Genomic DNA, 144,179 nt, shown 5'->3' with positions numbered 1-144,179 from the left:
ATCTCTTCCACCTTGCTCTGTACCCTGGTAGTCTAGCCTGGATGAACTGCATCAGTGGGTTCCCTTTCCCTCTGGTTTTGCAAAAGCCAGGCACTGTCGGGAGACAGGAGGAAGGATGGTGAGGTTGGGTTATGTATTCCTCCTGCTTCCTCCTTCCCAAGTGACCACAGGCTGGCTGGGTCCTCCTGTCAGGTTGTCCTTGCCATACAGCCCCTTCTAATGTTAGTAATTATTTCCTTTTTGTCTTCTCTAGACCAGAGGTGGTAAAGCTTCCCCATTGACCCTAGCTCTGTTGCTTTTCCTAAACCTCGGCCATACCTTTATTATAAACAGACCCTTTATTAAACTCTCCTCTATTACCCTTCTTAATGTTGTCAATAAATCTTTCTGAGCTCCAGTTTCCTCATCTGCATATTATGTGGTAGAGAAATTATTGTAATATTATAACAAATTTCAAGCAGAATTCCTCTTAGGGAAAGAATTATCTTCACCTTGCAAAACATGTTTCTAAATAAATAGTTGATATATTAGTTAGCTATTAATGCATACCAAGTAACCACAACTTACTAGCTTTAAATAACATACACTTATTAGCTCATAATTCTTTGGGTCAGAAGTCTAGGCAGAGCTTAGCTAAGCCCTCTGCTCAAGGTCTCACCTGACTGCCATCCAGGTGTGATCTCATCTGGAGGTTTGACTGGGGAAAAACCTTTTCCAAACTCACCTATGTTGTTGGCAGAATTCATTTCCTAGCTATAATAGAACTAAGGGCCCCGGCTTCTTGCTGTATATAAATTGAAGTTTGCCCTCAGCAACTGGAGGCTGTTCTCAACTCCTAGAGACCATACAGTTTCTTTCTGGAGGCCATCCATTGTTCCTTGCCATGTGGAATTCCCAGTATGACTGCTTACTTCATCAAGCCAGCCAGGAGAAGCTCTGGAGGGAGTCTGCTGGCAAGACAGGGTTTTATATATTGCAACACAATCACAGAAGTGACATCCCATCACTTTTGCCACATTCTATTGATTAGAAGCAAGTCACAGGTCTTGTCTACACTCAGTGGGAGGGGATTACACAAGGGTGTGAATACTATGAGGTGGGGACCAGGAAGGCCATCCTGGAGAGTCTGTCTGCCACATTTGGGAGAGAAGGTAAGTCCTACTGAGGGCTTGGGTGTTGAATATGACCAAGGTTTTGGGGTTCAGAGGTAAACCTCATTATGCCAGGGGAAGGAAAAGGAAGGAGAGAGAGAAGAAAGAAAGGAACCAGTAAGATAAAGAGAGGCTGGAATTAGACAAAGCCAGTGAGAGTCCATGGTATTAGCATGAATGAAGTATCTTTTAAGAATGATGATGTCAAGAGAGACACCACCAAGATGACAGAACAGATGATCCTGGTGTTGATCTCCCCACACAAGAGATCAACTTACAACTATTAAAGCACAAAAACTGCCATATTGTGATCACTGGAATTTGGGGCAAGAGGAAGAGAGACCCACTGAGCCCATGAAAGCATGGAAAGCTGCAGTGAGCAAGAGAAAGGACCACCTCAATTAGACCCAGCCCCAGCTGCTCCCTGGGTCAGTGTGGCACAGTGTACAGAGCAGCTACCTGGTAATGGCAAAGCTGCAGCAGCGCCCTTTGTGTAAAGCTACTTGGAGTCTACAGGGGAAAAGGGTGCTGTGACCACTGGCAAAAAGAAAAAAAAAAGGACTTAAAAGTGTACCATCCCTTTCCCAGGGCAGCAAAGCTGTTCATAAGCTTCCCCAGTGCCTGCATAGGAGGGAGGGTCCACAGCCACAGGGAGGAAGGAATCACTCAGAGGTCAGTGAGTCTTCATGGAGGACTCATGGGGGCCTGCCCCACAGGAAACATTTCCAGTGCCAGCAGGGGTGGGGGAGGGGGTCTGATCCACCAGGGTTGCATTGGGAACAGCGTAGGCAGCTGATCTGCATTCTGGTTGGCACAGGTGCCACACAGTGGAGACTGGTCAGTGCAATAGAACTGCAGGGAGTGCAATTTTTGGGAAAGACTCAGTCCTGGGCTGGAATTTCCCCACAGCCCAGTTACATGTGTGGTGATCCTACATGACCTGGAAGTGACTAAAAGCTGATAATTAAAATCCAGTTTACACAAAACTTCTCAGTCTGGGAAACAACAGTAAAAAGCAATTTAGCTCAGGCACGGAGTTTAAGTTTCAGTCCCCACAGGAAGTTTTTCCCAATCTGGGAATTAACCACAGGGCAGCAAATTAGTTCCAATGCAGTGTGTAAGTGGTGGTGGTTGTTATTAATACACCACAGAAAAAAGCCACAAACCAGAGACAAAACATAGGGGAAATGTTACATGAAATGGGAGTGGGCAGAACTTTTTTGAACACTATTACAAAGGCACAGGCAACTGAACCAAAACTAAACAAATGGTACTATCCAAACTAGAAAGCTTCTGCAGAGCAAAGGACAGAATCAACAAAGTGAAGAGACAACATGCAGAATGGGAGAAAGTGTTTACAAACTATATATCAGACAAGGGGCTAATATCCAGAATATATAAGGAACTCAAACAACTCAGCAGCAGAAAAAACAAATAACCCAATTAAAAATTTGGCCAACAGACACATGAAAAAATGCTTGAGCATTTTTTCACTAATCATCAAGGAAATGTGAATTAAAACCATAATGAAATATCACCTCACTCCATTTAGAATGGCTGCTATGAAAAAGATAGAAAATAACAAATCCTGGTGAGGATGTGGAGAAAAGGGAACTCTCTACCTTGTTGGTGGGAAAGTTAATTGGTACAGGTGTAGTTGAAAACAGTATCGAGGTTCATCAAAAAAATAAAAATAGAACTACCTTATGACCCAGTAATCCCACTACTGGGTATATACACAAAGGAAATAAAATCAATATATTGAAGAGACACCTGTATTCCATGTTTATTGCAACACTATTCATGATAGCCAAGAGATGGAATCAACCTAAATGTCCATAATAGACGAATGGATAAAAAAAAGTGGCATATATATATTTATATACACAATGGAATACTATTCAGCTATAAAAAAATATGAAATCCTTCAACTTGTGGCAACAAGAGTGGAACTGGAGACTATCATGTTAAGTGAAGTAAGCCAGGTAGAGAATGACAAATACCATACAATCTCACACATATAGGGAATCTAAAAAAAAGAGGTTCTCATATAAGTAAGAGAGTAGAATAATGGTTATCAGAGGCCAGGAGCTGAGGGGAGAAGGGAGGAAGGGAAGTGACGGATTAATAGGTACAAAGGCATGCTATCTACCCTAAGTGAATCACTGGGCAGTATGTGCATGTATTAAACAACACACTGTGTCCCACACATGTGTACAAATAAATGTTTAAAAAAGGATGTTAATGGGGCCGGCCTGTGGCTCACTCGGGAGAGTGCGGTGTTGAGAACACCAAGGCCCCGGGTTTGGATCCTATATAGGGATGGCCGGTTAGCTCGCTGGCTGAGCGTGGTGCTGACAACACCAAGTCAAGGGTTAAGATCCCCTTACTGGTCATCTTTTTTAAAAAAAAAAAAAAAAAAAAAAAAAACGGATGTTAAGGATAAAACAAATAATGCTTGTGAAAATGTTCTGAAAACTATAAAGCTCTGTATAAATATAAGCTGCTATTGTTGTTAAAAAAAAAAAAAGAAAAAGAATGATGATGCCTACTGTTATCTGAGTGTAAACCCTCCCTATCTCCCCTAAAATCTTCATTAGAGTCTACTACATGCAGGAATGTTAGGTATGGGTGATTTTGTTTTTGATGTTGCAGATACTGAAGAAGGTCCCAAATTTAACATGAGAGGTAATGAGGTATGGGGCAGGAGTAGCTCCAGAGGACACGGGAGACTAGAGCTGAAGGGATCCTATGGCAATAATTCACTGAAATCTTGGGGAGGCCTTCAAACTTCCCTTGGCCATGGAAGTGGCAGGAGATTTGAGAGGCTGGGAGCTCCTCCAGTCATGATTGGGCTTGCATGTGAAGTGAAGATTTGAACCAGATTATCTCTAAATTGGTAAGGGAGAGAGGGAGTAAAGAAGGAGGAGAGAGAGAGAAGAGAGAGAGAGGAGGAGGAGAGGGAGGGAAGAGGGGGCAGGGAAAGGAACTCATTCATGAAGCCTAGACCACGTGTCTTGTATGCCTGGGTCAGTCTCAGTGTAGACAATAAATTATATAGTCACCAAATCTAGCCCTTCCTATGTGCCAGGGTTTGCATAGTCAAAAGAGAGATCAAATAAGAGAATGCTTTTTATGAATTTATATTTTATCTTTACCACAAATGCTGCTAGGTAAGTATTGTTCTTCCCATTTGACAAATTTCAAAAGTGAGGCTCAGACATGTTAAATAATTTGCTTAAGGTCACACTGCTGGTAAGTGGTAGAACCCAGATTCAAATCCACATCTGTCTCAGCCTAAAGCTCATCTTCTTTTCCTTTTTCATCCTAATGTATGAGTGAAGTTTTGGATATATGACAGCATGATTTTAATATGAGCCCAGTTAAATTATGTACTGCTTATTTTTCCATAAATATCCTTTTCATAGAGAGCTTCAAGAACTCTCCTAACTTCAAACATCAATGATTTTAGTTTAAAACCTAGTGGATTGCGGTTTGAATTAATTAGGAAGATTTTGGTTGTAAATAACAGAATACCTGACTAAATATGGATTAAACAATAGGAGTCTATTATCTTACTTAACAAGAAGTGTAGAGGTGAGAAATTCCAGAAGACTTAATGATGCTTGAGTTGTTGGTCAACTAGGCTGAAATTCTCTTGATTTTCTTCTCATGGTCATAAGATAGCAGCCACCATTCCAAATATTATACCCTCGACCTGACAACATCAGCAAAAGGAAAGAATTTTCTTCTCATATGACTCTCTCATTTATTAGGAAGAAAAATATTTTCTATAACCCTCAGCAGGTTTTTGTCTTATAATTAACTAACCCTCATTGAATCACATTCCCATCCTTAAATCAATGACTAGTAAAGGGAAATGAGAATACCATGATTGGCTTGGACCAATTATGATTCATTCCCCGAGGCAGAATCTCCCTTCCCTGAGCATATTGCTGCCTGACACTTGAACAAATTTGGCATTCTAACAGCAATGGAAAAGTTGTATCCACAGTGTCTACTACAGGCATCTGTGCCAAAATCTCATAACAGTGGGCCTGCGTGGGCTGGCGGCGGTGCTGAGTCACTGTGCTTATGTGTGGGAGAAGAGCCTTCTTCATGACTGTCATCCTGCCTCTGTCATCCTGCCCCAAGGCTCAGTGCAAAAAGCTGGGTTAAAGTTTTTGACTTTTTGCTTGTGAAAAATAACTTGCATTCTTTGGTACTTAGTGTTGTAACATAAATCATATTTTTGTTTCAAATTCTCACTACTTCAAATGTTTTTGAAGAAAAAAGAAGTCATCTTTCACAGGACTAGAAATGTGAGTACCTCCCTTTGAAAATAGCACATAGATACATAACCAAAAATGGCAAGCATTCTCATCATGTCTTATGTTCCTTGTGTAATAGTAACACAGTAATATCATAATTATAATAATGATAAGAATAATAGCTATCAGTTATTAAATGATGCCAGCCATTGGGGTGAGAATATTTATATTCATACATAATTTTATTCCTCATAACAATTATATGAGATAGGGTTGAATATCTCCACTTTACGGATGAGGGAACTAAGAAGTAGAGAGGCTAAAGGAGTTGCCCAATTTTATGCTGCTGGGAGCTAGACTTTGAATCCTGCTGACTGACTCAGAGCAAGCTTGCTGAATGACCAGGGTCCTCTCACTAGGCTCTCACTAGGCTCGTGACCTCACCTGCTCCAGATGAAGAACCAGGTGCGGAAGGGGAGTGGGATGAGAGATGTTTTCTAATGGCTGGAACTGATCACCCTGGGGAGGAATTAAAAATACATTTCTAGGAAGACAGATCCTGAGTTACAGTTTTAGAGAAGCATTATTGTATTGTCCAGGCTGCCTGGGGTCAAATCCCAGCTTCACCACTGACTAACTGCATGACCTTGGGCAGATTATTTCAGTTATTCCTGACTCAGTATCCTCATGTGTAAAATGGGGATAATATTCGTATCTGCTTCACAGAGCTACTTTCAAAATTAAGTGAGTTATTGGATATAAAGCACCTGAAACAGTGGCTGACACTTAACGGGTGATTGAGAGGATGTGGAAATAAGGTGGGCTTCAAGTTAGGTGGGCTTGGATTTGAATCCTGACTCTGCTACATACCAGCCATGTGACCTGGGCCAAAATGCTAGGCTCTCTGTGCCTGGTATACAGCTTATGTTAATAAGCAGGTTTTAAAAATATGTCTTGTTTTAATATCACATCTGCAACACTGTCCCTTCCCATATAACCATTTCCTCCTATTTTGATAAGTCTGATTGATACCAAGTGATTTATTAAAATCAGGTTGATGCTGCTTTGAATATAGCAATTCAGTTTCCTCTGCTTGAAGGATAACTAGACCTCAGTACTGTATCTCAAATTAATATCTGGCCAAAGGAGCGTCATGAGTAAAACACTTAGTACCAAAGGAGGAAACGTTAAGAAATGTGATTGACAATGATCCGCTAGATATCTTATCCTCTGAATTTCTCAGTTGGAGGCAAAGATTTGTGACTATTTATTGTTTCTGCCACTGCTTATGATGCCTTGAAGCAGAAGTGCTTCTTCCACGGTGCACTTGAGCAATCCCCTGAGTGTTCATGTTTTTTCTTTCTCCAAATGTTTTCTTCTTCCCTATGTTCAGTAGTATATGATTTCTTCAGGGCCCTGTTCTTGGTCAGATGCTACAGAGGAGGGAAGTCTGACAAATGAATTCATCCAAAGGTGTTTATTGACTTCTATAACTGCAATTTATTGTGAGTGACTGTATTAGTCAGTTTTCTGTTGCTTGTAACAACAGAATACCTGAAAGTGAGTAATTTATAAAGAAATAAAATTTATTTCTTACAGTTTTGGAGGCTGGGAAGTCCATGGTCCAGGGGGCACATCTAGTGATGGCCTTCTTGCTGGAGGCTCTGCACAAAGTCCCATGAAAACATGGGGTATCACAAGGTGAAGATGGCAAGAGCAAGAGAGCTAGCCTTATCACTTGCTCTCCTTATATAGCCATCAGAACCATGCTCATGGCAACCCATTAAACCACCAACCATTACTCCATGAATGTATCAATCCATTCACAAGGTCACAGTCCTCATGATTCAATCACTTCTTAAAGGCCCTACCTTCTACCACTGTATTGGAAGTTAAGTTCCACATGAGCTTGGGGGACATTCAAACCACAGCATTCTGCTCCTGACCCCCTAAAGCCTCACATCCTTCTCACATACAAATACCTTGATTTCATTCTCACAGCCCCAAAGTCTTAACTCATTTTGGCATCCGCTCAAAAAGGCTTAAAGTCCCAAGTCTCATCTGTGAGCTTGTGAAATCAAAACAAATCATCTACTTCCAAGATACAATGGTGGGACAAGCAAGGGTACATATTCCCATTCAAAGGGAGAAATAGGCCAAAACAAAGGGGTAACAGTCCTAAGCATGTTTAAAAACCAGCGGGGCAGGCATTAAATCTTAAAGCTGGAGAGTAATCTTCCTTGACTCCATATTCAGCATCCTCTGCACACTGGTGCCAGGGTTGGCCCTCCAGGCCCTCGGGCAGCCCTGCCTCTACGCATGTATCTTCTGAAGTGTTGAGTCCAGCAGCACCTGGGGCCAATTTAGCTGCAGCTGGGGCCTCTTAGGAGATCTGTGTGGAATGCAGGGAGCAGCTTCCTGAGGCAGCTCCGGGCAATGAGCCCATGGAAGGTTCCCTGGTCCTGTTCCCTGAAACCATCTGTCTTCCTAGGCCTTGGGCCTGTGGTGGGAGGGGCAACCTCAAAGATCTTTGAAATGCCTCCAAGACCTTTTTTCTATTCTCTTGATTCCTTCTGTCTGTCCTGATCTCCTTAGCAAATATCCTGGTTCATCACTTTTAAGTTCCACATTTCATAAAATTTGGGGGCATGAATATGATCTAGCCAAGTTCTTTGCCAGTTCATAGCAAGAATGACTTTTTCTCTAGTTTCCAATAAGCTCTTCCTCATTTTCATTTGAGACCTTCTCAGAATGGTCTTTACTATCCATATTTCTATCAGCATTCTGATCACCACCAATTAAGAAATCTCTAAGAAGTTCCAAACTTTCCCTAGTCTTTCTGTCTTCTAAGCCCTCACCAAATCCAGGCTTTCTTTAGCCTGCTCCTCCAAATTCTTCCAGCCTCTGCTCATTCCCCAGTTCCAAAACCACTTCCACATTTTCAGGTATTCTTTATCAGCAACACCCCACTTCTTGGTACCAATTTTCTGTGTTAGTCAGTTTTTTGTTGCTTGTAACAGCATACCTGAAACTTGGTAATTTTTAAAGAAATAAAATTTATTTCTTACAGTTTTGGAGGCTGGGGCATCCATGTTCTAGGGGGCACATCTGGTGAGGGCCTTCTTCTTGATGCGGGCTCTGTACAGGGTCCCATGGCAACATAGGGTATCACATGGAAAGAATGATGAGAGCAAAAGAGCTAACCTTCTTACTTGCTCTCCTTATAAGCCATCAGAACCATGCCCATGACAACCCATTAAGCCATCACTCCATTAATGGATCAATCTATTCATGGGGCACAGTCCTTGTGATCCAATCACTTCATAAAGGCCCCACCTTCCACCATTATATTGGGGGTTAAGTTCCAGCATGAGCTTGGAGGGATGTTCAAATCACAACAGTGATCAAAAAGAACTTCAATTTACAATATAAGATGAAGAAATGCATTTCTAATAAGAGTTTAGGCTAGCAGAGATTTTAGGGTAAGTGACTCACCCAAGGCCCCTCATAGCTCATGTTGACTTCTTTCTCGGTCAGAAAGATCCTGGAAGCCCTGGTGGACTAGGTTTTAGTATATGCACTAAGTTACATCCTGAGCAAGCTAAGTGCAAAGCAGGACTCCAGTGGGAGTGCAAAGATTCCTTTCCTTTGGATTTATGTCTTAATTTGGGGCAGAATCTTTTCCTTAGACACAAACCAAGCACATTTAATTGCATCAGACCAAAACAGTATTGTTTAAGCTGAACAGTGTGAACGGCTATGGCTATAATCTTATCTACAATTTTTTTTTTTCGTAATAGCTAAGTTAAGGTCTGCTCATTAGCACTCAGTAGTGAAAGCAGAAAGTTTTTATTTTGTGAAATTTTTATTATAACAGATCCGAACCCCAAATAACTCAGGCTGACAAGATGAATTGCTGCACTAAGATTGCTCAAGCCATTGCCCAAATGTCCAGTTCCTTTTCAGCTTTACAGAGATGACATAAAAATATTTCAGCATTGGTACACACCAGGGGTTCAGATGAGTACTTATAGGTATCATGATTTGCTGGGCTGCCATTCTGCTTTCTGGGATGAAATGGTAATCAATTTTAAAGCCTAAGACTTTTTACAGCTGAATTGACAAACCAAAAGCAATTTTCAGTTTTTCACAAGGATCTAGGGAGTAGAAATCCCCACCACACAATTAAAGATTTCTTGGCAGCATCTTGCTGGAAATGCCTGACAGCTCTTGGAAGGAGCTATAATAGAATCATTCTTTTTCCCTCTATCACCTAGCAATTCACAGTCGATTTATAGCACTTTCTGGGAAAGGCAATTCTCAGTCCTAAGGGACATCAAAATGAAAAGCTCACCAAATGAAGTATTTAATTTCATCAACCCAATGATTAAATAAAGTCTCTTTTCCTTAGGGCTTATAATAACAAAATAGCCTTCTGCCAGAGAGACTTGACTTCATGAGCACTTATAAAATAAAATTCTGTCAGAGATTATGTGTCATTTAATATTTAATAGAGAAAAACATTTGAATGTAAACCTGTTCAATTCATTCCTTATGGGCGAATAAGTAACAAATGGATCCTCAAATATATCTCATTAAGATAGAAATTTATTTATTTATTTATTTTGGTTAATAGACTACTGTTTAGAGCAGTTTTAGTTTTACAGAAAATTTGAGTGGAAAGTACAGAGTTATATCCCCACTTCTCCACCCTCTATCCCCTTCCCCACAGTTTTCCCTATTATTTACATCTTGCATTAGTGTGGTACGTTTGTTACAATTGAGGAGCCAATGTCGATACATCAGTTTTGACTAAAAGCCATAGTTCAGATTAGGATTAACTCTTTGTGTTATACATTCTATGTGTTTTGATGAAAGTATAACAACATGTATCCTCCATTACAGTAGCATATAGAATAGTTAGTTCCCTAAACATCCTTTGTGCTCTGCCTACTCATCCCTCCCTCTCCTCACACCCCTGACAACTACTGACCAGGGGTTTTCCACAGTTTTTCTCTTTTCCAGAATGTCACAGAGTTAAAATCATTCAGCTGTAGCCTTTTCAGACTGGTTTCTTCCACTTATCAATATGCATTTAAAGTTCATACATGTCTTCTTTGTGACTTGATAGCTTTGTTATTGCTGAATAATATTTCACTGTATGGGTGTACCACAGTATGTGTATTCATTCGCCTATGGAAGGATGTCTTGGTTGCTTCTGAGTACTGGCAATTATGAATAAAGTTGTGTGCAGGTTTTTGTGTGACATAAGTTTTCAACTCATTTGAGTAAACGCCAAGAGCATGATTGTTTGGTCATATGGTGAAATATGTTCAATTTTGTAAGAAACTGTTAAACTGTGTTCCAAAGTAGCTGTATCATTTTGTATCCCCACCAGAAATGAATGAGAGCTCCTTTTGCTCCACATCCTGGCCAGCATTTGACATTATCAATGTTTTGGATTTTAGACATTCTAATGGTATGTAGTGGTTTCTCATTGTTGTTTTAATTTGCTCACATGTGTTTTAAAATGTTTTAAAATACACTTCTACCTTCTGGATCTGGAGTTCTTAGTCTTTAGTTGAGAGATGAGATTCAGGACTTCTATGAAATTGTATGTAAAATTTTGTGTGATTTTTTGGAACATGGGACTTATTTTTATTATTAGAATTTAAAAGAGGTTTATCAACCACAAAGATGAAGAGCCTCTATTTTAGACCATTTTATAATTATTTTTTAAAATTTAAATCTTCATAATGGTATTGTTCCAATTTAGATTTCATGCTTTTTAAAAGGTTAGACTACAGGAAATTACATTCGTGATCATTCAACGAATTTTTGGAGCATCTTTAATGTGACAAGCACGATACTAGGCAGAGAAGATATGGTGCTCAAGAAGACATGAGCTCTGTTCTCAAGAAATTCAGGCTCGTGTAACTCATGTTATCATCCAGTAATCAAAGAGGAAGACCCAAAGGCTGCGCTGTCATTTTGATTACCCCTGGGTGCTCAGTCCTGGTTGTGCCAGTAGATGTCATTGTAGTGTAAGCCAGTTAACCAGATTAGCTAACCTGAAGGCATGGGATTCAGAAATCTCTCTCTCTCTCTCAAAGGCATAATGTACATATAAAAAAGGCATCCTGTAGGATTTTTTCTTTTCTTTTTTTTTTTTTTGAAGACAAAGGAATACTTTATTTTAGTATTAACACTATATCCCCATCTAATCACAAGTATTTGTATCTCACTAGTTGAAGTGCACTTTTGAAAAAAAAGTATTTATTTATTAATATTATTATTTTTTCACATTCTAAGATGTTGTTGTGGAGCAGTTGTGGGGGGAAGGGAAGATGGGAAGAGGAAGGGAAAAAGGGTGGGAGGAAGAGGAAGGGCGGCATGGTCATGGCCTGTGGCACCCCCATCATTCCTACAAGGGAGACTAGGGGGCTTCCAGTGGTGGCTTGGTCATCGCTGGGCTGGTTGCAGATGTCAGGGGTGTATGGCTGAGGCCCACAGCCCTCCCCCGTCTCCAGCTCAGAAGCCCAGGGGGCTTCTGGTCCTTCTAGGTTTTGTAGGTGTTCTTTGGTGGTGTTATACCTTTACTGGTTAATATCAAACTTTGTCTCTGATCTGTGAGTATTTTATTTTTTCTTTCAGTTCTGTGTTGGATTATTTGTGGTTCCCAGCACTTAAACTCTGAACCGAAACTAATTTGTTGTCCTTTGCTTACTTCTAAAATGGGGGAACTTCCTATGGGGACCAGCACTTGAGCCCTGTGGTTGACCTAACTTGCTGCTTTGCTGCTGATTCCCTGGGGAAGGCGTTTTGTGCAGCTCAGGATTTAATTTTTGACCTTGTATGTACTTCTGAGTCCTGTGAGGTCCGGTACACCTGGGTTGCATGGAAACTTTGGTCAGGACCTGAGTCTTTTCAGCAAACTGCACCCCTGAAGTTCTATATTCCTGACCAGTCTACACTGAGTGGTCCTGTGCTGATTGGGGGGCACATCAGCTATCCTTGCTGTGCCCCAATGTTCCCCTTGTGGGGCCATCTCTGCCACCGCCTGCACTCCAAACACGCTCCATGGGGTGGGCTGTGCACCGGTCCTTTGCAGTGACTAACTGGCCTCTGAGTGGCTCCTTTTTTCAGTTGTCTGTGGCTCCTCGCTCCTATGTGGGTCCACGGGAATCCTGTCAGTGGTTTTGCTGGCCTTTGGGCCACCAAGGTCCTCTTCTCCCTTGCTGTCTGCAAGCAACTTCGTCCAAAGGGCACAGTTGCAGCTTTTGCCAACTCTTGTTCTGTGTGATCACCAGGACCAGTCTTAAAAGTGGCCGCGGTTTGAAATTGTGGGAGTGATACTTTCTTTCTCCCATTGTGGCTTCTCCTGCCTTCATGAACTCGGTAGGTCTCTCCTCCTCTTCCCCTGAGCTCTAGTGGCCCCAGTTTGGCTGTTGTTGCTTTTTAGTAGTTGTAAATTGGTTGATTTGTGGGAGAGAGTGACATTGGGGACTGTCTATTCTGCCATCTTGACCAGAAGCCTTTTGGATTTTTTCTTACTGACACAGACACAGAGCTGCCATGAGCATAAAATTGTAGCTATTTTGAAAGTTAAAGGAGATTTTAAAGCCTAACTAAAAATATTTCTGAAAAAAAAAAAAAAAAAGGAAAGAAAGCACAGCCAATGATATTATAACCTAATATATAATATAGCTGGCAACTTGAGACTTAAGTTTTCAACATGATTTTGAGGTTAACTGAAGACTTCAAGTTAAAAAAAAAAAAAACCCAACAAGAACCATTTCTTATATTTAATAACATCTGGATTTTTTTCCTATAAAAACTCAAAAGACAAATTTAAAAAAGTACTTCTAGTAACAGTAAAAGATTTAAATTTTAGCCTTTATGACATGTATGTTGTTTCAGTGAGTATTGTATTCTGAAACAAGAAGAATTTGGCACAAGGAAAAGCTGAACTAAAGATTGAAAGCCTCATTTTAATTTTTAAAGCACTCGTTCATTCATTAAATAAATGATGCTAATGCCCAACATTTTCTAAGCCTTGTACTAGTACTGGGAATACCAAGATGAATATGTTATGTGTCCTGTCCATAAGGTGATCATATTCTTGTGAGAGAATTTTTTTTTAAAAGAAAGATTAGAACAGCAATTACATAGACCTGGAATCAACTAGATTTAACATGTGCATTTGACTAGTCCCAAGCTACTAAGAGACTAATGAGATATATACATTATACTCAGTCTTAGACTTTTTTCATTAATACTAAATTGCTGGTGTGTTGGATCCAGTCACTCAATCAATGAGAATGTCTAGCTCACTGCTTGGTATCCACATGCCAAAGAGACTTGTCAATGCAAATTCCTTTTCATATAGGAAGGCACTCTGAAGAGGTCTTTTGTTTTTAAATGTTTGAGTAAACGGGTGAAAATTGAAAATCTGTCTAATTTGTATGGGAAGGTTGGCATGGGAGACTCATTTTATGAGGTCAGCATTACCCTAATATTGAAACTAGACAAAACCATTACAAAGAAAAAAACCAAAAACCAATATCCTGCATAAACATATATCAAAAATTTTCAAAAAGAAAAAATTTAGCAAATCAGATGCAGCAATATATAAAAAGGATAGTGCATCATAACCAAGTGTGGTTCATTCCAGGAAGGCAAAGTGGCTCAAAATTTAAATCTAGATCAATGTAATTCACCATATCAATAGACCAAAGAAGAAAAACTATATGATCAACTCAATAGATGCAGAAAAAGCATTTGACAAAATTCAATATCCATTTCATGATAAAAACTCTAAGCAGACTGGGAATAGAAGAAAATTTGCTGAACTTCAAAAATTGGGATCTGTCAGGTCTTAGGGTATATACCTTGTGGATACCAAAGGTCTGTGTCACATACAGTAAAGTTCACGAGTCTAATAAGGATCTATTTTCACATAAGAGATCTATGGGCATCCAAGGTAGGAGGTAAATACTTCTTGAAAGAAAGTGAGCTGAGATGCTGGGTACCATTCAAGCTTTATTAAAGAAAGAAATCTGCCAGGCTGTACTCAAAATGGAAGACAGTCCAGGTCTGCCCTGAAAATGCGGGACAGCCCCAGGTGTGGGGGTGGTAGAGCTTATATAGGTATGTTGGCACCAAGAGCTGGGTGATGTAATTTTGGGGTGGGGATTGAGTTAGGTCATGGGATTGGAGAGTTCTGCGTATGCAGAAATGCCGAAAGTTTCATTTTCTCCAAAACCATGAGGCTTCTTGTAAAAGAGAATGGGGGAGGGGAGGGGAGGAGGTGGATGGTTCCATTTTGTACTTGGGCTTATCTAAAATGGCACTGGTTATGTTGCAGATCTATTAATTCTGTCTAGAGACTTGGGCCAGGCCTAACAGAGATAATGATGTTACTTGTTGAGTAGCTTCTTAGAGGATGAGCCTCAGCTAAAATTGAAAAGAAAGGCATTCCAGACAGAAGGAACAACCTAACTACAAGACTTGAGACACTAAGTTGCATTCTAGGAAAGATAAGTATTTTTGAAAGATCGAATCACAGTTATTCATTATATTACATTTATCAGCTTTTCTTATGCTTAATTTGCTCCCTTCATTCATTTCACATATTCTTGAGCACCTACTTTGTGCCAGGTACTAGATAAGGCTTAGAGAGATAAGGCTAACTACACCATGATTTCTGTTTTCCCAGAGAGCTCATAGGCTAGTTGGGGAGTGTGTGTGTGTATGCATACATACAAAAATTACTGTTAAGTGTTATAAGATTTTTAAATAGGAGTATATGCATGCATATGCAAGTTGCTCAGAGAATAGAGAGTCTAACTCAATACGGTGGTGGTAAGCAACTAGTGAAAAGGCAAACTTCACAAAAGAAGGACACGTGAGCAGAGTCTTGAATTATGAGCAACTTTTTCAAAAAGACAGGGGATAAATGTCTCACAAGGCTTTGAGAATAGCATATGCAACCACATAGCAGCAGAAGAGAGCATGGCACTTGGAGAAGATAAAGTATGGCTAGAGAGCAAAGGACAAGGTGCATAGTCGAAGAGGAGATGTGGTTAGAAAAGTGGATATGTGAAAATCATACGGCCTTTATATGCCATGCTATGGAATTTGGACTTCTCCTGTAGACAGTTGGGAGCTATTGATGTATTTTACTCAGTAATGACATGTCAGATTTACGTGTTAAAACGGCCATTTTCCCAATATGCTGGAATATGATTTGAAGAAGAAATAGAATAGAGATAGGGAAACCAGTTGGATGATTGCTGCAGAAATTAAAGTGTGGGATGCTGAGGACCTGACATAAAGCAGTGACCATGAAAATATAGTTAAGGGACACTCTAAAGGGATATCTGAGAGATGAAACTGACGGACTTGGTAATCAATTGAAAGTGTTTTGGCAGAGGATCAGTGAAGGAGATAAGGGGATTGAATGTCTCCACCAGAGTTCTTGTTTCGGTAACTGGATGGTGAATTAATTGGAGTTAAATTAGAGAAGAAAGAGTAGATTTTAAACATAGCTGTCTAATAATAATCCATTTTTCATACGAGAGACCTAAAAACAGCACAAATTTAAACGAAAGATGCCAATAAAAAAAAAAATTCTGGATCCTATTCTCTTCCCCAGCCAAGGACATATTTCTTTGCTATTCTCTTTCTAATACTGAAACAAAATGGAATCTGAGACCTTGCAGACCATGTCCAATTTATACCTGACCTTAGAAATGAGATAAATAGAAAGTTATTTCCATTTGTGTTTCAAATAATTGTTTTGTTGCCTAGGAAGATAAGTTCTAACCTCAGGCTCTCTGTGAAAGGTAACACCGCTTTCTCTTTGTTAGTTTACTTCACTCTGCTTCAAGATTTCCATTGAAATCTCAAGACATGTTTGTTTCAAATGCCCATATCTTCAATATCTTCTAAAATTATAACAATAGTTACCGAAGGTCTACTACGTATCAGGCACTATGCTTGGTGCTTTAGAGATATGATTTCTTTGAATTTTCAATATCCCTAAGAGGTGCAAGTTAGTCTCATCATTTTAAAGATGAAGAAGTAGGAGATCCATAAACTTAAGAATCTTGCCCCATGTCCCCTAACTAGTTAGTGAAAAGAACCAGTATTTGTTCTTGGGTATCCCTGACTCCATAACCTCTGAACTTCCAATACATCACACTGATTAAAGCCATGCATAGAAAAAACAAAATTTTTCCGTGAAAAAATTTAAACATAAACAAAAGGAGAAGAAATAGGATAACGAATCCCCACATACCCTTCATTCAGCTTCTCCAATTATTAACTCACGGCCGATCTTGTTTCATTGGCTACCTGCTATTTCTCTGCTCTCTCCTCCTACTATTGAATAATTTTGTAGCAAATCCAAGACATATCCTTTCATTTGTAAATATTTTTGTATGTAGCTTTTAAAGATAAATATTCTTTAAAAAAACTTATCACAATACTATTCTTATACCAGAAGAAGGCAATACGTTCTTTAATATCATGAAATATACAGTCAGTATTTATATTTTCCTGATTGTCTTATACACTCTTTTTTCACAGTTGCTTATTTGAATTAGGATGATTGGAGCTAATTTTCACTTGAGATACATTGTTTAAATTGGTTAAAACCTCACCTCATTTTGATCTAGGTACCATCATATCTACATGTACAAGGGCTAGGAAGAATTCAACGACAAGTTGTAAATAAACTAACAAATTGGTGAGTGACCTGCAAGTCTCTATTTCTGATGTGGCCCTGGGAAGACATGGCTGAAAGTCAATCCCATTGATGATCTGTGTGAAATAAATCATCACTTTGGTTCCTTAACCAATGTGCAAAGTTTCACAATGTGTGACCACCTATGACAAGATTATCTTGGCTTCCTGTGCTAAGTGCTTCAAAAACAAGCGAAGAATTAAATGAACAAAGAATTTGAATGTAGATCTATCAGATTAAAATGTCACACAACATCAAGTAATGCCTGGGTATCAGAATCCATTTAACGGTGTTCAAATTTTAGAAGTAAATGATGCTTGTCTCTAATGCTATCCCTCCCCTTTTCTTTTTTTCCTGTCTCTCTTTTTGTTCCCTATGAATTCCTGCTGACCCTCACTAAAGCATTTATTTAGGCCTGGTCTGACCCTAGATTTTTCCAAAATTGCTCATACTTTGCTTCATTCTCCATCCAAAACCCCTTTCCCTCAGGACAAGCTAATGCTGTGGAAAACTTACAGGCTCTGGAGTCAGAAGTGCATGGGGTAGAATCCCATCTCCACTTCAGTGTGACCTTTGTTAAGCCTGTTAACTTCTCTAAGCATTGGTTTACTGACTTGTAAAATAAAAAGGCTAAGCACTGGGTCGGTGAAAGGCATAGAAGCATTTGCACTCTACAATTTTCAGCTAGCACCTTCATTCAAGCTCTCTTTTGTATGATGATTCACAAAGATTAGAGCAGGTCCTAAACCCCGAAGGGAGCCCAGTGGATATAAAGACGAGTGGTGGCATCTCAGAGGTGGCCGGAGAGAGAACCTGCTGTCAGTCAGCCTTTCTTTGTTTTGTTTTTAGCAAAAGCCAAGACTCATATGCCATTTGCCCATCATCACTTCCCCAAATCACCAAACAAAATTGTTAAAACTGTGCTCTCTTACTCTACACACTCTTTCCAGGCCATACATTGCCCCTTCCTAACTGGTTGGTCCATCTTTTCAGATTCCTTGAGGTGTTGCCTGAAACCTGATTTGGAGGCAGGGGACAGCAGATGAGAGAGGGAAGGAGTACACTGTAGAGTTTGCTTCTTTCTTCCACCCGTTAGAAAAGGCTCTGCTTAGAACTATCCAACCGGGAGTTGGAGGAAAACAATCTTTGAAGTTTCCACATTTATTGGTGTTTCACAGTGTGGCCATGGGCGAGTGGAGGTCGATCCAGGACTTCCTGGGTGGCATTGCTTGTTGAATGAATTCAGCAGATTGTTTTTAGGGGGACTTCCTGTCACATTTGAAATAAACCTTCTCTTGGCAGCCACTCAGTAAGACATGAAGTTCTCCAGTGTCTGAGAAGCAGATTTTAAAATGGTTCTTGGGAAACCCCTGAGGTCCCTGTGATGATGGAGCAGGAATAGGAGAGTGGGCGGGGCTGGAGGCCCTCCCCACTGCACTCGAGGTCTGTTACTTCTGCTTTGTTCAGTGTCATTTGTTACGTCTGAAGCAAATTTCACTTAGAAAAAGAACAAAGAGCTTTGCTACTAAACACACACACACACTTGGATCTTCTGCTCAAATGGAAGTTAAAGAGGGCTCATGGGGAGAGGGAGCAGGCAGGGAGCAAACAGCAAGGCCCTTGAACTTGTCTGTGCTATATGAGACCCTATTACTAGCAGTAGGTGTTCCCAGTGAAGTTAAAAACATATGTGTTCAAGTGTGATTGGTAGAACCTTTTAGATGAGGATTCTCAACCCTGCCTGCACTTTGTGAGTACTTGGAGATCTCTAAAAAATACTGGTGCCTGGGTTTCACCCCACACAGTCTCAAGATCCTTGGTTAATAACCCAGCTCTGGTTGCTAGTAATTAAAAACATATATCCATACGGTAGCACTAAAATAGTTATATGTTATGTACATATACATTATATGTATATAGAAAATTTATAGGAAAACTTGGCACAGTTATAGAGTTGAATTGCTAAGAATGACTACAAATAATGACATTTTTGGATATTTTCTCAATTTTATATTCTCCTTTGCTCATGAAGACACAGGATAAATAGCCAAAAGCCTTCCTGACACTGTGTTAGATGAAGAGAGACCATAAAACAAACTTTTTAAATTTTATGTTTTCTATATCAACCAGAGGGATAATAACATGCATTCATCATCATGATTTATTACTGTCTCTTGGTTACAATAAAGAACATTTTAGAGGGTTATTTTCTGGATGAATTATCTGATGTCAAATACTTCAAAATATTACCATAAGGGGCATTGGTCATGGCCTTGGAAAATACAAGGCCATAAATGTCCACGTAGCCTGAATAATGTTTTAAGAATGTATAAGCATTAAATAACTTCAGAAGCCATTTATGGTAAATTTACTCCAAAGTGTCTGCTGTTCTTCAAGATGACAATTTTTTTTTAAGTTAAAGGTCTCAATTGGCTTTATTGCAATTTTAAAATTTGGCAAGATTACAAAATTAAATAGCCCACAACCCATTATAACATTAAAATTTAAAACAAACATAGGAGCTTTTTACCTTTCAAGTTTTTGAGATGGATGTTTCCTAATTCTATCACTATTCGCCATTTAAAATGATGAGACAATAAAACTGTAAAGTGAATTGTCCTAAATAATTCTTCAAACCCTATAAAAGTGAATCATGAAATATTTACAACACACACCCTTCTGAGCTCATTGGATAGAATTCTTCCCTCCTTGATGTAGCTGCTTCAAAGGGAACATTCTTTCCTTAGGAACCATGGCCTTTGTTGTCATAAGCCAAATAGCTTTCTTGAAACTCTCTGGGTTTCTTGAACGTCTGTGTGTGCTTTTACCCCTCCATCATAGGGGGCTATGAAAGCAAAGAGCGAACTCCTCACCCCATAGAAATTATTTTATTTTGAGAATAACACAGGTTAAGAGGAACTCTTCTAAAATGTGAAAATCATCTTTCAGTTTCAAATGCAGATCCTGAATATCCTACGTGGAAAAAACTCTGGGAAGAGATATCTTTGGGAGAGAATGGATATGGAGAGACTGACGGAAGATGCTAGAGTTGTTCTTGTCTGGGACAAGGTCCTCTGTCTGGGTTCTTCCATCTAGAAAATTTTTAGCCAAGAAGTCACAGGCAGAACTTTTGCATTCCTGGTGGTACTTAATAAGGTCACTTATGAATGAAAATATTTATTTTGGGAAATAAATAAATAAATGTTCCAAAATGATTTCCCCGTATTCAGCAAATAACACTTCCCGTGGGGCAATAGACAAGGGAGGAAATGAATATTTACTGAATACCTATTATAGTCTAAGAACTGTACTAAGCACTTTAATATGTATTATCTCCTTTAATCCTTACAAATGCTATGAAAAATGTTATTCTACAGATTGAAAATGAAAGTTTCAGTAAAAGTAAATAACTTTCCCAAAGTCATAGATCAGGAGAGTTGTGAAGCCATGATTTGAATTATAGCCTGAATTCAAAGTCCACATTCTTTTCATTATGTCTCTTTCTTAAAAAGTATAATGAACTAAACCACATGAAACCAAATGAATGATGGAATCATGAAGAGTTAGTACGATGGGGGTTGGGGAGGTTAGTGCAGTATAGTGCAGTGGCTAAGCAAAAGCGTTGTGGGGTCAGACAGACCTGAATCCCATACTCTTCACTTAGCAGCCCACTGAGGTTGGACAAGATATATACTTCATAGGGGCTACTCTAAGTATTAAAATCTAAGAGTGATAAAATCCTTGGTAGTTAGTGCACAATAAATGCTGGCTAGAATTGTTTTCATCTTTGGGAATTTGAAGACTCTCTGTTCCAAAACCTTCACGGAAGTGAAAGCTGGGGTCCAAAGAGTCTAAATGAATCTCTCAAGGACACAGGGTCAATCAGTGACAGAACTAGAACTGGAACTCAGCACTTCTGAGTCCTGGTATATTTCACCATCTTTCTAAGACATTATACTTCACAAGAGAATTTCAAGAGTCTTTTTGAGACAGACAACTTAATGGTGACCATGTTTTCCAAAACTCATGGAACAGAAAAGTAGAAACCAGTACTGTTCTTGAAAAATCCAGGCTGTGGACACTGTTAGCTCAATAGGCATAACTTCCCATTTTTCCTTTCTAACAGAACCTTGATTTGGTCCACATGTCTACTCCTTCCCCATCTCCAGGGATGGATCTTGTTTAATCTGAAATAGTAGTCCTCAAATTTTAGAATATATGGAGGACTTGTTAAAACTCAGATTGCTGGACTCCCCCCGCAGCATTTCTGATTCAGTAGATCTGGGGTAGGGCCTGAGAACTTGCATTTTTAACAGGTTTCCAGTTTCCTAGCAGCTTAAGATGCTAGTCTGGGGACTACGCTTAGAGAATCACGGGTTTAAGACCATCAGTGTCATTCCCCTGTTCAAGGGATGGGCAAGTGTAGTTAGTTGGCCCAATCAGACTAAAGGCAAGGGCTCATATTTCCTGGATGGGGGATTTACTCTCTCCTGTTGCAGATGAATAATGAACAATGTTACTCCAGTCTTTATTGGTTGCTATCTTATCGCCATGAGGAGAGAACCAACATCAGTAAAAACCAGTGTTGTGGATGGCAGAACAGAGAGACAGATGGACAGAGCCCAAGGCTTTGATGACATCATTGAACTTCTGAATCAGCCAGGCCAGAGGCTCGATCTTCCTTTTACCTCCTGGTAGGCAGGGTTGTGCAAATTTCCTTGTTTTTTAAGCTAGTTCAAATCAGAACTTCTTTTATTTTGGCCATACTTAACTACTTAAAGTCAGATAAATTCCTAAGTCACAATAACATGAAAATAAATATATTTGAAATAAGTTAACATTTTAATTTAATGCCAGTGTTCCCTTTTCCAAATAACTGTCGACTTTATCCTTCGTTAATGAGGTGATACATATACAAACACAAATATATATCTGTGCTTTAAGTCACAGAAAGTGCTCAGTAAAAGTCTGGCCCTATTTTTAATGCTTTCTTGATATACTGTGGGCAAGAAAAACAATTTCCTTTCAAAATATTGGATGTGTTTAGTTAGCAGTCGTCAGTGAGAAGCATACTCCAGTATATTACTAAATTAGGAAACACTTGAAATTCTTAGACAAGATAAATTTCTTCTAAGGAAGTTGGTTCACATACTCTTAACTATTGTCAATCTGTTAGAGCCTCTATTCTGTTTTATCATTCTAGGTAGGAGCTGAAGTAAAATAAACTACTTCAACTCCTTTGTGTTTTTATATTGTTACTGTGAATAACTGTGACTGTGGTAAGAATATTACAAAGAAAAAAGAAAAACTCTCAAATAACATAGTAGGTCCTCCTTCTAGTATTATAGAACTGGAATATGTGTATTTACCCAGTTCATTTCTTTCTTGTAGAAACATTCCATGCATTGTTTATGACTATAAGTAAATGACATTTTTGTCTGTGATTCTGATACATTTTCTTGTAAGGCTTTTCTGTGTGAAAAGTCATTTTATTGTGGCATAATCATTTGGTTCTCTTTCAGAAAATGTGTGTTACTGAGGACAGAGCCTATCTAACTCTTCAGACATTTGGAAGGGGACCAATAACAAGTTTTGAGCTTTTCTGTCTCCCCTAAACCAAAGAACATGATGCGTAGTAAAAACAGCATTTGTTGCTACTTTACTCTGTTCCAGGCATTGCACTAAGTACCTCGCAGTGTTTTTCATTCCATTAGATCATTAATTCATTCAACAAACGTTTGTGGAATACCTAACATTTGCCAGTCTGGTGCTATAGAACATTTTCTGCTAGAATGCACATGAGGATGGAAAGGAGTTACAGTCTGATTTTGGATTCCAGGGCAAGAGCCATATTGCCAAAGAGGCCCTTTTTAATCCCTGAGTTTCTGCTCCCAGTATGATATATTATATTTCTCAAAGTGTATTTCTTGACATTTCAACAAGATAATGATAATAGGTGTTATTTAAAAATTTTTCATGGCTAAAATGTTTGAGGGGGAAACATGGGGATTCAACCATTAAACAGGATGGTTTACTGCAGGAGTTCTCAGTGCCTTTAATGTGCTTTGGAGCTGTCAAAGGAGGCTCCACATTTTGCATTATTTCCCGAACTTATTTGACCATAACCTCTCCCTCCCGTCACTGGCCTCCCAGAAGAGTCTTTCAGTGTCCAGGTTCCTTGGCACACACTTCAGGAAAGACTGATCCAAGCTATTTTTCCTTTAAAAATTAAAAAAAAAAAAAAATTTCTCCTTCTGCTTCTAAGTTCTCTAATACTCTGAAAGCTCCAAGTTTTATTCTCCACAATTGCAAACTTACCATCTCCCTGCCAATCTTCTGCATCTTCAACATATTTAGTTTTCAGATCTCGCAGACATTTCTAGTTAAAATTGGGATATCTATAATAGACATTTAGCTTCTCAATTCCCTTAGTTTCTGGATGATGTAGTGGCTTCGATCCATAATGACTGGGAGAGGAGACAAGAGGATGTAAGGAGGAAGGTTATAACCAGCAATAGAAAAGGTAAGTATCAGTAGATAAATAAAAACTTGGCACAGCCCTTCTAAAAAACTGCCAACTCCCAACTAAAATCAAAACGTATTCAAATTAAAGCCATGGATTATGTCAATCTTGAGATTTTAAATAAAAGAGAAAACTTGGAACTGCCTGTTTGATCTGGTTACATTTCAATGTCTAGTCCAATACTGGTGAGAAAAGCTTCTTTAGAAGCTGGATCATGCAGTCTGGCCATTTATATTAGTAAATTTAACCATTCCCAAACCTGGATTTCTTCTGTGCAAAGTGTGTAGTGCACATTGTTGTCAGTGGCTGTACTGATGAAATGCAGTTGCAAACCAATAGTGTAAGTTATAAAAAAAACGAAACCCCTTAACTATATATACCTTCTCTCCTCCAAGTAAATATGATCCACCAGACCTCATCACTCTCTGGAAATGAGGACAAAGGGTAATAGTCAGCACCAAGTAGGGAGAGGGGGCCGTGATGAACCTCTGTAATTCATTACTTCCTTTTTGAAGAAAAAGTTTTTGTATTAGCCAGCGTCCTGGTAGGAAGCTGAATTCACACTCAAAATAATTCACCTGAAGAGATTTTACTGAAGGGACTATTTGCAGAGGTGAAGGTGTGGTTAAAAGAGTCAGCAAGTCTATGTTGAAGTGCCGGGGACCAGAGACAACTGGCAACTGTTACTGCTGGTAGCCAAGAAGTCAAGGAGGGGAAATGTGTCACCAGCTGGAGAAGGTGCTGTTGGACTAGTAGACAGACTCAGGACACCACAGCAGGAAGGAGGCAGGAAAGAAATACCCTCTCCTCTCTCTCCCTCCCACCTCTCCTTCAGCTCTCAGTTTTCCCATAGGGGTCTCCCACTGGCCAAACCCAGACAGAACCAGAGAGCAAGGGAGCCTGGGTGATGCAGAATGAGGAGCAGAGCCCCAGGTACCCAGCAAGTGAGGAGCTGAGGGCTGAGGAGGAAACGGAGAATGACCGGGCCTCAATTGCCACACTTCTAACCTCTGCGTAAAAACTTGGAGCAAAACCCCTATGTGTCAGTTAAAGGAACATTTTTGTTTCAGATCAAAGTCCATTCCCCTCATTTTACAGATGAGGGAACTGAGATCCACGGAGCATAAGTAACTTGTCCAAGTCCACACATCTTACAAGATCAACATGAGGTTTCAGCTCAACCTTGACTTAGTTTGAAGCTTTTTCCATCCCCCTTCTCTGCATCTTTTAGAACTCCTCTGGGTCTATTCATTATTTCACTTCTGCCTCAAAATTCAGTCTCTCAGAGCTCCTGTGTCTCCTATGAAAGGAAAATGAGAGATGAAACTTTCCGTTCCTGGTAGACACATGCCACCAACATTGGGCTATTCATCTGAATAAGGAAGACACTCTCAGTTTCTGCAAACATAAGGAGCAAATTGCACAGAAATGAAAATGTTCCTATATTAAATGCCCAGCTACTTCTCTCAGGCCAAACTGATGAATCCAAAGAACTGGCTCACCAGGGGAGGTCAACTTGATCTGTTGAAATGCACCACAGGTGTGTTGTGTGGCAATCTGAATGGGTGACCAACAAGGCTGAAATACTGGTTCTATTAGATCAGTGGTAGCTTTGGACACCTAAGGAATGTAGGGTGCTTTGGGTTTCAACACTTCAGGGACAGCCTTTGGGACAATTGGGAAATGGTTGACCTTTGTCATAGGTGACTTCACACCCACACCTCCTTCAAAAGTTTCCTTTCTCCCCTTCCAGCTTAGCCTGGAGCCAATCTGCCTCTCCCTTGAATATGGCTTCTTTGAATGTGGCTCAGCATGTCAGACTGTCCTTGGTCCTCTGTTCAATCAAGGTTTATCTGTCCTTTAGGGACCCTTTCAGTGAGATTCCAGCAGGGGATCTGCTAAACAAAGGTGTATCTAACTGTTCAGGATTGCTACTTAGTGTGTTAATGTGTTACTCTTCCCAAGTACTCTCCCTATATTCTCATTCCTGGCCACTCTCTCCTTATTTACAGCTATCTCACTCTGATAAGTAGACCCTATAATGGAGTATTCATATACTGCAGACAACCTGTAACAGAGGCAGCAATAGGAGGTCCACCCAGCACCACGCCTCAGTTGAGATGCACAGGAAGGTAATTCAGAGACTCTTTTTCTAAAAAAGAAAGAGCTTCTCATCAGTCCCAGTTGTCACCTCTGGATAAAACTCTGCCAGGTGGGATTTGAGTCCAAGTAAACCTGTTTTTGGCCCTAAAGGAACATCCTGTAATCAGAGATTTACCCTCATTTTCAGAAAACCTGTTCTGTCTATGAGTCATTCAGAGAAAGATCTTTCTGGGAGATTTTTATTTCACAATACCACCAAACACCTGTCAAAGTTCACTTTTCCATTGCTTATACGGACTAATGGTATCTGTATCATTATTAATCATCATCCTATTTTATGGCTCATAGGTTAAATTATTTAGTTGTAGAAACTGGCACCAACTCTTTTCAAGCTGTAAAGTTTAAAAAAACAACTGGTTTTCACCTCCACACTCAATTCCATTCCCACTCCTGCTGGGATATTCTTCACCCAGAATTGCTCTTTCCACAATGTCCGTTATAACATATCTCACAGATAAACCAGCAGGACTGTCTAGAAACCACCTAGACCAGAAAAAAATCTCTCATCACCACTTTCAGGCCAAATACATAGAAGCATCTAACACATGTAGACTCTGACTCACAGGGACTTAATAAATGATTGTGGATTCTGAATCTAAATGTGGCTGGGCAGTGATTTGTAATGAAACACACATGCAGAGATGCTTTAAAATTGCAGAGCATGATAAGGTCTGCATTAGTCATCAGGGAAATGCAAATTAAAATTACAATGAGATAGCACTACACGCCCACCAGAACAGATAGAATTTAAAAGAGTGATAATACAAATATTGGCAAGGATGTAGAACAACTGGAACTCTCATATTCCACTGATGGGTGTGTAAGTGATATAACTATTTTGGAAAATGATGTGGCTGTATCATGTAAAGAAGAGCATGTGCCAACACTATACCCAGCAAATCCATTCTTGGATATATACCACAGAAGGGCATGAACATGTGCACCAAGAGGCATGTACAAAATGCCTCCAGCAGCATTCTTTGTGCTAGCTCCTCCTGAAAACAACCCAAATACCCATCAGCTGCAGTTGTCAAATAAATCATGGTGTATTCGTACAGTAGAACACCATACAATAATAAAAACAGAAAAACAGCAATTACAACAAGAAACATGCACGAACTCTATAAACACAATATTGAGAGAAAAAAGTCAGACACAAAAGTATATATTCCATGTCTATGAAATTTAACAGGCATATATAAACTAAAGCATTGTGGGTCAAAACAGAAGGTATCTTTGGGGAGAAAGGAATGGGGGGTGGCGATTGGAAATGGGCCCAAGGAGGCTTTGGATTGTGTTGATATCCCCTTTTTTTTTTTTGTCCTGGTTACAGTGTTTGGCTTGTGACAATCCACTGAGCTAATCATATTTATTTTGTCTCTTTTTCTCTCTATATATGTTATTCTCCAACTGTAAAAATGTTACAATTGCAAAGCTCGCAGGACTGACCCAGGTCAACATAGCCTGCGCCTTCTTGACCCTTTTGGTTCATCTTATTTCCTTTTTTTTTTTTTTTTTTTTTTCTTCATCGCTCTTTATCGCCAACAAAATATCTAGTCAAACCATGGGACATTTGCTCAGCCATGAAGTCTGTCCATATAGTTTATGTTTTTTATTGTAGTAAAGGCTAACTGTCCACATTACATCAGTTAAATTAACAACTTTGAGCACTAGCCATCTCCAAGCATGCCCCGCAGCTAACTGTGCCTTTTGGAATAAATAGGATATATTATTTTTTATTTAGTACTCTTCATTCTCATCATCAAATCTCTTTTTACTTTTTTATTTTTTATTTTTATTTTTTTCTAGTAAGTACTGTCATTTATTTATAGATGGATAGATGGATAGACAGGTAATAGTCATTTCTTGAGTTATTCAGGACATGTTTTGTATTCTTTAGTACTTAAATAGTTTAATAATTTCATCATTTTATTTTATTTTATTTTATTTTATTATTATTTTTCTTTCTTTCTTTCTTTCTTTCTTTCTTTCTTTCTTTCTTTCTTTCTTTCTTTCTTTCTTTCTTTCTTTCTTTCTTTCTTTCTTTTAATTTAATTTAATTTTATTTTGTCAATACATCTTATTTCCTTCAACAGTTACCTTGATTCTTCTCAACCACTGATGGTGTCTTTAAGTCCATCGTCTCCAGAGCATGAGTCCTCCCTAGATGCTGTCCGAGGCCCAGATATCTACCTTCCTTCCCGCTGCCCTCTCCATTTTTTTAAATAAAGCCCTGCTCTTTCTCAGACACCTGCCTGATGAATCTTTGCTAAGTTTTTAATGACTGATGTAGCTTCTTCTCCTCTGGGTATAATTCAACTTTGGAAAGAGTCCTTAAGAGTGACCATGAGTACCATGGTCCAGCCCACAAGGGTAGACGTTTTTTTGGATAACACCCTTTCAATGATACAGGGTAGCTGGCTCTGGACAGGTCTGTGTTGAAGACTTGCCTCAGGTAAGCAGGGATGAGAGAATGTGTCCTTTGGCTCTGCCAGCTTAACGGGGGTCAGGAGAGACTGTCTTGATGATGGGCTGGGTCTCTTCCACGTGATGGTGGATGAAATGCAAGCCAGGCTTGTTCTTACTGAACATTGGTGATGTTGTACTTTCCTGCTGACACTTTTTCTAGCATAAATATCAGGGTGTGGTGATGATGACTAAGCAGATGAGAACAAAATTGAAAAATGGAAGTATTATTCATACATTGGACTTCCTTAGCCCCAAAGTTACAAACCAGAGAGACTGGGCTGGCAAAGCTCTTCGGGGGTGTGCTTCCTCCTACCAGTCCTTTCACCCTCTCCTTGCAGCTGGGCCTCGAGCTCCCAGACTCACCTACCCTTCATCCAGTGCTTGTGCTTGTTGAGTTGCTTTGGCGGTACCACTCAGCAAGAAAACCAAGGAAGTGTATGGCCTGACTGCTGCCTCTGCTCTCTGAATTAGGGGTTAAACATGGGAAATGATTTTGTAAATATTCGAGGTGATACACAATGAAATGTTAGACTGAATGCAATTGAATTACATTGTGTCTGATAAATGCAGTGAGTGGTCAGAAAGGGGAGAAGTCACAGTTTCCAATATTTGACCTATGAACTTGGGGATAGGTGTGTAAACCTGGAAAACGTTCATGAAGCAAACCAAGACAGAGGAGGAAAATTACCATGTTTTTATGAGCTCCTTTAACCTGTTTCTGAAGTTTCTCTATGGGCCAAGCACTTTACTATTACAGGAGGCCCAGAGATGACAAAGCACAGTTCAACGCGGGGGTCGGTTTATTGCATTTACCTACATATTTTTTTCTTTGTTATTTTCTGCTGTCTGGGCTCCCATTTGGCAGGAAAATCTATATACAAGTTCATGCTTCTATACTAGATACTCAATAACGAGGTCTTTTGCTTGTCAGCAATAACAAGCGCTTCTCTGTAGGATTTATGAAAACACTTTAAAGAATTATGAATAATGCATTGGCTAAAAGTGAAAGGAAGAATGTTTAACTGAGGTTCACTTAGACAGAATTAACAACAAGCAATGTACAGTCGGCTGTGTCTTCATCTTAAAAAAAAATGTTTTTTATTTTTTGGTTATGAAACTAACACCTGTCTATTGTAGAACATTTGGTAAGTTAAAAATATGTATAAAGAAGAAAATATTCACTCATGATTTTTCCATGCTTACATACTGCTGATATATCCTCCTGACATGAACATTTGTGAAACTGTGACCAAGTCATATACGCAGTTTTGTATCCATTTTTCTCATCCAACATGATGAAAGAAATGTTTTTTTCTCATGTCATGAAAGATTTTTCAAAAATATGATTTATAAAAGCTGCATAAATCTCTCCCAACAATAATTCTTCTAGAATTGGTTAATAAAATGTCTTAGAAGATATATGTGGGATTAGATTCATTTCCAATCACCCGAAGATAGCAGTTAGTCACTGGTTTCTATCCCATCTGTATGGCTTGCTCATAAATATGAACCAGGTTAGCTCAGATATTAAACTTTTTTCCCTTAAAATATCTATTATAAAGTTTTAGTTTATGAGTCTTTTTTTAAAATGTGAAGAATGTTTACTTCTTTCTATGGATGTTATCCTGAAAAAAAAAAAGTAAACCTGTAACCAACCTTGAAGGGTAAAGTTTTCTTCATAAAATGCAATTGGTCTCATTTCTTTAACTTAGTCTATGAATCTGGAAATCTACTTATTGGTTTACCGTGGGATGAAAGATACATTGATTTACTTAGAATAACTTAGGTGATGGATATGGGAATCCTGTGGGACTCTGGGAACACCTGCAGTTGGACCTCACAGATCTTGGACACAAACCCTGGGAAATGGAGCCATTTAGTGCAGCTGCAGGAAATGTCTCCTTGACAACAGGACTTCAATGACCCCCATCTTTATTTCAGTGACTCATTCTACCCCCCACTTTGTATGTCTCTTGTCTACCTAATGGCTTTAGCTAACTTAGAACTTGCCTGTCTTATGGCTTCTCAGGGCTTCTTTCTACTGCCTGGATTTTTAGCTTCTGCTCCCACTACATGATTGATTTTCTCTTCTCATTTCCAGTTCAAATTCTTGAAAGAGAATGGGTGTAGTCACCACCATTCCTGTTTGTGTAGAGTGTTCACATCAGGTCACCTTTCAAGCTTGACTATCTTTAAGTTCTCTGGTTCTGTGAAGTGGGGGTTGTGTGACACAGATCATGGCTCAGGCTACTGCCTCAGCTGGGTGCACCGGCTGGAGTGATTCTCTTAGAAAGAGAATCTGACACAGCAAGCCCTTGAATGACCACTCAGGTACACTCTTTTTGTTTTTTGTTTTGAATTTTTTTTTTTTTTTTTTTTTGCTTTTAATATGTTTAATATACCACTGAAGTAACATTTGGATGTATTTTTATTTTTATGTTTTCTTCAAGAAAAAATTATCCTGTTTCATTTTACATAGTCCTGTTATCTAGTTGTTTTCCAGCTGACTTCAATAGAAATATAGATGAGCCAAATTTTTCTTAAAGTTCCTAAATTTAACGTTATAGGGAAAATGTTCATGCTTTGTAATGTTCACCCGGACTTTTTATAAACTTATTTGCAGGAAGGTAAATGCATTTTAATAGTTAACGTAGAATTTTGCCTACAGATATCAGAGCCTAGTAAAGATGGGTAGGAAAGAATTGGAATATGCTGACTATATAAAGTAGGTTAAAAGCATTTCTCTTTAGAAACAGAATGTTCTCTTAGGCATTTTCCTGGTGCTTTGCTACTAAAATATAAATGGCTATATGTAACAGTTAACTGCACACTGTTATTGTTGGAAATTATTTTTATATGCACAAATTGTGATGGGAAGGAGAGTGGATTGCAAATATAAATTTGTGTGTTGGTTTTACTCTGACTTAGAGGGAAGACAACTTAAATTGCCTTCTATATTGTCTTAACACTGCAAAACAGGAAGTGAAGTCAGGCAGTAAACTGCTTCTTGTCTTCTTGCAGGAAGGAAACAGATTACATATAAATATACATAACCAGACTTTAGTTTTTAATCCATCCTGTGCACAATGCTGATTTAGCATTAGTAAAATGATATGATGTCATCTGTTCTCAACCCTGGGTATATATTAGAACCACTTGGGAAGCTTTTAAATAAACCCCTATATCCAGCCCCCAACACCAAATTTTCTCATTAATTTGGTGTGGTTTGGGCTTTGATATTTTTGAAAGGCATCCTAAGTGATTCTAACGAGCAGACAGGAAGCCACAAAAGGAGAGAATCTGAACATTTGAGCTTGCATTCAAGGCATTCTATTATCTATTTACAACCAAGCTTGCCAGGCTCTTGGCTGGCCCAAATTGCCTCCCATGTCCTCTAAATATTGCTTGTGCTTCCTGTCTTTTGTTATTTTCCCAGCCATTCTATGCATTTCCTCCTCACACATTTTCTCTAATTGAAATTCCCCCCCATCGCTCAAGATCCAGCTCAGTTTTTTACCTTCTCTGTGAGGCCTTTCCTGACTACCCTTGACTGGAGGGCTTGTTCCTTTCTCTAGAAAATCATTTGAATGACGAATCAATTATATACTGCCATGCAACATTGCTTCTACTGTTATATTACTTGATTAATCTTTGCTTAGCTTTTAAGCTGTTTGTTATCCAGCTACCTATGCTGTAAGCTTCTAGCATTCCTTTGTATCCTCGACAAGCCAAGTGCCTTGCACACTGCAGCAAGTCAATAATATTTGCCTCTCCTTTCCATCTCCACTTCCATAGGTGTGGTTCAGGCCTTTATCTCTCCTGGAATCTTGCCTTGGTCCTGACTGAACTTATTGCCACCAGGTACCCTGGCTCTTTAAAATCAGGCCAACTCAGCATGGACCCACATGACCAGTGGCCTGTAAAACTTATTGTGTGTGTATACTCCTTTGCTCACTCTTGTTTCTCTCCCTACTTTATGATCTAGCTGACCCTTTGGCTTTCCTTTTCTCTCTGGCCCCTCACTATCCTACTCCTCAGGACTTGACAGAATTCAACTTTTTCGGTTTTGACTGTGCGTGTTCTCTAAGATGTCAGGGTATGACATACACTGTGGATCCTCCTGTTCTTATTCGTTTGAGTAAACACTCCCCCTGACCAGGCTCTTTCCCAGGAGACCTAAGTTATTATGTCAGTCCTCCACCAGTACCCTGGTCTGATCTGTCAAGTGTCCCCTCAAAGAGAACAGACACTCTTTACACTTTTTTTTTTGCTTGTTTATTAATAAATTAATTATTTTATTGGCAGCTGGCCAGTAAGGGGATCTGAGCCCTTGACCTTGGTGTTACCAACATCATGCTCTAACCAAGTGAGCTAATCGGCCAGCCCTCTGCACTCTTTTTATAATTCTCACCCTTTAAAAGAAACATGATGGTGGTGTCCACATGATTAAAAGTTTCTGTTGGTCTCTCATTGCCTTTAGAATAAAATCTAAACCTGAGCTGTTCAATATGGGAATAATTAACATTAAAATTAAAAATTGAGTTTCTCTGTCATTCCATATATAAATGCTTGATAGCCACATGTGGCTAGTGGCTACCATTTTGGACAACACAAATATAGAACATTTCCATCATTGCAGAAAGATCTTTTGGTCAGCACTGGTCTAAATACCCTAGCGTATCTCAAGAGGCCTTTTACAATCTCATCTCAACCTTCTGCTCTAAGCCTAATTTTTGGCTGCTCCTTGTCTTTTAGCACTATCCACTTTCTCAGTGTTCCCCAATTACTTTGTATCCTTTCACAGCTCCATACCTTCCAACATGGTGTTCCCTCTTCCTGAAATGCCCTTTGACTTTGTTCTCTCGCAAACTCCTGTTTGCCTTTCAAGACCCAACTCAAAGATCACCTTCCTTGTGAAGTTCCCTGACTTTCATAAACACAATAATTTCTTGCCCCGTGTTCCCCTTAATCATTGAACCTAGCTCTGTTGCCCTTATCACCACTGTATTTTGTTATTATTTGCTTATATATCTGGCTATGCCCTTGGAGAGGGGATTCTTCATGATTGTTTTAGCAACCTGCCCTAATGATTGCCTGAAATTGTTTGCTTGATACCCTTTTGATATCAATATATTTTCTGGTTTATGTTCTTGTTATTTATGTGTTTGGCATGTTTGAAAAGATCACTTGGTGCTTTTGGAGAAGTCCTTTCCACTTCTAGTGTAAAGCTAGAATGATTTTCTGTCTTCCAGGTTGGAGGTTCATTTTTCTTCTAATTAATCACAATGGACTTGAGAGGGACATAATAGGAGAAGGTAAAAAACGGCGGGACTATGTGATGGTTCAGATGTGCTCAGGTTCCAGACCTTAATATTTAGTGTTTGGAGGAAAAGTAGGGAAGGAAGATGGAGAAAATGAAAACAGCCCATGGAAAAGAAAATTGGGGAATTGTATTTGACTTTTTCCAGGCTAAGGCCAAAAGCAATGATATAGTGAGGGGGAAGAGTTTTTATTACCACTTTGCAAAAACGTACATAATTTATCTCCTGGGGATTTGACACGATTTTTAAAAATTCTTGTGCATGGAGTTACTGGGAAGTAAATTAAAATATCAACTTGTTTCTCTTTTCCAATTACAGTCCACATCACCCAGTGAGGTTTATTTTCTTCTGAGAAGACCATAAGCCCTAAGGGCTCGGAGCGACCTTCACTGATCACTATCGTCTAGCGGCCACCGCAAACCGTACAGTCAATCATCTCCCAGCGGACGCCCCGACCACGCCCATTGATCCGACTACGCCCCCCAAGTCGCCCTCCCTCCCACCTCACGGCTCCGCCCCAGGCCTAGCAGTAGAAGATTCTCATTGGTGGAGAAGTTGTTCTGGTCCCGCCCCAGGGGACGGTGATAGGCTGAATTGTCTTGGGGCGGTGGTGGTTGGCTGCCTGGGGACGGGTCCCTGGTCGTGCCTGTCAGAGTGGCTGGCGGCTGTGGCGGCTCTCCGGGCTGGGTTGTCAGTCAGTGAGAGGAGGGGGAAGATGGCTCGCCCGGACCCGTTCTGCTAGGAAGAAGGGGGCAGGTGGGGGTGCTTCTCCGGAGAAAGCAGAGCAGCCGCCGTCGCTGTCGCTGCGAGCCGCACACGTAGAGGTCCTGCAGGTGGAGCTCCGGGAGCCGCTCTGGTGAGTCCGGCCGAGCTACCCGGACTGATAACTTTTTTGTCAGGGAGGAGCTGGGGCGAGGCGGCGGCGGGGAGAGGACCGAGACTTTGTCCCCGGGGCGGCGGCTTCGTCGGGGTAACGGCTCCCGCGCGAGGTGCCGTGGGTGGGCGCGAGGCGGCGCTGGGCGCGGGGGGCGTCCCGGCCGGGGGTGGGCTGCGGCCGGCGACTGCTTGCCCCGAAGTTGGACGCAGCCCGCCCGCTGCCTGGAAGGCGGCAGCTTCGTGCACACGGACTCGGGTGTCTGCTTCCCGGCGAGGAGCGGTCCAGCCTTCGGGCGTGACCCGGGTGCCGCCGCCTCGGCCGACTGGCCGCCCCTCTGCGGGGTCGGCCTAGGGCGGGAGTCCGCCGCCCGCCGCGGTGGATGCTCCGCCTCTCCCACCCTCCCAGCCTTCTCTTCTCTCTAGCGAGGCCACCGCTGTCTGTCCAGTTTGGTGGCCAAAATGGTCACTGCCGACTCCCCCTCCTCTTTGTAAGCAGCGTTCGCCTTCGTCTTTGGTCCCGCGCAGGACGAAGAGGTTCAGAAAGCAACCACGATTCCTTCCTTGGTTATTACACTGAAAATCTCCTTTTCAACCCTCGCCCCTTCTTTCTGTCTATGAGTTATTCCTCTCCCGAGGCTGATTTTAACATACCCAAGAATCGTTGGAGTTTTAGCTGAATATTGTTGTATTAAAAGACCCCGAGTTTGCACGCTTCGGCAAAAATGGGTATCCGCTCTTCGGCATGTACATGTGTGCTTTGTAGCCTCGGAGTTTAGACCTTCCTGAAAGATTTCATTTCGCCCAAGTGGTTCTGTGCTGCACAGAATTGTTTCTCTGATAAATACACCATCACACGCCTGGCAGCCGCTCAGCTCGTCAGGTAGGGGGAGTTTGTTCCTCTGAAAGCTACTACTTATCTCAGAGACTGTACTCCAGGCAATAGGGCCAAGCTGTCCTTTTGCAAGTTATCTACCCTTTGGGTCACACGGTAGTTTTTGGAACAGGTAGGCCACCTCTGTGGTTCATGTAACACTTTACAGTTTGAGGTTTTCAATGAAATCTTACTGGCTTAAAGTTATAAGGACTGGTGTAACCTTGAGGCAATGTGAGAGTGAGTTCATGGGAGTCTTGTTTTCCATAAGAACATTCTATTGATAACAGCCCCAGACCTCACCCCGCCCCCACTTTCTAAGCATTTTTTCTTTATGTTAATACATTTTATGGTTTACAAGATGACTATTAGTCCAAAGCACCATATTTTTGAAGTGCAGCAAAAGGCAAAAAAGAAAAAAAAAAAAAAAATCTTTAAGATCTGCTTGGCCAATGGTAGCGTTAAAGCAAGCTATTCAAATAATCAATTCATTTAAACAAAGTGGTAAGGGGGGAAACAATCACATATTTAGAAAAATTCTGGGTGTGGCTCATTTATCCTTAAAAGAATTACTAAAATTATTACCATAGAGGGATGAGTAACCCTTTTAGTTTATCAGCATTAACAGTACCAGGATATGGACATCCCATGAGACATTGGATAGGTCAGTGTGTTATCTTTACTATGCTTTGCTTTTATGAAATCTGTTCTTGGTTTTATTTTTTAAAGTAGTATAGTTTAGACAAAGTATTTCATAGTCAACTGTTTTATTCAGCATAATATTTATTTTACAATGAATCTTAAGGAATCTCTAAAAAATCCTTAGTATTCAAGACCCTTTTTGGGTTTAGAAGTTTACATTTTGTAAATAATTGGAATTGTGGCAAACATAAATTTTTTTTTGCACAGCCCAAGGCTAAATAGGTACAAGAAATACAGAAATGAATGTTGTAGCTCTTGTCCTCAAGGAATTTGCTCTCTAATGTACAAGATATTGGTAACATTACAGTAAAGTAACGGTTATAATACAAAACGTGTGAATAAAGATATGTCTTGTGTAGTAAGGGAACTCAGAGTGGGAGATGGCTAATTCACCTTGAATGTAGGTGGAGTCAGGAGCATACAGCAATTGTATCATTTTGAAGAATGGTATAATTTTGCCAAGTGCAGGAGGTAAGTGAATAACTTAGCAAGAGGGGGATATAATAAGTGAGAAGGTGGGGGCATGAGAAACCATGGCAGTGTAGACAAGTCACTGTCAATTGACATTGTCATTTGACCAAGTCAATAGCATTGAAATTGACATGGCTTGAATGCAGGAGTTAGTAGGGAAGTAGTGGGAAGTGAGGATAGTGAGGGTGGTAGAGGGCCATATCAGGGCACTGTATTCTTAGCAAAAGGGATTGGATTGAAGGTAATGGATGAGAAGCCATTTATTGGATTTGTATTTTAGACCTACACTCTGGTAGACTGAGGTGGAATCTGATAGGTCCTGGTCATCTGTGGGAAGAAAAGAAGAAGGAATCAGCACTCTGAAGATTTGACTTAGTTTCAACTGGAAATGAGAAACACAGAAATGGAAGGAAGATGATAAATTCTATTTCAGATTTTTTGAATTTTAGGAAGCAGTAGAACATTCTGGTGAAGATGTAGACAGATGTTTGGATCTATGGATGTGGAATTTACAAGGGAAATCAGGATTAGAGAGAAGACTGCAGATTGAATTGAAGCTGTGTTGAGTTGATTATGTTGAAATAACTCAGGGAAAGCCTTTAGCATGTTAAAAGTAGCAGCCAGAGAACAGACTCTGATAAATATCAGAAATATGTGGAATAGTTTGAAAGGGTTAGAAGAGTGATAGTTATTAATAGTTAGAAAGGTAGGAGCAACATCAGGAGAGATGCTAAGGATGGAGAGATTTTCAAATGGGTCAACAGTTTTGAATGCTGTAAAGAAGTGTCGAGTAAGGAGAGGATTCCAATGACCAATGAATTTGTCAGAAGTCCATAGGTTACTTTATCCAGAAACAAGTACACTTTTAGCTGAGTGGTGGTTCAGAAACCACTCTTCAGAAGACTAAGAAAGAATGGGTGGTGATAGTGTAGACATGCTTGAGTGATGATTTTCAAGAAACGAAGGGACAGAATGACAACTGTAACTATCATTGAGCAGCGGTTCTTAATGTTGGCTATATATTTACAATCATCTAGGGAGCTGCTAAGAATTCTGATTTCCATACCAATTTGAGGGGGTGTGGTGGGACCCAGAGACCAGCATTCATTTCAACAGCTTTATTGGAGTATAATTGGCATATAATAAGCTACACATATTTAAAGTTTGACATATGTTTCCTCCATAAGACCACCACCATACTCAAGATAGTGAACATATTCATCACTTCCAAAAGTTTCCTCGTGTCCCTTTGTCGTCTTTCCTTCTCATCCCCAGGAAGCCACATGTCTATTTTCTGTCACTAAAAATTACTTGCATTGTTATTTTTTTAAAGTTCCCTAGGTAATTCCAGTGTGCAGGCATTGTTGAAAACACTCCAGTGGGATTTAGGTTGAAGGAATGTTATGTTTGTTTATATGCATGAAGAAAATGAGAGTAGAGACAAGAAGGTAAGATATTCAGGAAAGATGAGATAATTACTGGAACTAAGAGAAGTGGATGGAATTAGCTTTGACCAATAAGAAAGGAAGACAATTCTGGAAGCAACATCTCTAACAAAGAATGTGATGGTAAAGATAACAAATATCTTTGTTGTTATCATTATCTAGTGTCAAGATTGTTTCACAGAAAAATTAGCATCTTAATATTGTGAAAATGGATCCCCTCAGGAAATCCCTTAAATGGAGCCTGAGACTCCTGGCACCATCATGTAACGCTGTGTCATTTTTTCGAGGGGAATAGATGGAATTAAAAGTTTGACTATTATTGCTTATTGTGGAGAGACAAATACTGCCAGAGTCTTTTGGGCCCTCTCAAAGTTAGGCTGCATAACTGCAGTGAGGAAAGAGAACATTTTAATACTTGAAAATCACCTGTTTAAAGAATATTTGCTCAGAAGAAATCCCATTTGCTTGCCCTTTGGATATATGTCTTATAAATACATCGGAGGAGAGATCATTCCTCTGTCTCCCAAATGAAACAGAGGAAGAGTTGTGGTTAGAAGTTGTCAAAGGCTCACACTTTCTATCCTACGAAAGATAATATCTATGCTCTCCCACCATTTAAAAACAAATTTCTGAAATCAACCCACACACCCACAGCTATCTGATCTTTGACAAAGGCACCAAGCCTATACACTGGGGAAGAGACTGCCTCTTCAGCAAATGGTGCTGGGAGAACTGGATATCAGTATGCAGGAGAATGAAACTAGACCCACACCTTTCACCATACACTAAAGTCAACTCAAAATGGATTAAAGAATTAAATATACACCCTGAAACAATAAAACTTCTTAAAGAAAACATAGGAGAGACACTTCAGGAAATAGGACTGGACACAGACTTCATGAATACGACCCCAAAAGCACAGGCAACCAAAGGAAAAATAAACAAATGGGATTATATCAAACTAAAGAGCTTCTGCACAGCAAAAGAAACAATTAACAGAGTTAAAAGACAACCAACAGAGTGGGAGAAAATATTTGCAAAATATACATCTGACAAAGGATTAATATCCAGAATATACAAGGAACTCAAACAACTTTACAATAAAAAAACAAGCAACCCAATTAAAAAATGGGCAAAAGAGCTAAGTAGGCATTTCTCTAAGGAAGATATACAAATGGCCAACAGACATATGAAAAAATGCTCAACATCACTCAGCATCCAGGAAATGCAAATCAAAACTACACTGAGATACCATCTAACCCCAGTTAGGATGGCTAAAATCCAAAAGACTCTGAACGATAAATGCTGGTGAGGTTGCGGAGAAAAAGGAACTCTCATACATTGTTGGTGGGACTGCAAAATGGTGCAGCCTCTATGGAAAATGGTATGGAGGTTCCTCAAACAATTGCAGATAGATCTGCCATACGACCCAGCTATCCCACTGCTGGGAATATACCCAGAGGAATGGAAATCATCAAGTCGAAGGTATACCTGTTCCCCAATGTTCATCGCAGCACTCTTTACAATAGCCAAGAGTTGGAACCAGCCCAAATGTCCATCATTGGATGAGTGGATACGGAAAATGTGGTATATCTACACAATGGAATACTACTCAGCTATAAAAATGAATGAAATACTGCCATTTCCAACAACATGGATGGACCTTGAGAGAATTATATTAAGTGAAACAAGTCAGGCACAGAAAGAGAAATACTACATGTTCTCACTTATTGGTGGGAGCTAAAAATAAATAAATAAATTCACACACACACACACACACACACACACACACACACACACACACACAAACTGGGGGCGGGGGGAGACATAACTATAATTCCTTGAAGTTGATACAACAAGCAAACAGAAAGGACATTGTTGGGAGGGAGGGGGGAGAGGGAGGAGGGAGGGAGGTTTCGGCAATGGGCCACAATAATCAACCACATTGTATATCGACAAAATAAAATTAAGAAAAGAAAAAAAAAAAAAGAAAGAAATAATTTCAAACATATAAAAAAAGAAAAATAAAATAAATTAAATTAAATTAAAAAAATTTCTGGCTCAGGATTTGGATGTAGGTAAACTCTGAGCCCTGCTGGTTCTGAAATCCAGGGCTTGTTCTTCACTCCTGACTTTTACCTTTGGCAGGGGGTTGAAAACAGAATGGCCAATATCTGAATATTATTCACATTGTACTTGATCGTTAATAAAGGTGCAGTGAAAAATTTTGTCTGTTTTCTAGAGTCCTGAAAATTTCTTTTATTGTGATTAAAGAATCAAAGTATGATCTGACCTAGAAAGGGAAAGCATCCCTAATTTTGGTGCAGCCTAAAAGAGTGGGATTATCAATGTTAGCATGATTTTGGATACTATTCTTACCATATATAGTCACAGCAATATTGTAAACATTCTGTATTTTCTTAATTACTAATGTAATACATAATCGTCGTAGGAAATTTGGAAAAATTCAGAAAAGCGTAAATGATATATAACATAATGCCCCTACTCAGATATACTTATTATTAACACTTTGGTGAATATCCTTATAGGTCCCTTGTAACAGGTATTTACCTTTTTTTTTTTAACATACAAAACCCCACTCTTTTTGGTACATGCTGTTTTGTCACCAGCTTATTTTCACTTAATATGAATTCACTTATCCAAGCCAATAAAATATTATTCTTTACAACATAACATCATTTAAAATGTGTCTAATATTCTGGCATATGGATTTACCACAGCTTATTTAACCACCATTTCAATTGTTGAAATTTTAAGCTCTTACTAATAATTTTGAATGAATAGCTAGCAGTTAGCTTCTTGATAGATAAATCAGTGCCCATATCTTTATTTTCTTAGGATAATTCTGAAGTCATAAGATATGCGTATTTTAATGATTTTTAATAGATATCAATAGATTACCTTCCCAATAGTTTTAATTAGTATTCATCTTTATTAGTTGTACTTGAGAGTATCTGTACCCTCTCCATATTCAGCATTAGCAATGAAACAACTGCTATTTTGACATGAAAAGTTGTATCTTCCATAATTGTTTTTTTCATTGATTGTTAGTGACATTAAATATTTGTAGTATTTCTTTTGTGAATTATCTATTAGTGTCCTTTGTCGAGTATGATATTTAAGGTTTTTAAAAACTGAGTTAGGAGAGCTCTTTGTAGACACAAACTATTAGGCCTTTGTACAATTATGTTGCAAATAATTTCTCCAGTTTGTCATTTACATTCTAATTTTGTTTTTGTTGTGGATTTTTATTTTTAAACAGATTTTTAAACATATTTAGTGTGGCTAAACCTACCAAATTTTTCTTTTATGGTAACTGCTTGTTTAGAAAGGCCTTCTCGCATTCACAAATTATATTCACCTCTATTTCCTTCTATTAATTTCACTTTTTAAAAATATTTACATCTTTAATCGATTTGCAAAGTATTTTAAAGTAGGGTGGCAAGTCAATTATTATAGTACTATTTGTTGAGCAATTATCTTTTCTCAGAGATTTTAAGTTCCAAATAATGTGTGTATAATCTATCTATAGATATATGACTTTTTCTTGGTTTTCTGTTGGGTTTCATTGGGCTATTTATTTTTGCTCCAGTAACTCCAAACTCTACTAATTATTGTAACTTTTAAATGTATCTTACTAATCAGCCACAATGTATATCGACAAAATAAAAATTAAAAAAAAAATAAATAAATAAAATAAATGTATCTTACTATATAGTTGTGTGAATCACCATCATTATCTTTTTCAAAACATCGTAAGCATTTCTTATGTATTTCTTTTTTCAGTTTACCTTTAATTCAATTTATTGAGATCCCAGAAGAACCCTATTGGAATATCCAAATTCATTTTCTAGAGATAGTTGTGATATCTCTACAATATTATCATAATTTATTCAAGTCTTTTTTTAAGACTTATAAATGGAGTTTTGAGTTTTCTTCATGTAATTTGTAGTTTGTCCTTATGTGGGTTTTGCAGTTTTTAAAGTAGTATTTTTGGTATTTTGAAGCTTGTTGATCCTATTATGGATGGGATATTTTCTCATTATATTTTAAAGAGGACTATATCTTCTTGATGGAAGAGAAAAGTTGGTGATTTTCATATACTGTTTTCTAACTGGTCATCCTATGGAACTCTTAATTCTAATAGCTTTTTATTAGGTTTTGTAATAAGTCAGTTATATCATTTGTAAGCGATGATAATTTTGTCTTCTTGCCAACATTTAATCCTTATTTCTTTTTCTTATTATATTGATCAGAATTTATAGAGCAATGTTAGACTACAGTAGTGAATAGTGAACATCCTTGGCTCATTTCTTATTTGAATGAGAATGCCTGTAGGGTTTCACAGTTATGTATTCAGAATTTTTATTTATGGCTTGTTAAGGGAATAGTCTTTTATTCCTTTTTTTTGGAACTGATACTAAATTGGAAGCAGATATTAAATATGATCACATGTCATCTTAATGTACATTGAGATGATCATGTTTTTTGTTTTTTTCTTTTACTTATTGGTTGATGAATTAGAAGATTTCCTAGTAGATTTCACCAAACAATTATTGTCTTAAGGATAAAGACAATTTGGTAACAGCATATCTCTTTAAATAGTGCTGTTTTTGATTTGCTGTATGAGATTGATCACTAGTATTCCTTTTGTATTACCTTTTTCAGGTTTTGGTTTCTGAATGTGCTAGTTTTGCAAAAAAAGAGAGAGAGTGAGACAGAGAAGCTTTCTGTCTTTTTATGTGCTCTGGCAATTAATTTCTTCCTTAGAAGGTTTGAAATAGTTTAGCTGTAAAAATGCCTAAGTCTTTTTGCATTGAATACAGTTTATTGAGATCTTAATATGTGCTTAAGTACTTTCTTAATACTTTGCATAATTAATTTCATAATTTTAATCCCTACACAACTTTATGAGATAAGGATTATTATTCAACAAATAAAGAGAGACTTTAATGTGCTCGTTCATGATCAACACCTCATTAGTGGTAAAGAGAGTTTAAACTCAATTCCTATTTGATGCCATAGCCCATAATTTTTAATCATCTAGTTTTTTCCAAATCAGGACACTTCCTGTATTCCCTATTACTGAGAAGTAAATTTACTCATTTCATTTGAGCATCTTATTAAGTGTTTTTCCTCTCTGCACAATTTGTTTCAATTTTTGGTAACTTTGTAGTTATTACTAGTCTGTCCTGTGTTGATGTCTTATCTTTTGCTATTTTAATAGATGCAGCCCATTATGGTTATGATAGATGATCCCTGAGTGGGGTCAGATGAGGTGGGAGGATTTAAAATTGATATTTCTATAATGTACTTACTATAATTCACATTTTATTTTTATTTTTATTTAATTAAAAATTTTTTTTTTTTTTTTTTTTTAGAAACTGGTTGGAGGTCTGGCCCATTAGCTCAGTTGGTTAGAGAGAGGTGTTATAACACCAAGATCCAGGGTTCGGATTCCCCTACTGGCTGGCCACCAAAAAAAAAAAAAGAAAAGAAAAAGAAACTGGTTGGAATGAGAATAATTCACATTTTAATTTGTTGGGTTTTCAAGATAATTTGCATTCCTAAATACTGTCTGTACCTTGTAAAGAATATTGTAAGTGCACCGCATATAAGAGAACAAGGAGTTTTGGAAACAGTACTTTTCCATTTTGGTTTAAATATCTGTTGTTGTTGAACCTTGTATCAGGGGAGGCTTTTAGTAATAAACGTTAAGTGATATTTGTTTGGTGTGTGCTTTCTTGAACAAAGAGTCTTTTGATTAGTTGATGGACATTAGTTGCTTTCTCATAAATACATAAAGATTCATTCAGTCATTTGCACTTGACTTAATGAAAACATTGTGTATGAGTTCTTAAACTGTACTATGAAAATTATTTGGGGATTCAGCTATTGGCAGATTTGCATTTGCTCTTGTATAAAGTAACATATAGGCTTGGAAATTTAAGAGAACAATGTAAGCCTTAAAAGCGTTTAAATTGGGCAAGCAATTATAAACTCTTCTCTTTGAACTCTTCTATTTTTTTCCCCTTTAAATGTAAAGTAGCATTTAATTAATCCAGTTAGGGTATTTGTTCTTATCAACACAGACTTCACTCCCCACTTCCTTCCTTTGGGGGCAAAAAATGTTGCCAGTCTGACTTTAAATTTGCCAGACACATATATGCTCTTTTGATCTAAATTTTAAGGTTCCTACTGATTTGTTAGTCGATAGACATTACTGTGGTGGACAGAGTGGCAACATAGACCCCAAAGCAGTGCACACTTCAATGGTTTAGAAGAGCGAGAGACTATTTTGGGAAATTATGAAACTTCAAGTGGGTCTTGATATGAATTGGAGAGGAAGATGAAAATATTTTAGAAGTGGGTGGGAGAAGAAGCATCAACTAAATAGTAAAGGTAGAAATGTGCACATTGAACAGACAGGGAAGTATAGAAAATTGGAAAAATTATTACACGAGCGATAAAACCAGAATATTGAAGTCAGTGAGGACAAGAAGTAGAGTTTCAGAAAGGAAGATACTTGCTGCAAGCTTGAAGAGGAAGAAAGAGCATTGAGAAAGAGCTGATAGATCTGTCATTTATAAGGTCGTGGAGAGTATGTGATGAGAACTGAATTTATGCTTTAATGGGAGTTAAGGAATAACTTCATGGTGAGCAATTGGAGGCAGTAGCAGTAGAGTAGACTACTAAATCAGAAAGTTAATTAGTAAAGAATAAATAAGGATGGAAGTAACTGGACAGCGTTAGAATATGATGAAGACTGCATTCTGGTCCCTCTCTTCCGAGAACTGTGAGATCCTGAAATACATTCTCAATTGTTCAAAGTGATAAATATTTTGTTAGTGGTAATTAGAGCTATCATTTATTGAGCACTTGCTGCGTGCCAGTGCTTTTTTTGTATTATTTTTAATCCTTAAAACATCCCTGTAATGTAGATGTGATCGTTTACCTTTCAGTTGAAAAAAACTGAGACTTAGAAAGTTTAAGTAACTTGCTGGAAAGTGGCATGATATTTTTGAACTCCAAAGTCAGCATTCTTTTTTTATGCCATTTTGCTTCCTCAAAACTCTGTTGGGGGAGGGGGTTGTAAGAGGAATAGAAGGTCTCATTTCTCTTTTTATGGAAGGGAGTGGAAGAGAAATTTTAATTATGCTTGCTGTAATTTGTGTTAACTATATTTTCTATTTAAAATGTTTCATAAAAGGAACCCTTTTAATAAGCCCTGCTACCATACTTATAATATCTAATTTTTAACAATTGCTGTTAGTTGGAGATAAGATGTTCTTTTAACCATGATAATGATAAATTGAAGGGAAAAGAATAACAGGCCAAGAAAGAGCATGTCAAGAAAAATAAGAGTAAAACTTGTTATTTTCACTATGAGAACTTCAAAGATGTTATATAATTTTAGGTATCAACACAAAAAGGCCAACCTCTTCATGGAAATTATATTGTGCTGGTTACAAGATGATAATCAGAGCAGGTACTCTTTATGTCACCAGAATGTAAAGCTCCAAAATAATTTATTGTAATACAGTGTGACTTATTAGATTTGGATTCCATCAATCAGGAATTAGTTATTGGTGAAAGGATCCAAGCAGATGTTTGGTTTTCTGTAATAACTCTTTCTTTAGAAACAATGCATAATTGAAAAAGAAATGCTTAAAATACTTTAGGGATTAAAAATTCTTATAGGACTTTCAAGTACTTTGAGAGGAACCGAGATAGAAATTTTTGCTGTGCTAATTTTAGTCTCATATTCAGCTACAAAGCAATGTCTAGGTTACATTTTGTTATCCTAGTACATGACTAAATGTTATTGAAAACTTTATTTTAAAAATAATTTTATAATTCAGTCTCTGCTAAAACAAATTGACTATTACTTCAGTTAATACGAATCAACATGGTCATACTGAACTATTTATTTATGCTTTGGTTACTATAATTTTTTTAAACCAAGAAAAATAACTGTATTAATAATATCCCCTGAGTTTCTGATTGGGAAGAATCAAATAGAATTTTGTACAGTCAGGATCTGTTGTTTTTATTATTATGGCCCTATTAGGACACATTACTGTCACTAACTGTGTTTACTTGCATTTTCTCATTGCACCTCCCTCTCATACCCACCATTTTCTGTTGAACATCTGAGCCTCTATTGGCAGACTTCATTAATGGTTGAGAGTCTTCATTCCAACTTATTAAAGGGTGGTGACTCACCCTAAAACATCAGCCCGGTCATTGGAATCTGGTTCTCTTAACATTTATTTCTTCCTTTGTCCCCAACATCCCAGCAGGGAAAACTGCCACCTAGAATGCAAAAGTCTTTAATTAAAGTACAACTATGCTTTGGAAAGTGCATTTCTGTATGCTATTATATTTGGGAAAGAGAGGAAAGAGGGGTGAATGATAGCAAAATGAGTGAAAGATAATATTTACATTGAACTTTCTTTTACATTCTCCTCATTTTCCTCATAGCATTTATTTTTATTTTATTTTGTGGCTCATACCCTGATTTACCTTTATTTGTTTCAGAAGAGATTAAGGGACACTCACTTCTGCTGTGTTTTAGGTTTACTTGTCTACACTAATAGACTGTGAATCCCTTAAGTCAGCTACTATGTTATAGTTTTTTTTGTAAATCTAGCACTAGGATATAGTAGACATCTAATAGTTTGTGAAAAAGGGATAATATTTAAGTACCTTTAGTATGAGAAAAGAAGAGTCAGATTAATTGTTGGATCCTAGTTTATTGCAGCTTTGGTGGTGTTATGGACTGAATTGTGTCCCGTCCAAAATACATATGTTGAAGTTCTAACCCCTAGTACTTCAGAATGTAACTATACATGTATTTGGAAATAAGGCCTTTATAGAGGTAATTAAGTTAAAATGAGATCATTAGGGTAGCCCCTAATCCAGTATTACTGGTGTCCTTGTAAAAACAGGAAATTTGGACAAGACATATTATACAGGAAGACAATGTGAAGACATAGGGAGAAGGCGGCCCAAAACAGATCCTTCTCTCATTGCTCTCAGAACTAACTATGCTGACATCTTGATCTCAGACTTGTTGCCTAGAGAATGGTGAGAAAATAAATTCTGTTGTTTAAGCCACCCAGTCTGTGGTACTTTTTCATGGCAGCCCTAGCAAACTAATATAAAAGACTTGTGTGCTTGAATGTAGCAAAATCTCAAGTAACCCTTAATTTGGCTATTCCCAAGAAACAGTTTGCCAAGCTCGATGCCAAAACTTTAAACATTTTTATACTTCCCCTAAGCAAGACATGGAAGAGAAAAATCTGGATAGTTTAATGGAGAAAGAAATAACTATTTGCCTCCTTCCCTATCTCCCCCAATACAGCCAATGGCAGGCAGCTGCCTAATTTTTTAGTTCATTTGAATTTGTTTGGTTTGGCAAGAAGAAAGTGTTTATGGGATATTTGTTTGTGTTCTTAAAGTGTTCTAGAGCCTCTGGTTGCTTTTTCAAAGTAGAAATTGGAAGAGTAAGACTGAATAAAATACTTCTTAATATGATGTTAATTTGAGCTAATTGCTTGTGTGTAATCTTAGCACATTATTTTGCCTGTGTTATAGTTACCAGGGCCAAAGCAATGCGTCTTTTGGCTCATGCCCATTGCTTTTATAGTTGCCATGACCTCTGATCATCCACCAGTCATACTGAGTTGCCACAGCTGTTTTCAGCATTTTCTTCATCACATGATTTAGCATAGGCTAAATATACATGCAATTTTTAACACTTATTTCTTCTTGTCATTTTTTAAGTTGTCATATATCAAATAGTGCTGTATTTAGTTAATTCTTTTGTAGTGTTTTGAAATACTTTGCTGAAGGAGAAAATTTCGAACGTATACCGAAGTAAAACACTTGCTCTTTCATCATTTGAAGGAAGTTTCCAGAGTTCTGAAAGTAGGGTAAAGTACATTAACTAGAGAACTGAATAAAGGCCTCAGTCCCAGAATTTAGAATAAAATTGTGTTTGCCATAAAGCAAAGCAAAACAAACAAACAACAAAAAACTCTGACTTATGGGCAAGCAAGAATTTTGATCTAATGTTGGCATTTAAACTTCACTCATATCCATAAATTTTGGGAGCACCTTTGTTACTTGTATGTAGGCACCGTGGTAAATATCGGTGATATACTTTCTCATTCCTTTTCCTTTTCTTTGTTCCAATGGAGAAAAATACTGAAACCAAGAATTTTCTCAAAATCGTGTGTTTACAATTGGCAGAGTTGGGTCTACCTGTGAACTGAAGACTTTCCCTTTGGTACTCTACCATGTTCCTTCTGTGACCCTATGGTTCTCAACCTGGCTGCCAAACAGAATCACCCATATAATTTACTTTCCCATAACAATTGATTTTAACATGAAAATATACTAGTTTCCAATTTAGAATGAAAATATTAGGAAAAAGAAAAGAGTAAAAGAGTAAATTATTCATGAGACAGGGTGTAAGTTTTGAACTGTTATGTGTCAGTGGTAATGAATAATGATTGAGAATGGGAGAGTTGGACTGCATGGGTTCTAACCCTAGCTCAACCACTTACTAGTGTGTGACCTTGGGCAGGTTATTTCTTTAAGTGTCAACTTTCTTTTTTGTGAAATGGAGATCATATTAATTTACCACCTAGGATGGCTGTGAGGATTAAATGAAAATTCCCATAAAGCACTTAGCACAGTGCTGGAAACCTAAGTGCTTGAGGAATGTTAGTCATTATTACAACATTATCCATGGCTATCTACCATTGCTATGCATGACACATTTGGTCACACTAAGTGTTTTCCAGATGGTATTCCTAATGATGCCATTTGTGGTTGGACAGTAAAGAATCCCATGGTATACTATACTTGCATAAGTATTTCATTCTGAACACTTTTCTTGGAGATTCATAATACAGATTTAGCATACTAAAGGCTCTAAGAAGTCTTTTGATTAAAAAAAAGAAAAACTCCTCAACTTCATCAAATAGTTAAATTTTCACAGAGAAAGCCTTTTATTTCTCTCATCCTCCAAAGTCTTTCCTCCATGTGGCTTCTCATCCAGATGTCTATTCCTCAGCTCCTATAATATGGTGGCTACCTTCTAAGAGGGAGTATTTCAAGAGGATATACCCTAGGTGCAAGCACTTATTAAGCCTCTCCTTGCATCCTGCTTGCTAAAGTCCATTGGCCAAAACATGTCACTTTGCCAAGCTTAGCATCAATGTGGGAGGAGTAAATAGTAGGAGGGTTTTTTGTTGATGGCCATAAATGTAATAGTAATAGTGTATCACACAAGAAAAAAAAGGTCCTTGATATAACAGGTGAAAAGTTACCAACTTTCAGTGGAGTGTGATTCCATTTTTTTGATAAATCAAGACACAAATTGACTATATATGTTTAGGTTGAACAGATATCTCTGCTCAACCAAAATAAAATAATCATATCAGTTTGAATGAAGAAACACTTATGAGAATCTACTGTGTTTTGTAAGCCAAAACATTAAAGAAATTTGCAAAAATGTGAAATAATGTCACTCTTCTCACTAATTTCTTTGTTTAAGAAAGTTATTTTTAATAAAAATGTTATTTATGTTGATATGTAATAGATTTATTATTTTAAAGTGAATAAATATTTAAAATTTTGTCATTAAAATTTCAAATATGGTACGTATTAGTAAATATAACCACCATAAAAAAAGTTCTTTGGGGTTCTCAATAATTTTTAAGAGTAGAGAGTTTTCAGAACTGCTGATTATCTAGTATATGGATAGAAAAAAGTTTGGAATAGTACACAGGAAGTGTAGCAGCAATGAGAAGGATGAACATTTCTTTTAATTACATGGAAAAGATTTAAGTATAGAAATTTAAAAAAAAATCTCCAATAAAGAAAAATATTAGTTGAGATGGGAGATTAATGTTCTGACAAAGTGTTCATAGTTTTTTTTATTGTTTTATTTTCTTTCTTGATGGAAACTTAGTAATTTTTTGTAGTTGCATAGTAAGCAGAATCTTTGTTTTAAACTCTACATTGCTGATTTTGTGTATTTCTGATAATTTTATCATAATTGCACTTGTAATTATTCCTCTAGAGAATGTAGGGTACTACTTTGATCGATTTTTCTCCCCATCTATTCCCCTCTATTCCTTTGCCATCTGCTCCTGAAGAGCATCAGATCATCCTTTACGGTTCCTTTGCTAATAGTGCAAAGTAATAGAAACACTTTGCATTATACTCAGTAGGCACTCAAGGGCTTGTTGAATAGTTAATGCTGCAATTTAAATATATAGTAACATTGACTTTTTGCATACATAAAAATATTGAATGATTTATCCCTTAACATGACCTCCCATTCTATGTCTGTTTTTGCCTAGTCCTATTCTTTTTCTTTGTTCTCATACTGGCCCTACCCAGTCTGGATAAGTTATATAAGCTGGGCAGAGAATGCATTATAAACTTGTCAACTTGACATCCTGTTCTAGTGAATATGTAAAAAGTATTCCTAATTACTATGCTATTTACCATGCAGTTATGCAATAGTCATGTCAATGATGCTACTGAGGTAATTTTTATACCTGACCTCTTAAAATCTGTCAACATAAACTTTACAATTTGTGTCTTAGTTATCAGGGCTTAATGGACTATGACTTATTGAGATAATACTTGAATCATGTAGTATATGCTGTAATCATATTTTGTAAAAGATGGTGCAACCATTTTGAAAAGCCTTATTTCAGCTAATAACTGCTTTTGCAGATTTCTACCCAGTATTAAATTTAAAATAATTCATTTGTGCTGTTTTCATATATAATGAAATGGATAGTTTATATTAATGGACTCTTTAAAGTTCTTATAAAATTCTAATAAGAGGTTTTCAAAGCCAAGTTTATCTACATCAATCAATCGATATTTAAAACAGCCAATCAGGTGATGCTGTTGTGGCTTACACATGCAGTGCCATACCTCTCTCCTGACAGTTCACTTTGCCAGTCCATATATTTCATCAGCATGAGCCCTGGGTTTTTCCTGGATAGGTTGTAAAAAGCTGTGGAGAAAAAGAAAGCTATAGTAGAGAGGAACAGCATAGGAATAGACATGGAGGTGGGGTGGTATTGTGGATTTTGGAGAACAGAAATAAGTAAAATTTGGGTAGGTAAATTATGACCGTACCATATGGAGAGTTTGATGTGGAAGATCTGGTAGATTTGATGTCATGGTATGGTCAGGAGAAAAATGGTGTTTCAGAAAGATTAGTATGGCGATAACGTGCATGGTGCACTGGAGAAGGGAAGAAACTAGGAGCAGGAAGCCTGTGTGAACAGCACATGCAGAGGCAATAAAGGCCCAGACTCAGGGTGTTGCTGTGGAGATGGAAAGCAGACAGTAATTTGACAGGCAGTCTGAAGGGTGAAATGTATTCATCAATTTAACAAATTTTTATTAGATATTTACTGTATATATTTATGCTTATGATATCTGGACTGAACTTTGCCTGTAGTTACTAACACAACTTTAAACTTTAAAATTATATTATAAAATTTTTATTTGAAAAAAATTTTTAAAAATAATGTTGAACCACTGAGGCATGTGATATGTTAATGTCAACAAAAAGTGCTCATTTCAGTGCCATGGTTCCTAGTGATCTCATCATCCTGGCTGCTCTTACCTAAAATCTAATTTGTCAGTAAATTACACATGATTTTAGTCAAGGCTATTTGAATACTAACTCAAAAAAGTAGAACATTTGTAAAGAATCTTGCAGAAATCCAAGGGCAGGGAGTGTGGGCTTCAGAAGTTTCACAGCATTGTGTTTGGGCATTCTTTTGGTCAACATGGTTGTTGAAAAATAGTTCTTTCTAATTTCTCTTATTAGAGTTCAAATCAGATTTATCTTTCTTTGGACAAAATATTCTTCAGAATTCCTGGATGATTTGAGAAGAATAGGAAGGTGAAAATGGAAAATGAGAAGATAGATTGCTATCTTTCCTTCTAATTGTCCTAGCTTTTCCAACAGAAACACACTGGGCTAGTTGCCATAGCACATTGATGTCCCTACATGGTCTTATTTGTCTTTGTGGTAGGCAAAAGATGCTTCTGTCAAAAGATATTTCCTTGAATAAAAATCTATGCTCTATTCTTGATAACCAGACACTTGTCTTATGATTCGTAAGGAAAATAGGCCTAAGGGATGGGCCTGTGGAAAGACTTCCCACACCTCTCTTACTGGCCCTATACATTATGTTCCTTCTCCCTGTACCTTGAGAAGGAGCTTTATTCACTTGACAACACAGGTAGACAGTGAGTGAGGCTGCCAGCAACTGTTGAAGCAGTAGCAAAGATATTCTACTTCTACACAGGACTCTCCAGTTGATTGGTCAGTTTCTAAGCAGAAAAATCTCTAACACTAAATTAATTTTACTCTGTAATATAATCTGAACATTTCCTTCTGTTCTGTTTTCCTGAAATTCACCTAAGAATCTTGATAATCTTCTGGTGGCACTTAATTTAACTATAGCAATGGCCTCATTGCATAGGACAGAAGTTTAAAACTTCATGATGTGTCAAAATCCATTTAAAGAAATTCGGTTCTATGAATTTACAGAAACTTGATTTTCATAATAATATATAAAGCAAATGTTTATAAAATTTTTGTAGCAGTTTATACTTAATACTTCATGACGAAGGGGATTATGTAAAATAATAGTAAGAATAAGAATATTTTTAGAGTTTTACAGTGAAAGTTATGTTAAAATACATTTGTTCTTTTATAGTCTTCTGTACTGGATAATAATAACACAGTTATAATGTTATGTGTTTCTGATGACAACACTTTAAAAGATGAAATTTGGTAATCATTATTAGGGTTAAGATAAGAATATAATGTGAGGATTGAAGAATAAGACATTAGATTTGGAAGTGTTTTATTATATATTGAAAATATAGAAAAATAATTTTATATAGACTACTTCTGCATGTTAAATTATGCATAGAATCCTAGCAAGCTTTCTAATATAATTTTAAATATTCTGCTCTAGAACATATTTGAGAAAATAGGAAGTAAATTACACAGAAGGAAACATCTATATTGATTTTGTTCCTTTACTTTTGAGAAGAATAAAGATTTTTTTAATGTGAGAGTATATTTTGAATATTACTTGAGATATCTAATAATTTTTATAAAGCCTGCAAAGTTACATAATTGAGTCTTTGCCATAAATGTTAATAGGTTACATATTAGATATGAAATGTGGGGGTAGGTTAGCAACTGTAGAGAGCCTCTTGCTGCTTGCTGGTAGAGAGAAACAGTTTTTAAATCACGATTTCTATTTTGTGGTCACTTTGTTTTTTTCCCTACCTAGTCTTTAGTGATACCTTTAATCATAACTGTTACTCATCTTGGAGCCTAGGACTCTAAGATGGAAATAATTTTTTTTACAATGTTACAATATGTAATAAGGACAAAGAAAAGCTTCTTTCAGTTAGCAAATGCTGTTGGCTTTTCATCTTCTATTTCTTTAAATAATTATCCTATGTCGGGCCTTAAAAACTAACACCACCTTAAGTGACATTACAAGCAGTGCCATTATGGGCCCACAGGGACGTATGAACGTGGCAGCCTAAGATGGCCCGAGGAAGTATGGTGGGAGTGTCTGCGGGAACCTTGCCTTAGCCCTTATTGGCCAAATATGCTCTTCTGCGCTCGTGAACACTGCGTGATTGCAATAGCTAGGCATTGAGACAGGATGCATGCTCTTGTAAGCTTTAAGCTGATTGGAGGATGTAAAAACCTCCCTTTGCCATTTGCCTTTGAAAGCAAGTGCTTGTGTGATAATAAATGGAACTGCTTGACAGAACACTGCCGTGTCTGAGTGTCATTTAACGGGCTGGTTGGGGCCTGCGGCTGTACTCACCTCTCTTCACGGCTCCCCCCCCTTCCCCTCCTTCCAAGGGGACCGGTGGGAAAGAGGAATCCGGGCAATTCGCTTGCCCACCAAGGGAGAGACTGATAGCGAGGCTAAGGGCTGTTCGGGTCGGCCAGTGGACCCGACAATCCTATACTTTACAGAATTCCAGTGTCCTCTTTGCCATCTAATGCATTAATATTTCAGGTCTCATTTTTAATGTTTATATACATACTTTCTCCTCTTAAGATTCTTTTCCTTTTATGAAGTTAAAAGAAACTTATCACCTGAAAGGATTTGTAAGTTTTACCATGTGTAGATTTGTTTTCTTCCAGCTTTATTAAGGTATAACTAACAAATAAAAATTGTATATATTTACAGTATACAACATGATGTTTCAAAATAGCTATATTTTGTGAAATGATTAAATCAAGCTAATTAACATATCCATCACTTCATGTACTTACTTTTTGTGTGTGTGTGTGTGATGAGAATATTTAAGATCTACTCTCTTGGCAATTTTCAAGTATACAATACATTATATTAACTATAGTCAACATGCTGTACATTAGATCTCCAGAATTTATTCATCCTGTCTAACTGAAACTTTATACCCTTTAACAGACATCTCCCCATCCCCACACCCCATCTCCTGCCCTTGGCAACCACCATTCTACTTTCTGCTTCTATGACTTTGACTTCTTTAGATTCTACATATAAATGAGATCATGCAATATTTGTCTTTCTGTGCTTGGTTTATTTCACTTAGCATAACATCCTCCAGGAACTGGTTTGACTTGGTAATTTAAGACCACGGATGCCATTTGAATTTTTCACTTCTTGTAATCTTATGGCACAGTAAATATGGATGGATATTAACCTACATAAATAAAAGCTCTTTCAGGCCTCAGTAATTTTAAAAATAATTTTTTATTGCAGACAATTTTAGATTTACAGAAAAGTTGCAAAGATTGTACAGAGAATACCTGTGTACTCTGCACCCAGTTGTTTCCCCTAATGCTGTCATCTTACATTATCATTATACATTTGACATTATGATTACATTACTATTAACTAAATTCCAGACTTTTTTAGGATCTCACCAGTTTTTTCATTGTTGTTCTTTTTCTGTTCCAGGATCCAGTCTAGGTTACCATATTGCATTTAGTTGTCATTTCATCTTAGTCTCCTCTGGTCTGTGAGAGTTTCTTAGTCTTGTTTTTTATGACCTTGTCAATTTTGAGAAATACTGGTCAGATATTTTATAGAATATCTCTCAAACTGAGTTTCCTCTAATGTTTTTCTCATGATTATACTGAGTTTAGTGTTTGGATAGAATACCACAGAGGTCAAGTGCCCTCTCATCATATCATATCAGGTGGTACATGATATTCATATGACATAATGGCTGATGTTAACTTGATCAAGGCAGTGTTTGCCAGGTTTCTCCAGTATACAGTTACTATTTACCCCCTTGCATACCCTCTTCCAGGGAAGTGAATCACTATGTTCAGCCTACCCCTCAATGGGGAGGCAGTGACAAAGCTCTGCCTACTGGAGAGGAGAGTATATACATTTATTGTTGGGAATTCTTCTGTAAGGAAGATTTGTCTCATTTATTTATTTGTGCCTCATTTATATTTATTTTATACTTTGTGTTATAATTCAATATCGCATTATTTATTTTTTCTGTGGCTCACATTTTTCCAGCTTTGGCCATTGCGTGTACTTTCAGGTTGGCTCAATATTTAAGTGTGAAAAGCGGCCCTGACCAAAATGTTTGAGAACAGCTGATCTAGGTTATGATCATAGGATTGGGTAGCTAAGGCAGAGAGGAAGACAATACTGTTGGAGGAGAGTTTTAGGAGTGAAGAGTTCAGGGTGTAAGAAAAAAAAAGTCACCAAGAATTTAAGTAGGAGTAGTTTGAAAGAGTGCAGTGAGCCAAGAGGTGAGATGGGCTAGCAATGAAAGGGAGGGATGGAGCAGGGCAAGGGTTTGGGGTGGATTGATTATAGATGACAGTGACATGAGTTTTGAAGCAGCATTGTATAGATGGTTTGAGGTGAGAGAGGGAGAATGATCTGTAGTGGTAATAAGGAGGAAGGAGGACACCTACTTTACTTCTAGGCCCAGTGGTAAAGTCAGTCACTCAGAAGATTGCATGCAGGAAAAGCAGTGTCTTTTAAAAAGAAGAAAGTGCCATTCAGAGAACTGTTGAGGATATAGAGGATTTTTCTGGTAAAGGATGGTTAGTTTCAGAGGGCATAGTGGAGGGGTTTCCTCCTTCCACAATTAGGATGGGATGGGAGATGGGAACAAAATGGAGGATGTACAAAGAGTTATGAAGATGAGCGTGCCAGAGGTAAGTATGACCTGGGAGTCTGTAGATTCCTGTGGTGCCTGACATGGACAGGGAAGGAAATAGCGACTTTATTCCTGGTGGACCTAAGGCAGAGATTGGTGGTGAGACTGTGAAAGTTTCGGGGTAGGGAGGCATTTCTCAGATTCCCTTTTGAGCTCTGCAGGAGACAAAGAAATATGGGGAAGGATAATTTTACTCTGAGCTTGCTCACATGCTAAACAAGTGAGTATTCATGTGAACTCAGCTACACAGTGAAGGCTCCCATTTGAACTCTATCAAGTGGAAGATAAGAGACCTGGGGCTGACTGGTGTTACTAATATATAACATACACACAGAAAAATGCACAAATCATGAGTGTTCAGCTTGGTGAATTTTCGCTAAATGTATACAGCACCTAGATCAAGAAACAAAATATTACCAAAACCCAAGAGATTAAACCCCTCAAGAGGTTATGCCAGCTTCCAACACAATTGGTTTTGCCTGGTCTTGAAATGTACATAAATGTAATTACATAGTATGTATGCTGTCATCTGCTTTCTTTTATCCAGTATTGTGACACTGATATAGTTATAATTTGTTTATTAAAGTTATATTTTGTTGTATAGAATTCCCTGTATGGTATACCATAATTCATCCATTCTACTTTTGATGGACATTTGGTTTATTTTTAGTTTTTGGCTATTCTAAAAAACTGCTGCTCTAATGAACATTCCTGAATATATCTTTCAGAGAACATATGTCCTCTGAAGAAGTTGGATATATTTTTATGGCTGGAATTGCTGGTGCATTGGGTATGTGTATATTCAAGTTTAGAGGATATTGCCAAAGAATTTTCCAAGATGTCGTGCTCATTTACATTCACACTAGCTATGTGTGAATATTCTGATTGCTCCATATCTTTTTTAATACTTGGTATTATTTGTCTTTCATTCTAGCCATATGTGTGTGTGTCTGTGTGTGTGCACAATGTGTAGTATATTTAATTGTGGGTTTTAATTGATATTTCCCTGATGACTAACAAAGTTGAGCATCTTTTATGTGTTATAAGTTTCCATTTGGATAAGTGATGTCCTTGTTTTTCCTATTGGGTTGTCTGCCTTTTTCTTAATAATTGATGAGTTCTTTATATGTTCTGAACATAAGACTTTTGTCATATATATGAATTGCAAATATTTTCTTCCACTCTATGACTTTGCCTTTTCATTCTTAGTGGTATTTTTTGATGAATAGAAATTCTTACTTTTAGTGAAGTCTAATTAATTTCTCCCCCCTAATGATTAGTGCTTTTGTGCCTCTTGTTTAAGAAACCTTTGCTTACCCAAGGTTATGAAAGCACTTTCTTATGTTTTCTTTTAAAAGCTCTATATTTTACTGCTCACAATTAGATCTGTGATGCAGCTGGACCTGGTCTTTGCAAACGATATGAGCTAGAGGGTTATGGTTCTTTTATTCCTCTCAATGTAGCTATCCAGTTGATCCAGCCCTATTTATTATAAGAACTATCCTTTCCCCCACTGAATTGCAGTGTCACTTTTGTCATAAATCAGGTGACCATGTATATGTAGGTCTCTTTCTGGCTATTGTATTCTGGTGATATTATATTCGTTTGTTTTTCTATCCTTATGATAAGACCACACTGGCTTAATTACTATAGTCATTGGTAAGTTTTATAATGAGCCTCAATATTCTTAAAGTCCAAGTCCTCTAGGTCTGATGTTGTTTTTTGAGATTGCCTTGGCAATTCTTGCATATTCCTCTTAATTCCTTTTAATCTTTTAAAAATTAGCTTTAATTTTAACTAGAGAGTTATTTGGAATTTTTGTAAAACTTCTACTTCCCTAATTCTTTGTAACTTGATGTGGTGTGGTTCTATTTGTGATAACTTTCTGTCCTGATTTATTAAATAAACAGTGAAATATACACAAAAGAAAACTTATGTGCATTTATATTTACTTTGTTTCACAAATATGCATAACGGGATCAAACTAAGTAGATACAGGCAGAAAGAAAATAAGGTTCAGAATATAAAATAAAGTAATAGGTAAGATTAATCCAGGCCTGATTTTTTGTGTGCAGAGTTAGGGCAGGAACTTTGGTTCCCAATTTTATTAGAATCAAAACAAAGGGAATCAGTTATGAGATTCACAGTACCCACAATATAAAAACAAACCTATTACTCTAAAGGACAGTTTTATCTGGTGCTGAAAACTGAGGATATGAATTTTCTCCTTTGTTAGCTTTTAAGGGGGATAACGTGTTTTTACAGTGTTTTAGTACTAGCAATGTTTTCAGTAACATTTTGGGTGTAATTCCAAAGCTCAGTTTATCCAAACAGGCAGTTCTATAAAATCGATAATACGGTACAGATAAGTTGCTTTCTGATAGTCTGACTTGATCCAAGGATAAAATGGGCTATTTTTTTTAATTCTAAAAATTAGGTGCATATCACTCAAGTAATATTTTATGAATGAATGAATACACACACACATACATATTGGTACTTCAAGAAGTTCATGGGAAGATTCATATTATTGTTCAATTCTATTTTTTCCACAAACTTTTTGAAGTACCCTTGTGTGTGTGTTTATATATAATTTCTTTCTTAACCACCTTTTCTATGGGAAGTAGACAGCAGATACTTTAGAACGTATTCTTTAGCAAAAAACCTGTGTTGTTCCTTAAGGTGTATCTGTATACTTTGATAGACAGCTGAGCGGAGGTTATAAGAGTTAATAATATTCTTTAATAATAATATTGCATAGTAGTAATACTTTTTGCCACATACTGTAATAAGTGCTTTTATTTGCATTTTTAAACTTAATCCTCACAATAATCCCTTTGAAGTAGGTACCATGGTTATCCTTATTTCACAGATGAAAAAAGTAAGGCAAATATCTTGCCCAAGATCACACTGCAAGTAAGTAATAAAATCAGGATTTAGATATTGGCAATTCTGCCTCAGTTTCTGCTACATTATAATGCTGATGAAAATTAAAAAGCCTAATGCAGAATTTGTGTCTGAATTAGGAGGTTAGGAAATTCAGATAGATCTGAAGTTTTCCTTCAGGAAACAGTTTCTAACTCTACTCCCGTATAGATGGATGGATGAAGAAAAATACATTGTACTTTGACAAAAATTTTGCTCAAGGTAAAACTGTTGCATTTCCTTTAGCTTGCTTGCTTTTTTTTGTTGTTGTTTATACTTAAATAAATCTAGATCTTCTGAATAACTGTTATTGAATATGTCTTTATCTTGTTTATCTTGTTTGTTGTCACTTTTACTTCTTTAAAAATGAATATTAATCTTCTGAGAAGTCAAGTGACTTGCCTAGATAGTTACCATTGTAAAGAACTGAAATATAAGCAAATAAAACAACTTTAATGCTTTTTCTAAAGTCAATTTTGGGTGGATGGCTTTTTATATTTTCAGAGTTTTGAAATATTTTCTTAAAATGAATGATCTTTTTGAAATTATTTAATTGAAACTAGGGAAAAATGTCCAGTATGTTTTGCAGCTGGCATTCCTGAAAGCAGAATGAAAATTGTCAAGCCAATTTCATCATGTTATGATATTTACGTAATAATTCTTGCATTTTAAGGCTTGTTGGTGTACAATGGGTTTAAAATGAATCTGATAATTTATGATTGAAACTACATTAATTTCACAAAAAAGAAATAACTTAATTTTGTAGTATTACTTCTATCTGTAGTAATCTGACTCTAAAGAAAGTGTATTCAAAATTTTAACATTTTTCTATGTTAATTTTCAGGTTGACGGTTTAGAACAGATGTGGAAAGATGTTCACTTCAGAGAAAGGGGTTGTGGAGGAATGGCTGTCAGAATTTAAGGTAGTATTTACTGTTCTAATATAGTAATTAAATTCCAAAGAAGTTTTGTCTGGGGTTTAAATTCCAGTGACTTTATTTTGTGTGACTGAAAAGCTATCTGTGGAAGATGTATGTTCTAACAGATCTTAATAGGGAGTTATTGACACGTAGTAATCTTTTCTAGGAATTTGATTCCTTTTTCCTTCCAAGTGATTCAAAGAGTTTATTCATTTGTTTATTTACTTGTTTATTTGTTTATTTTCTCCTTTTCATGGCAATACCACAAAGAATGGTTAAAGTCTCTGAATGTTGATGTCACTCTTCAATGACGATCAACAATTCAGTGTCAAAATGTTTCTCCCAATTTGGGGGGTGGTGGAACTGGACATGATCAGCAGTGAGGAGAGGATGGGAAGATATTTGTCCAACTTTCTACTAGTGGATCTTGCTCTAGTTAGCTAACCCAGCGGCTGTATAAGGGAAGTATAACCTTTGATTAATTGATGAAGAAAATAAAACTTATGTTTTCTTGTCTCATGAATGATTATCTATGATAGTTAAAATTGTGTCCCTTAAAACAGCTAATTATCTTTTTCTTGTCCTTATGTGACACATAATTATATGAGCTTCATGATCATTAACCCCAGGAATGAAGGGTTTGGGTTGCAACTGTCACTTTGATTTTGTCCAGCCCAATCAGCCCAAAACCTTTAGGGACAAACTTATAGTCTGACAAATTCAGGCTTATTGGCTTATTGCAGTGAGGGAGACTACACAACAGTTACCACAGGGGCATCTCACCAAACTAAGGAAAAGATAAAAATTAGTATAGCAATTGGAGGAAGGGTAGAGTTTAGGTGAAATTTAAATGAAACAGTATTTTGATGAGTTCAAAACAAAGCTGGACTGTGTATAATGGGGCCAACAGCTGGTCTGGACTTCAAAGTAGAGCCAGGATCTTGTTGTCTTGCAAACTATAGAGTTAACATAGACTTGTAGTATTGTGTTAAGAAACCCCTAATCTGAAGGTCTGCACCTGGGTTGGAAACCAAGGCTGCTTCTTTGTTTTGAAGTGACTTACATCCTCCAGGCAAGAGTGGAGGATGTCTCACTTTTACTGATGTATGTTCAAACAGCAGAGTTTTTGATAATCTATGATTTTAGACAGCAAGGCTTTTCAGTGAGTAAGAATACAGAAGTTTCTCAATAGGAGGTTGTCATGACACTGTTCAGTTGCAGTGTGTCCTTAGGAGAGGCAATGTTTTCTGTTAATTCTGCAGCTGGCCTCATCTGTCTCTATTATCTAATCCTGATGAATGGCTTGGCAGATTTTTACTTTCTCAACTTTTATGGTCAGGAATTGAGTATCCTTCTATGGATTCCCTAAGTCATCATAAAGTGATGTAGAATGCTGTAAAGGTGCACTATATATAGTGCTTTCTACATATTTTGATAGTTTGATTAAATCTCATATGTGGTTGTTTTGGGTTTTTTTTTCCCCCCTGCTTGTTATCTTTGTGAATAAGCATTCAGGGTGTTTTTAAGCTTTCTTTTTCTGCTTAAAAATTGTTTAATATGGTTCGTTATATCATAATTTTTTTCTTTTTTGGCAAGTTGATGAAAACTGTCAAATTTAACAATTCAGTACCATTTCTTCTAGGGCATTCTTACGTTTAACGGTGAAGTCAAATTTACAAAAGCAAAAATAGCCAGTTACCCATTCTTTAAGAAGGGAGTAGTGGAAGGAGACATGTTAAAGGGTGGATTATAGGGGAGGGATGAACTCTTAAGGCAAATAATTGAAAATCACGATTGATACTCTTCCCTTCCCACCTGTTTGTTTATTCCCTTCCCCTCCCAGAAAGTCTAGCAGTGAGGAGTGAGAGACTGTGCAGCCAGGTCGAGAGTGGTGTGACCTAGTGTCTGAGGAAATGGGTGGATGGGGCGAAAGGTTGCAGAGGTGGCATGTAGGAGAGTCAGCCAGAGTGGTTACATTGATAGATTGGTTACATCGAGCAGATAAGTTAATTGAGCAAATAAGTAAATATATTGAGGATAATGGGAATTAGGCTTCTCTCTAAGAAAAAAAATTATAAATGTGGAATAGGGAAAGGCAAGAAAGAACTCTAAGGTGTTGAATTGGAATTGGAAGAATCAATATAAACTAATGGGTTTTAAATGTGCATATAGGGCTGGCTGGTTAGCTCAGTTGGTGAGAGTGTAGTATTGTAACACCAAGGTCAAGGGTTAGGATCCCTGAACCGGCCAGCTGTCAAAAACAAAAACAAAAACAAAAAAACTGTATATGATGTATATATGTCCTCACTTTGTTCACTGAGAGGACCTAGAAACAGTGTCACCTCAGTAGTAATGAGTATACCAAGCACCCAGATCTTATTTTCTAAATACCATCATCTTCTGCTAAAAGAAACTAGAATATGAATAAATAGAAAGTTATGCCTAAGTAATATTCTATCATCGTAACATATATTATCTGGGGGGCAATATTTTATTAAGTTTCTTAATATATTTAATGTAAGGGTAGGGAAACTTTTCCATGAGGAGAAAGGAGTGAAATCATGGGCCATATGAAATAAAAAGTAATTTAATTTCCTCCTACTGAACCTCCAAGATTAAGTTTACCCAATTTGTAATCAGTTTGATATCACAAATATTTATCTTTTTTTATATTATAGAAGTTCAAGGGAAGGTATTTCCTATTTGGTTAATTTTGTAGGTATTTCTGAAAATTATTTTGAGTGTTATTCTGCATTGTGTTAATGTGTGTTGAATTCAGCTGTACGTTTGATAAACAGAACAAGGTTATCAGGCCAAATCAGCAGCACACCTGTGTTAAGAGGAGGTAGAAAAGTGCTTGGGAATAAATCTGCTAAGTACTTTTAAAATTAGAGTAACTTGTCTTTTTAGATGATTTGTGATGTTAAATTACATATTTTAGTTAAAATATTTAAGAAAAGAAGTTTTGGGGTATATACATATTTTTAGAAAAGCCTCTCTTTGGTTGTTTAATAATAAACATGGTGCTAATAATACCAGAGGAGAGGGCCTGGGGAGGTTGGATAGCCAACCTCAACCCACCCTGTCCTCTACCAGGTTCTGTCACAGGAAAGAATTCAAGAGCAGAGTAGGAGTAGAAAACAAAAACAGGTTTAATGTAAAAAATAAGAAGTACACACTTCATAGGGAATGTATAGGCTGGTTCTAGAGAGTGGGTGACAGCTGCAGCAAGTTTAATACAGAAGTAAGAAATACGTACTTTACAAAGTGCAGGCTGGCTTTGTGAGCAGCAGCCTGCTAAGGGCAGGTTTAACACAAAAAGTGAAAAATACACACCTCACAGGTGAAGTGTGGGTTGGCTCCAGAGAGAGTGAGCAACAACCCAGCCTTCTTCCTGGAATCCACTTTTGTGGTTTGGCTATTATACATATTCATGCTATCTAATGAATATTTGAATAAGGGGGGTTTTTCCCAGTTATGTAACAGGTTATGTAGCAGGTTTGTGCATGTTCAGTTGGTCTCCTTCAGAGCATGCTCGTTGACCAAATTCCAACACATGCACTAAATACACTTAGAATATTCTAGCTGCTCTCTAGTGCCTCTAGTGGAAAGTCGTTCATAGGATAAACTCCTTTCTCCTGAGCATGCTCATCCACTGGAATTACATAAGTCTGCTTCCTGTGATCTCAATCGCCATGTGTTGGTGCTGAAAACAGGTGCAACAAGCAATAGTAGCTCAGGACTCAGGAGGAACTTGAGGCCTAGGGGAGTGGTTTGAGATCCAGGGGAATGGCCAGAAACCCGAACCCAGGGAAAATGAGCACCTCCTATCTCAATAAGGCCAAGGTCATTATGATTGATTAAGCGGTCAGAGAGTCAGAAATGCTTTGATCTAATTCTAATTCTCCCACTGGGTGGTTTTATGATGTTGGGCAAATCACGTAATCTCTCTAGGTCTCAGTATTTCTATCAGAACAATTGAAGTAGGTGGTCTGTGAAGACAATTTTAGGTCTACACTGTTCCATGATCACAATCTGAACTCCTAACCTCATTCAACAGGCTCTCACATGCACGGACAACATAATTTGCTGTGTGTAAATCTTTTATTTAAAATTTTTAAAATAAAAAAAAATTTTGCCTTTGGTAAAATCGTTGTATCTGCTCTAGCTATGGCCTCTCATTAGTATTTTTGTTATATACCAACAAAGTGATAAGACTAGGACTTCATTATTTTAAAGTTTCATGAATACTTCAAGCTCTATCTTTTCAAGGATATATTTGTAAAATAATATATTTCAGGTTGTATTGTGTTTTTTATTGTATTGTGTTCTTAACGCTGTGTATAGATTTGTCTAGCAGATCTTCAAACTCTTAATTTTTTCAATTTTATGATAGTCACTGAATCTCAATATGTGACTCAAAATTCAGTCCTATGTGTGATGTTGAACAGGATTGTTTTATTAGTTCTTCACCCATCTGTCCATCTTCATTAATTCTTTTCCACTGTACCCATATCAGCTCCTTACATTTTTAAAAAACCATCTGCCAATTGATACTTTAGTATGAAGCATCTGTCTTCTTCAAATTTTGCCAGGAATAATTTGCCAGCATAATTTTTCAGTTATTACTTTTCATCTTCAGTTCTGCCTTCTGAAATGTGAGAAATCTTAGCTGGTATTTAAGAAGGCCTATACCTTAGAACTAGTACAGTGCAGGAAAATTTATGTTTGCAACAATGGTATTTAAATTCGCTTGGCTTTTTAAAGTTTTTCAAAGTGCCATTTGTAAACACAACAATTATATTTTCTTCCCTTCTACACACAAAAGTAACTTTTCCTATGTTCATAAAATGAAATAATGACAAAATTGTGAATAAAATTTAATAGTTACCACATTAATTTTTAGGATACCATTTAGCAGTAGAAGCCTAGGTTTAGGGTATTTTCCGGAGCTTGTCTTTTCAGAAAAGAGCTGTCCTTTTGCCTTTAGCTGTTCCACAGAAAATATTTGACTTCAAGAGGGTCAATTGATATACAAGCTGAAAATTGTAATTCATTTTTAATAAATGTTCCAGTTTTAGCCTAGATAGTATATATAATATTGTCAATAATCTTTCTATTTACTAATAATTTTTAAAGATTTATATTTCAGTTCACTTATTCTTAAAATTTATAGTTTGAAATACATATTAAACATATATAAAGTTATATATTAGACATATATAATATGTTTTATATATATAATATGTTATATATATATAATTTAGGTTTGTTTCTATTCAGGGAATTACAAATCTGCTGTTTATTTGACTATTATTTCCTTTTACGTAAATTTCCCCAGTATTAGGTTACTCTTGATCAAATGACGGAAATGGAATGTTGCCTGGAGGTCTTTTGTTACGTGCTTTTGAAATATTAAAGAATGCCCTAATCTCTTCTCTATATAATCAGTTGCAATAAAACTATTTTTCCCACCTCTGGGAAATGGTGGAAAGTTCTCAAATAGTTCATGTTTACTTACCATTCTGGTAAACAAAACTCTCATTAAATTAAAAAGAATCTATTCACTTTTATACTCTAAGGTGAAATATGACCTACTTTTAAAGAACTACTGAAGTGTAAACAGCGACAATTTTAATTTTTTATTCTATTCATCTATGATATGTTCCCTCAGCAAAGGTTTGAGTATGAGGCTTTGTGCTGAGTGCTGTGGATGGAGAGAAAAGACAGTTCTTTTACTCAAGGAGCTCATACTAAAGTAAAAATGAACAAATATCATTACAAAAATTTGTTCTGTTTAATTTTCTTTGCTTAGTTATGCACACACACACCTAAGTACACTAACTATAACCCATATTAAATTATGAAACACTAAGATATGTATATATTGGAATGATTTAGGAATATCTTAAAACATGGTTTTACTGCAGGATTAGCAGTGATTGATTGAAAGAAATCATTTGGGTGAGAAAAATAACATGATTTGGGAGTGTTAAGTAAAATTTGTGGGAGACCATTAATTTGGATTAGGCTCCTATACCAGTCCTCACAGACCAAACTAATGTGGCGTTTAAATATGGTAGCTGAGCTTTAGTTAATTGTAGGAGGCTCTCTAAACAATTAACCGATTAAGCTGTAACCAATTAAGTTGTTTCTACACTGCACTCCCATTTCTTATTAATGCTGTCAGATCATGTTATTGATTGGAGTTCTCTGAGCCTTCTCTGGTTCAGAGGGCTGCCCAATTCTTGAATTGTTTTTGTTTTTGTTTGCTTGGCTCTGTTTTGTTTTGTTTTTCTTTACTAAAATAAAGTCAGTTAAAATTTAAAACTTGTTCATTTAACAGGAGACAGATATTGTTAAGGAGAGACTATGCTCAGGAAGGTTATTAGATTTTTATAATTTGTTATAATGAAGTGTGGGTTTTTGTTGTTGTTGTTTGTTTTCTCTTTTCATATTTCCTTGCTACTTTTTAACTCAAAACTATCTTGACTTACTACTGGAGTTTTATCTCTTCCCATTCCTCTCTGATCATGGTGTCATTTCTGGATGGGTGGTACTGACAAGCTGTGATTAGTTGTCCATATTGTAAATGCTATCAGGAAAACTAGTTTGTTGGTAGTGTGAATATCTTTTTCTCTAGTTGTGAGGAGTCTAAGCTTTTTCCCCAATTCGTAAAATAGAATAGCCTTTCTAAACTTAAGTCACAATATGTAACTCAGGAGTTATTTTGTTCAGATGATCTCCTTTGGCCTGTAGGTTTAAAACATTATCAGATACTTATAGAATATGTTTATTAAGAAGCAGGATAAATACAGCTAATGAGATTTATAACTTATATAATGCTATGAAAAATATATCTTTAGCTTTACACATGGTTTGTATTCTTATTTCTAATCCCGAACTGTGATCAAAGATGGGATATTGATGTTAACTTATGTCTCTCTTGATAATAAGAGGATAAAATATTTTTTGTTTTATTTGTAATTTTTTTATTGTTGAAATATAATTAATATAACGTAAACTTTACTATTTTAAGGTAGAAGTACAGAGGTTTTTGATATATTCACAATGTTGTGCAACCAATACCAGCATCTAACTCCACGACATTTCCATCAGGCCAAAAAGAAACTCCATCCATTAGTCACTTCCAATCTTCCCCTCCTCCCTGCAGTCTCTGGCCACAAGTAATGTACTTTCTGCCTCTGTAGATTTGCCTATCCTGGGCATTTCATAAAAATAAAATGTATTTTTTTAAAATTTGTTTAGACACTACCAGAAACATCATTACCAAATTATGCCACAAATTTGAAAGACAAGAGTTCTTTAGTTTCATCTCTCTATAAAGTGATCCAGGAGCCACAAAGTGAGGTAAGTACTCTTACAGTTTATTGTTCTAGTAGTATTCAGTTGTTTTTTAATATTTTATTGTGAAATGCAACATACATAAAAGGGTAAGAAAATGTATATGTTTAAAGAACAATAATGAAATGAACTCCATATGCCATTCCCCAGACCAAGAAATAGAATTATTACCATATTCCAAAAGCCATCACTCTGAATATTGTTCTCTGTCTCTCCCCCCACCCCACCCCGCCACCCTCCTACTCCACTGGACTTTTCCTTGAAAAGTCTGGGTCACAGCATTCATTTTATTCGTTCAGCAAATATTTGTGTGCCCATTATGAGCCATCTGCTATGCTTGGCAATAGAGAATCAAAGATGAATAACACATGGTCTTTATCCTGAAAGAGGAAAGGGGGAGAAAATAAGTAAACACATGGCTTCAAGGCAGTGTTTAACTGAATCTATGGATAAGCCCAAGTTTTCCAGGTAGCAAGGTAAAAGAACATTCCAAGCAGCCCCATAATATATGGAGGGCTGAGAAAGTACAAAGCATTTAAGGAATGGCAAATAGTTTGGCCTGGCTGATGTATCTTGACTGGTGTCTTTCCTGGTTCTTCCTCTCCTCCCTGCCCCACCCCGCAATCTCCTTTTCTTTTTTCAGATAGCCAATTTAGTGTGAAGGTGATAAAATTAGCCATACTTCAGATTCTGGTGCTTGTAAATCCTACCATTCATAGTAGAAATAGAAAAGGATTGGAAGTAGTGTAGAAATTAAACAGGCATGACATTGGGATAAAAGCAAATAGGCTAATGCAGTAGTTAACAGGAGAGGGTAAGACTGTGGAAAGAACTGAGGCTGGAAATCTAGGTTTAGACCATAACCATGGTGGGCCTCAAATTCCATCTTAAGCAGTTTAGGCTTTTTTTGCACTGAAGGCAAGACTTGATCAGATTATTATTTTAGGAAGGTGGCTATTTGGAGGATAGATTGGAGAACTGAAAAATTGAAAGCAGGAAGACTAGGAGGCTGTCTGTGACAGTAGTCTAGTAGGGAGGTGTTGAGAACCTGAACTTGGACAGTGTCAGTGGAAATAGAGAGAAATGGGGTGAAGAGGAGGGATCAGAGGTACATGATTCCTTTTGTACTGAGTTTGGTGGATGATGTGATAGGCTCTAACACAACATCCAGTGCTCAAGTAACATATCCTGGAGTCCAGTTCTATACAGATCTATGTACTTTTGGTATGAAATTACCAAAATGAGGGTCTTTTGTTATTTGAGTAGTTAATCCTTTTTTGGAGGGAGTGTGGAATAGCACAGCTCCTACTGATTATACAATAAAGTGCATCATGAATTTTAGGTGCTGAAAGGATTTGGGATTATATTGGCAAGCCAAAAAACTTTAACTGGAATAATTTATTTGAACAATCCTATTTTGTCTGTCTCTCCCTCCTCCCAAAAGTGTTCTTAATTCTTAATGGATAGGTAGCCTGTTTTCTTGAAGGGTTTTACTTTTTAACATATTTGGGTAGAAGCTGTTTTAAGGTTTTCCATGTGTGGTTTAGAATTATTTCACTAAATAGAGTAAGTATAGCTATGTGCTTTATTTTTTAAAAAAACAAATAAAATCTTGTTTATCATTTACTATTTAGTATTTTGAAAGACTTAAAAATTATTACTCTGATGAAGCATGTTTTAACCAGCCTATTTTGGAAAGAGTTTGTAGGATAAATTTTGGATTGGATATTTTAGTTTATAGCATTCCTTTTATTCAGATAACTCTAATTAATATAGTTCTAAAGGTTCAGAGCAGTATTTCTTGAACTATTTGTGGTGAAGGACCAGTTTTTTAAAAAAAAATTTGCAATCTGTAACGGACTAATGTGTATCTAATGTGCACAGCTAACACACCACTCATGCCACATGTGAGGCACCATACAAATTTGATATTTCCTAACTGTCTATACCCTGTTTAATAAGTCTGATGATCACTCACTTGGATGTTGCAACAATATCAAGTTGCTATAAAAGTTTCTTCTTGATTTCTGTATTGGTATGGTTAGGTACTGGTAACAGTTTGTTGATGGTTCTCAGTCTATGGACCACACTTTCAGAAGCACTGGTTTAGGAGGTTTAGCATATAAGGCTGATGCATATTTTTATTCTGATTAATGTGGTGAAGATAGTATGTTCTTGTATTAGTCCATTTTTGTGTTGGTATAACAGACTGCCTGAGACTGGGTAATTTATAAAGAACAGAAGTTTATTTGGTTCACGATTCTTGGACAGCTGCATCTGGTGTGGGCCTCAGGCTGCTTCTACTCATGGAGGAAAGTGGCAGGCAGCCAGCAAGTACAGGATCACATGGTGAGAGGAAGTAAGAGAGAGAGAGAGGGGAGGTGCCAGAGTCCTTTAACAACCAACTCTTGTGGGAACTAATAAAGTGAGAAATCACTGTCTACCCCCTCCACCCACCCATTAATCCATTCATGAGGGATCCACCCCCATGACCCAAACAGCTCCCAACACTGCCACATTGGGGATCAGATTTTCACATGAGTTTTGGGGGGACAATAACATCCAAATGCTATCATTCTGCCCCTGGCCACCAAAACTCCTGTCCCTTTCATATACAAAATACAGTCATTCCATCCCAACACTCCCAAAGTCTTAGTTCCGGCACCAACTTAAAAGTCCGAAGTCCAAAGTCTCATCTGAGACCAAAGGCAAAACTCCTTTCAGCTGTGAATCTGTAAAAATCAAAACCAAATTTATCTAGTGCCAGGATACAATGGTGGAACAGACATTGGGTACACATTCCTATTCCAAAAGGGAGGAATAGGCCAGAAGAAAGGAGAAACAGACCCCAAACAAGTCTGAAACCCCACAGGGCAGACATTAAAGCTCCAAAATAATCTTCTTTGACTCTAAGTCCTGCATCCTGGGCACAGTGAGACATCTGCGCCTCCAAAGCATCAGGCAGCCCTGCCTCCACAGCTCTGCTAAGCACAGCCCACTGGGCTATTTTGTGCTTTGGCTTTTCCAGGCTGACGTTGCACGTTGCCAGTGGTCCTACAGTTCTTGGGTCCTGGAGGCAGTCCCACTGCGTTGTCTGTACTAGACATTTCTCTGGTGGGGGCTCTTTGTGGGTGCTCTGACTCCACTTTACTGTTTGGCATTGCTCTAGTAGATGGCCTCTGCGGGGCTCTACCCCTGCAGCAGTTCTCTGCCTGCACCCCCAGGCTTTTCCATGCATCCTCTGAAATTTGGGTGGAGGCTTCCATGCCTCCACTGCTCTCATGTTCTGCTGGCCTACAAGTTTAACACCATGTGGATGCCACCAAGGTTTCAGGCTTGTGCTCTCCAGAGCTGCTACACAAACCACACTTGGGGCCACTTGAGGCAGGGCTCCCCCAGCCAGAGTGGCTGGGATGCAGGCAGCAGGTTCCTGAGGGCAGTGGGGCCCCAGGTCTGTTCAGTAGAACAACTTGGTCCTTCTAGGTCTCTGGGTCAGTGATGGGAGGGACACCCTTCCAGACTTCTGAAATGCCTTCAGGGCCTTTCTCCCATAGTCTTGGCTATTATCATCTAGCTGCTTCATTGCCAAGCTAATGTCTTTAGCAATAGGTCTACCTGCTGCACCCTTGCATTTTTCTCCTGCTCTCTGTATTTCTACCACATGGCCAGGCTGTGAATTTTTCAAATTTCTATGCTCTGCTTTCCTTTTAAATCCTGGCTTTACATAATGCCTTTGCTGACATAACTCAGCATAGGCTGTTGCAAGTAACCATGCAGCTTCTGCTTTGCTGCTTGGAAATTTCTCCTGCCAAATATTCTGGTTCACAATTCTTAAGTCCAGAGATTTTCAAGATGGCGGCGGCTGCGGCGGCTGGCGCGGAGTAGCTGAGGTGGAAAAGGTGGCCACTGGGCCTCAGGCAGCCGGGAAACTTGTGGACCTTCCACTGGCCATCTCTTAAGGGAGGACTGCTGCTGCTGGCCGGTCGTGGGGGTTCAACGCCACTTTGCCCCCGGCAGGAGAGGCTGCCTCATTTACAGGCAACAGCTTTGAAGTGTGGAGCAGGAAAAGAACTGATTCTTAGCTGCAAAAGCGAGTCTTGAAACAGGGAACACGGCGCCAGGGCTGCTGTGGATGCAGCCAGGATCCCGGAGGCTGGGGCCGCACTGAAGGCGGCCAGCTGCCCTATTCAGGATTCGAGGTTTCAGGCCGGCATTAAAGAAGATTCCGGGGAGCGCCCGAGCGGCGCCGCGACTGAACAGCCCGAGGCGGCAGCGCCGAGAACACGGAAGGCAACAAACCAGAGACAGAGCGAGCGCCCGACCTGGCACAGCACTGTGAGTGATCCCTGGCACAGCTCTGTTCGGGGGGTGGATGCCCACGCGGCTCCTGCCTGCACCACCAGGCCACTCACTGCCCCAGTGCTGCCTCCATTTTCCCAGGTGCGGGCAGCTCCGCCCTGCTCGGCCATCACTGAGCCCATTTGCTTGGCCTGGCGCGGGGCTTTCCGGACCCTGCGGGCCGGCCTCCTCTCCCACTCCCTCCGCGGTTCTCTGGCGGGGCTGGGGGTGTCCTGACCAGTGTTGGGAAGGCTAGGAAGTACGGGCGGGCCGACTGTCACTCCACCACACCCTGGACTCCGGCCCGGTAAACTTCCTGTTACTGGGAGGCAGATACCATCTCTGCGACCGCCAGTTTGGAAAAAAGCCTAACGAATTTCTGGTTGGGAATAGTGTGGTAGGAGAGTTCCCAGGTCCGCTTGATCCTGCTGGAGAGCAGGCTGCAGGCGGGCACTAGACTCGGTTTATACTGGGGGGATACAAAGGTGAACAAGACCCGAGAAAGATCTACACAGTGCTACAAAGGCACCCAGAGAGACCGGTCGTCTGTGCCTAGCAGAAACCTGGTAGACTTCCTGGGCAAGGCGGTGCTGAGCAGGGTCTTGAAGGCCCAGCTGATAGATGAGGGGTGCAGAAGACACGCCCCAGCCCAGCACAGTGTGCACAGAGGGGGGAGACGTGCGGCCAGGGAGGCGGAGACTTGACAGAAACCACACACCCGGTGGGATCGCCACTGCACGATCTAACAGCCTGGGCCAGAGCACACGGAACGGGGAGAAGTCCTGTACAGAAAGTGAAAGCTCAACAGAGATCACACACCCTGTGGTACGTGATCCACCAGCCCAGCAGAGTACAAGCTGACCAGAAAGGTGGATCCCCGGAGAAGCCCAAGACCCGAGGCAACCACACACACAAGACACTAGAGGCCAACTGAGCAGTCACGGCGGGAGCCATACCAAACTGGCAACCACAGCAACATCCTAGTTAGTCATTAGTCTCAAACCGGTGGACTGTGAAACCCCCTGCCACAATGAATAAACACCAAAAAAAAGATACCAGAAATACAAAAAATCAAGAAAGTACACCACCAAAAGTTAATAAATCTCATACTCTAGATCCTATAGAACAAGAAGCCCTTGAAATAACTGACAAGGAATTTCGAGTGATAATTCTAAGGAAACTGAATGAGATACAAGAAAACTCAGCTAGACATCATGATGAAATGAGGAAAAGTATACAGGATCTGAAAGAGGAAATATACAAGGAAATCAATGTCCTGAAAAAAAATGTAGCAGAACTTGCTGAACTGAAGAAGTTATTCAGCGAAATAAAAAAACACAATTCTTAAGTCCCACCTCCCACAAAGTCCTAGGGCGTGGACACAATGCAGCCAAGTCACTTGCTATGGTGTAGCAAGGGTTATCTTTTGTTCAATTACTGATAAGTTCCTCATTTCTGTCTGAGACCTCATCATCAGCATGGCCTTTACTGTCCACATTTCTATCAGCATTCTGGTCACAACCATTTAACAAGTCTCTAAAGCGTTCCAAACTTTCCCTCATCCTTTTGTCTTCCTCTGAGTCCTTCAGACTCCTCCAACGTTTGCCCATTACCCGGTTCCAAAACTGCTTCCACATTTTCAGGTATCTGTATAGCAACACCCCACTCCACAATATCAATTTTATGTATTAGTCCATTTTTGTGTTGCTATAACAGAATACCTGAAACTGGATAATTTATAAAGAAAGAGTTTTATTTGGCTTATGATTCTGGGACAGCTGCATCTGGCGCAGGCCTCAGGCTGTTTCTACTTGTGGTGGAAAACGGCAGACAGCCAGTGGGTACAAGCAGATCACATGGAAAGAGGAAGCAAGAGAGAGAGACAGGGGAGGTGCCAGGGCCTTTTAAATAACCAGCTCTCCTGGAAACTAATAAAGCAAGAACTCACTCTCTACCCCCACCCCTGATTAATCCATTCATGAAGGATCTACCCCCATGACCCAAACTGCTCCCAACACTGCCACATTGGGGATCAGATTTCCACATGAGTTTTGGGAGGACAATAATATGCAAACTCTATCAGTTCTGTATTCTTAAAAGACAAATCACTCTTGGCAGTTGGATTTTACTAATAGTACTTTTTAATTATTTAGTTGTATTCATTTAATAAGTATGTATTTCCCCAGCCAAAAAAAGAAAAAGAAAAAAAGATATCGAGAAAAAAATACTTATTGAATACATATAATGTGCCAGGAACCACTGTGGAATATAGCAGAGAATAAAATAGGCTAAATTCTTGATCCTAGAGATTAGAATTTGTATTCTAGTAGGTGAGATACACATTTAAAAAATGCCTAAATGTATAGTACTATGTTAGTGATAAAGCTATAAGGATAAATAAAGTGGCATATGTGTTGGGACTGAGGAGGTAATGGTTGACCAAGATCTGAATTAGTGTGTGTGTGTGTGTGTGTGTGTGTGTGTGTGTGAGAGAGAGAGAGAGAGAGAGAGAGAGAGAGAGAGAGAGAGAGAGAGAGAGAGAGAGAGAACACACCATGGGCAAGAGCTCTCCAGGAGAGGGAAGAGTGGGTGCAAAGACTCTGGGGTAGGTATGTGTGGTGCGTTCAAGAAACTCATAAGGAGGCAGTTTATATGGGAACAATGCAGTTTACTTGAATGGTGCTTTTAGTTGACTTTCAGATAAGCATATGATTATACGCTAACAATGCCAAAGTCTGTCATTAAAGAAGTTGTGTTTTGAAAGAGCCACATAAAGGTTCTTTTGGGGTTCTGGGAGTAGTGAGCCCAGAGCAAGGGAGGTCAGGTCATAGTGGCTGCTGGTATCTGAATAGTAGTTTCCTTCCAACTTTTCTGTATCTTTTTCCTACCAGTGTTCCTCAGAAATTGTTCAATACAAAAAATTTTGCAAGGTTTTCCTTGTAAATTTACCCAGACTTGACTCTTTCCCTGCTTAGTCATTAAAGAACATTTTTTGTGTTACATTTTTATTACCACTAGAAATCTCCCTTAGGATACAGACTTCTTACTTATGAATGGATTGTTGTTAAAATTCATTGGTAATTTAGTTCTTTTAGAAATTAGAATGTAATTTATAATGAAGAGAAGATACATGGTGATTAAGTTCTCATTAGACCAACAAAAGCCCATTTAACACATAAAAATGTACTTGAGGTGCAGTTCTCTCTTAATAGTTCTGTAAAACCTACCCACCATATGTAATGTTTCCATGAGAAAATACATTAAAAAATTCAACCCAGATATTAGGAACACAGCATGTTCTAATGCTCCATTGCTTGCCTCAAAATATTCAAGTTAGATGTGTCAAACACTGCCTGTATTTCCCACGTTGTATATTGTTTTATTCTTTTCTGACATTTTTCAGGTATGTTTATAAAGGAGTCAAAAGAACTGGCTCTAGTTCTGACCCTTGTGTGTAGTGTGATTTTGGTCATGGTGGATGGCTTCTTTGTCTCAATTTCCTTAAGTGGAAAGTGTGGATAATGATATTCTACCCTACAGTGTTGTGAGAATTGACTGAGCAGGTTCATGTATGTGAAAGTACTTTGCAAGCTGTAAAACAGTGCACAGATATTGGAATTTATCTGCATTGGTTTCAAATGCGTAATATCACCTGATTTTATTGCAACATATAATTTCTGTCTCCTCTTTGAATCTGTCTTCATTTGGTTCTGCTTTCATAAGGCAAAATCCCTCATAATTTTGGATTTTAAACTGATCATAAAGCCTTTTGAGTGTTTTGATTAAAGTTATGTGTTCATGCAAACAGTCTTGAATAAATTTTCAAATAAGATTTCATAATTTTGCAAATACATGTTAAACTATCCATTGATTTAGTCAAAGATTTCCCAGGGATTTAAAGATGAGGGGTGTTATTCCACCATACAATATTATTGATGAGGTTCACAAAGGAATTTTTTAAAACTCCACCCCAAAAGCTAAACATCCCCAACCAGTCTTTCTTCCAGCCACCTCTAACCCCATTCTTCCAAATTCCTACCCTAAAAACTTTTCTCAGTATCTGTGAATGGGGTTACTTTGCCTCCTGCCCCCGTGGTTTCCTGTTATATTCCCATGGCCACGATGGACACCTGTTGCTCTCTAAAAATCATTTTGAGAGTGGAAAAAATATTCCATATGGAAGATGAACTGTCAGGAGTTAGATAGTTTTTTAATAGAAAAGACTAGTTTAACTTAGTCAATGTTTATCGAAGCATAACTTTTGTTATGCCTTATTTAAATAATGTTGACTTTAATTATACTCAGTTTACATATTTAATTTATTTGAAATCAAAACATCACTTAAAATGAGTTTCTGTTCATTACAATTATTGGTAGTAGAAAATCTGCTTAGTAAATTGACTTAGATCTGTAGCTTAAGTTGGTGAACTATAGTTCATTGAAAATATAATAGCCTGAGAATTTCCTTGAAAAGGCAGTACCCTGTGAATCTCGTGACATATTTGATTATGACTTATGTGTGATCATTGCATATGCTTTAATACAGTACTTACCTATGAGAGGGTCTTACCTTGCCTTTCTGATTTTTTTTTGAAAAGTCTATTATAAATATACAGTCAGCTCTACTAACTGGATTATGTTGGGGGTGGAGTGGGAGAGGAAAAGGTTATAGATGACTCCAAATTATGTTTGAAACAAAATTACAGCAATGTTTAGATTATCCAGGGGAACTTAACTATGGTTACAGCAGGGATCTAGATCAAGTGGGTCTGTGATTATTCAGCCACCCTACACACCAATCATTGCTGTCAGATGCTACCTAATTATATGCTCAGGAGGGAGATGTGACAGTAACTGTCCAGGATTCCCACTTCAATTTCTTCAACACTGTAGCCAATCGTTTATATGTTGGCGTGTATTCTACCTGGGGGAGAGCATATTAAGGAAAAATCTTCCTACAACTTAGCTATTTTAAGAATTTAAAAAGACATGGTTTTTACCAATTTGGGAAACCTTTTATACTTCATATAATAGTGTCATTCAAATACAGTCCAGTTCTTGAATTAACATTTTGTCTTTTTTCCAGTTGCTAGAACCTGTCTGTCACCAGCTCTTTGAATTCTATCGCAGTGGAGAGGAACAATTGCTTCGATTTACACTGCAGTTTCTCCCAGAACTGATTTGGTGCTACCTTGCAGTCTCAGCTAGCAGAAATGTGCATAGCAGTGGATGCATTGAAGCTCTTCTTCTAGGGGTTTACAATTTGGTTTGTATTTCATTTAGTTAAAATGTTTTTTGGCAAAATCAAATATATAACCTTTGCAACTGCTTTTCATTTTAGTAAAGCTAATATTTGTTTTTCATACATCAAATGACTCATAGCTCATTCTCTCAAAATAACTTTTTGGGGGCTGGGGGCTGTATAGGCATATATATGATTATGTAAATGTACCTTTATGGATTAATTGAAGGCTGAAAATCGGACTATTTAAATTCATTTATGGAGATACCTGAAAATATTAGTGTTGCATTTAAAATTTTTTAAACTTAAAATCCATAGTATATAAATTATCTGTTTCTGATGTTCATGTTTGGGAGAAAAGATGTGGTCTAATATTCAGCAGTCAGAGTTCCACAAAATCTGGACTGGCACCAGAGTTTACACCATTGATTTAACATATAGTTTGCATTACTAATAGAGTTTATATATTGATTAGTAAGATGTTCTAGATACTTAAGGTTTTGTACTTTTGAAAATGGAAAAGAAATTTAAGGTCCTTTTATGACATTTCATATTCAGTTATTAATTGATTTAGGAAATATAACTTGTTATATGAGGGAGAGTAACGATTAAGACACTGTATTTGTATCTCAGCTATCTTGAAAACTATGTTACTTACATTTTAAAAGTGGAAGGATGTACATTTTAACTACTAGATATTTATCATTAATGGATTATCATGTTTTAAGGCTTTAATTGACTTTAAAATTTCTTTCTACTTAGGTCTTTTTTTAAAAAAAAGTTAGACTAACAACTTAAATTTGTTTTAAATTTATTTGTAAAAAAATAAATACTTTTAAATATTTTCTTTCCCTTTTGTAGGAAATTGTTGACAAACAGGGACATAGCAAAGTATTGAGTTTTACAATCCCATCTTTATCCAAACCGTCTGTATATCATGAAGTAAGTAACATTTTAGCAAAGTAAACTTATTGGCCTTAAGCTTTGATATTGCCATAAATTATGATCTAATTATTGAGGCAAAAAAACTGATTAACTTATTAGTTCCTTAAAAAACTATAAAACACCACACAAAATATTTATTATTTCAAAAGTGAAATAAGATATCAAAACTATTAAAATTTGAACTAAGATCTTTTTGAAATATTTTTCTCTCTTCCTGACGGATAAGACCAGTCTAATTTTTTGTGTGTGGCAATTGTATATTTCCATGGTAGAATTTTTTTGAAATTAAACTATTTTTTATTTCTCATTTGTGGTTTGGTTTTTAATTACTCATTGAATCTTTGAACAGAAACTTTGGTAGGTAGTTTGGGTATTTTTAAAATACATGATGTTCATGATAGCCGTTCTTAGTGGTGTATATATTCTAAATATCACATTTCAACAGAAAAGCTTTTTTTCTTTATTCAAATATCTTCTTTTTAGCCGTCCAGCATTGGGTCCATGGCTCTGACTGAGAGTGCACTATCCCAGCATGGTTTGTCAAAAGTTGTGTACAGTGGACCTCATCCTCAAAGGGAGATGCTGACAGCACAGAATAGGTATGCTGTGGAGACATGACTTCTTATCTTACTACATCGACCTAAAAAAAATTATTTCAGTAGATTTATAAATAATGTTTAATGAGTTGTGTGTAACAATTTATTTGAATACAGAGTCATTTTATATAAGAGAAAAATACATCTAGATTTGTCACTATACTTTGCTTCAGATGTCATTTGAAATGATGAATTTTTAAGATAGGTTATATATAGCTGTTACTTGGAAAGTCTTTTTCCTTTTAGTTTTATTGTTATTGGTCTGATTATATTGCACAGGTCTGTTACATAATATAATATCTCTCCCCTATGATTGCTCTCTCCTTTATTATGGTTGACTTCTTAGAATTCTAGAGATTTGTTAATATTCTTTTGGTTTGTCTCTAGGTTTGAAGTGTTGACATTCCTTTTGTTATGTTACAATGCTGCTTTAACCTACATGCCCAGTGTTTCTCTTCAATCACTGTGTCAAATTTGTTCAAGGTAAATTAAAATTCAGATGTTTTTAATATTGAAATATATGACTCTAGTATTGCTAATTTGTTACATACCTAAGTTATTTTTATTTTGTGTAGTCATTTGTTAAAAACATTAAGTAAGTTCATGTAAAGCTCAGCCTACCCAGCACATAGACTATAAGCGATAGTCATAGAGAACCCTCTCCTTTCACCACATTTTACAAACCAAAGCAGAAAGGTAAGAAGTTTTGAAATAGGTTAGTTTTATTTCACATTAGCTATGAGATGGAACCAGACCATATTTTAAGTATTTCTAAAATTAAAAATTAGAAAAACAATTGCTTTCCTTTTTCAGTTTTTGTACCTTTTAGTTTCTACTCTCTGGTCTGATGATCTGAAGATGTGATAATAGTAGTTAACCTTTCTTTTCTAGTTTAGGTTCTAGGTATATTCATGAATAAGTAAACTTTCTGAATAGCCTCACTGGAATGGGCCTTCTAATTATTTTGTGGCTTGCTACTCAGAATACATTAACAACAATCTCAAAATTTTACTTTCACACTAAGAATGAAGGAAATGTCTCTCAACAGAAAATGAGAATCACAGCAAGAGTTTGTCTCACTTACAAATTAATACTCAGAACTTTTCCTAGAAATGTATTGACAAAGTACAGTTTCCAAAATGGATTTTATTTTAACATGGCTTAAGAATTTAGCAGTTATCTGTATACATCCTTCCGTATCCATGAGTGATTGGTTCTAGACCTTCCTGCAGATAGATACCAAAATATGAAGATACTCAGGTCCCATGTATAAAATGGTGTACTATTTGCATGTAACCTGCACACATCCTCTCTTATGCTTTAAATCAACCCTAGATTACTTATAATACCGAATACAGTGCCTACATATCACTTCCTTTGTGTGGATTCAGCATAGTACTTGGCATGAAACACATTCACATTTTGCTCTTTGGAACTTAGAACCCACAAATACGGAGAGCTGACTGTATTAGAAGGTACTATATCAAGTTAAATATTGGTTTGATTGATTTAAGAGATGAATAATAGTAACTTAGACATTTATTTCTCTCTCACATAAAAGTCCAAAGTGGTAGATGGTCTGCAGGTAGGTTGGCTATGCTTCCAACATGTTCATGCTCCTTCTATCTTGGTATTCTGCCATTCCCTCTAGGGTATTATCCTTGTCTGTATGGTGGTGGATCACTTTTATGATATCTCCCTTCTGTCCTGCAGGCAGGCAGGAAGAGAGAGTGGAAGGCATGCAGCTACTTATTTATTTATTTATTTATCTATTTATTTATTTAGTTTAGACTAAGTGTGGGCATAATTATCCACTCCTTTTATTCCTTCAGTGTCACCCCCTGATTATACGTCTTAGATGTGACCATCACCTCTTTAGTTCAGACCCCCTTCATCTCACTCCTGGGATATTTTGACACCCCACTCCTTCTGGTTTCAATGAACTCTTCCAATGTAGCCAGAATGATATTATCAAAAGACCAGTCTAATAATCAAGTTATTCCCTTGCTCAAAAACCAAACCAAGCAAAAACCTTTAGTTGCTTCCCATTGTTTACATGATAAAGCCTTGCAGGTGTTAAGACACTTCATGATCTGACCCTAGCCAGATTCTCTGTTATTTCCTAGTGTCCTAGCATTTCAACCTACTAAAATTTTCCCTGTCTCCTCAATGTCATGCTGTTTTGTCCCTTCTTTGCCTTTGCCCTTTCCTAGGTTTTCCACATGGAAAATACCACTCTTTCTTCAAGGCTCAGTTCAAAGGAATATTTTTCTGAGAAGCCCTCTCTGACCCTCCACTTCTTCCACCTGAGTTTTCCACTTTCTCCTGTTGCCACATCTGGAACTTGTTCATTGCAAATATTTGCTTACTACAGTCTCCATGATGAGATTTTGAATCCCTGTGGGAACTACATCTTTTATCTATATCCCTAGTGTCTGACACAATTTCAGTCTTTAATAAGCATTTACTGAATTAATAAATGAATTAATTGAAAAATCCTGTCTTTATACATTGGTTCTCTATTATTTACTACCATCCCAATCAGAAAAGTGTGATGTGTAAGGAAGTAAAATTCTCTAAGTTTGCTTCTTTAGATAAAAGTAAGAGAAGTCTCTGTTCTAGTTTGGCTATAAATTTTTGTAATTTCAAACAAAATTTGAATTGGTTTTATTTCACATGCAGCTAATTTTTATCAGTTTCTCTGCTTACTTTTTCCTCTTGGTTTTAAAGAGTTCTGAGAGTCTCTTGATATCAAATGAATTTATATTTATTCTTCACAGTTGCTTTGAATTAATGACATTCCCAGGGGATATTTTTGAAATGATCTGTGGTATACGTGGGCATTTTTAAGTGAAGGCTTAGAATCATTGAGTAGAGGAAATACTTAGTTCCAGGTAGTGATTACAGGGGTCTAGTGGGTAAATACTTAAAATTTACATTTCAGTTTTTATAGTAGTTTCTTTACAAAGATTTAGTAAAATCTATTCCTCTTTCTTTTGGATTCTACCTTTGATATGTTTATGCATGGAAAGAATATATAAATATTTGTTTATGTTTTATTTCTCCTGATTTTGTAACATTAAAAATTTTAATCTATCTGAAATTTATTATGGTGTACTGTATGAGGTTTGAGTCTAATTTATAGTATTTTTTTGGATCCTGCAGTTTGTGTCAAGAACTTTGTCAGGAATTGAGGATCATACCACAGATCTATTTGTGACAAATAGTACCACATTCCATGTAATAGGTTTTGTAGTAGTCAAAAATGATTAACAATCGAAATGACCCATATTAGTGAACCAACCAGTAAAAGGATCTAGTTCACTTAGTATATATCAACATACCTCTAGTCTTAGGAATTTTTTCCCAGTCAAGCTTACTCAGGAAACTGTTACAGATAAATGTTCTGTTTGGAAAGATTCTTTGTTTCACAGATATTAGGTTTGTTATGAGAGTATATCTAGTACATTGTTGGCTTATAAATGTTAAAAATTAAGTTACCTAAATTTTTACCAATTTTACAAATATATTTATTTTGGTCTTTCTAGAATCTGTGTTTGTGGATATCCTCGACAACATGTAAGAAAATACAAAGGTATAAGTAGCAGGATACCGGTTTCTTCAGGATTCATGGTGCAAATGTTAACAGGGATTTATTTTGCTTTGTAAGTTTATCTCATATACAAAGTAAACCTTTGATCTCTTTGGAAAATTATAGTCTGTTATGATGATTACAAATTGTGCACAAGTATTGATATTCAACTCTGAAACCCACAAATATATATAATCAATTACATTTCAATAAAAAAAAGAAATCATTATAAGTATACTACCCAAAAAAAAAAAAAGAAAATTATAGTCTGTTAATCTATTGTTACTATATTATAATCTCAACAGATAAACAATCAATATATTTTTGTGGAAGAATATGAATAAATTTATTGATAGTAGTTTTATTATTTAAAATGTTGTCTTTTAAAGTTCTGAAGAATGTGTAACCAACTGAAACACTTCATCATCTTTAATTCAAGGACAGAGTGAAAATTAGTAACACTTAAATATACTCATAGTCCCTTTCTTCATTCTTCTTCTTTTTGCTATACTTTCCAAATAATTTTTCCCCCAATGAATATCTTTTTCTGTTTCCAGAAATTTTAGCTCTTAAAAAACATTTTAGAGCCTCTTTGATCAGAAATAGTTTATTATTAATCTTTTATTAATTTCTAATACTCATGCTCAGTCTTACCTAATGCCTTAGATACTAGTATTTTTCTTTGAGCCCTTTTACTTTGTAGCTCTCTTATTACACACATCTTACTGTACTTTGCATTATATTCACTTGATACTTTAATTTCCTTGGTAGATTGTAAGCTTCTTAACTGATAGCAGAATTTATAATCTGTGGGCCAAATTTGGCCTGCTGCCTGTTTCTGTAAAGTTTTACTGAAACACAGTCCTGCTCATTTGTTTAAACTTTGTGTATGGCTGCTTTTGTACTGCAATGACAGAGCTGAGTGGTTGTGGTAGAGACTGTGTGGCCCACAAGGTTAATATATTTGTTGTCTGGCCCTTTAAGAACAAGTTTGCTGGTCCCTGCATCAGACCATTAATATCGTCCCACAGTTCTTAGATGCTCTGATCTATTTTCTTTTTTCTTTTTCTTTGTGTTTCAGTTTGAGTAATTTCTGTTGATTTATTTTCACATTTACTGATTCTTTCCTTGACTACAAGGGATCTTCAGAAAGTTCATAGAAGAATTCACATTATCTTTTAATGCTATTTTTCCACGAACTTTTTCAAGTACTCTCATATGTCAAGTCTGCTAATGAGGCTGCTAAAGGCATTTTTCATCTCCGTTACTGTCTTTTCTTTCTAGACTTTTCATTTGACTCTTTCTTTTAGATTCCATCTCTAATGAAATCTCCATCTGTTCATGCATGTTGTTCATCTTTTCCACTAGAGCCTTTAATATATTAAACATAGTTATTTAATATATTTAATATAGTTATTTAACATATTAATCATAGTTATTTTAATTTTCCTGATAGCTTCAACATCTGGATCTATAGATTGCTTTATCTCTTGACAAGAATGTTTTTTTCCCCTTGCTTTTTGTATAATATTTTTCCCTTATAATTTTTGATTGTTCACGATTTTGTTCAGGGGCAGAACAGGAGAGACTGAGGTAAATATTTTTGCCTGGTAAATATTATTTATGCCTCTTTTCTTCTAGGCTGCTAGTGGAGTTTTTATAGGCAGGAGTGAGCTGGGGTTGGGTTTTGTTGTTGCTGTGGTTACCTTCAGGGCACCACCTACTTCAAATTCCTCTAGTGCTACCAGCGCTTAGGATGGGAGTTGGATTGCTGAGGGCTTTTCTCGGTATTCCTGCTCCATCCTTAACTTTTAGCCTTCCCTGCCTGCCTGTACCTCAGAGAGGGTCTGTCTTCGTGTTCTTGCACTACTTGTAACAGTAGAATGCGGTCGTTTTTAGGTGTGTACTAGCCTGGTAGTGGTTGGGGTGGATAGTGGGGGGAAGTGGTGTTCTCCGTTGTCGTGGTCTAGCCTCAGATCTAGGCAGACTCCAAGTCCCTGCATCTCAGAGGCGGGAGTTTCTCAGTGGTCCTGCCCCTCTGCCGGTGGTAATGAACCTCTAGTGATCTCAGTATAGAATAAGGTTTTTTTTCTTTTTCTTTTCTTCAGAGCCAGAGCTGGTCTTCACCTGTGCTCTGGGGGTGAAAGGGTTTGCTGTTCTTTCCCTAAAGGCTTTAAAACTTGTTCTACGTGAGAAAAGGGCATGGCTGGGTCTTTGTGCCTTTTCCACGAGTGGCCACTCTTCTCATTCAGGCCTGCATCACCAAGAGCAGTTTTCTCTGGTCTCCTGCCCTGTTTTCCAGTTTTTCTTGTGAGTGTGTAAAGGAGGTTTGTAGAAAAGAGCCTGTGAGTGAGTACCAGCTCCCCTTGTATTTGCTCTCAGAGAGTCTTTACTCTCATAGTAGCCGGTGAGCTAGTTTTTAGCAATTTGGCTTTTAGGGATATGTTGAAAAGTTTTGCTGCATGCTTCTTACCTACTTGCATTGTGGCCCATCTCTCCTTAGAGGCACCTATCTACCCTTAGGGTTCAGGCTACTTGGATGCCCTGTGATCTCAGCTCTTTGATGGATTCATGAAAAGTTAAGATTTTAGTATTTACCTGGATTTATCTTATTTTTAGGGTAGGAGCAATGGCCTTTCCAGGTTTTTAGCACTCACTTGCACTCTCAGTGTAATCCACACCTCTTTATTTTGTTGGTCTCTGTTCATTTTTGTCATTTAGCCAACTTTTAGGGAGAGTTTGGCATATCTTTGAAAATTATGCATACGTACACACTCTCTTTTTTCTTCATATCTCTCTGCTGTTTGCAACATACATCATGTACACTTCTAAATGACTATCAAAATACAAAGAAATAACTATTCAGAATATTACAAGCCACAGTAGTTGCAGAATCTCATTAAAATCCATGGGGGGGCCGACCCCGTGGCTCACTTGGGAGAGTGTGGAGCTGGGAGCGCAGCGGCGCTTCTGCCTCAGGTTCGGATCCTATATAGGGATGGCCGGTGCGCTCACTGGCTGAGTGCGGTGTGGGCGACACCAAGCTAAGGGTTGCAATCCCCTTACCGGTCACAAAAAAAAAAAAAAAAAAAAAATCCATGGGAATTACAGAGTAATTTGACCATCAAGTGTTCTGAACATTATTCTAAGGTATATAATTTATTATGCTCTGACTTGCTTTGAAAGTGTAAAATGCTTTGAAATTGCTTCAGCTTTTTTCATTTCTGTTCTATAAATAGTCATGTTCTTTAGAGAAGAAATGTACATCTATAAAATTTTCTTTGCTATTAATGGCTTTCAGATATAATTGAAAGTAATTTAAACATTTAAAAATACAGTTTAAAGGGGAGTAGAATGTTAAGCAATGTGATAATGTGATCTGTTATTTTCCTCAGTAAAGATAAATAACTTCTCATTATATTTTGTTCAACTATATAAAGTTAATTAAAAATAATTATACTTTCTTCATTTAATTCATTTAATTTTATAGTTATAATGGAGAATGGGATCTAGCTCAAAAAGCACTGGACGATATTATATACAGAGCCCAGCTAGAATTATATCCAGAGCCACTGCTGGTAGGTACCTCACTTATTTATATAAATTTTTAAATTTAAGATTTCTCAGTTTAAGACTATAAATTTACAAGTAGCCATTCATAGTGCATTAATATGTCATTATTACTCAGTGATTCTTGCTCGTTATACTTGTAAAATTTTACACTTAAAAAAGTATGTGTAAAAATTTGAAAATTTTATTAGACAAACTTCCTAGATACCTGATAAAGTCTTTTTAACTTATAAGATGTTCTCCTTAACATGCTTTAGCTGCATTTATTAATTAGTATTAGGTATTTGAAAGTCTGATTTAATATTCTGAAATTCTTAACTTCATTACTTATATGTTGTTTTTAACTATAAGTTTCCCTTTGAGCTATTACTTCTTATTCTAGAGGATTTGTGTATCATCTTATAAAATATCTTGGAGACAGCATTCTTTTTATAAACTTGTTAACATTTAGCATCATGTTTTACCTAAGGTTAAAATAATACATCTGTTAATTTCAATCTTCAAACATATTTTTCCTTCTTAGGTTGCTAATGCAATAAAGGCTTCATTGCCTCATGGTGCCATGAAATCTAGTAAGGAAGGTACAAAGTGTATTCAAGTTGAAATCACACCAACTTCCTCTAGAATATCTAGAAATGCAGTAACCAGCATGTCAATAAGAGGTCATAGGTGGAAAAGACATGGTAAGAAATACATAACTCTTCAAATTAGAGCATTGTTGATTCTTTTACATTTTACTGCAACTTCTATGGTGCTATATTTTCTGTGATAAATGATACCATAGTGGCCTGGAATAAGGAGCTGTTGAGTCACCTTTCACTCCTAATTTATTATCCAGTAGCAAGAAGCAATAAGAAAAATGGAGCCCTTATGTTACACATATGAATGAAAATTTATTTAAAAAATATATTGGCTTTTATATTTTATTTAAATAGAGTAAGAGAGTTAGAAAAATGCATTTTAAAATTATTCATACATTTTGGGTTTCTATTTATAAGTTTTGCAAATATTTCTTAATTAGTTTCTGATTTCTGAATGAACTCTTGGGCACGTAAACTTGCACGCTGAAGTTGAACAACTAATAGAAACTTTAAACATTTTGTCTGGACTTCCTGGTAAAGAATGCCATTGTATTGATGCAGCAGTAGGCATTTCTATTTTCTTGAAGTTAAATATCTTTCAAGATTGTTTGTGTTAATATTCTTTCTTGTTGGCTTTATTTTATTATTTTAAAGTTTTATTGGAAGTTAATTCACCATAGCCTTCTTAGTGCTTTTCCATTTCCCTCCCTTGTCTTTTAATTTATTATTCTTTATTTAATTTCTTATTCTTTTTATAGCTTCCCTCTTATCTAGAAGTTATTGTAGTGGCAAAAATGAGTATAAGAAGAAGATTACTATCACCTTCCTCAGAAGGTTACCATTGAATGGGAAGCAAAAAAGCCACTTCTTTGCCCCATGTAAATGTGTATATGTGTATAAAACGAAATCCATTCTTTGTTTTCTTCTTCCTGTAAACTGAGATAAAAATGGTAGCTCCTTTTGGTATATTTGGTTTCAGTTGTCTCTATGGTCTCCATAGAGAAAATGGGAAAGTGAGCAGAAGGAGGTTATTTATGGTAAAACCGAAAGTTGATGATGAAAAAAGTTGCCATTATTTTCACTCAGGGAATCTAGGAGATGTAGATCAGAAAAGGATGATGATGAAATTATCCAGCTTAACCAATGATTATCTTTGATCTTTTTTAACTTAAAGTGAGTGTGACAATTCTTGAAAATCTCACAGGAAGGCACAAATGAAGTGGTGATGTATGCCATTAGTAAGGCAAATTATGCTACTCATTAAAACACACAAAGTCTAAATGCCAGTTTCTTCAATAAAATTATGCTTCTCAGTGGGGCTAGATTACTGATAGAAAGTCATTTCATTAGATATGGTAGTACTCTAAAGATCAGTTTTTCTGTTTTGTCATTAGTATGTGAAAATAGGCTCAAAGGCAATGAATCAAATCATATTGAACACTGTGGCCATGTGCTCCCAGTCTACCACTACAGGAAATGCAAGAGTGAATTTTAATTTCTTTTCCATTTTCCTTTCTTGCTGTTTAGGTGCACATATTGGGAATTAGGGGAAGGAAATGTAGGTCCTCTAGTTAAAAATGTGAAATACTGAAACTCACTTGTATTTGTGCATGTGTGTGTGTGAGAGAGAGGGCGTGTGTGCATATCTAGGCATGCATTTAATAGAAGGAGATATGTACCCTGCAATAAAATGGAAGCCGTCTTCTAGAAATATTTTATAGGAAAAAATTACCAAAACAAGAGAAATGACTGCTTGAGTATATTGTATCTATTAGATTCTTACATAGCTACTAGATTCCATTTTGGCTGCCACTTGAAGAGCTGCACTCTGTCTTTGGGTTACAGCCTCATTAAAGTAGCCATCTTATCACCTATCCCCTATGCTTATTCAACCTTTGCAACTCTAACACTTGAACAACTCCTGTTTATGATAGCAAAAGAGTCACAGATGAGGATATAGAAGAGCAAACAATAAAAAACAAGTCAGGTGCATGGAGCAGATACAGAATACAGCTTGGCCTTGCTTACCACTATTTTATAGCGTGAATTCCCTTTATCCAGTGGACTCTAGAATATTCCCAGCCTAAGGTTTTTCTTATCCACCTCTACAGGTAGGTTGCATTCTCCCTTTTTATAGTAGTCTTGGCTTTCCTTCCTAGGGCAGTATTTTTCATTAAGTTACCATGTCTGCTGCATTAAAAACTTTTCTATTTTTCCACCCTCATGGTTCTGCTTTCTACTTGAAGACATTATCTTTACTGTAGTTCTTAAATATGTAAATAGCTCTCAAATTACAAATAGATTTTTAAGTTTAATTTTGTTTATATATAAATTATGCTTATTATATTTTATTTATGTATAAATTATATATAGAAATTATAACTAAATTTAATTTATTCATACATTTCTTTAGAAACAATGTTGAAGGGCTTATAGATTTCAGGGTGACCCACAACAGCCTTTTTATCCCATAATGTTTTTGAAACATAGTACTGTGGAAGGTAAGTTCAGTTTAAAACTATGTGGAAACACATTCAGAGATTCTATATCTGATGGAACTCTAAGTGTGTTTCCCATTCCACCCATATTCCCACTGTTTTCTTACTACACCAACCTTCACAGGAGAGGGATTTTCCCCCCAAAACTCTTAACTATATTATACAGTAGGAATAAGGAATATGCAATCCTGAACCAGGTAGTGGTGGTGATGGTTGGGAAAGGGCAAGAAAGAAACTTTAAGGAATAGTCTTGTTTCCTCTCCTTGCCTTTTTCTTTGTTTTCTTTCTTTTTCCAGTTCTAGGAAAGAAGAAAATAATTGCCCTTTTTTCTGTTGAGTCTTTTCTCTTCTTCTTGCCTTTTTTCTTTTATATACATGTCTTTATTTACTGCCTCTCTTTATTTTTATCCTCTTTCCATCTTACCTGGGTAGAAGAGGGAAAAGGAGTGAGTGAGGTTCTCTGATGGAAGCAGCCTAGCAGAATTTTCTTTACTCGTTTTTTTTCTTTCCATTTCCCTTTATCATTAAGGAAAACACATAATTAAGCCATGTGAGCAAATTGGTATGTTTGCATATCTGAGTCAACAAAGATTATTACACAGCAAACAAGCATGTTATATGAGGGTACTTCAAAAAGTTCATGGAAAGGTTCGTATTATCTTTTAATTCTATTTTTCCACAAACCTTTTGAAGTACCCTCATATGGGAGCGATTAATCACTTTTATTATTTTCTATTATTAGTAACAGAAAAATATTTTAATTCTCTTTACAGCCAATGTTTACATTTTAGTGTTTTTAAAATTAATTTTGAACAGTTTTAATTACTTACATTTTAAAATATTTTTTGAGCTATTCTAGAATGTATTTCAGGATTCTCTGAAGCTTCATGGATCTGCCATTCCTTTCTTAAAGTTATCCACAGCTTATATTTTAATGGAAAGTGTCCTAATGGAAGGTGAAAAATTACTTTAGCCTTAACATTTCCACAGGTTTCAGAACATACACCCCTACCATGGCCTTGCTGTTGTTGAATAACAACCCACATTTCTAGAATTGTATTTCAACCAGTTTTATTATTTCTTGGCACTGCATTTTTAATTAATATACTTTACTTTTTTTTTTAAAGCAGTTTTAAGTTCACAGTAAAATTGAGTGGAAAGTACCTAGAGTTCTCATATACCTCTGACCCCATACACATATAGCCTCTCCCACTGTCAGCATCTGCCACCAGAGTGGTACATTTGTTATAAGGCCCTGTATTTCAAGTTTTGACCAGACAGTGCATCCTCATATTAACTAAATAGGATGATTTTATAGAAAGGTTAGTTTCAAAAGAGGTATTCTTTTGAAGAGATCTGTTCGACAACTAATAGTATGTTTGCCCTGATTTGCCCCACTTTGCAGTTGATTATTTTAAAATTGTACTGATATGGCTTAACTTAATGTTATGTTGTTCAAGCTTTTTAAACTTTGTATTTAAATCTTTGAGGAAATTTTAATGACTTTATAATTTTATATCAACACATATATTTGGAAAGTAAAATTACACTGCAGAGTTAATGCTTTTGGTTTTTAAAGATCATAATTTCAGAATTAATAGCTTTATTTATTCGTTGCTAATTCTTTTAAGCATATTATATTTCATTTAGTCTATAGAGGGTGAATAATTCAAGGCAAAGGTGTATTTTTCAAACCTAGATTTTGAAGCTACCTGTTAATCAAGGGCTATCTCGAAATCAAAATTTGAAAGTAAAATGCAAATTAGAGAAAGATAATAATAAACTTTAAAAAGCATTAAATAAGAGAAGAATGAATAGATTATGACCATAACAAGTGTCAAAATAAAAATTCCATAAGAAAAATATGATAAAACAGTGAAATAATCTATTAATTTTCAAAATTAATAATAATAATAGTGCAATTTTACTTAAATATTTATTTCCTTTAGAAAATAAAAAGAATAGCTAAAAAGAAAACAAAGCCTTTCTTTATAATTAGGCTTCAATTCTATAGTCATTCTTAAATGTTGCTTCTAAAGCTGTCTTCTTCATGTATCATTTCAGTTAGAAGGGCCTCTTTTCTTAAATCCCTGAATGATTCTCCACCACTCTGAGGTTCAAGTACAGAATCTATCCTTAATTATTTCCTCCTAGTTTTCTATTCCCTCCCCTCTTCCAGAGCAAATTTAATTGCTACTTTTTGTCTGTTTCTCCTGACTACCATCATCATTATGACTCATTCCCTCTACTTTTAAAGAGAAATGATCTATACTTGGAACAATGTAAGCAATTTTCCTCCTTTCTTTTAAAAGAGTTATTGAAATACCATTTCTTCACTCTATAAAAGTCCCCTCATTAAGTTATGGTTGCAAATAATGAGTGTTTACAATTTTTGCTAACTACTTATCTAATGGAAAGCCTAATGCAGTGAAATCCCACTTCTTTATTACTGCCTACCATTCTTCCTACTTGTGCATTTGTGAGAAAATGAGACAAGTAAGTGAACAACATTTGGTATACTTTAAAGAACTACGTAAAGGCTGATTGTTTATTAAGAACTATTGATTTGTTTCATTAGCTACACAATAATTATATTCTTTATTAGTTTTTATTAGCTAGTCTACTATTCAAGTTGTCCTGTGATTGATTAGTCCTTTCATAAAACTGTCAATTTTTGAAACTTATAATTTGGATTTTCTCAATTTGAGATAAACTTGCTTAGTTTGAATGTTCTATCAAACACAAATATATATACATATCTTATGTAATAGTAACATTATATATATACACACATATCTTATATAATAATAACAAATCAGTTTAATGATTTATTTGTAATTTTATGTAGCCCTAAAGTATAGTACTCTAAATTTATTATCTGACACTTACATCACTATTATAGTCAGGATTTTAAAAATGTTGTTCTAATACCTATTATCTCACTTAATCCCAAATTAATGTGAAAATAGAAATTAGATTGAATTTGTGTTTCTCACTTGTGTACAGTTACAACTGTTTGCAACAGTTGGTTATTAATAATAAAAGCAATATTTTTAAACCATATATTTGAATTTTGCCCTACTTTTGGTCCTGGCATATGTTAAATGGTTTATTTTAATAACATTACATTTAATTATTTTGACAGGAGATTCAAGAGTACAAAGTTTTAAGTAGTGAAAAAGATTGAAAATAAAAACTGCATATATTTTTAAGTCTTCTAACTTAGTGATACAAAATAAGTACCCTGAGAATTTTAGAATATTTAATTGTATGAAATGTTTAAATGAAAAATTTAATTGTATTTACTGGTTGTAAATACAATTTACATAGAACAAATCCAAAGAAAGTGCAATTTCATGTTGTTATAGCAGTTTTATTGCATTTTTCAGTGTGTAACATAATTGTATTTAAATAAAGTTAAGTGATTGTAAGAAAGTTCAGAGAACCTATGATTATGTCCCCCCCCAAAAAAGTGATTTGTCTTATAATTTGCTCAGTCAGTGGTTTAGTACTAACTTATTAGACAAGAAAAGAAACAATAAAAAAATGAAATTCATGTTGGAAAGTAATTTATTTAAAACATTGTTGATTTGGAAAATGTTAATGAATTTTTATCATATAATGTATTGGTGAAGCAGGAAATTACTAACTTTCTAACTGTTGAACAATCTGGAAAATTATAATAGGTAAATTTCAATAAAATATTTAAAAAAATAATTGCTTATAAATATTTCAAAATATTTAAGATCATCTTTCTAGTTACTGCGGGAGGTAAACTGTCATAAATCTTAAGATGAAATATTTATTTTGTTGATCTGATTATATGACTTTATAAGAAAAGTCTTTAGTTAAAGAGAAAACAAGTTGCTAAGAATTACAGAAGCATTTTGAAAAACAAAGAAATGGCAATAATTTTTAACTCAAAAGTAGCAAACTTTAAAGAATTGGCTATTGGAGTTGTTTTTACATATGCAATTAGAAATTTATAATGCTCATGTGTTTATTTTACAAGTTGTCTAACTTATTAAGGAAATTAAGAAAGTAAAAAATTATCTGGCAGATTTATAAAAAGACAAATGTTTTTAGTATTATTTTGGGAAGCTCCACTATTTTTACATTCTAAAATGCCATTTGAGAAGCAAATTTTTCTTTCCCAATACAGGTGGTAAAACATTTGGGCCCAAAATAAGCATTTCCTTCTGACCAAGCACTGTATGAATTTTAACTGCCATTTTTGACATGGAACTTTATATACATGGAGGGCAAAATGAAATATCAGGAAATATTAGATGACTTGAAGAAAAAAGACATATTAACCAAAGAGCTAAAATACCATGTTGGTGTATTTGACACAAGTGAACATTAGGTTTAAGAGAGCAAAGACTGTATATAGGATCCCAGCTTAGCCAATTTTGAAGAAAACAAAAAAATTTATTCTATTTCTAGATGAAATAAAGTAAAAACATTTTTCACACAGAGAAGCAAGGTATTTCAGAATTATTGGCCTTAGGAGGTAAAAACACTTGTTTGTAAATTACTGTGTTCTACATTTTTATTAAGGAGGCCTCACACAATTCTTGCTGTAGTTAAGGAAGTTATTACTGATTTTTATTTATTATTAAGTACTCCTCCCCTGCACATTGCACACCGAGGAATAAACTTTTATAGATGGTTTTGTAATAGGTGTTGCTTACTTGTTTTGGGTCTGTCTGGTCATGAGGATCCTTAATAATTACAAAAGATTCACTAGCTCCCGTAGCATCCATATGTTGCAATTCTCAAAGGGATTTTTTAAAAAACTTCAGACAGGGCCGAGCCCGTGGCGCACTTGGTAGGGTGCTGCGCTGGGAGCGCAGCGATCCTCCCGCCGCGGGTTCGGATCCTATATAGGACTGACCGGTGCACTCACTGGCTGAGTGCCGGTCACAAAAAAAAAAAAAAAAAAAAAAAAAAAACTTCAGACAAATGAAGTCATTTAGAGTGACTGAATCCACTTCGGTAAGGAGAATTCTATAATCTACTGTACACCCAACAAGAGCTAAAATTTGACTGTTCTTTACTTGTAAGGAAACTGGTAATAGTTCCTAACTAGTGTGTGTAAATAAATCGTTCTTGTCCAGACTGTGTTTTTCTGTGTGCCCCAGGCTGCTCTTTTCTTACCTGGAAAGTCTACTTCTGGCTTCAGGACCGGGTTTTCTACATCTTAGTCTTTGTTTTTGACCTTGCTTTCCTCTAACCTGCCTTACAAATTACTGGCCCAGGCTGAGCATTGCTACAGTGCTTTTCTTTCTAACTCGGAACACACTTCATGGTCAATATGTTGTGTTGCACAAACATGACTTCTGTTGATAAAATATGCTAGTAAGTACGCAGTTTCACCTGTGTATCTGTCAATGGCTACCCATTGCAATCATGGCACGTGTGACCCTGGTGGTGTGATCTCATGCCTACTGCTTTGACCTCACTTCCAAACCACTCTCACCCTGGTTCACTAGACTCCTTCCTTCTAACCTTTTAACATACTGAGCCATTTCAGCCCTAGGGGCTTTATCTAGTTATTTGGGATATTTGAACTGAAATTTGATGAATTAGGTGCCAGTTTGAACTCTCTTCCTTCAGATCGTTGTGTAGCCAGCACTTTTTCATCATTCAAATCTCAGCTCAAATATTCTTTCATCAAAAATGTTTTCCCAGACCACCCATTTAAAGTAGCCTTTCTCCCCTATCACCTGCTTACTCTTTCATTATCCTTATTTTCTTCATTGCATTTTCTGCTATTTAAATTCTCCTGTTTACTTAGTTCCTATATTAAAGTGTGAGCTCTGTTCCCATATTACACTGAGGGCAGAGTCTTCATCTATCTTGTTGGCTACTTATCCCCAGCTGCCAAAACAAGGCCTGACACATTATAAGTGCTCAGTGTATTGTACTTGAATGCATGAATGAGTGAATGAATGATAAAGAAATTTGTAACATAAGGTGAGCAATTTGTTCCTTCTTTCCTTGTTTTATTGAGAAAGAGTATAACAACATGATAGTAAGTTGGATAGGAGGGTATTCACTTATAATTACAGTAATTAGAGAGTTTTCATTTTAGTTTTTCTCCATATGTGTATGTATCTTTCATAGTTGCAGCCTATTTAATTTTTTGTTTTTTGATATTTTCTTTCATTTAGTTAACATTGTCAAACATTTTCCCAAGTGCTCCTAGTAAATCCAGTTATTTTAATGGCTACATAATACCATATTGAGTTGATATTCCATCATTTACTTAACCATTTCCCTAATGTGTTAAATAATTTGTTTCTAAGTTTTTGCTATTATAAATAACACTGCAAGGAATAGCTTAGTGAATACAGATAACATATTTCTTCCTTTGAATAAAATTATAAAGTGATTATACATTAAAGGGTATAAATTTGTTCAGGTAGGCATTTAAAATAGCTATATCTTATAAATTGTAAAGAAATGTGTATGACTTTCTTTTGGGGTTTATTCTAAAATACTTTTCATAATTAGTGTCAGAAATTGTATGATGCAGACATGTATAGACTTTTTTTTAAGCTTCAGCTTATTTTATTATTTTCTCAAGTAAATTTGTGAGTATCTCGTGGCATAGCCAGACTCCTTTAGACTCATAAAGTAGGTGTGTAAATTCTATGAATAAATACATTGTTCTTAGGGCTGGCCCATGGCTCACTTGGGAGAGTGTGGTGCTGATAACACCTAGGCCACAGGTTCGGATCCCTATATAGGGATGGCTGGTTAGCTCACTTGGGAGAGCATGGTGCTGACAACACCAAGTCAAGGGTTAAGATCCCCTTACCAGTCATCTTTAAGAAAAAAAAAAGTACATTGTTCTTTTATTAAAATTGTCACCTTTAATAAATAGAGCAGCTATAAAACAAATAAAAGCAAAAGCTAGGATGGTTTAATGAGTACCATAATGGAATAGACATTTGCAATTATAAAATAACAACTTTTGTTTTAAGTTTTCAAAATCTGAAAGAATCAGAATAGAGCAGTGGTTCCCAAACATTGCTGCACATTATTCACCTGGGAGATGTTAAAAATCTCGATGCCCAAGTCATACCTCGTATTAATGATGAATCAGAATGTTTGTGGATGGGAGCCAGGCATCAGTAGTTTTTAAAGCTGATACCAATGTGCAGAAAATTTAGGGAGCCACCAGAATAGAATATGTGGCTCTGGTCTCCATTCTTTTACCACCTGTTATTGTTTCTTGGCCTTTAGGTCATTAGTGAGAGTTTGATAATCCTACCATTAAAAGCATTGGAAAACAGTAAGTAATGTCCCTCTAGCAGATTTGTGGTCTGCATTCTTTAGGGAGTATATACTGTTTTATATAGTCTTATGTTGTTTTGAACTTTAAGTTTCATTACTGGACGATTCTAGAAATATTTGTTATTTTTTTCCCATTTACTGTGGTACAGGTAATTCCTTGACAGCTTTAAATAAGATCATGTTTTTGTGATTAAGATGGAATAAAATCATGTCTACAGGTATCAACTAGTTAGAAGTTTTGTTTCTTCATTTCAATTATAATGGCCATTTTCAGAATAAAGGACTGACAGCCAATTTGTTTTTCCAAGTTCATTTTATTTTTCTCCAATGTAGTAATGAACTGCTACAAACTGGCCTACACTTATGGAATTAGTATGAGTCTGGAGGAATCGACAGCTTAAATATATCACAGCCGTATTACTATTTACTAATATACAAGAGGATGGGTGTGTGAGACAAAAACTATACCTGTGTCATTACTAACCATGATATCATAAGTGAATAAACATTTTCCCAAATGTCATGGTCTATTAAGCCAGTCTCAATGTAATCTAATAAAACAATAGACTTTTAAGTGTGCAAAGAGGAATTCCTAATGGGCTTGGCTCCTAATGCTGACAAAAGCTAGAGTTTTGGCTGTACGTCCTTGCGCGTTTGCCTAAGATTTGACTTCAGTTCAGGTGGTCACGATATTGACTTAAAAACAATAGAAATTCTGTTTTTATTTATAAAAAAATTTTTATTTCATATTCCATGTGAAATATGTGTGTGAAAAAATGCAGAACATGGATTGATGCTCTGTTAATTTTTTCTTTGTCGTTTAAAATTTAAAAACATGACCCTATTGCCTTCAGTGCTGTCAGAGTATTGTAAATTATGGAAATTTCTACAGTGCAAATGTTTGATTTAATTCATAACATTCAGCCGTCCAATTTTTGTTTTGGGTCTTTTGTTTTTCTTGTTTCGCATTTTTATTTTGTTTTGTTTTCAGCCATCATTTTGTCTTATCATCTTCAATTCTAGAGCAACCTGACAACAATAATGATACTACTGAATTGGGCATCCTTGTCATTCCCGAGATTAGTGTCACAAATGTGTCCGGAGAGAGAACCGGGAATGGGGAGAGAGGCAGAACACTAGGAGAGATTGATGCTCAGCATATACAGGGTGTGCAGGAAACAGCCACAGATCCTAGAACTGAGAGCAAAGGCTTGCCAGAGATCAGGAGGCAAAAATCTGTAAGAAAAATGATGGAGGATGGAATAAACTCATCTGGCAGAGTGCAGTTTTAGCAGAGCACTTTATAGCTGCACTCCAAGGTATCTCAAGGCAAAGGGCCACTGATGCATGTTAAGCAACAGTTGCACAGTCACAAAAATTTTGCATGTCATCTAATAATCAAAATGCATGAATTATGTACCACAATTTCTCAATGACTTTTAATGCTCTTTGGAATGGTCATACCTATATTGTCCCTGAATAAAGTTTTATGAAAATTGAGGCAGAAAATTGCTTCCAAAATAATTTTCTGCTTATGTTTTGAGATCTAAAATTACTTTTTCATGTTTGTATTTTTGTCTTCTTTGATGTGAAGGATAATGTATATAGAATTTTTACAAGTTCGAGCTTGTGAATTTATTCTAACACCTTTTTTTAAAAAAAAGTTCCTTAGTAGGAGTTTTGATTTTACACTGCTTTGCTACTGGGGAAGAGTTTACCACCAGTCTTACTATGTGGTAATTTTCTAATTGTTTCTGATCTTTTGCATGAATAATAGGAGAACTCTTTCTAAAAACATAGTGGGGTGTGGTTTATGGCATGCTTTTTAATACACTCTAAATTACTGTCATTAATTATAATGAACTAGTTTTGAGATTTTATAGAATAATGTTTTGATTTATCCTTTGGGTTCTGTAATCTGTTGCTTTATGAAACTTGCAAAAGTTTAATTTATTTAAAATATAATTGATTTGGTATTAATCATTTTAAAAGAATTGCTTAAAATGTTTAATGTTAATTAATCTTTGTCATTTCTTTGTTTAGGAAATGCAGAATTAACAGGTCAAGAAGAACTGATGGAGATATCTGAAGTTGACGAGGGATTTTATTCCAGGGCTGCGTCTAGTATGAGCCAGTCGGGTTTATCAAACAGTAGTCAAAATTGTAGTAACAAGACAAGTGTAGGAAAGAACCAGAGACGGTCGGGAGGAAGCAAAACTGGAGGAAAAGAAAAAGAAACTACAGGGGAATCTTGCAAAGATCACTTTGCTCGAAAACAAACTCAGAGAGCCCAAAGTGAGAATCTCGAGCTTCTCTCTTTGAAGAGACTTACTTTAACAACCAGCCAATCCCTGCCTAAACCCAGCAGTCATGGCTTGGCTAAGACTGCAGCAACTGTATTTAGTAAATCCTTTGAACAAGTCAGTGGTGTCACAGTCCCACATAACCCATCGTCTGCTGTTGATTGTGGGACTGGGACAGATGCCAGTAGGTTTTCCGCTTGTAGTCTTCAAGAAGAAAAGCTTATTTACATTTCGGAGAGAACTGACCTTCCAATGAAGCATCAGTCAGGTCAGCAGAGGCCTCCTAGTATTAGCATTACTCTGTCCACAGATTAGTTTGTAACATATTTTTCTTCTGTAACCAGTGAATCTGAAAGTACGACTTTGCTTCTTTATGAAAGTGCCCAGGTCTTTCATCCGTGTTGCTGACAGGAGCCCTGATGTTTTCAATTCTGAAGGTCCCCTTGACTGTATGAAGGAAGTAATGTCTAGGTTGCAATAAGTTGAAATATGGCTTGTTATTTCTTGGCTGTGTTTTAAACCCTTGGTTTGAGGTTTTTTTCCCCCACTCTCTTTCTTATTTGTTACTATTGCCCTAAGATTGTCAGTGTGGCAGTAAATTTTGGCAGGTTGTCTGATTAAGTTGGTTACATCTCATGTGAGGTTGTGAGTTTTTTTTAATAACTCCTATTTTAGTAGCTGTGTGTTTGGCCTTCGGAGTTGTAGGAAGTCTCCACGTATGGGAACTGTTTTATAAAGAATGGGGAAGAGGCGCAACTCCAGGAATTCTACAGCTGGCCATTCAGCAAGCTAGTCTGAAAAACAGGCACATAAGAAGAAAAAAACAATGTGTATGAAAAGTGCCTATTAAAATGTTTGTAACCAGATTATCTTTAAGATTAGAACAGATTGTTCAAATCCCTGGAAAATGTCTGGTAATTCAGTACCTAGAATATTATATAATTCCAGGGCATGGGTAGGGGCATATCTGTTACCATCTTTGGAACATTTTTTATATCAAAAATCAGATAGCTGGTAGGTGTGTTGTTTTGAAGTGTTTGATCTGGATTTAGCAGGTGAGAATCCCTTTCAATTCCTAAGATGTAATAGGCTACAAAGCTGATTTACCTGCTGTCTTTGGAAATTCTACTTAGTTTGGATTCCTATAATTCAGAGCACACATTGAAGACTTCCTGGAAACTTTTGTAAATCTTGCAACACAGCTGTCAAGATACCAGTATCCACTATATACCATTGAGTTCTTTTTCTGCAGATGAAGGAAATGAGACAAATTTTTCATCTATAAAATGTCATGAAAGAAAGTAAAGATAGTTAAGTATGGACAAAAGACATTTATATACCTGTCCTAACAAAATTAGGGCTGTTTATGTTTGTTCTTAAATTTAAAAAATGAAAAAAATGAAGTGTGTTTCTTGTTAGTGAACAGGCCTATTTTTAATGTTCTTGTTATGATGTAGAAAGAATAATCAATTTAGTTACCCCCAACCAAAAAAATTTTAAAAATTAAAAAGGTAATATGGCAGAAGCTAAGCAAACTTGTATGTAGCTGTAGGGAACCATGTGACCTCTAGATGGATGTAAAACTTTGGTGTTTTCTCATGCTGGTCATTTCATATATGGTTGAGGTTTTCTTTAAAGAAAGTATATTTAGGTAATAATTCACAGGGAGAGAGGGCTGAGGGTGAAAGTAAATTGGCTGAGGAAGGGCTAGGGAGCTGTCCACTTCTTGGGTTCTTTCCCTTTTAGTACACAGTGGTTTCCTTATTCACAGTCCTAGTTATGGTCACAGAGAGAACTTGCTAGTGTTTTCCTTCTTGTACCTGCTTATGCAGAACTCAAGTATATGAAAAATTCATATGTCTTGAAGAGTGCCAAAACATTTATATTCTGAATACAGTTTGACCATAATTGCTTTGGCTACCAGTTTAAACCTAATTCTTCAAAAAGCATGAACTAGTTTTCATTCATTAGCCCCTGAATGTGATATGGTTTTCAACATAAATGAATTTGATTTTTCAGTTACAATAATAGAAGATTTATTGGCATAAATTGTAGTCAAAAACTGTAAGGCAACCAGACAGTGAAAGTTGATATTGTATTAATTTAATAGGAATCCTGTGGTGTGTGATTTAAAATATTTGTAAAATGTCACTGTGAATTTCCTGTTTTCTTTTTGTAATTCTTTAACAAAGAATTTCTCCTGTGAATAGTAACTAACAGTATTGATATTACTAAAAACTAATTTTAAAAATTGGCATTGTAACCAAGTTGAGGTGCTTAGGAAAGGTTGTGGAATAAGTTAGAGGAAACATTAGCTGACCCAGATGAGAGATTTTAATGCCCTACCACTGTAACAGAACCTCATTTTGGTATAATTCTAGACCTTTGCTTCTTGTGTGATCCAAGGACCAGTAAGTAGGATTGGCATCACCTGGCATCTTGTTAAAAATGCAGGATTTCAGGGCCACCCCAGATCTACTGAGTCAGAATCTGCATGTTAGCAAGATCCACAAGTGATTTTTATATGCTCATTAGAGTTTGAGAAGAGAGTTTCAGAGTACAATTTGTCTAATATGTAGAATTCTCAGTGGTCTTACAGTCCTAGATTAAATATGTTAGATGCTAGATCATTGCAATCTTCATTGTTTTTGACAGCTAATGAATTTTTTAATAACATTGACACATGACTTCTTAAGTCCTCTAATTCTAAATTTCTAATGATCCTCATTTATTTTTGTAATAAAATGTAACATTTTGTATTTTTCTTGTTTCTCATAAATGGAATCAGCTGTGGATGCCAGCAATTTTAAGTGTGAAAGGGGCACCACCCTTTTATACAATGCACAACAAATTTACATGTGTATATATATTCTTTTAAAAAATCTCCGAAGGCTTCCTCCTTGGAGTGGTTCTGAATTTTTGCTCCTAGTGACGTGCACTAATTGATTTTCTGTAATGTGGAGTTATGTTAATAAAATTCTTTTATAGTACCTGTGATACTATTTCAAATAAGGATTATACATTGAATGTTTTTACAGCAGTTATGAAAATTGGATGATATTAGCTGTGGCAACAATTGTTATTATCCCTACTACTCTCTCCACTCAACTTAAGTTGAGGTGGCTTTTGTAGGTCACTTTCCTATAAATATACTAATGCTCACAGACCTCCTGTGTATCCAGAATAATACCTTTTATCATGAGAAGGATTCCAGACAAAATTGGAGTCTCGTACCCTGTAGTTCAGAGGATCTTGGCAAAAATTACAGCTCCATTCCACAATTTAAACCTCTAGGGATTCTTGAAATCATCTAGCCTCTCACTCTTGAAAACTCAACTGCCTGGGATGTTCCTGTGAAGCTGGACCCAGCACTGGCCTTTTGGAATCCAAGTAGGAAGAGATACAAAATCGATTTTTCAAGGGTGTGTCCCAGAGTACCCAGAGGAAATGTCTTCCCTGTTCTCCCTGAAGACACAGGAAAGCGCCCTGGAGACCCTGTACATCAGTACCTTGGAACTTTTTAAGGCAAGCTCCGTAGATTTGAAGGGTAGAAATTCTCACTCATTAAATGATGACTGAAGTTTGTTTTCAAAAAGCAGTATTTTACTGTCCTTTTGAATTGTGAAGCAACTGTTCAGCAAACATTACTTAGTTTTTAAAAAGTTGAATTAAAGGGAAACATTTTTTAAAACAAAATAGATCAAAATGATCCCAGTTTTAAGGAACTTTGCCTATTTTGGAAGAATAAAACTAAAATGTTAAAACTATTAGATTATGTAAGAAAAAATGTACTCAGAGACACCATTTTAAACAAATATTTTAAATGAGTCAGTTAACATTTGAGTCTGCACAATAAGTCTTTATTAAAGGGAAGTACATCAAGGAAATACATATGTTAAATAATGTAACTAAAAATATTTTTTTAAAACCGTTTAAAAAAATTTGATGAGTACTTAAATTAAGCATTGTAGATAGAAATTAATGTATAATGTCTTACCAGTCTGGATAAAAAATTAAAACTTTCTTGTCCTTTAATTAGCATGAATTTATACTTTAAGATTTATTGTTTAGTAAAATTATAATCAATACTTTGAATTATTCAGATTTATTTTAACATTGTTAAATTCTTCATCAGAGAGCATAAACATGTTGTCTTCTGTACTTTATAACTTATGCATATCTGAAGAGACTAGCAGTGAATATTTTGGAAGATGTTTTTGTGTTTTTTTATAGTAGAGTTCTAGAGTACCTGTCTTAATATGCAGTTTTTACTAGTAAACTCAAAATCCTATTTCACATATTATTGCTTTCTCTTAAGTGGACTTACTTTTTGTGTGCCTCTTATCTTCACTTCTAATCATGTGATACTAATTTTTTCATAGTAAATATATGTGTTTCTAATTGTATTCCTAGAGGTTACATTCCTAAAGAATAAACTATGACTATGGATATTTTTATGTGTTCTCTACCTTTTTAGTGCTATGGAAATAAACTGGAGTTTAGTTTTTTGAAGTTTTGTACATTTGTGTAAATGTTCTCCATATGCAGTACTTTATACAGCAAGTGTTGCCTCTTGTTTTATGGAAATAAAAACTGAAAAAAATTTTTTCCCAGATTATTTTACTCATTAAGAAAATTGTTATAAAAATTTGCAAAAGTCATGATGTGGAGGGAAAGAGTAAAGGAGAAAGACTTAGGTGACGAGCCATTGAGAGCTTTGGGGGATAAACTACAGAACAATGACCTCTCTCATTCCTGGCTTTGTGCTTTACATGGCCTAGGGATGGGAGGAGTGAAACAGGACCATTAGTGTCCATCAAAAGAAGAAGACATGGCTATTTGTCATGCAGAAGCACAGGCAAATTTAGATAACATTGCTTTGCCCTTTTAACTTTTAAAATGAGTCTTTATCTCTTAAATACAGAGATTATATGCCCCTAGTACCTAGCATAGGACTTTGTGCATGGCAGGTATTTAGACATTTAATGGATGAATGAGTTAGGTTGATGTTAGCTTTTTGGAAAAGAATCAAGGGTAAGGTCTCCAATGTATTATTTTACACTAAAATTTTAGAATTTTATTTACTGGCTGTAGGATACCTCAATGTCATTACATGAATTGCATTATTATGTATATTAAAAACAAGACCCTCTTAGGAACTTGAAAAAATTCCTGGTGTATAGTTGATTATATATTTGGATAATTTTATTTAATCTAAGGAACTAAGTAATTTAGTAAATATTTTCTGAACTACTCTTACAAGAGTACTTGTAGAGAAGCAGAGCAGTGGTTTTGTAAGCAATGTGTTAGCCCTATGAAATATGCACTTTTCTGCTGACTTCAGTAGTCCCCACAGTTGACTCACCTAATAGAATCTGACTTTGTTAATATCAACATAATTATAATTATAAAGCAAGAGTTTTACAAACAATTCTAGTCATTTGGTAATTTCCATTGCATTATGTTATTGTGGTAGTAGTAATAGCTAATATTGGTAACTAAAATTATTTTCCCACAATCCTCAAAACAATCCTATGAAATCAATAGAATCTCTATTTTACAAAAGAGGAAACTGAAGCTCCCAAGAGGGTAGGTGACTTGCCCAAGCTTACCTATCTGCTGGCTGGCAGAGCCAGACCTTGAACACAGGTCTTATGACTCCCACTTCTCTTTTATATTACTTGGTAAAAGAAGGTACTAAGTAAATACTACCTATTGGACATATATTTGAGATTTACTCATCCCTTCTTTCTTAAAGGTAGTAAGGTTAAGTTTTAAAGTAAAATAAAATCAAAATTTTCTAAAACTAAATCATGATATAGTTTGTAGAATTTGGGAATAAATTGTTTCAGCAGTAAACTGAATGCTAGGCATTATGATATTAAAAACATGGTAAAATATAAATTAAAATAATATATATTTTTAAATCCATCAAAAAAGATTGATACTAGTATTGGCCTAGCTGTGGAGAAATAATCAGTCTCGGAGACCATTGGCAGGACCAATTTGTAAATTGGTACAAATGAATTGGTGGGCAATTCAGGAAATTCGATCAAACTTTGAAGTGTACCACATACTCTCTGACCTACTTTTATTCCATTCTCTCTATTCTACAGAAAATTTAGCACAAATGTATAAACATAGGCATGCAAGGTATTCATTGCAGCATTGCTTGTAATAGCAAAAAAGGAAAAAAGAAAAGGCTAGCAATCTAAATGTCCATTAATAGAGGAATGGATAAATTATGGTACATACATATGATGGAATATAATGTAGCCATTAAAAAGAATGCAGATCTGTATGTGATGATTTAGACAGATTACATAATATAAAGTTCCCTGAAAAAAAGCATGTCACAGAAACATATATGATTTCACTTTCATTATAAATATGTGGAATAGTTAATATGGGTGGTAATATGTATAGTATGTATGTATTAATACATTTTGTTAATATACATATTAATGTGGGTCTGTAATATGTATAACACACATGTATGTTTGCTGGTATGGGGGAAAGAAAGCATTGTTTCTCAAAGTATGGTCTAAAGACAGCCTACATTAGGAAAAAACTGGTGCTTTTTAAAACGGAGATTCCTGGGCTTTATGCTAACTCCCCTGAATCAGAGTCACTGTGAATGAAGCTTGGAAACCTGTATGTTTAACAAGTTTCTCAGCTGGTGCTTATATCAACTTAAAGTTTTGTCTAGTAGCTGACAGCAAAGAATTGGTTATCTGCTAGTGGATTGTAGTTAGAAAGGACAAACTTCTTGAAGAGATCTTGTATTTTAAATGAGGCCTGGGATGGCTGGTTAGTTCAGTTGGTGAAGGTGCAGTATTGATAACACCAAGGTCAAGGGTTCGGATTCCTGAACTAGCCAGCTGCAAAAAAAAAGAAAAAAAAAAATAGAAAGAAAAAGGCGAAAACAAAAAAGAAAACGTGAATGGGGCCTCCCTAAGAAAAAGCCAGTTAACGTTGATTAACATTGTTAACATAGACCTCTTAGTGAAAGGGGAATTGGCCTGGCATGGAAAAATGATTCTGCTGTATAGGAGCAATTCTATAAAACATTTTTAAAAATTATTGTTGAACTTCCCAAAATATCATCAGATAGCAAAATAAATAATCGAACTTACTGCAATAGAGAGAGTGCTACCTTGATACACTTAGCTGTGTCTCAGAACGGGAAAGTGAGATATTTGTAGGGCTTTGGGATCTGTGCTCCGTTTAAGGCATGTCCATCAAGGCAGGAAACTGATCAGAGTTGGTGAAGTTAATAGTTTAGGACTGACAAGCAAATAAGGGTTTCTGAAGAGTCTTGATAAGTCATCTGCTGTTTGAGAAGCCAGCAGTTCAACCACGTAAGCACATTATTGTCCCCGAACTGTAGGAATTTCCTTATGCAAACAAAAAATTAGAGATTGTTTTTGCTTTTATTGGTTTTGTTTACAATCTTATCTTTCTTGGGCAAAGATTTCCTGAAATAAACTAAGTCATTTTGACGCAGGTGGGCTATAGTCTTATCTAAGCCAGGTTGACACTGATCATTCAGTTCTCTTTCTTTATCTCTCCCTGTTCAAAAACTGTAAGTCATTATTATATAATAACATACTGATATGTCTTTAGGACTTCTTAGGGGTCTACTGAAGATCTCGAACATTCCTTCTACAGCTTCTTGAACTCTATAGCACTTGGTTCTGATATAAGCCTTATCACATTGTACTGTGATTATCTTTTCATGTCTGTCTTCCTTACTAGACCATAGCCTACACGATAGTGAATAAGGATTTGTTTTACTAGAGAGAATATGAGTCTAATCCAGGAAATTATTGACAGCATAGGAGAAACTGTGTTGCATCTGCATAGAGATGAAGATGAAGGTTGTAAAACTTGACTACTTTTATTCTTTTAATTGTATCTGCATAAAAGTTTTTTGAGATGTAAATTTTGATACATCATGTTTCTTTTTACTTAGAGTAATGAATGGTATAAAAGTTTTTCTGAGCTAGTGTTTGACATTTATTTTTCTTATTTTCTATCATATATATGATTCTCTCCTGTATATCTGTGGTGCATATGAGTGATATCTAGACTCATCAGAAAACAAAGCAGGAAAGACCTAACTTCAATGCTATGAAATTCTCACTTTTTGCCTCACTTGCTTCCTTTTATAGAAGCTAAAAGTATGCATAACTTTTGTATCATCTGCGCTCTACTACTTAATGAAGGCCTATAGTGCATTTATTGTGAAACCGTTACTCTCTTCATTTAGCCAACATGTTTCTATTTCTGTCTTGCCCACTGTGCTATATAAATTTCTACCAGCATTTTCTTCTCCAGATCAAATCTCTTGACATGAAACCCTCTGGAACAACATGTCACCACTTTCTCTTCTTCTAATTCCACTTTAGTTTAGAATCTTGTTTCAATATTTATTCTTTCCTTAAGCCTTTTCATTCATTTACATCCACTGAGTTGAATTCGGTGAGGCAGGATATGTTTGAAAGAGGAGAAAATAACCAAGAAATCAAACTGATGAACTATACCTGTAATAGGAAATGATATATTTCCCAGTTCACTGAAGAGGGAAAAAATCGAGCATGGTTTTACAACAGTAGTGCACAGTATGCTAACATTAGCTAGAAGCAGACTGTGGTATTACAACCCCACTCAAAGATGGTTCTGAAGGACAGTGAGGAATGGAACTCTCCAGTGGGAATAAGTCTGAGCAGTATTTCTTGTCCGCTTTGCACAGGTGGTGAGATATCCCAAGGCACAGTTCTACACCATTTACACCTGGCCAGATGGTTGGGGACATGGAATTAATAAGAATGGAGGATGAGTGATAAAATTGGAGAGCTAAATGTATAGTTGGACTTCTTAAAATGGACTCAGACTGTAAAAATAATTGTTTCCACATAAATGCTAAATAAAGGCCCCATGGTGTAGGAAGTGCTAAATAATAAGACAGTCAAAAATGACTCTGAAGATGTCAGTAGATCTCTTTGATATCCCAATTCTTGATTAATCAGCTTACGAGCAAAGTGGCTATACTGGAAGGATCAGGGATATAAGTGGACTTCAACAATACATGCCTCCTTTCATCAAGGCTATCCTGATTACTGCCACTGCTAGGAGCCCCATCTGTCAGCAGCAGTGACCAACCCTAAGATATCATGCCTTAGGGTGGCCAGATAGTTGCTTAGTGGCAGATTAATTATATCAAGTCTCTTCTCTCAAGGAGAGGCAGCAATTTGTCCTCATGGAATAGATCCTTACTGTGAATCTGGATTTCGATTTGCTTTTGCTGCGTGCCATGCTTCTGTGTGCAATACTAAGTGCCCTGTTCACCATCATGAGTTCCCTCAGCATATTGCTTTGAAGGAACTTATTTTATAATGTAAGAAGGAGGGTAGAGGTAAAATTCCACTTCCAGTAGTAGAAAACTAGATACTTAACATCAAAAATTTTCACTGGCAACTAGATAGCTCAGAACAAAAACTTTTCAAAATATGAAAATCTAGAGAAGCAAGCCCAGCATTGGCATAACATCTTTCCTGCAGGTATTGGCTGATTCTAGAAGAAGCTTTTAAGGGAATAAGCAGTGTTTTTTACTGTTCCAGGAGGTTAGAAGGACAAAAAGTGGATACCAGTGCCTGCCAAGTCATAGGAGAGGGCTTAGAAAACTCCCATGGTTTGGACTGGGATCCCCAAAAGCTCCACCATAGGAGTAAGAGTGAACTGAAAATACACCAACTCTTCCCCTCACCCCCACATACACAGAGAATTCAGTGCAGCCTCAAATCATCCCAATTCCTGAAATTGGATTAAAGTAATCCCTTAGGTAATTGATAGTAAACAAACAAAAAAATACTCCATGGAGGGGGGAAATACCATCTTAAGCCTCAAGTTTTGCAGTTTTTCAAATACAATGTTCAGCAGAGAAGAACAAATAACCAGACACGTGTACAGCAGAGCAACACTCTTTGAGAACAACTACCAACATTGGATAAAATTGCTTCATATCTCTGAAGCCATTGAAGAACTTTCAGCCAAACAGGGCTCTAGGAGACAAAATCCCAGAGACAAGGTGTGCAGGAAGGAGTTAACACAGCAGGCTGAGATGCTATCCTTAGCCAGCCCTGGTTGCAAAACAGAGCTTTGGTTTGGTGTCTGGGAACCTACAGTAATGTTGCCACCATTCCCCAAATGACAAGGTAGTTTACTCTGTGTAACCTGTTTATACAAACAACATGGTTTATGCCAAATGCCTGCTCTCCGTCTGGGAGTCTGGAATTATGATACATGCTAGGCAGAGGGTGTCTCTAAGACTGGCTCCCAGTGTGAACTTTAGGCAGTACGTCTTTTTTTGTGCATGTGTTTTGCAAGAAGAGTGTTTGTTATTAATAGCTAGCTAAGTTAGATGATTTTGCTACCTGTGTTTTAGTCCTGGCTCTGCCACCAGGCAGTAGCTATATGACCTTGGCCAGATCACATAACCTTTCTTTTTTTTTTAAGTTTGTTAAGGGCCGGCTCATGGCTCACTTGGGAGAGTGTGGTGCTGACAACACCAAGTCAAGGGTTAAGATCCCCTTACTGGTCATATATGTTTTAACATTCTATGATGATGTTGCAGAGCAGTTGCGGGGGAGGGGTAAAGGAGAAGGGGGAAGTAAATAGGGTGGGAGAAGGAGGAAGGAGGAGGGGTGGGGTTCAGGCCTGTGGAACCCCCCCTCATTCCTGCAGGGGAGACCAGGAGGTTTCTGGGCTGGGTACAGATGTCAGGGGAGTGTGGCTGAAGCCCTCGTCCCCGACCGCCTCAGCTTGGAGCCCTGGGTGCTTCATGCAGTGGCTTGGTGGTTGTCGCTGGGCTCGTTGCAGGTGTTGGGGGGTGGCATGGCTGAGGCCCTCAGCTCCCCACCACTCCTGCTTGGGACAGCCCGGATGCTTCTAGGCAGTACGTCTTTAAGGAGAGTTCCTGGTAGACAACATTTCACACATGTTGTCTCAATTCAGTGCTGGAGAAATTAAGTACATCTTGTGTGATTCCACAGGGAAAGGATTCTTGGAAGCTTGTGCCTGGTTTCCTCCAGATTTCACCCCATGCACTTTTTCCCCTTTGCTGATTTTGCTTTGTATTGTTTTGCTCTAATAAATCATAGCCATAAGTGTGACTGTATGCTGAGTCTTGTGAGTCCTTTTACTGAATCGCTAATCCTGGAGTGGTGGTCTGGTCTTAGGGACTCCCAATACGGAAAGTAACGAGAGAAATGAGCAGGCATTCTGCAGCTACTTCTTCCTTTATAAAATTTGCCAGTTTTTGAGAGAAATCTGGGCAATAGGCCCAGGAAGAGAGTTACTGCTAAGAATCAGAGAATCAAACAAATTATGGCAAGTACATAGGAGTGGACAGACAAAAAGTTTAGGGACTCTAAACCAACCAGCATTTGCCAGAGCAAAGATCACAATAAGACAGGCGGTTCAGAGAAGTTAAGTCTAACACTCTACTGGTTTTCCCTTGAGTTATTGCTGAATTCTTGTATTGCTCAGAGCAGAAATATTGGAGGAAAAATAAAAGGGCAGAAACCTGCTAAAAGCCAGAGCAAAGGTTTTTGTTTTTGTTTTTTTGTCTTTTTGTGACTGGCCGCACCGCGCTCAGCCAGTGAGTGCCAAGGGGTCGGCCCTTTTGTGTTTGTTTTTATTGCATTATAGTATTACAGAGGCAAAAATTGTATTTTAGGACCCATCAAGAGGGAGAGGCCCTACTATACCTCCCAGGATCTCATTTAAGAACCCTGAAGAGCCACACCCTAAGAAAAGGGGAGAATCAGAATAAATTAAGCCTTATAAAAATTGCAACTTAGCTTCAAGTCAACTGAATTGTTGATTGGATTAATGTGATTTACTTGCCACTGCTCTATCTTTCCACCAGGAAATAGGGTGGTCCCTCTGTATAGGAAGATATCACCCAGTGACTGTACAATGTATCATATATAATATCTAGCATTAAGTTAAAGAAAAATACAAAGAATGCTAAAAACCATGAGGAAAAAGACAATAAAAACAGATCCATAGATGGCCCAGTGACTAGTATTATCAGAGATGGACTTAAAAATACTTTTGATTAATGAGTCAAGATGGAGAATTTCATGAGAACCAGAGTCAGTTTTTAAAAAATTAATTAGAAATTCTAGAATTGAAAAATATGAAACTTAAAATTAAGAACTCAATATATATGTTTAAGCAGATTGGAGAATGGATTAAAAAAAATCAGAAGAAAGAGAGATTCAGACTGGATTTGTTTTTTAAAAGATCAAACTGTATGGTGACTACAGTAGACGTGCTTTAGATCTAAAGACAGAAGACACAAATGGGTCGAAAATAAAGGGATTCAAAAATGTATACCATGCAAACAGCACCATGGGAGAGCCAGAGTGGCTATACTAATATCAGATCATTAGACTTAAAAAAAAAAAGTTGCTAGAGATAAAGACATGCATTTTACAATTGAGGGCTCTAGGTGAGAATCTGTTTTTGGCTCTTTCTAACTTCTGGTGGCTCCAGGCAGTCCTTGTCATTCATTGCCTTCTAGCTGCATCATTCGAATCTCTGCCTCTGTCATCACATGGCCTTTTCCCCTGTGTGTCTTCATGTGGCCTTCATAGAAAAACAGCAGTCTTTGGATTTGGGGCTCATCCTACTCCAGTATGATTTCATCTTAATTAATTACATCTGCAAAGATCCTATTTTCAAATACGGTTATATTCTGAGGTTCAGTCTTTCACATTATGATGCTAACTATGGGTTTTTCACACATGTTCTTTATCAGATTGAGGAAATTCTTTGATGTTCATGGTTTGCTGAGGTTTTTTTTTTTGCCATGAAAGGGTGTTGAATTTGGTAAATGCTTTTTTTCTACATCTATTGAGATGATTATGTAGTTTTTGTTATTTATTATTAATATGGCATAGTACATTAATTTATTTTTGAATGTTGAACCACCCTTGCATTCCTGGGGTAAAGCCCACTTGGTTGTGGTGTTAAATTCTTTTTATGTTTCTGGATTTGATTTACTAGTACTTTCTTGGGGGATTTTAACATCTCTACTTACAAGGGATATTACTCTGTATTTTTATTTTCTTGTGATGTCTTTTTATGGTCTTGTATCAGAGTAATACTGGCTTCAAAGGGTGAGTTCCCCCTCTTTTATTTTTGGGAAGAGTTGTGAAAGATTGGTACTAATTCTTCTTTAAATGTTTGGCAGAATTAGTCAGTATAGCCACTGGGCCTGGGGTTTTCTTTGTGCAAAGTTTTTTGGTTACTAGTTTAATCTCTTTACTTGTTATACGTCTATTCTGATTTTCTATTTCTTCTTTGGTCATTTTTGGTAGTTTATATCTTTCTAGTAGTTTGCCCATTTCATGTGGGTTATCTAATGTATAGGTGTACAGCTTGTTCATAGTATTACCTTATTATCTTCATTTCATAAAGCCAGTAGTAAAGTCCCCTATTTCACTTCTGACTTTAATAACTTAAGTCGTGTTTTACTCATTTAATCTAGCTAAAACTTTGTCAATTTTGTTGATCTTTTTGGGGAATGAATTAAAAATTTTTTTTCTATTGTTTTTCTTTTCTCTATTTTATTAGTTTCTGCTATAATCCTTATTATTTTCTTCTTCTTGCTTTGAGTTTTGTTCTCTTCTTTTTCCAGTGTGTTAATGTGGAAGATTAGGTTATTAATTTGTTATATTTCTTCTTTTTTAATATAGGAATTTACAGCTATAAATTTTTCTCTAAGCACTGCTTTAACTGTATCCAGTAAGTTTTGGTATATTGTATTTTTATCTTCATTCATCTCAAGAGTATTTTCTAGCTTCCCTGTGCTTTCTTCTTTGACCGATTGGTTATGTAGTATGTTGTTTCATTTCCAATATTTGTGAATTTCCTACATCTCTTGCTATTATTAATTTCTATTTTTATTTCATTGTGGTTGAAGAGCATTCTTTGAATGATTTATATCCTTTTAAGTTTATTGAGGCTTTTTGTTCATTTGGCAGCTGGCTGGTATGGGGATCCAAACCCTTCACCTTGGTGTTATAGCACCATGCTCTAACCAACTGAGCTAACTGGCCAGCCCAAGGCTTGTTTTATGGCCTAATAGGTGATCTGTCTTTGAGATTGTTTCATGTCCACTTGAGAAGTGTCTTCTTCTGTTGTTGGGTGGAATGTTCTACTGATGTATATTAGGTCAAATTTTTGTGTAATGTTTTTCAAGTCTTCTATTTTCTTGTTGATCTTTTGCCTAGCTATTCATCACATTATTAGAAGTGGGGCATTAAAGTGCCTGATTATTATTGCTGAATTATGTATTTCTTCTTTCAATTCTGTCAGTTTTTGCTTTACATATTGTGGGGCTCTGTTGTTAGGTGTATATGTTCGTAATAGCCTCCTGATTGATAGATCCCTTTATCACTATAAAATGTTCCTATTTATCTCTAGTACTTTTTTTGTTTTTTGTTCTAATTGTCTGTTAATAGTATAGCCATTGAAGCTTTCTTATGTATGGTGTTTGTATGACATATCTTTTTCTACATTTTTACTTTCAACCTATTTCAGTCTTTGAATCTAAAGTGTGTGTACCGTAAACAGCATACGGATGGATCTTGTTTTTTCTTCAGTCTGCAAATTGATGGGCTCTTTTAACCACTCACATTTAATGTTATTATTAATATAGTAGAATTTATATTTGCCATTTTACTTTTTGTTTTCCATGTCTCATGTCTACTTTGTTTCTCTATTTCTTTTACTACTTTCCTTTTGCACGAAGCGAGTGTTGTCTAATGTAACAATTTTAACTTATTTAGTAATTTTATTTTTCAGTATAGGCTTTTGAGTTTTTCTTAGTGGTTGCTCTAGAGCTCACTATATACATATTGACTTGTTATAACCACCTTCAGATTTATACTAATAATTCTACTGAGAAATGAATAATTTTATTCATTTCCACTTTCTCCCTTTTTGTGCTATTATTGTTATACATACTAAATTTGTATATTCTCAAGAATACATTGTTACAATTATTAGTTTATGAAATTTTATGTCTATTAAAGATGAAAAAAGAAAGGAGAGAAAGTACATATTTATAGTGTTTGTTATGTTTAGCTTCTTATTTACCATTTTGGTACTTGTTGTTTGTTTTTGTGGGTTTGAGTTACCATCTGGTGTTGTTTCCTTATTCCCATAATTTGCTCTGAGCCACCTGCTTTGTGCTGTTATTGCCAAGTAAATTACATTTCTATATGTGATAGGTCTAACAATATATACATATGTACATACATACATGTCGTTTTATGTACTTGCTTTATAAATCAGATAAGAGAAGAAAGAAGAAGAAATATGCATTTATACCACAATATATTTTTACCTTTATTCATACTTTTTTGTTTTTTTCACGTGGATTCAGACTTCCATTTGGGTTTACTTGATTCAGCCTGAAAAACTTCCTTTAGTATTTCTTGTAACATGTGTCTGGAAGTGATAAATTCTTTCAAGTTTGGTTTATCTTGGAATATCATTATTTTACTTTCATTTTTGAAAGATATTTTTGCTGGGTATAAGATTCTTGGTTGACAGTTTTTCCTTTCAGCACTTTGAATATTTTCCATTCCATTGCCTCTGGCCTTCATTGTTTCCACAGAAAAGTCAACTATTAATCTTATTGGGTTTTCTTGTATGTGACAAGATGTTTTTCTTTTGCTGCTGTCAAGATTTTCTTTAAAAAAACCTTTTTTTTTGGCAGCTGGTTGGTTCTGGGATTTAAACTCTTAACCTTGGTGTTAGCAACACTATGCTCTAACCAACTGAAATAACTGGCCAGCTCCAAACTTTCTATTTTTGTCTTTCAGCATTTTTACTGCTGTGTGTTTCAATTTGTATCTCTTTGCATCTATCCTATTTGGAGTTCACTGAGCTTCTTGGATATGTAGATGAATGTTTTCTCAGTATATTTGGAACACTTTGCACTATTATTTCTTAAAATTTTTGTTTTGTTTTGTTTTTTTAGTGGCTGGCCAGTATGGGGATCTGAACCCTTGACCTTGGTGTTATCAAAACCATTCTCTAACTGACTGAGCTAACTGACCAGCCTCAACTATTTTTTTCTACTCTCTTTTTTTTCTCTCCTTCAGGTACTCTCACTATATGTATTTTGGCTCACTTAAAGTACTTCATATTTCTCTGAGGCTCTTTATTATTTTTCATTATACATTTCTCTCTATTCTTCTGATTGCATAATCTCTATCAATCTATCCTCAAGTTTGCTGATTCTTTCTTCTGCCACTTCAAATCTATTTTACTTGCTCCTCTAATAAATTTTCATTTCAGTTATTCTAGTTTTCAACTCTAGAATTTCCATTTGGTTCCTTTTTTATAATTTCTGTGTCTTTATTGATATTCTCTATTTGATGGCACATCATCATCATAAGTTCTTTTTCTTCAAGTATCATTTCCTTGAGTTCTTTGTACATATACAAGTATAATGGTTACTTTGAATTCTTTTTTAAAACTGGCATCTGGTCCCTCTCATGCATTTTCTTTTGTTCCCATGTAAGGCTTACACTTTCTTATTTCTTTGCATGTCTAATATTTTGTTGTTGTTGTTGAAAATTGGACATTTTAGGTAATATATTGTTGTAAATATGGATACTGATTTCCTTCTCTCTCTCTGGAGCTTGTTTTTGTTATTTGGTTGCTTGTGTGCCTGTGTGTGACTTGGCTGGGCTATTTTAGCAAAGTCTGTTTCTTCTCACTGTGTGGGGCATCACTTGTTGGAGGGCACTGCTGTGGGCATACACCCAATCACATTGGGATGATAGTGATTTTACGTGGGCTTTCTCTGACTATCTTTCCCAGTTGTCTCCCTGTGAAGCTGTCTGCCTCACTTGGTATCACACCCAACTATTTGGCTCCATGAATTGCCAGCTGATTCCTTTATTGTTTTCAACAAAGCTCTGGTACATAAATTGCTCTGCAGTTTGACACAATTAAATTCAAGCAAGGGTAGTTTTTGAGGCCAGCCTTTGAGGTTTGTTCTGACCCCAGGAGGGCACTTAGCTGTCACTTTCCTTGGTTCTCTTTGGTGAACTAGCTGGTACATGGTTTAGCTGTTGCTCTAGAGAAGCTGTTGTTTTCTAGGGCACTCTCTGGCTTGAACTTTCTCATCCTCTGTTTTAAATAAGGTCAGTTACTTTGGGGAAATTTTGGAGCTCTCTTTTCTTATGAACTACCTCTCTCCTTGGGAAAAATCTCTGAAGCACTATGCTGGGTGGAGCAGTAACTTCTGATCTTCTTGGCTTTTCTCTCCTTGCATGGAACCTCTGCCTTTCGAGCAAGTTGTAGCAAGGGTAATTGGGGCTCCAGTATTCTGGGGCCTGCTGCACCTCCATCCTGTGGCTGAGTGCTGCATGGAGAAAGGGAACTCCTAACCTCTTGGCTGCACTCTCCAGGAAGTTATGCTCATAAACAGTGTAGGGGGAGATGAGCAATGTTAGTGGCCTATCCTCCTGTTGTGATATAATAAACCTTGATTGGGAGCCGAAGGGAGGGGTAGCACCGTCTTCTTGGCCATATTCACCTAGAATGGGGCTTTTGTCAAGTGAGCTGGATGGTGTAAAGGAGAGAAAGGGTCATGATTCAAATCTGACATACTCTTACAGTTCTTTCTGAATTTTAGTAGGTTTTCTTGAATAAATATTTCTCTGTTTGCTGTATGCTTAGGACAATTTCTAGAGACTTTTTAAAATAGTTTCCACCAGCAGTGCTTGGTATTCAGAGCTACACATGCTGCCACCCCAGATGTGAAAACTTAAGTTTAAAAGACAACTGCCGTCAACATTAGACTTAAATATCTAATCCTGTGGTCTCCTCCTATGAAGCCAGAGAATATACTTCTATGATAAAATTACTAGCAAATTTTCAAATATATTTATCTCTTCTCAGCTCACTGATTATTCTTTTTGAAAAAAGGATGAAGATGTTGCATTGCTAAGTTGGGGCTACATGATCAGAAACGTTTAGTTAGAATACACTTCAAATGGGGCCGGCCTGTGGTTCACTTGGGAGAGTGCGGTGCTGATAACACCAAGGCCACGGGTTCGGATCCCATATAGGGATGGCCGGTTCACTCACTGGCTGAGCATGGTGCTGACAACACCAAGTCAAGGGTTAAGATCCCCTTAGCAGTCATCTTTAAAAAAAAAAAAAAAAAAAAAAAAGAATACACTTCAAATATATAGTACTGGGATTAGCAACATTTCAAAGAAGTTGGGCTTTAATGTGAATAAAAGACAATAAATGATTGATCTCTTGGCCTATTTTAGGGGTAAATTATCTTGCTGCCAAAAATGTTGCTGGAGTTTTCTTTTAAAACATAAAGACTGACTACTGAAGAGTGCCTGGTATAAAAACAAGACAAAAACCTAGTACCAGGGCAGTTGTTGTGATTGGCAATAAACAAATGAGCCAAAACATAGCCAGCCTACATACACATACTGCTCTCATTTACAAGGTCCCATTTCCTTGACACCTTCTAGAGTTAAGGGCCTCTGAGCAGCCACCAAATAGATGGCAATCACTAAGATCCAATTTCAGAAATTGTCCACAAATACTATCATACAAAGTTAAAAGGTCATGAAAGTCTTCCTCTTGTTCCTGAAGCCAAAACCCCTGTAAACAAGCATGTTACATAGTTATTACTTTAACCTCGCCATGAAACATTAGCCGTAGGCTTTGTTTAGACTAAAACCCAAGTATTCAAAATGTAGAAGTCCAAGAAGATAAGCCCTAAGGGAGTAGCTACTTTAATGTAATAAAACATAAACATTAACATGAAATAATTAGAGCAATATAATTTCTGTGAGTTTTATTTTATTTTTTTAAGTGAACATACTTCACAAAGAACAAACATATTCTTGAAATGCTTCCTTATAGTAACTTACTAGAAATTAACTAAAATTACTTGGCCAGAAAAATACAGGTAAGTGTAATAATATATTTTATTGCCAAAAGTAATTGGGTCGCTAAAACAAATCTGCTTATGAGTTAAAAAAACACTTTACACATTACATTTAACATTCCTAACATCGTAATTGTACATGTGTTTCTTTTTTTTTTTTTTTTTTTTTTTTTTTTTAAAGATGACCGGTAAGGGGATCTTAACCCTTGACTTGGTGTTGTGAGCACCACGCTCAGCCAGTGAGCGAACCGGCCATCTGTATATGGGATCCGAACCCGGGGCCTTGGTGTTCTCAGCACCACACTCTCCCGAGTGAGCCACGGGCCGGCCCTGTACATGTGTTTCTTCGGTAAATAATTTTTATTGTAGCTGTCCTACCCTCATTTTTCATATTTAAAAAAAAGTTGTCTTTTTCAAATTAAAGAAGACAATTCATTGCTTAATGTTCTCCTGTGATTAAAAAAAAAAAGATAATTAATTTAAAATGTTAAACAGACATTACTTGGCATTCCCTGCTGATGCTTATTAATACCTTACATATTTATCACTGAGATGCACTTCATTTATCCATATTTTCTAGTCTGTTTCTTCTCCTTTATTTCAAATACTCCTGTCCATATATAATTCATTCAATCCATACACAGGTACTAAATGCCCATTGTGTAGGGAGCACTCTGCTGGGTACTGAGAATGCGGGTATGAGAGGGACATAATTACTTGTGCTCGGTGGACTGATAGAACTGTGGAAGCCACATCGGGCTAGGATGGGAAATGACTAATTTTGTCTAAAAGAGGGATGCAGTGAGGACTCACAAAAGGGATGTTGTTAAATCATCATAAATATGAGAACAGTAGTTTGCCAGGTGACTAGGGGAGAGGAAATATTAGGCAAAATATTTGGGGAAAGGAATATTAGGCAAAGAGAACTACTGGAGGAAATCCTGGAAGAATGAAAGACCTTGATGTATTCAGAGTATTACAGGCATGCAAAGTTAGGGAGTCTCCAAGACCACCTTCAGGTTCAATAATTCACTACAAGTGTCCACAGAACTCACTACAAGTTGTTAAACCCACAGTTGTGGTTTATTACAGCAAAAGGATATAGATTAACATCAGCCTGTGTAAGGGATGCATGGGCAGAGTCCAGGAGAACTCCATGTGTGAAGTTTCCAGTTGTCCTCTCCCAGTGGAGTCATGGACTGTGTTAACTTCTCCCAGCAATGAAGTGAAACAATATACATAAACTATTGTCAACCAGGAAAGCTCATCTGAGTCTTATTGTACAGAATTTTTAATAGGGGTCAGTCAAGTAGATATGATTGACTGGCCGCATGGCTGACTTTTATTCTCTAGACCCTCTGCAGGTCAAGCAGAATGCTTGACCTGAAGCCCCCACCATTAATCACATTTTTAGACTGTCCAGTGCTGCCCAAGGCCCCCGAGTAAATAAAAGCACTCTTATCAGGCAAAACATTCCCAGGGCTTAGAGATCACTTTCCAGGAGCTGAGGGCAAAGGCCAGACCATTCTTTGGGTAAGGTTAATTCTATACTACACGAGGTATAAGGAGTCCAGTCTCGCTGGAGTGCACAGTGTATTAGGGGCTGGAAAGGTGGTCAGGGCCAGATGGAGAATCACTGATGGGGTGACAAATGGAGGAGGGGTAAATGCCATTAAAAGAAGACATAGATCAAGACATGCAAGGAATTTACAGGTGTATTTGGGGAATGTGGTTTTCATCATTACTTTCCTTTACATAGTGTCATGAGGACCAGAATAGATATATAATAAAACCAAAATCATGAGCAAAAGAAGAATCAAATTGTGTCTGTGTGCTGGAGCATTGGGGAGCATGTTTTACGACAATGCCAGAAAATCTAATCAAGGAAAGCTACTTAAATTGAATGTACAATGGAAGTCAGAGCAAAAAGAAGACTATGGGCATCAGAGCTCTTGTTATCTAATAAAACAGAAGAGAACCAAAGTTCTCCAAAAGCAATTCATCTTATAGACCTTTCTACCACTCCATTATATGGAACTATGCTTTAGGCATTTTTCTATTTTTCATCACTTAAGCTATTTCTAAGTTTTAGGTTATTAAAAGAAAATTATAGACTCAGAAAAATTGTAGGCAAGAGAGATCTTAAAACTCCTTTCAGTTCACTTTTTGTTTAAGGGTAGCCTTCAGACTGCTTGCATGAGAATCTTCTGGGCAGATTTCTCAGTCCCATCAACAGATTCTGGTTTAGCAGATGATGGGGGAGAAGGGAGTGGAGCATAGGAATCTGCATATTGATAAGCACATCAGTCTGGATCTACCTACAAGTTCCTCAAATTATTTTGCATACTTGTAATTATTTCCTTATAATGGTTTGTTTAGATGAGTACCAGGAAAACATTTGGTTCAGTGAAGTGTCTGACACCTCAATAGGTGTTCTTTGAAAAGTTGTTGACTCTCCTATTCCAACAGATCTCCTATATTCAAAGGTCTAAATGGAGGGGCTGAGGGATTCTGTGCTGAGGTCACCTGGAGGAACTAAAGGACTCTGCTAGCCTCAGCCAGTCTCTGGGTAGATGTCATCAGGTGCCACTACTTCTTTGTGGGAGACTATAACTGGTACTTAATGTAATCTAACTTAGTGAACATGTTTTTTACCTTTTTCCTGTAATAAAAATTTATTTTCAAAAATCTGGACATGACTAAGTAGGGAGAAAGGGAAAGTTTCCACACATCTTCTCATATACCCCTGTTCTTTGGTGGAAGCCTGGACCAGCCTGGCCAGGAGTCTGACTTTCATGGTAAATGTGAAAACCATTACTTTAGCCCATCCCATCACATGTAGTTGGTGAACAGACCAAGAGCAGATTGATGACTTGTCCAGGATTGTATCAATACTTTGAACATACAGGTTCAGATTATTACTTGTATAGTCCCATAAGTGAAACTACCAAGTTAAAGGACGTTAGTTCTTTGATGGCTTATTGCTAGATAGATTTTCTGAATGGGAAAATAAATTTGCATTGCTGTAAGCATATATACATATATATTACTTCCCCCACCCCTCAACCCCAACTTTCACCAACCAGTGCTTCCAATCTCAGGTTTTAGTTCATTTTCAATTTTTAATAGTTGTGTAATTGTGCCCCAGGTTGTGAATTTATTAAAGAAGTCCAGCAAGGTTGTGCATTTTTCATGTTGTTAATCTGATGTCTCTAAGTCTGCATGGCATGTAAATGGTTTGCCTGCATTGACTATAAATCAAGTAAATCAGGTACTAACCTTCTATATTTGACATAGATCTTTATCAATAGTTTATTATATATTTCTATCTTTGTTGCTTTTAATATTGTATACTATGACAAAAGTTTTGTATTTTATGCATACCTGACAATGACCTCCATTTTGTCATGTATCACTCTTCCACAGCTGAGATAAATACACCAGTCCATTTTCTCCAGCTTCTAAAATAGTTTTTAATGTTTAATGTTACCTATTTGGAAATACTTTCAGATTTAATACATCAGATTTTGATGTATTAAAATGTCTATCATCCCTCCTCTTGAACTTTCCTGTCCCACATCACTTCCTTGTTTTACATTAGTATGGGAATTTTTCTCTTCATAACTAATGAATGAGTGAAAATGGAAACAATAATTTGAGTCAGTGAGTATCGATGCCATTCTCTAAAAAAAGGTGCCAGCATTAAGATGATGAGGATATTACTATTACTACCAAGACTACTACTACTCTTGCTAATCATCATCATTATTATCATAATAATAATAATAAATAATAATAATAATGATAGGGTATGATAGTACATACCTTGCTGATCAATCTTTCCAGATAAATTGCACTATAAATTTGCTAAGAGTGGGCCGAAGACTGTAATTGAATTAGTCTTCTCACACAAGAACAAGGCACATGTCTTTATAGATTTATTTTTCCCCTTCTGTTAGAGTTTTATATCTTCCTGTAAATAAATATCTTCTATTAGATTGTAAAATTATTAATCATGTTAAAGAAATTCACCATAACTAATATATTTCATTTTTATTAAATGGCTTACATAGACATGAAACATTTGATAGCCTATGTGAAAAACCAGAATGCATGTTGCCATGTTAAAAATATATCTGTATTCGAGGAAAGATTGGGAAAAATCATATAAAAATAAAGACTTATGAAGTTATAGTACTTTTTTTTCCTTTTTGGAAATTTTTCTTTAATGATATTAAATTCTTCAGAGAAGAAATTGAGAAAAGATGGTATATTTTATAAAATATTTTATTTTAATATACGACCTATATTCTTTTCATCTTGAAAGCTGATGAATCATGCTCTATTTTACTTTGCTTTCCAGGAATAAGCACTATGGGATCCCAAAGTCAAATTTTTACTAAGTTTTCTTTAAGATTTGATAATTTTTACATTTCTGTCTAATTGGTCTTACCATATTATCTGTTTTCTTGCTTTTGTCTTAAAAGCTTTTATATTATATTTATAGTATTTTTATAGCTGTCTACTTCCAGGTAGAAATGCAATTGTTAGAATATGAGAAAATTACAACCCACTAATTTTCCCTCCAACATTTTATAATAAAAATTTCCAAACATTATAAAAATGTTGATTCCTAGTACTTATTCAGTGTCTCCTCTCCTCCATATCCCCAACTCATTATACTACAAAATGTCTTCACACATTGCCAAATATCCCCTGACAGGATAAAAACATGAAACACTGTTCATGAGAGATGCTGGTCCGTAATTTTCTCTTTTTGTAATGTTGCTGTAAGAGTTTGTTATTAGAGTTATAGTGGTTTCATAAGATTAGTGGACAGTGTTTCCATTTATTTTATTTTCTTAAAAATTTTACGTGAGATCAGTGTTATTTCTTCCTTGATTGTTAGGTAAAATTCACCAGTCAAACCAAGTGGCCTGGATTTACTTTGTGGGAAGGTTGTTGGTAACAAATTCAATTCCTTTAACAGAGAGGTTGGCTCTTTCATCACTGTATGTTGGTGTTTGGGTTTTCAGGCTCTTTCTGGGCTATAGAGTTCCTTCCAGGCTACCTTGTAGCAATTTGAGAGTCCAACATCACTTACTGCTGAGATCCAAAGATCCAGGAGGATTCTAGAACTGTGACTAGACAGCCAATGGATCCTTCTCAAGACCTTAACCCAATCTTGACCCCAGAGTCTTCTCCGATGCCCATGGAAGAAAATTCCCAGGAAGAACCAGTGGCCTCTCAGCCCATCTCATAAATGTTGATAAAGAACCTTAATAGCTTGAGTCTCAATCCTGCTACCAAATTCCCTTCTGCTCTATCAGAAGGTCCATCCCAACAGCACGACAGAAGAGAAAAGATCTTACAGAAGATCAACAAGGGCTTGCCCTACCAGAGAAGAGGAGTAAGGACATTGCTATCTGTGTGGAAAGAAAGAATGGTAAAACTGAGATATCTCTTACTCAGCAGATTTATTCAGAAACTTGAAAGAGAACTAACACACACTGTGCTTAAGGGAGTTTAGAATCGATCAGGAAAGGAACCATTCAGATGTGGCTGCAGTTACTGCAGGTATCACAGCTGGGATCCTTCCAAGAATGCTAGAATAAGGAATAATGACATGGAGTCAATTTGGACATAAACCTTATTCTTGTACTGTTCTTTCATGCTGGTAATTTTATGCTATAGGTTGAGAAGGCTACCCTATGGTAGAATAGACTGTATACCAATAATTTTGATAACCTTATGATAGGAGGTCTGTGATGTCTTTTTCTTCTTGCATCTCTTCTTTCCTACCTTGATTCCTGTAATTTATATCTGTGTGGTTTGAATGACTTCAATATACTTTAGTTCTAGTTTTTTATTTGACCCAAAGAAGCACAAATGGGTCTCAAGTATTCCTGTGTGTTTTAGAAGGCTGAAGTCAGTGAAATGAAACCCAACATCAAGAAGTTGCAGCAAAATAACTTATGAAAGGAATGTAAAGAAAACATTGGGTAGTTTGGCTAGAGTATAATAATTAGGGCAGATAATTAGATTTTCTGATTTTCAAAAATTTAAATTGTAATAAAAGGAAATTTCAATGTACAACTTCAATTTTATTAGAAAAAATGTTTGTATAAAGGAACTTATTTTTAAAATTCCATTTACAGAGGTAGATCTATTCAGATTTTCTGTTTCTTCTATGTCAATTTCAGTAAGGTGTATTTTTCTAGAAATTTGTTCTTTTCATCTAAGTTGTCAAGTTTGTTGGCATGAAGTTTTTCATAATATTCTCTTACAATCCTTCTAATGGTTTCTACATCTGTGGTTATATTCCCTTTTTTAATTCTAGATATTTGTTATTTGGGTTCTCTCATCTTTTTCTTGATTACTCTACAAGGAGTTTTGTCAATTTTGGGTTGTTTCCAGTTTTTGGCTATTACAGATAAAGTTGCTATGAACATTTGTGTGCAAGTTTTTAATATTAGAGTTATAGTGTGGACATATGTTTTCACATGTTATATGTGGACATGTGTTTTCATTTTTCTTGGGTATACCTGGGAGTGGAGTTGCTGGGTTATATGATAACTCTATGTTCAAACTTTAAGGAACCACTAAACTGTTTCCCAATGGTGGCATCATTATACACTCCCTCCAGCAGTGTGTGAGGGTTGCAGCAGTGTGTAAGGGTTGCAGGAGTGTGTGAGGGCTGCATTTCCTTCAGCTTCTGACCAGCATTTGTCAGTGCCATATTTTTTATTCTAGCTATTCTCGTGTGTGTGAAGTAGTATCTTACTGTGGTTTTGATTGGCATTTCCTTAATGACTGATAGTTTTGAACATCTTTTTGTGTACTTATTGGCCATTTGTGTATCTTCTTTGGCTAGTGAAGTCCGATTTATTGCTTTTTCCCTTTTATGGTCCATGTTTTAGTGTTCCTATCTAAGAAACTTTGTTTATTCAAAGGTCACAAAGATTTTCTCCTGGAAATTTTATAGTTTTAGGTTTTACATTTGTCTATTACAGTTTGACTTAGTCTTTGTGTATGGTTAGAGAAAGGGTTGGTGTTTATTTTCCCCCATGTGGATATCCAGTTGTTCCAGCACTGTTTCTTGAAAGATTTTCCTTTTCCCATTGAATTGCCTTGATGCTTTAAAAATAATTGATTAATCATATATATGGTCTATTTCTGGACTTTGTATTCTTTTCTATTGGTCTATCTATATATCTATCTTTTGCCAATACCAACCACTTTGATTACTGTATCTCAGGGCTTCTCAGCGTCAGCACTATTGAAATTTTTGCTTTAATAATCCTTTGCTGTTGAAATTTTGAAAGAACTAGCTTTTAGCTTTGTTGATTTTCTCTTTTGTCTGTCTGTTTTCTATTTTGTTGATTTCTGTTCTAATTAATTTCTTTCCTTCTACTTACTTTGGGTTTACTGTTATTTTTTGGCTTCTTAAAGTAGAATGTCAGATCATTGGTTTAGAACTTTAAAAATTGCTTTTTAATACAGGCATTTATGCATTTCTCTCTAAACACTGCTTCACCTGCATCAAAAAAATGTGTTGCATTATTCTCATTCTGTCCCAAATAATTTCTAAATTCCCTTCTGATTTCTTCTTTTACACATAACTTATTTAGAACATGTTTAATCTTTACATACTTGAGGTTTCTTAGACATCTCCTTTTTGTTCATTTCTAATTTAATTCTATTTGGGTCAGAGAATAAACTCTGTATGCTATCAATTTCTTAAAAGTTACCTAGATTTGTTTTATGGCTCAGCAGATATTCTATCTTGGTAAGTGTACCATGTACACTTGAAGAGAATGTATTGCTTGTATCAAAATAGTTTATAGTATTGCTCAAATTTTCCATTCTTTCTTGATTTTTTGTCTAGTTGTTCTATTAATTGCCAAATGAAATTGTATTAAAATATTTTACTATGATTGTGGAATTATCTCTTTTTCTTTTTAATACTGTCAATTTTTTCTCCATGTATTTTGAGGTTCTGTTATTAGGCACATACACATTCATAACTGTTATGTCTTCCTGATAAATTGTCCCTTCTGTCTTTATAACATATTCCATTTTATCTCTGATAATATCGTTTGTCTTATTGTCTATTTAATCTGACATTGTTATAGCCTCTCTAGCTTTCTTAGGCCTACTGATTTCTCCAAATACCATGTAATTGGAGACTAGGGCTTCAACATATGAATCTGAGGGTGGACACAAACATTCAGTCCAGAGCAATGTCCTTCAATTCATATTTGAAATGAGTTTTTACAGACAACTTATAGTTAGGTCATATTCTTTTAACCACTTTGCCAATGTTTGTCTTTTGATTAGTTTGTTTATGCCATTTACATTTAATGTAATTAGTAATGTGTTAGAGCTTAAATCTTTCATTCTATTTTACATTTTCTGTTAGTTCCATTTTTTTCAATTTATTATTATTATTTTTTTGGTGGCTGGCTAGTGCTGGGATTTGAACAGTTGACCTCATTTTTTGTTTTGTTTTGTTTTGTTTGTTTGTTTGTTTTATTTTTTCTGACTTACTCTGGGTTGCTTAAACTATTTTTTAGAATTCATGGTATATCTTTTTTATTTTATATATGTCAAACCTATTTGTGTGTCTTATTAAAGTATGTCTCTTGTAGTGAGCATATATTTGGGTCCTTTTTTTTTTACTCTGAAAATCTTTGCTTTTTAAGTGATGTGTTTAGATCATTAACATTTAACGTAATTATTCATATGGTTGGGTTTAGGTCTACCTTTTCATTATCTCACCCTCATTTTTTTGTTCTTCTGTTCCTACCTTATTGCTTATTAAACAATTTTCTTAGTATTCCATTTTAATTTATCTATGGGATTTTGTATTATCATTTAAGTGGTTGCTCTAGGAATTAAAATATACATCCCTAATCACAGTTTGCCTTTTTAATGTGGTGAATCAAAGGCTATCCTGGAAGCCTACCCAGTAGATGTCTATTTATATCTTATTGGCTAAAACTGGGTTTCATCACTACCTTTAGACCAATCATTGTCCATGGGTAGTGACTAGGTTAGGCAAATAAAGATTCATATTCTGGAATTGGAGGAGAAATCCACCTGTGCAAAATAGAGGGGTCTTTGCCTGCTACCTGAACTTATTGCTGTTTGTTAGCAGGAAAAGAGAGTGAATACAGGGTACACAACAGTCAGTGTGTGCCACAGTAATTAATCTTATCTAAGATACTTAGTTTGCCAGATTTTTAACCTTAGAACATTGTAACACAATTCTTTCTTGTTTCTGTTGTTATTTTCCTTTAATAATTTATTTTAGTAACTTAGGAAAACTGTCCTCTTCAAGGAATTACATGAAGTCTAGCTTTTAGTATTTGTTACCCCATGCCTCCTTTTTCTATTTTGTTGTTTATTTGGGCTATGAGTGCCCTTTAGAATAAAGTTTAAAAGTTTGTGCAAAACTGGTCTATGGTAGATAATTATTATAATCTATTAGTGAGTAAGTGAATAATTAATGCATAGAAGTAGCTATTTTCTGATCACAAAATGAAATTTTATAAAGAATCAGTTTAATTTTATTCTAAGCTGATTGTAATTTCTTTCAATGAAATCATTTTGCCATAAAGGAGACAATCATTTCAAAAAGAAAATAAAAGAAAAACAGAACAAAGATTAATTTGTACTATTGGGTTGTTCCCTTTTTCTCTTCTTTTTTTTTTTTTTTTTGGTAGTTTTATTTTCCCTTTTTTCCCTTTTTTATGTTTTTAAAAGAAGGTAGGTATTCTAAACAATGTTACTTGTAATTTTGTTTTTATAAGCCTAAGCAGTATTTTGAGTATTTTTGACTTAATATGTTTTAGTACCATGTGCATATATTTGGGAAAATATCCTTAATTAAGGGAAAAAGAAATTGGCATTTGCAAAGTTTAATTAAATATAGGATGTTTGGTTTGTGAAAACCAGGCCTATAATTTTGAAAGCACATTTCCTACTTTCTTCTCTAATAGGCATTTGCAGCTCTTCATTACTGATGATTGAATTATAAATTCTCTAGAGCAGAGATTGTATTTTCTATCTCATTAGCAACTTGTATGTGCAGAGGGACAGAGTATTCAGCCTTAAAATGATTTACAATTTAACAAATGCATGTACATGTATTGTTTTATCAAATTTCCTTATCCCTCCAAGGAGGTAGTGGGGGAGGAAATTCTCCCATTTTATGGGAAAGGAAGCTAAGGCTTAGCAAGAATGAATGAAATATCTAAATTTACAGGATTTGTACTTGTCAGAGTTGAGGCTGGGACCTGGTCCTCAATCCATTGCTATTTCCTTTATGTCGGCATCCCCAGGTCCCCCACACTGCACAACTTCCCTGGAATCAGGCCATGTACAACCTGTATATGCAGACTTTCCTGCCACCTAAGTGTTTCCCAGAGGGACAGCATGGGAAGTCTGGGTGGGAAAATCATTTCTAGTGCAGATCTGCACCATTTAGCATCCCCAGACCTCACCCACTAAGTGCCAGAACTGCCCCCCTGTCCTTGTGACATCCAGAAATGGCCCCCACATTACCAGATGCCCCCAGAAGCAGTAATGTATCACTACTCTCCACCATGCTGCTCTAATGTCATAAATAGCAGGATTTACAACCACAATGAGTAAAGATAGTCTCGACAAAGCATGTTGAACATTTCCCCCAAACACATAAACCTCCCTGTGTGCAAGTCTGCTCAATGACACTTGAGGAAATATTTGGAGGGGATTAGGAAGTGTTTGGAATCTCTCAAGCAATGGGAGTCCCAAATCTTAGAAAAGGAGCTACAGTTGGTGTAAAAGAATCACCTCAAAATAGTAACCATGACAGTAACAACAATAATGCTAACACTGAGTTGTTACTATGGACTAGGCCCTGTGTTAAGCCGCTTATGTGTATTATTATCTCATTTAATTCTCACAGTAGCACCATGCGATCATTGCTATCATTAGCTTCATAGATTAATGAACTACCAACTTCCCTTGCTGCAGCCATTACTTTAACCTCCTTTCTGGTCTTTCTGCTTCCATGTTTAACCCCATGTAGTCCATTCTCCACAAAATCAACTTCAGCCATTTTAATAAAATGAAATCAGATCACATCACTCCCCTGCTAAACCTTTCTGATTGCTTCCTGTCACTGATACAACATGAAGTCCCACTATGGCCCATGGGACACAGATGCTCTGCCCCACATACCTCTTGACCTCATCTCCTTCTGCTTTGCCCCACACTGAATTTATTCCAGCCATACCAGCTCCTTCCGTTCTTGGAACAGACCAAGCTTGTTGCCACCTTGGGGTCTGGTCTCTGTCTCCCTGAGATCTGACTTACTTTCTCACCTCATTTAGTCTCTGATCAAAGCTGATCACCTGGAGAGCCCTTTCCTGATAGTTCTATCTAAAAAAAAATCTCTCTTCTTCACTATCCTCCCTTCACTCTGCTTTCCTTTTCTTTACAGCTCTTAGTGCCACCTGACACTGTCAAATGCCCCTTTATCTTCCTGTTATGTTTCTCCTTTCATAAGAATGTGAGCGTATTAAATGGGGGCTTTTCTTGTTCACCCCTGAATCCCCATCTCTTAGAAAACTGCTTGGCCCATAGTAGCTCGATAAATATTTGTTGAATACATGTGGCTTAGAGAACTGAAGTCACTGCCCAATGTTCAGAGCTAAGGAAGGGTGTATTTGCACTGTGAACTCCCAGACTGTCAGAGAAGAATACTCTTTAAGAAAAGAAGAAAAAAAAAAAAAATACAGATGGCAGAGAGGCTTAGGATGGTAGACGGGAATGCAGTAAGATGTTCCTTCTCTTCTCTGCCAGAGAATGCTCAGTGGACATCTTTTTTGTGTGTGTGACCGGTAAGGGGATCGCAACCCTCCTGCGCTCAGCCAGTGAGCGCACCGGCCCTCCCTATATAGGATCCGAACCCGCGGCCGGAGCGCTGCTGCGTTCCCAGTGCCGCACTCTCCCGAGTGAGCCACGGGGTCGGCCTCAGTGGACATCTTTTTTAGAAAAAAAAAATCCATGCAACAAGCAAAGAGAATTGTGTAAAAGGCAAAACTACAGTGCAGACATAGAGACTTCAACAAGTCAGGAATCTGTTGGTAAACTGGAACCCAAGTCCACTTCTCTTCCTGGGCTATGCATTGCTCCACAGCTCTATGCTTTTAGCCTTGCTACCTAACTGTCACATGAAAGGAATTCATGCAACTGCAGAACGTGTGCCCTGTTCTCTTAAAAAAGCTTGGTGGTGGTCATTTTGAACAAATTAATTCAGAATTAGTTCAGAACTAACTATAGCTTCTAGAGTAACCAGGATCACAGTCTACCCTTAAAATTTGCTTTAGAGTCATATTCACTTTATGAAATTTCCTCTTCCAGTTCTTATCATTGTATCCTTTTGTCCCCGTCTCGTATGCTGTAACTCCCAGGGAGCCTAGCTAGCTGTATGTTGAGTACTTAAAAATATTTTTTTAAGTAATGACACAATTTTATAAAATGGCTTATCTTTTTGGCCAGGAGGAAGCAAGGGAAGTCAACAGAATAGATCCACAAATATGGACTCAGTTTTTTGCTGGAATTTGCAAAGCCGATTTAAATATGATCTTAACTGTCAGAAGACTGTTTTTAAAATATAGAAATTTAAGAAGACAGCCTTTGAGAAAGCAGATTTTGAAGAACTTGGTATCTTTTTCATTTCAAACATAATATTAGCCATAGAGTTCGTCTGGCTGGATATCACAATCTGTACAACATAAGGAAATCATCATAATAAAAACAGCTTCCCTGCCTTGCTGGTGTTTGGTGCTATCTTTGCCCCACACCATTTTTGCATGCTCTTACTTTTTTGCTTTTTCTAACCAATAGGTAAGAAAAATAGCAGCATATGCAAGAGAGCTAAAGGGTGAAAAATGAAATTATGACAACTGGCTAAGAAGCCGTGAATGAATTTCAGCAGGTGAATTACATTGACTTGCAATATAAACATGATGCTTCCAAAACTTTTTGAAGATGTTTGCCTCACTGTGGGGGGCAAAATAAGGTTTATGTGAGGAAGAATGCCTGAGTGTCACATAGCAATTAAGACAAAAATTCAAAGCAGTTCACAGGCAGGAATAAAGGTGTAAGGAAGGCTTTTAACCTGAGGTGGCCCACAAGCCTGTGGAATTCAGGGGTCTGGGCTCTCAGAGGGATGATCCAGTGGTTTCCATGTTTTTAGTGCATATCAGGTCTTCCCCATGACGATCTGCACAGCTTTCACATTTCCGTAATTTTTGCTAACACCTCTGGAGATGTTTTTGCAGAATAGCATTTACATATAAATGCCTCAAATAGAACTAAATTTAAACAGTCTGGTATTGTGGGAAGGGTTGCAAATGAATGAAAATAAAGAAGAAAGAAAGTTACACCTTTTATTCAATTTCATTTATTCATCTTTCCATCATTCTAGAATGGTGTTATTTACAGTGGAGACAAATTACAATTCTAAAGAAATTACTTTATTAAACACACACACACACACACACACCCCATATACACGTGCATTTTAAACTCTTGATCCAAAATGAAATTTCACTTAAAAGGGAGATTTCAAGATTAGGCCAGTCAAAGCTATTTCTGACACCACCAAATTAATGCAAATGGAATGATTTATCAGAAAAAGAGTATAGGTGTACATGAGCAATTTATCTGGAATATTTTTCAGAATTTCAGCCTGTAACTGATATAGTATCTTTAATGACTGCTTTTTTAAGTCCAGAATATTTTTGCCAAAATGTCTGTATTAGTCTGTTCTGTTGCTTATAACAGAATACCTGAAACTGGGTAATTTGTAAAGAAAAAATATTTACTGCTTGTAGTTTTGGAGGCTGGAAAGTCCAAGTTCCAGAGAACACATCTGTGAGAGCCTTGTTCTTGGTGTTGGCTCTACAGTGACATGGGGTGTCACATGGCAAAAATGGCAGAAGCAGAGAGTAACCTCCTTACTTGATCTCCCTTCAGAGCCATCAGAATCACACCCATGACCACCATTATACCATCAATGGATTAATCCATTCACTAGGGCATGGTCTTCACAATCTAATCACCTCTTTAAGGCCCCATCTTTCAATTACCATAATAGAATTTCCCACCCTTTTAACATTGTCACAGTGGGGATTAAATTTCAAAAATATGAAAATTTGGGGGACACAATTCAACCCATATCAGTGTCTATATAACCCGGTTTTAATTTACTGAAAATTAAATTTTTCAGTGTACATAAAAGATCACTTGTAATTTGTAGTCTGTTCTAGCTTGCAGAATCATAGGTATTTGCCAGTTTTATTCCCTGATTTCACCCTCAAGTTTTGAGGATGAAAAGAGAAATTAGGGAAACTCATACATTAATGAGTTTCTATTATTAGCAGGGCAATGTGGGGAGATTTGAGGGACTCCAGAAAAAAAAAACTTGCCACTTAAAAAACTCAAACCACCTTTCACCTGATAGTATCTGAAATACACCATTAAAAACATTGTTGCCTGCAGGGACTTTCTTCTACAAGGCCACTGCCTTGGGAGGTATGGCTGGGGGTGGGGGTGCATGTGTTCGTCCCATCCTTTTCATTGTGGTCCAGACCATTAACAAGGGTGCTGGGAAGGGACACTGTGATGACTGGCAAGGCTGAGAGGGATCTCCCGCAGTGTGGAGCCCTGGAATTAGGATCCTTGGCATCCAGGGCCAGTGGGAGGGTCTGGGGGAAATGATGTAAAGAAAAGGGAGCTGCAGAAAAGCCAACATGGCTACCGTACAGCTTCACTTAGACCACCAGCCTTGATCGCTGTGGTCTCTAAACTGCTGCGATTTGTGTGGGGAGGATGGGGGGTGATGGTGGGAAATGAGGGAAGGGGAAGAATCGCTAGTCTTCCAGGGATTTTTTTTTTTTAATTTTATTTTGTCGATATACAATGTCGTTGATTATTGTGGCCCATCACCGAAACCTCCCTCCCTCCTCCCTCTCCCCCTCCCTCCCAGCAATGTCCTTTCTGTTTGCTGTCATGTCAACTTCAAGGAATTGTAATTGTGATGTCTTCTTCTCCCCCCCACCCCCCCCACCCCCCGGTTTTTGTGTGTGTGTGTGAATTTATTTATGTTTAGCATTTCATTAAAGAACATGAGGGCTTATTCAAATGGTGGCTCCACTCTAATTCTGTCTGATGCAGCCTGCCAGGGAGTCCAAGGGCTTGAGGCTAAGGATTGGCTTCCTTGGTGAACTAGACAGCCAGACGGGGTTGGGAGGTTCTGTGCTTTGCATCTCTCACCCCACAGACAAGGCTGGTCCTTGGAGTGAAGTAAGAAGTAAGTTCAGGAGTCCCTCAATCTGGGAACTCTGGGACGACATCTAGGGGGTGGGGACATGGTTGAGGGTGCAAACAAGTCTGGTAGTAGAATGCAGGGTGGGGACAAAGGGTGAAACTCAGCTTCCCCGAGGGCTCAGCACCAGGGCTGTGAGTGCAGGTCATGCTCTGAGCCACCAAGTCTCTACGACCTCTGGCAGTTCTCGAGGGTGAAGAGAGGAAGGTAGGAGAGGTTTGTTGGGTCCTCCTTGCCCCTCGTCCAAGACTGCAACCCTCACGTTCAACCTCCCCACACCACCCTGCCACTTAATTATACCATGGCTCAGCCACACCACAGTAGGTCCCAGTGTCCTGTGTTCTGGTGAAAGAATATTTCTTTTTTGGTGTTAGTAATGATAATTTTTTTAATGTTCCAGAAACAGTGATAAGTAATAAAATGGTTATTGTCGACCACTATCTTCCTCTACTGATTAAATATTAACAGTGGGGTTGAAGGGAACCTCATTAAAGAGATATGTGGATAGTGTCTCTTCAAGTCTTCATCTGAACCCTCCAACAGCAAAGCACCTCGGTGATGGACTGGGGAGCAAGAGAACTACTTCATAATGCAGATGCCTTGTGGGTGGAGAACAGGCACTGGCTAAGATTTTGGAACACGAAGGCCACTGTCTTGGTTCTTTATTTTAGTATATCCCCACCACTGGACATAGAAGGTGCTCAATAAATGTTGAACAAATGATTGAACACACCTTTTTTGTACACTCAAATTTCTCCCCCTTTTAGCACTTTCTTCCCCAAACCTGCTCTCCAACACTCTAATTCCACCCCCAATAAACAGTCCAGCTGCAATTACTTTCAACCAAGTTCTATCAGAGGAATCTGCATATCTGTGACTAGTTGAAAATATCTTGACTCCTGTAATGTCAAGTAAAGCCTACATACTATTAAATACTACACATACACTGAAAGAGTGACATAAGCTAGACTTTAGTTTATGAATGGACCTAACTTTGTGGGAAGCACGTAACAATTTAGGAAGAACCTCTTCAGAGATCATAGCTTTTACCCACTTGTACAACTTTTTTCATTCTGTCTCAGTACCCAAAACACTGGTTATCATAGCTGTATGGGAACTTAGAAACTGTATGGTCCAAATTCTTTCATCTAATAGATAAGGGAACTAAAGGTTGTAGTGTCTTAATGATTAACTGAAGGTCACACTTCTAGTTAGAACTGCTAGAGCCAAAAAACAAATGTCCAGTATCTCAGGCTAGTGGTATTTCTCACACAAGGCAATGACTTCTGGAACAGACAGAAAGGAGCAAGGGATGGATGCTCATCAGACCTGTTGAAGCAATCCATTATGGTTATTAGAAATAGGCACAAATTAAAAAGAAGAAGTGAGGTAGAGCTATTTATATATACTAACATGGAAACAGCTCCAGACATTATTGAATTTAAAAGGTAGTTACAAAATAATACATAGAGTATTATGTAAACCAAAATGAATAGTACACACTTTCCTATGGACAAGGTGTGGGGGGATACATTCACTTTCTAACAGTGCTTCCTTCTGGGGAGAGCTCTAGGATCAGGGATGGTGGTCAGAGGAAAGTTAGCCCTTATCTGCATTGTTTGGATTTTTATGAGGAGAATCTATCTATGCATTCATTGTTTAAGAATTATTTTAAAAGAGTAGAGCTATATTTTCTGTTGTGCTCTATGTCACTCTGATGGCTTTGTTCCTGGCACTATGGATCATGCTCTGAGGGACTCAGTCTGTTACCTTAATCCCTGTGGAATGTCTAAATTAATCCCAAAGCTTTAGGCATCATGGTCTGACATGCAGAGAAAGCAGAGAGAGTATTTGTGGGCTTATCTTCTCAAAAAGTACTCTCGTTTACATTGATTGCTATTTCATAACTTGAATAATAACTGAATATGTAAATACTACTACTAATAAATGACAATAGTTATGCTCTTTTGAACACTGACTCTACCTGCGACACTCTCCTAAGTGTCTGCATGCATTATTTTTCTCATTTATTCTTCATAATCACTTTGTGAGGTAAGTGCTTTTATTATCCCCATTTCAGAGATGAGAAACTGGAGCTTAAAGGAACCACTGCACCTGACCATGGCCACAGGGCTGGTGGGTGGAGAAGGCTGGGTCTGCACCCAGGCAGTTTGACCCCAGAGTCTGTGCTTGGGCACAGGAGTGGGCACTTCCTGTGCCTGGACAAATGCTGGCCTCCAGTGTGTGCAGGAGGAGCACAGAGAATGCACATCTTCCCAGAGACCTCTGTCTCCTCTGTTTCCCTCCTCTTCCTCCTTGAACTCCTTTGAGCCTTTGACTTAGGGTTTCAATTGCCCCTGGGCTACTAAGTCAAGTGCATAATTCTATCAGGCAATGTGTAGTGAGGGGGAAATATTCTCCTCTGGAGAATGAAAACCCATCTACGGTCATGCATGAGCCCAGCAACAGTTTTTCAATTACCGGTTCATTTTATTTAAAATGACAGCAGTAAATAAAAATGGCAAAACATCTTTAAAAGAGATAAGGGCTGGCCTGTGGGGGCCAGTGAATAATTCCTTTTGTCTTCTTTTAATATTTACTTTGGATGTGTCAGCTTTGTTCCTGAAAGGTATGGAAAGCATAAAGTGGTGAATTTTGAATGATTGTTGTAGTTTATGTAGAGAAAAGCACTTTTCACAAAGCCGGTCATCTTATGCTAAATAATACTTTTCTCCCTGCCATCTGCCTCTGTCCAGACCTTGGGAATGAGTTCGTTGTTTCTCTAGCCATGACCAAAGCATCTCTGATTCATCACTGAAAGCTTCAGTGAGATCACAGGAATCTTGGTTTAAATGTGTGTACATACATTTATGTATATATGTGTTATGTATGTATATTTATGTATATGTACACATATCTGTAACATATATTATCTATATTATATATAGATATGCAATATAGCTTTAATTGGGAAAATTTGCATTACTTGGGAGCCATTTGATGAAGTACTATAAAGTTCCTCTCCCATGCTCTAGCACCGTCAAGTTTTTGCCTAGAATCATACATTGGATTTTTTGACTCCTGCCAAATCTGCCTAGAGAAGCCGCTTGTAGTTTCAAAGTTGCAATAATATTTCCATATACTTTGTGAATATTTTCCTTTTGGAGGAATAACTCAACCTTCTCCTTTTTCCCTCCTAGTGGCTTAACACATGTATATCAAAGATGAAGCTGGGATCTATCCTATTTCTTCTTAGCCCCTGGCTCAGGGCCTGGTGCTATCGCTCCATTTCTATACTTGTAAATGTAGCAAATGGAAAAGGGGTTTCTTGAGTGCCTGCTCTGTGCCTGCCCTGTGCCTGGGCCCCAAGATAAGGTGGAGATAGGTACAGCGGATGTGAGACCTGCGTTGTGGGGCTTGTGTCATACCCTGCCAGCGTGCAGGTCTTGGCTCTGCTGAGCTTCCCAGTTACCAGGACTACAGCATTTTCAAATGGGTGAGGAGTTTTGACAAACATGTGGTACACATTTCTGCAAACAAAGCCACTTATTTTAGGCCGAAGTGTTTGCAGCAAAGTTTAAATAATGTATCTAGAACATGTCAAATTGAATGCTTTCATTATATCTTTTTGGATTTCTTTGGCAGAATATTCATAAAGTAAAAGCCTTGTTATTTTAGATTTCTCAACTAGCTCTCTGCCATTAACTGCAAACAAGATGTATGAGGCAGTCACAGGAATCTGAGCCTAAGAGAAATATTTTAGATCACAACCGAAGTGAATCAGGGACTCAAAGGTTCTTTATTCAATGCTCTAAGGTGCTGGGACAGAAAAAAATTTTTGTTGGGCCACAGCTGCCACTGAATGGTGTCCATTACGTTATGAGCCAAAGACCTGGAAACATCCCCAATCCCACCTCCTTCCACCCAAGAAAGAATACTCATTCCTGAAATTCTCATTAAAAAAATAGAATCCTTTTGGTTAGATTGGCATTGTTCTTGGAAGGAAGGCTAACCAGCCCATGAGGATCAGCCTGAAACCTGGGCTTGGCATTAACCTTTAATAGAAATCATCTGTTCAGGGGCTGGCCAGCACAGTTGGCCTAGGGACTGAGGCACTGCACTTGAGCGTCAAACCTGCAAAGGGGGGAAGAGGAAAGAGAAATGCTAGGCAGCCTTGCCCTGGAGAGGCCTGGAGAGCCACAGCCCTAAGGGGGCAGTCCTAAGCATGGAGGAGATCAGGAGATGTGTCGCCCACTGAACTCTGCAGAGGGCCGGCTCTTATTTGCCTCTAAGTGATTTCTGACATATTTCAAAGTGAAAAGTAAATCTCCTTCAAGAATACTTTTTTTTTTTAAAGATGACTGGTAAGGGGATCTTAACCTTTGACTTGGTGTTGTCAGCACCACGCTCTCCCAAGTGAGCCACGGGCTGGCCCTCCTTCAAGAATCTTAATGAATGTTCCTGCATGTTTCCTAGGTTTTTATAAAACAGGGGCCTTTTGGACATGTCTTGTCTTTATCCAAGTCCCCAGGACTGGCTGCACTCCATGTCCCCTTCTCTCAGTGCAGTGACCTGTGGGTCCAGAAGAGCCCCCGCCACGGCATATTGTGCTGGGCGGTCACGGGTGGCAGAAACTGCTGGCCTCTCTTTCCACAACCCACAGGAAACATTTGCACCTCCAGCACTTTCCGCACAAAGCGGTTCATGGTAGCAACACCACCATGTGTGGTTCACAAGCCACTCGCTACGCTGCTTTGTGACTCATCTTTCTACACGGCCTCTGGGAGTCCAGGGAAAGAGCCAGACCCTCCTGCTGTCTATGTTCGGTAAGCAAACTGTTAACGTTTTAGAAATTCCTTGTTTTCACTCTATTTAGAAGTAAAGTAGTCATTAGCAGAAGCAAGCATTTGCTTTTTGAAGATATATGTTAGTGAAATGCAATGAAGCTTTCATTTATAACTTGCATTTGTTATAAATCACCAAACAATAAATCTGCCTGATGAAAAATTAAAAATAACATGTTAAAGAAGGATAAATTACTTACACCACTGTTCCTGGGCTCAATGACAACACGGATAATTTAGTCAAAACATATTTTTAATCTTTTGTGTGTGTGTGATTAGTCTGTGAGTCTCTGATTACAGCTGGCTGAATGTTTCCCTCCAAATAATTGGGTGTGAGCATTAATAATGGCCCTCTATTTGTAAATGACAATTGCTATGAATAAAGCCCTTCTAATAGATTACACAATTAACTTTCTGCAGTTGAAATAAGTGAAACATACATGGTTTTAGAAGAATCTAATTGGAATCAGGCTAAAGCACATTGATGACTTCCAGTTTATGACTACACAGTAGGGTTTGAATGTATTTTTCATTATTTGTAACTTTTTTCTCCTAGCATGTAGTAATGGTGGGAGAATTAATTGACACTGAAAATTCTGGAAACGAGGAGAAACAGAATAAAACCACAGGCACCAGGCAAATGAAGAGAGAGAAGAGTGCTTTAGGTAAGTCTCTGGTTAGACATAACTTCAGCAAGCTTGACTTGAGAATAGGGGCACACTGCCTCCGTGGGGGTAAGACGGCTTCATTCACAGCACTCAGAAATTACACAGCTCCTCTGAACACAGTGGTCTTAAGTAAAATAGGAGGTTTAAAAAATAAGCAAAGATAATCAAACAACATTTGTCCTTTTACGTAGCAATGTTCTAGAAAAATCTTCATTGATTTCACTAATTTAAATATCACAAAACAATTAGCTTTCTTTTCCCTTCTTTCTCCTCTAGAGTGTGGGTGCATCCTAATTTTTCTCAATTACATTTATAAGAAGTGTTGACTATTTCATATACACAATTAGCATTATAATTACCACAACTGTGGGTAAAAATGTCATCCCTCCTGTTCATTTTTTCACATTGCTACTTATAAATTGTGGAGTGTGATGTATAGGGCTGTTCGGGGAGGAGGGATGAAGTTAGGACCCAAACCAAGAAGCCTGCTGGGCAGCGAGGGTGCTTCCCCCACACTCACTGTTCCCAGTGCTGTGCTCAGCTCTAACTGAGAAGAGCATCAGCACACCAGAGGCTCAATCCTGAATGAGTTTCTAAATGGAAATTTTTACAACACTTTTGGAATATATGTGGATGAGACTTGGGTGATTTGTTACAGTCCTAACTCCAAAGCTTTATTCAAACCTTCCCGGGGCTCTACTGGGCTCAGAAGCCATCAGGAGCTGAAAAGTGAGACTTTGTTGCCACAGGAGGAGGGAGCAGTGAATCTTCCTTTTTTGAAGAAAAGAAGACAAAATAAAACAAAATCCCAAGACCCATTTGTCCCATTTAGATGGAAAATTTTCAATCACAAAAAGACATTTGGGGGCTAGTAGAGGAAACTTAATATGGACTAGCTCTCAAATGGTATCAGAGAATTGTTAATATTTTTAGGAGGGATAATGGCATTGTGGTTATGAAGGAAAATGTTTTTATTTTTAGGAGATGTGTGTTGAAGGGGTAAAGTATTATGATGTTTGCAACTTATTTATTTTCCACATATATTGAAAATACACATATACACAGAGACAGTGCAAATATGGTAAATATTAGAAATAGTTAAATTTAGGTATTGGGTGTATGGACAGTCATTGAACCAGTAATTAAGGGTCTGTTTATTATTTGGAAATGCTTCTGGCTAAAATAAAAGAAAACTCAATTGACAAGGGTTTAAACTTTAAGAACACCCATTCTTTACTGAACAAGGATTCCAGAGTCGCCCATTTAGGGCTGGTTCAGCAACTCAGGGATGCCATCAAAACCCCATCTTGTTCTACCATCTGCCTGGTCATCCTCAGCAGATTGACTCTGACACTGTTGATTCATGATTATGAGACAGCTGCCTCAGCTCTAGGCATCATGGTCACATTCAAAGGCGGGACGTGCGTGGGGAAGAGCAAAAGCAAACTCTCCTTGTACGCTTGCCTCTTTGATCAGAAAGCAGAATCTTTCCCAGAGCCCCCAGGCACCTTCTGCTTACACCTCAGTGGCTAGAACAGTCCTAGGGCCAATCTCAGCTCCAGGGGAGTCTGAAACCGAAACACTCTAAGGGATTCATTCAGGCATCCATTGTGATTTATCCCCTTGTAGGGGCATTGTCACCATGAAAAATATTGGTGTTCTGTTAACAAGAAAAAGTGGGAAATAGCACTACTTGCCGTTTGCCAAACAGATGCCCTTTTTCCCTAGAAGAGAAAGTGTTCTGTTTCATAGATAACAGAAGTGACTTTAAATAAAACTAAACTAAAACCCATTCTGCACTATATCATGTTGATGGTCAACAGAAAGATAAGTGGTATCCAAAAGGAGAAGTTTCTCGTCTTCCTGTATATGATTTCTTTATCCTAATGGAACAGAATAAATCATCCATAAAAACCATTTTTTGCTTCACTTTCAATTTTGGTAATTCACTTCAATATGTAGTTTGCCTGTAAAGATTGTTCTCATCGTGATGAACATCATGCAGCAGAATGGAGTATACAGCACTACTCCTCCGATTATTAGCCATGGTTGTTGCGTATCCTCTATATGTGAAGCATTGTAATTGGTGGGTTATGTGTTCTCTCATTTATGCAAGAAGGATGTGCCCAGCTGTTACAAAAAACCCCAAACTAAGTCTGAGTGATCATACTTAATAACGAAAGAGAAAACCGAAAGCTTTCAAAAACCTTTCCAATTTCTACTAGTTATCTAATTTCTAGATAATTAGAGTTCCCTCCTGTCATTTTCCCTATCTGTTGGTCTAAGAACAGGTTTTTCCTTTAGAAAAGCTGCTACATACTCATTGTAGATGTATTGGAATAAATTCTCAGACCCATGATAGCCACCTAACCATCACTGGAGCCCAAAGTTATGTGTCTTTGGAAGGCACAGAAGGGAGTGGCTTGAGCTCAGAGGGTCTCTGAGTGTCCAGAAGTTCCTCACAACCACAATGGCCCATTTGATGATTTAGCACGTGATGTGGATGGTTGGAATCTAGCTTGTACCTCTGGTTGACAGCTGAGAACTGCTCTACCATGTAGTGCTGTTCTCTAGCGTCAGCATGGACAAGCATAGGCTGACAGCTCTCCAGGGCTGCTTCGGACTTCTCGGTCATTTGTTGATGGAGGCAAGCCTAATAGAAAAGAAGCTCAGCTGGTTGAGAGAGTCTTTGAATAGACTAACATCAAGAGGCTATAGAGTCGTGGGTTAAAGAGAAGGTAATGGGTGCACCATCAGGAAACTAGATGAAGGTGTCTGAATGGATGGAAAAGTCACAGAAAATGGCCACAACGTATGAACATCCAAGTGAGGACATGAGATTTAGAGCAAGGTCCAGCAAATTAACAGAGAGCAGACCTGGACTGATGCCTGAGTGGTACTCACAGGGTCTTCTACTGCATCTCTATTCATTCACTTACATATTTTTGGGGTGTGTACTAATGTGCCAGCAAGTGTCCTAGGTGCTGAGAATATGGTGGTGAACAAAACAGACCAAGATCCCTCCCCTCAAGGAACTTACCTTCTAGTGGGGAGAGAAAATTATAAACAAGATACAGAAGTAAATTATATGGTATGTTAGTGATAAATGGTAAGAAAAAGAACAGCAAAAGAAGGTAAGGGAGTGTATAGATGCTGCACTTACAGCATGGTAACCACTAGCCTTGTGTGGCTGTTTATATTTAAATTAAAATTTAAAATCCAGTTCCTCAGTCACATCAGCCACATTTCCAGTGCTCAATAGCCACCGAGTGGGTATGCTATTGGACAGTGAAGATATACTGCCATCATTGCAAAAAGTTCTTTTGGTTAATGTTGGTCTAGAGGGTGCAATTTTTAGATTGGGTGGGTAGAGAAAGTCCCACTGAAAAGATACCTTTTAAATAAAGCCTTGATGGAATTGATGGGTTGTTGGGATGAGTCATGTGCATTCCTTGGGGAGCGTGTTCCAGACAGAGGGAATAGCATGTGCAAAGGTTCAGAGGTGGGAATGAAGCCCACGTGGCTGGGGCATAATCAGTGGGGACAGAGTAGTAAAAGCTGAGGTCTGAGAAGCCAGTGGAGGGAGGCAGATCCTGTAGCACTTTGTGAGCCATTGTAAGGACTTTGGATTGTAGTCTGAATGAGGTACCCTTAGAGGTTTTGAGTCACATGATCTGACTTAGATTTTTAATAGGACCACTCTGGCTGCTCTGATGAGGATAGATTGAAAGTGGAACAAGGCAGAAGTGGAGGTAAGTGAGGGGACTATTGCAATATCCGGGTGAGAGACGAGGGTGGCTAGGCTGGTAGCAGTGGAGGTGGTGAAAAGTGGTCAGATTTGGGATATTTTTATAGAAGATCCAGGCAACATGATGACCGATTGGGGTAAGAGGTATAAAAGAGAGGAGAGTCTGAGGTTTTCTGAGCAATGGGAGGATGGAGAGGAGGCCCCTGCAGCTGGGAACCCATGGAGAAGCACTGCAGCTTTGGCGACCTCCCCCTCGTCCCTGTTCCTTCTGGGTAAAGGGGACCCTCCCTGTGGACTTGCTGACTTTATCTCTAGACTTGAGAAAAAGGATATGGTTGAACATGTCCCCAGTGGTCACTCAGTGACAATGAGTATGACTGCTTTGAGTCAAAGAAAAACAAAACAAAAACCCTGTGAATCTCCTACCTTGTTGAGCCAACCATATGCTTTCCTGTATTTTTATTCAGCACTGGGCTACTCTCTAAAAGCAGATTCATGCTAAACAGCATTTTAATTTCTCTGAGTCCACTGGCAAAATTTACTTCAAATAAATATATATTTTTTACTGTTTAATAACATTTATGGTTTGGATATATGTGTTTTAGGAGCAGCTTTGATCTACTCATGAGTCCAAGATTTTTGATTTATGTAAGCTGTGCTTTATCGATATGGGTAAGATGAATCAAAATGAAATGAATGTATTTTGGATTGCTAAGAGTACTGTAATATTGACGACAACTCTAATATCTCAAATATTGAACACAAAATGTGTGTGTACTTTTGTTTAAAAGTGTTTTTAACGGGCCGAGCCCCTGGCTCACTCGGGAGAGTGTGGCGCTGGGAGCGCCGAGGCTGCGGGTTCGGATCCCATATAGGGATGGCCGGTTTGCTCACTGGGTGAGCGTGGTGCTGACAACACCAAGTCAAGGGTTAAGATCCCCTTACCGGTCATCTTTTAAGAAAAAAAAAAAAAAAAAAGTGTTTTTAACGATGAAATACAACACAAATAGGGGACAGTGCATAAAACACACGTATGAGGGTGATTATAACAAATAATGATAGAATGAGTCTTATGGAGCCACCACCCAAGTGAAGAACTAGGACGTGGCCAGCACCCAGGTGTCCCCATGGGGCTCTTCTCAGCCACACCCTCTTCCTCACCAATGAGGAGTGGCCACGAGTCTCACTTCTATGGCCTTTTGCTTCCCTGCTTTTCTTTACAGTTTTACCACTGGCGTAGGCATCCCTAAACGATAGCTTTGATTTAGTCTCTAACTTTATATGAACGAGATCCTGCCATGTATATTCTATAATGTCTTGCTTGTTTTGCTCAGCATTGTTTGTAATCCCCATGTTGTCACATGCAGCCCTGGTTTGGTGCTTTTCATTGCTGTATATCGTTAGGCAATATATTATTTATTTCATTAGTCTTTCCAAAGAGCCAGGTTTTGGTTTTATTGAGCCTTTCTATTGTGCCTTCACTGTTCTAGTTCATTAATTTCTGCTCTTACCTTTATTTGTATTGCCTTTCTTCTACTTTCTTTGGATTTAATTCCTGTTCCTTTCTAAACTTAATATAGATATTTAGTTCATTAAATTCAGCTTTTCTTTTCTAACATATGCCTTTAAGATGACAAATTTCTCTGTTAGCCATGCTTAAAATGCATCTGATCAGTTTTGATATGCTTTGTCAAAAATATTTTATAATGTCCTTTGTAATTACTAGTTTGACCTATGAATTATTTGGAAATATGAAGGATCTTCAAAAGGTTTATGGAAAGATCCCTATTATTTTTTAACTCCATTTTTCCATTAACCTTTTGAAGTACCTTTGTATATTCCTCCACTTACAAATATATGGAGGATTTTCTGATTTTTTTTCTTACCTTAATTGCCTTGAGGTGAGAGAACATCCTCTGTAGAGTTTCAATACTTTGAAGTTAAGATTTGCTCTATAATTCATTATATGGTTAATTTCTACAAATGTTTCATGTGCTTAAAAAGCATATGCATTTTGAAGTTGTTGGGTATGATTTT

The 144,179-nt window shown here is 37.0% G+C and overlaps 1 protein-coding gene across 3 annotated transcripts; it reads left to right on the top strand.

Moving 5' to 3' along the window:
- The first annotated feature begins 34,351 nt into the window (after positions 1-34,351).
- HYCC1 (hyccin PI4KA lipid kinase complex subunit 1) lies at positions 34,352-102,389 on the top strand. 3 transcript variants are annotated; one of them, XM_063100413.1, is made up of 12 exons: positions 34,352-34,503; positions 60,076-60,154; positions 67,421-67,522; positions 76,941-77,120; positions 77,958-78,038; positions 78,525-78,640; positions 79,025-79,120; positions 82,186-82,302; positions 85,720-85,807; positions 86,323-86,482; positions 97,206-97,501; positions 98,226-98,301. In XM_063100413.1, exons 2-11 carry the CDS (start codon positions 60,104-60,106, stop codon positions 97,472-97,474), a joined length of 1,260 nt encoding a protein of 419 aa, XP_062956483.1. In that variant the 5' UTR covers positions 34,352-34,503; positions 60,076-60,103; the 3' UTR covers positions 97,475-97,501; positions 98,226-98,301. The 3 variants fall into 3 exon arrangements, with proteins under 3 accessions (XP_062956483.1, XP_062956481.1, XP_062956482.1); XM_063100411.1 differs by lacking the exon at positions 97,206-97,501 and having other exon boundaries at positions 98,226-102,389; XM_063100412.1 differs by lacking the exons at positions 67,421-67,522; positions 97,206-97,501 and having other exon boundaries at positions 98,226-102,389.
- The last annotated feature ends 41,790 nt before the right edge of the window (positions 102,390-144,179 follow it).

Source organism: Cynocephalus volans, chromosome 6, assembly GCF_027409185.1.
Source record: "Cynocephalus volans isolate mCynVol1 chromosome 6, mCynVol1.pri, whole genome shotgun sequence".
Lineage (NCBI taxonomy): Eukaryota > Metazoa > Chordata > Mammalia > Dermoptera > Cynocephalidae > Cynocephalus > Cynocephalus volans.
This window is presented reverse-complemented; position numbering and strand designations above follow the sequence as displayed.

Excerpts from the sequence above, each read along its gene's own strand:
- HYCC1 (XM_063100411.1), top strand. The coding sequence starts at position 60,104 with ATGTTCACTTCAGAGAAAGGGGTTGTGGAGGAATGGCTGTCAGAATTT. Across the intron at positions 60,155-67,420 it reads AATGGCTGTCAGAATTTAAG|ACACTACCAGAAACATCATT; the intron begins GTAGTATTTACT and ends AAATTTGTTTAG. Across the intron at positions 77,121-77,957 it reads TTCTAGGGGTTTACAATTTG|GAAATTGTTGACAAACAGGG; the intron begins GTTTGTATTTCA and ends TCCCTTTTGTAG.